Source organism: Chanodichthys erythropterus, chromosome 12 (genome assembly GCF_024489055.1).
Source record: "Chanodichthys erythropterus isolate Z2021 chromosome 12, ASM2448905v1, whole genome shotgun sequence".
NCBI lineage: Eukaryota > Metazoa > Chordata > Actinopteri > Cypriniformes > Xenocyprididae > Chanodichthys > Chanodichthys erythropterus.
Window position 1 is genome coordinate 30,182,725 of NC_090232.1, and position 144,179 is coordinate 30,326,903.

Below are 144,179 nucleotides of genomic sequence, written 5' to 3' on the forward strand. Positions count from 1 at the left end.
TCGGCAGCAACTTCGTCCTTGTGCTGAATTCATAAGAACTAAGCAAAAATCCGTCCCCTCAGCCGTATTGGAGTTGGGTGACGCGTGGCGCCAGCAATCAGTGTGCCGAGGCAGGTGACACTAAGTCAAATCCCCCCTCTACCTCCGCTCTCTAATATTAAAGACAGCTAACTAACTATCTGTCTTCATCTCCGGAGGGCCTATTGCCCCCGAGAGACAGCAAAACGTATCCCACTAGTCACCGCCTTAGGCCACCGTGTCTTCCCCACCACGCCACTTTTTTTAAATGTCCTTTGTGCGCTCCTCCACAGGTGCACCCCATCATAATAGTCACATGATTGTCCAATGACGACACAATGACGACACAGTACAATATTTATCTCAAACACACTTAGCCTAATTTCTGCCCATTAATTGATTTTTGTTTTGGTTTTGTTTTAAATATGAGCATATCATTTAAAAAGACTGTAAAAGTAAGCGGCAGGATAAACCTGACATAATTCTGGTAGGCCTAGGCTAAACTGCAAAGCATTTAAGACGTTTGCTTTGCTTTTATTGGAAGCCAGATTCGGTTCTTTCGAACAGTTCATTTAAAGAGTCAGTTCAAAACCAAATTCAGTGATTCTTTTACGTCCTGACGTAATTACGTCAAAATGTGTTGAACATTACATTCTGTAACGTCTAATATTGTCAAAAGTAGACAGTTATTGCTCTTTATTACGTTTTTTTTCGACTTATATTTATTAATATCGGTGCTAATTGGTCAGTTTGCAGCAGCCTGATACAGCTCATAAAAATAAGAGTCATTTAGTATTTAAATATAATTAGCAAAAAATACAAAAATAGATAGATAGATAGATAGATAGATAGATAGATAGATAGATAGATAGATAGATAGATAGATAGATAGATAGATAGATAGATAGATAGATAGATAGATAGAAATAAACTGTTTCTAGTAGTGTTTGATTTGTAACTGGGATTTTCGAACATGATCGGTTCGGTTCAGTGAGTCAGATAAAAGTTACTCTGTTTCTACCATATCTTTACTGAAATAATAAGAGAAGCATGAGTTTATACTTGTTTGAATGTAGCCAGTGAAAATATTAGAATCAATCATATATAAAAAGATTAGAAAAAAAAATCCCTACTTTATTATCACAGTCTTAATCAGAACTCAAGTTTTATTTGGGACATGCGTAAGAGATTTGATTACACCTATTCTTTGTAATACGAGCCACCGTCTCAGTGTTTTCCCTCTGACGGGGCAACACTCCAAGACTACATTTCCCATGATGTAATGTTCTTTATTCTCTGTCTTGACCGACTTCTCCCTGCCTCCATAGGCCAGAGGAGGCTGAGTTTAGGGAAAGTATCGACGTTTATGCTTGTCAATCAGCAAGGAGCTGTGGGGAGTGAAACTGGAGGGAAGGTCGACGATCGGGGAGGATTTCTACTTCAAAAAGCACTTCAGTGCGAATGCTACCATAATGTTTTGGAAAAACAAGGAAAAACTGTATATATTTTCAAGGAAACTGTTTTGTTTTACTTTGAAATAAGGTAATCAAGCAAAGCTTTCACTACGGCGAACTTCGCGAGTATCACTCGCTGCCTCGTTGCATTTCAGCTCGGAAAAAAAAGAAAACAGCGGATTACTTCTACCGACAAAGTGTGTAAACTAACAGGGGGCTCAGCCACAGACGGGTATTGCTGTGTTTAAACACACTGTGCTTGATTAATTCCTCTGGCCAGAGGAGAGGACTTCATCCAGAAGAGTTTGTGAGAGCCGACCGTGTCGCTGTCGGGAAGCTCTTCCCGTGTGGACGTGCTGGAAGCCAGGAGTGACGGTATTCATACTGCTTTGATACACGCACTGAAAACACTTCGGCGCAACTTCTACTTCATATTTTGGGACTTTGCTTTGATATGTTGCAGGTTGAAACACGAAACTTAAAGCGCGTATTTTCCTGAAAGGTTATAAGAAAATGAGCGGAGGAGATGTGGTGTGCTCGGGGTGGCTCAGAAAGTCTCCACCTGAAAAAAAGTTACGGCGTTATGTAAGTAATATTTTAATCTTATTCAAATGCACTGTCAGTGTTGTAACCGCAGAACAGTTGGGGCAAGATTCATGCAAATTTTTGGTACGCTTTCCAACAACCGCAGGTCAATCAGTGCTCGTGATCTGGCGGTTAGGGCTTTTTTTCCTCTAAAATGCTGATGATCCAAGAAGTTCAAAACTTGTTCAGTTCCTCAAAAATAACTTGAGTGTATGTGTCAGCGCTGTTTGTGTTCACGGTTGTTTTCGGGAACGCAGCGCATGTGCAAAATCCTTATTTATGGCGTCTTGATCCGTGCTGTAGGACACACCTACCGGTATTAGGAGAGAACTTTAGTTTTGTTCATTAAAGGTACACTTCCTTATTTTCTACATAAAGTATTTACACACAAATAAAGAGCACTTTTGAGAAATATCTCTAAATGATGTACACTATGAGACTCACATGCCAGTCTTGCAGAAAAAGCAGTTTTTTTTTTTCTACATAGAGAGGGTCGCCCCCTCATGGGTGGCGTCATGTTGATATCACGTGACATAATTGAACTAGATAAGAATAACAACAACAATAAAAATCATTATATATATATATATATATATATATATATATATATATATATATATATATATATATATATATATTAGTGCTTTTAGCTAGTGCGTAAAAAGTGTAAACATAAAAGTACATAGTTCCAAGTGCAAAAAGAACCCATGATGGTCAAACCCACTGCACTGTAAAATGCCTCTGTCCAAGGCAGCCATTGCAGACTGGGAACCTGTATTAGTGAGGTGCAGCAGTTAGCCATAAGGTTGACAGGTTTTCACAACAAAACCTGCCTCAAACCTTGCCCAAAACTAGCCCAATTGCATTTCAGGGGGGTTCCCACGGCAAAATTCGCTTTCCATGGGCTAAATATCACGTTATTTGGGGTCGATTCAACCCGCAGACATGAAAAACAACAGTGTAAAAAGCAGCCCAATTTCCACGGACTTGGCAACACTGGTTAGCCATCAATAACATGCACCATTTGAACTGAATCCAAGAATGTCCACGGATCCAGTGGATGTGTAGTATGAGATGGAGAAGCACAGACAAAAAGGAACAAAACAAAATATATACAAATAAATAAACTTCATGCCTCCATGCCAGTAGAAGTCAGTATAAGTCCAAAGCCTCTGCTACATTTGGGAATGGATGAGAGCCAGATAAGCGCAAACCTAAGTAATGCTTCTTGTTTTAATGGAATGTGGCTCGACCTGCATACACCACTATTGTATGTCCAAATCTAAACACGTTTATGTTGTATTTACTCATGCAAAACTTGTTTTCGACATTCTTTTATGCAGCAGACTCTGTAAATAATGCATATACCCAAATAGTTTGCAGTAGGCATGGATCTTTTGAAATCTAATGACTTTTAAGTGCGGTTCAAGCCAAAAGCTGTTGTTGACATGCATCAAGGTTGCAGAAAACAGTGCTGGTTTGGATAGATGACACTAATATCCATAGATTCAATTTAGATTAAGTTCAATTGTAACAATTTATCTGCTTGCACCAATGATCATTACATTGATTACTGGCTCCTTTGATCTTGTGTATTTTGAATATTTTCTTTAGTTTTGCATTAAATACATTGTCACATTCCATTTTCAAAGATGTTTTAAGTATATATATTTTTCACCAAATCATATGAAATGCCTTTGTTTGCTTCTACTTTAGTTGCCAAGACAACTGAACACTTAACTGTCCATTCTGTCTGCACTGGATGAGTCAATGCATTTAGTCATTCACACATTGTATGTGTACCATGGGGTCTTCCCTTCCTCTTAGTGGTAATATACACCAATAATCTGTAATGAAATCACTCACTTACAGCTCTGCCCGCTATCGAGCTCCAACCAAACATGTTAGAAATCTCCTCCAGGCTCATGTGATGCATTTTTTATTGGATTCCTTTAATCTAGTGGAGCTCTGCTAAGAACATTGCTATTGAATTCATGTTTTACCTCATTGTACAATCAGCAACACAGTTTAGACTCAAACAGCCAAGCATTTTGCAAAAGTGGGATCTTTGGCATATTTTCCCTTTGTTTAGAAGGAACTTTCGAATGTAGCTAATGCATGAAAATGTGAAGGCTTGAGAGACGGGGTGTGATTCCACATGTTTTGAGCTTCCAGTGTAAACGGTAGTCTGTTGAATACATTATTTCATGCCTCCAAATCTAATTAAAATGATTTCTGAGCTCATCCACACAATGCTATAATAAGATTAGATCCAAACAAGAACAAGTGCTTTGTTGTACCACACAGCTTGTTCTCAGAAGTCATTTTTAGATTTCCTTTTGCTTGAGAGGCATTTAAGCAAAGTGATGGTGGACAAAAGCCTTTGCCATAGTTTGCATCGCACAAACTTGGTTATTTGGTTGGTTTTTAGAGTAAGATAACAGAAACTTCTTTCTTTCCTGTTGCAGTAAGTTTACAGTCTGTGTTTGCTGTAGTTTTGAAGTTCTGTCCTCAATATTAGTATTCATTCTTGTCCTGTTTTCTGGTGCGTGAAGGTGAAGTGGTCTCAGTGTATCACATGTGGTGCTTTGAAAGTGGCTGATTAGGACCAGACTGTTTTTATTGGAGCAGAGTGGCTAATAGGCCTAACTAAAATGCTTCTCCTCAAGAGGAGCCCCATGCAAGGTGTACAGGCCTGTTAGAGATTGTATATCTGTTTTGACTGGTTATACTTATATCAACATGAGCTCTAATTTAAGATAAGCATATTGAAATGTTTTGTGCTTTGATTGCATTGGACGATGCTGGGGAAACTTCAGAAGACCCTGTCATTTTTATCTGCTTCAGACGTCCTGTAATGCTTTTTTTCATGTCACTTGTAGACATCCTTTAAAAATGTGCACTACCATCCAAAGTTTAGGGTCAGAAAGAGATCTTAGAAAGAAATGAATGCATTTAATTGATCAAAAGTGACATAAGATTTCTATTTCAAATAAACACTGTTCTTTAGAACTTTCTATTCATTAGAGAATCCTGAAAAATTAGGATTCTCGTTTTACACAAAAAATATTAAAGGGTTAAATCACCCAAAAATGAAATTTCTGTCATTAATTACTCACCCTCATGTCGTTCCACACCCGTAAGACCTTCGTTTATCTTCAGAACACAAATTAAGATATTTTTGATGAAATTAGAGAGCTCTCTGACTGCTCCATAGACAGCAATACAATTAACAAGGTATACAATTAACACTGCGTCAACTCCATGAGGATAATTACAGGGAAGAGAAGAGATTGTTGAATTAAGTCGTTATTTTTGTTTTGTTTTGCACACAAAAAGTATTCTCATTGCTTCATAATATTAAGGTTGAACCACTGCAGTCACATTGACTGTTTTAACAATGTTCTGGACCTTGAAAGTGTTGATTATATTGCTGTCTTTGGACGAGTCCTATACTTCTCAGATTTCATCAAAAATATCTTCTTTTGTGTTCCGAAGATGAACGAAGGTCTTACGGGTGTGGAACGACATGAGGGTGAGAGAAATGACAGAACTTTCATTTTTGGGTGAACTAACCCAACTGTTTTTTTTTGTTTTTGTTTTTTTTCAAATTTGATAAGAAATGTTTCTTGAGCTGCAAACCAGCATATTAGAATGATTTCTGAAGGATCATGTGACACTGAATACTGGAGTAATGATGCTGAAAAATCAGCTTTGCCATCACAGGAATAAATAACATTTTTAAATATATTAAAATACAAAAAAAACTTTCAATTGTAATAATATTTCAGAATATTACTGTTTTTATTGTATTTTTGATCAAATAAATTGATCAACCTTCATGCACATACGTCTTTTTCTTCTTTAAAAGAAAAACCTTGCCTACCCAAACTTTGAATGCTAGTGAGTGTCTTTCAAAATCCATTGTTTATGAACTCTCATTCTCTGCTGTCTTGTCTCTAAATTAAATGGAGTCTTTGAAGATTCTTTTTAGATAGCTCATGTCCTATTCATGATTGAAACACTGATGAAACAACAGAAAAAACGTGCAACCTGCAGCCTCTCAAAAAAAGGATACACTTTATTATTTCATAATTAAAAAGATTGCTATTATTTGCATTTGAACCAGCTGGAAATTGAAATGCTTTGAACATTTTATGGAATCATAACAGTAGAGATTGCATAATAGCACTTTTGTTTCATTATCTGAATGACCTGAGGTGGTGTCTAGCTTCTGACAATAAGTTTTTGCATTTCATATTCTAAATCATATCTTTGTTAGGACTAAAAGAAAACAGTAGATCAGCTGATTTATCTGAGAAGTTCATTGCACATGCTTTGGATCCTCTAGCGCTGCAAAGCTTTTAGTGGCACAGGGTCAAAAGTCTGATGTGTTTTTGACGGTTTGGCAGTGGTTCAAGATCATTTGACTTGTCTGTTTGCAGGGAATGTTCTTGATGGCTCAAAGTGCACAGTGATTTACTAAGGGTCTTCTCAGACAGGTAACTAGCTAGTATAACAGTAGTATATTAAAAGGGGCTACACAAGTATAAAAAGAGTTTTAAAAAGGCCTGTCCATGTGAGACATCTGACTTGTGGCATAAGAACATCATAAGCTATTACTCCCCACATTAGCCACACCATATTGCTCAAACTGGACTATGACGTTGAAAATGTCCCTGTGGGTTCATTTTTTTTAGTGTCTTGGCATTTTCCATTTGGCCTCATCATCTCTTCTTTGTAAACTTCTTCTTTCACACCCTTCTCGTAATGCTTGGAGACTAATTGTGAAACTTCCAAATGAAGTTGGGAACACATGAACGGTATGGTACAGTAATGTAGGAACTCACTTTGGAGTATTAATACTCACTTCTGCTTTTGAGACCATCATGTGATTCCTCACTTGCGTTCATTTGGAATGTACTTGCTTATAGGGCTGTGCGATTAATCGAAAATTATTTTTTATTTTGGCTTCCAGCGATTATGTAAATGCAAAAATGGAGATAAAATTATTATTGTGCCCCGTTCCTTTCCTTTACAGCGGTGCACTTTCACTCCACTGTAAAATCCCAAACTTAACATGCAAATCAGTAAAATCGTGTAACGTGACTTTCGTAAAATGGGATGTGCTTGATATTAAAAAGAGTTATTAAAAGCACGAAAGAGAGCTAGCACTGTTCCTTAGGCGGCTTTCTGTGTGCACGCTCTGAGACGGAGTGGAACACGGACAAGCAAAGTGAAATTTGAGCTTCGAGTTTGCGCCTAAACCATCAAATGCACAAAAATTGTCAAAATGCCGGGCTTGGCGAGTGTTCACTTAAACCCAGTTAGTTATGTCTTAAAGGTACAATATGTAAGATTTTTGCAGTAAAATATCCAAAAACCACCAGGCTAGTGTTATATATTTTGTCCAGCTGATTACAAACAATATCTTTAATGTTTTCAACTACTTGTAAATCATGAGAAAATTCCCATTCTAAACAGTGACACGGGGCAGTGCAGTCGCCTGTCAATGACGTCAGTTACCTTTGTTACCGCCTTTACTGACGTAGAAGCCACATGACAACAGTGCCGTGGACAAATGCGGAAGTAGTGTCTAGCGTCCAGCAAACCACTAGCTTGCTTCAATCAGTTCCTTATTTACTTCTTGCATGTTTTATGGTGGATTGTGTTACTTATTTATGGAACATAATTACTGTTTACCATCTGCCGCTGGTTTTGTCGACAAGGACAGCTCCCGTAAACTCATGCCCGGAAAAGCGGAAGCGGCACCGGCGACTGTGTCATAATAAAAGTCCCGCTGCTCGTGAGGCGTGTGTTGATCAATCGCTCCAGCTCCTCGTTCAGCTCCCGCAACACTCGGCCCTGCTCTGCTTCATACTACAGTAACGTTAATAATCGCATCCACGAACATGAGTTCTTCCAGACTCCATCCCTATTCTTTTGCACCGTCCGTTGAGATGGAGACCACATGTCCCAAGTTTCCGCTCTAAAACTTGGCGTCATCAAACTACGCCTTTGTTTTCAATAGGCTTCTAGCGACCTCTAGCGGAAAAAAATATCACAAATTGTACCTTTAAGTGAACGTAAACAGTTGGGTGAAAATAGAATGCATTGCGCATTTGTGCATCTGGTTTTAAAGTGACTTATTGTTTGTCATTTGCATTTTTTTTTCATTGTATTACTGACTGTTTACTACAACTAATCATTTTTTGAGGACTTTTTTTTTCTTACATTAGTTAGTATTCTGCTGTGGTATGGAAATTGGTATTGAGAATGCATCATAGCAGCAATATATAAACTTGATATATTGCTATCGATAAATAAATTACTCTTTCAAGGTTTTGGTCGTATGGTCCACTCATAATCGTGTTAAATAATCGTGATTATAATATTGACCAAAATAATTGTGATTATGATTTTTGCGTATATATTTACATATTTGTATATCTGTGTAAACATAGTGTTCAAAAACATTTACAAAATTCAGTTTTTAGCAGATGTGTATTCAATCAAATCAAAACTAATCAAATGTCCTTTAAAATCATATCTCCCTTTGCATCTTGTAGCCAATCATTGTTCATGGTGGTGACGTAACTTAAACCTATTGGCTAATTAAAAATGTAGGCATGCATTAATATTAAAATTCCATTCGTTATGACTGATAACCAATAAATTGCAGATATGAAAATTCTATACAATTTTGTCTAAAAGTAAAATGCGAAAAATAAAACCAGTTATTTAAAAGTGAATTTAGGCAATTCAACATTATAATGTACAGTGTAAAAAAAAATATATATATATTCGTTGTGAGATTTGCTGGAGATTTCAGATTAACATGATCTGATGTAAAAATACAGGGAATGAGCATGTACAGTTAGATACGTATTTTTTACATATGTCCAATTAAATTTCCAATAATCCAGTATTGACCGATATGGATCAATAAAAAATGTATAATAAAAATTTTTAAAAAACCATACTGAAAGAAGCTTGTCAGTATATCCTGCCCAAACTTCCTTTTTCAGTAGGAAATGTCCACACAGGACAGACAACTATGCAGTAAAGTACTCTGATGGTGATATTGATTGAAATGTGTTCCAATGACAACAATGTGCACGTCTGTGTTTACTGTTGCTTTTTTCAGTCTTGCTTTGCGGTAGCTTATTTCTGAGATTGTGAAATTATTGTTTATGGTTGGTAGTACACAGCAGCTTTCCACATTGCAATAAGTGTCAAGGAAGATTGAGAGGTTGGAGCAAAACAGGGAAAGAGAGCCAGACGGGAAAATGCAGAAATATAGTGACTTGTGCAGCTCAACCTATCTAATCAAGAATGCACTCCACCCTTCTGTTTTAATGCAACTCAGCAAGCCACTCTGAGCATTTACAAAGCAAGCCATTACCTATGCCATGCAATGGCTGCTCTCACTCACTGCCTCCAAGCATGCAGTTGCATTTTAAAAGCTTGCTGCACTAAATTTAGTGGGGTGTAGAGGAACAAAAGAATAGTTTTTTACTTAGCGGCTGAATTATTGCTTTTAGTCGGGATTCATTAAATCTGCTTAGGTGGGGAAAACATAATCGTGTGCAACTTTTTGTTGAAACAAACATGAACAGAGAGCAGAAACAAACAGTGTTTGTGGCCGGGGTTATCGGCTTAGTTAGGTGCTGGTGTAGACATTTTTGCTCATTTGTTTTCTCTGCCTCTCTCTCTTCCCCTCCCCCTCTTTTTGGCGGTCTCCCTCCCACCCCGACTGGTCATTTGTGTCCAGAGTAGTTCTGTCAGGGCTGAGAGGGGCCCTGATAATGGATTGCCTCTGCTATCAATTATTAACTGTAACAAATAAGAAAAAACCTTTTGCAATATTAATGTGCTCCACTCCTACCCAATATAGCTTTTCAATAGTGATGGACTGAAATGAAAGTTCTTGGCTGAAACTGAAAATTCTGGACATGCTGGGCTGAAAATCAAAACTGAAGATGCTAATTTGGAATTAGCTTTTGTTTTGAATGCCTTGCAGTACAGAGATGATGTTGTTTCTTTGACACTATTATGATGTGCAGAAAAACAGAATAGCTAATAGAATTATATTAATTATATTAATATATTTAATTGCCAAAAGAATGGTAGATTTAGTAACACCAGCTTCTCTGCCTTGTCACATGAGAGATGATTCCTCTTCTGGTGAACTGTATGAGACTTTGCGTTAAATAGCTTCACAGCAAACAAACATTATTATTGTTGATCAGTGGTGGAAAGAGTACTAAAAATTGTACTTAAGTAAAAGTATTGCTACTTAAGAAATAATTTACTTGAGTACATGTAAAAGTACTGAAAAATAATAAAGTAAGTCTCAAGTAAGAGTAAAGTAGTTTGCTGAAAAACTACTCAAGTTACTACGTTGCAAAGTACTTTAGTATAATTTCTATTTTTACACAAAATGAGGCGATGTTGGCAATATGGAGCATTAAACGCACTCATGAAATTTCATACATACTGGAAGCCAGAGGGCATCCTCACGCAGGAAGTCCACAAGTGAGATTTATAGAAATAATAAACTTATGATATTCCAGGAAATCCCTTTCCAGATATCGCTGCAGCTGAATAACATGAAGATAGAGATGTTTTGACTGATGAAACATAAAGACAATAAACGCACGATTGCGACACTTTATCTGTGTTCTTCAAGATATCTTGGGTATTTTCATAAGAATAATGTATATCTAATGCAACACTGATCAACATAGTCTGTATCATAGAGTTTTATAACAGTATATATTTTCTGTGTCACTCTGTGTAAGAAGCAACATGGGACCACAAAAGATATTTCAAACACGGTTGATGGCTATATAGTGATTTTGGAGCAAAACATGATATTAATTTCATAACTTGTTGTTGGCGTTTGACGCTATGCTAAGCAAACGTACTAGCTATCCCTGTTGCCAAGAGTGATTTTTTTGTTTGATTACTAGAGCTGGGCGATATATCGCATGAGATTGTCACGCGCATTTCGTCAGTAAAGCTGGTTCCCTGATTACCGCTAAATCACCATCACCTGCTTTCAAATGGAGCGCCATTTAATAGACAGAGCCGTAGTTCACTGACAAGCTATGCAATATCGCTTCATTATTGAAGGCGATTCACCTGCGATAATGAATGCGATATTGCGTGGCTTGTCAGCGAACTATGGCTCTGTCTGTTAAATGCTGCTCCATTTGAAAGCAGGTGATGGTGATTTAGCGGTAATCAGGGAACCGGCTTTACTGACGAAATGAGTGTGACAATCGCATGTGATATATCGCCCAGCCCTATTTATTACTAATTTTGAAAAGTAAGTCCACGTAAGATCATTTGAATGCTTTTAAGAAGGCCAACGGCAAAGAAGGGTAAGTGAGAGGTCCGATCAAAGAAACGAGGGATTAAAACAGTATGAATAGAAAAGTGCCATTAAAAAATAAAGTGGGGTAAGGGTTAACGTTAAATAAAATGCTCTTTTTTACTGAAAATGTGCCGGGCGGGAGCCCACTGTTGCTATAGTAACGAACTACACTTTTATGTGCATCATAGATAAATCATGTGAGCTTTTTTTCAATTTGTTGCTGATGTTGAGGTTATTTCAGCTTTGTACAAAGTTTGCTTCATACAGTTAGTTTAAATGCATCGTTAAAGAGGGCAAGCTTAAACTGAACTGTGTGCAAGCATTTTAGACATTGTTCTTGCTCCGTCCATGCAATAACTGCATCCTTGCATGAGCCGAGTTTTCTATTTACTTAAACTGCTCAGTGTTCTGGTAACATCAATGGTATGAAAAATTTACTCAAGTACTGTAATGAAAGTATTTGTAATTAGTTACTTTCCACCTGTTGTTGTTAACTGAGAGGGTGAATGTTGTATGTTAAGTTTGGAAAAATGCAAATACAACCTGAATGCAAACTACAAACTGGTAGATGCTGAATCTAAATCATCAGCATCTGAAAAAAAGCATTTTTTTCCCGTTGATAATCATTCACGGTAGTGGTGTATTCTGAGGAAAACTTTTTGCAAGTTATAATGAAAAAAAAAACAAACAAACAAAAAAACATGCCATTAGTCTTCGCCACAAGTCTTTGTCATCAATATCTGTTTATTCAGTTATTTGTTAAGTCAGGCTCTATTTTATTTTATTTTACTTAATTTTCTTTTTTTTAAATTTGTTTTTTTTTTTATTTTATTCATGCACTTTTACGTTAAATGAACCATCATCATTTAGCTACATTACATCCATTTTAAATGGGATCTTTTGCCTCATTTATGCTGCTTTTTCTCTGTCAAAGATTCTGTTATTGGCTGTTAAAGTAACAGTTTCTGTTGACATTTTTGCTTGGAAAGGGCATTTCTGTGGCTTAGTCATTTGGCTGAGGCATTTTGAAATCCCTAGTATTCAAGCAAACTTTGTCCGATCTGAATTTAAAATTGTCAGAAAGAGTAATCAAAATGAAGTTTATATAATGCAGTGGCATTAAAAAAAATCAAATAAAAACACTGGTTAATCCTATTATTAGCTGTCACAATTATAATCTGTTTCACTGGTTCTTTTTCTACACTCCAGATGAGCAATTTCAAAAAAGAAAAATAAGGGCTTATGTAAACATCGATTTAGTGAAGTGCATTTCAGTCATTTCAAGGTCTTGACATATAAAAAGCAAGCACATCTTTTGTAATAAAGGCTGTGATTATTGTCTGAATGGTTTTTAGAGAGGATATAATTGAAATTTTCAAATGGCCAGAGAACAATTTGTCTGCACATTTTGAAACAGCTGTGGAGTGTCTAATAATATGTTGTTATAACAATGGTTAATTAAAATTGTTACCACTCGCTTAACCTCAAACTAACACACAAAAACACTCCATGTCTGCTTACTGTTGGAATGTCTTACTTGTGTGGAAAACACACAATGTAAGTTTGTATTTGGTATAATGCTTGATGTAACACTGTTTATTACTGCCTATATATCTAAGACTCACAAACTCTAGTTTCAACCTATGGTATGATGCTGACATTTCAGAATACGAACGATCGTGTAGCCACATTTTAAGGTGATCTGTGCAGGAGATCTCTAGTGCCTTAGGTGTTTGCAGATTCTCACGAGAGCATTACATTAGCATTGGATAAGCATTTGTTGCTCGGTTGATTTGATTTTATTGGCAGGATGTTGTGTGTTTTAGGATTCCAGTGGTGAGGGACGAGGCCTCAGCTGTCGTAACTCATTCACACAGTCTGCTCTCTAGAGGGCCTCCAAAGGCAGCCTCTGTCTGGGAGCAGGGAAGGGGACCTGCCCCTTTAAAACACACACACATAACCATACATAGTCTCTCCCTTTACTCGATGACCTTTCTATTTTTGCTGGGAAGCTCAAGAGTTTATTATTCACCAGGGCTTCATCAGTTTGATCCAGAACTTTATATACACACTATTTACATTCTTTATTGGTGGGAAAGTATTTTGGAAACAAAGTTGCATTTTACTTTTCCTGTTGTTGGTACTGTACTACTTTCATAGTAAGGCTGCATGATTTTGACAAACATCATCATTTCCTTTAAAGGAACACTCATTTTCCAACTCCCCTAGAGTTAAACAGTTGAGTTTTATTGTTTTCGAATCAATTAGTACTTCTTAGTACACGATTTAACTACAGAAGAGTCAAGTTTTAAATAGGAAAAATATCAAAACTCTTTGGTCATTTTTAAGCGCGATGCTAACGGTCTAATCAGATTCAATGAACTATGCTAAGCTATGCTAAAAGTGGTACCGCCAGAACCGGAGATCGGCTGAATGGATTCGAAAACGGTAAAACTCAACTGTTTAACTCTAGGGGAGTTGGACAATGAGCCTATTTTCAAAAAAAGTGGAGTGTTCCTTTAAAGCAGGGGTCTCAAACTCAAATTGGCGGGGGGCCGTTTCTGTGATTGACACCTCATAGGAGGGCCATATGAACATTCAAGCGCAAGAAAGCACAACATTTCAGAAAATTTACTTTCCTTTGCATTATTTCTCATTTACTTTCATTAGGCCAACTAAAATGTTTTTATACCTATACTATAAATATTTTATTTACCATACTAAATGTAAACAACAGTGTCTCTCTCATTGTTACAGAGTGTAATATAATTATATAATACTATTACTAATATAATACTATTAATTGCAATAGTCTGGTGCGACTTCTCACATCCAACAAGGTGCATGGAATAAAAAATGTGTAATTTAGGAACAAAACCAGCAAAACTTGTGGCGTGGAGGGGTCAGAAATAAACAAAAAACTGGAGCTATATCAACTTTATTATGCCAAAAAAATAAAAAGCTCTTATTGTTACATACATTATTAGTTTTTAACATTTAGTGGAAGTATTTTCCCTTACTTTATGTTAGCTTAAATAACATTAAAATCTTGCACTAAACAACACTGTACTGAACAAATACAATCCCTGAATACATTTCTCTTCTGTTTCTTGAAACACACTTGCGCTCACACAGCTGAGACACATTTCTCCAAGATGGCGTTTGAACATCTGTAACTTTTAATGGTTGCATCGGACGCGTTTCGGTGGTTTTAAACGACGCTCGTGACTTAAAGTCGAGTGCTTTTACTGTAATTTAGGCAAGCGCGCTCATAATAGAAGCGGCGCGGTTGAGAGCGTGGCACATGGTTGCATAGCAACGACAGACGCCACTGGAGCGAAAGCGCATTGGAAAGAAGAATGCGGTGCGGCCGCTTATGTGACGCGATATGTGAATGCCCTTTAGAACGGCGACTTTTTCTTTGCATATCAGTCAGGTAGCAACTAGAGAATAATAATAATTTAGCGGGCCGGATTATGTTTTATTTTTGAGATTAGTTGCGGGCCGAGTAGAGGGGGAGGACGGGCCGTAAATGGCCCACGGGCCGGCAGTTTGAGACCACTGCTTTAAAGTCACCATGAAATCAAAATTGATAATTCTTAATTTTTATGCAATATTGCAGTATTTTTTATAAATGATTTAATAGCTTCCCCTCCTAATATCTTCCCCTCCCCTCGTTTGTGCAGTGACATATCTTCTCTTCTCTTGTTTGATGACATGTTTAGTGGCAGGGGACAATCTGTCATTCACATGACATCACAGCAGTAGCAAACGACAACCATCCAACAATCCAGTCAATTCCCGATGGACAAAACCAAGTTTCTTGTTCGAGAAGCCTGATATGTCACAATAGAGAAGACTATTGCAACTTTTGTTTCAACATATTCTATTCAACATATTCTGTCTGTCTGTCTGTCTTGTCCTAAGAAGTCCTAAGAAGTCCTAAGAGGAAGGTTTTAGGAGAACTTTGATGAAAGGTTTTGATCCACTTCAAATGTTAACTACTATATATATAGATTAATAATAGATTGAATTATTAAAATTTATTATTAAAATTATTAGGATGGTAAGGAGTCTCTTCTGCTCACAAAGGCTTCATTTATTTTCTCAAAATACAATAAAAACAGTAATATTGTAAAATATTTTTACAGTTTAAAATAACTTTTCTATTTGAATATATTTTTAAATGTAATTTATTCCTGTGATCAAAGCTGAATTTTCAGCATCATTACTCCAGTCTTCAGTGTCACATGATCCTTCAGAAAACATTTTCATGTGCTGATTTGCTGCTCAAGAAACATTTCTCATTATTATCAATGTTGAAAACAGTTGTGTACAATTTTTTTTTCAGGATTATTTGATGAATAGAAAGTTCAAAAGTTTTTTTTTTTTTTTTTTTTTTTAAATAAATTAATATTTTTTATTAATACGTATGTGTCTTGGTAACTTTCTTTAAGAAATGCTTTTATTTCACAATTTTTCCTCTCTATTTCTAGACGCCCGTTACAGTCATGTGCTCATGGTGTTATCTGTATTGCTTGTTTGAAGTGTTCAGTCATTGAGCATGACGAGTTTAGCTAATTATAACCTGTTGAAGTGCTCAGTGGCCCTTTGCTTATCGATGCCTTCGACATCTGATTCACACGACATGTTGATTAGCTTTTATTCTTGCATGTGTCATTGTCTGCATATCTAGACTAGTGTTGTTTTGTCAGCTGATCCCGAATTAGCCTTTGGCCTGAGTGCTGAACTGCAGAAGTATGTACAGCAATGAGAGGCTTACAGGAAAAGGCAGTTTGTAAACAGATGTGAGCTTTTATTTACTGGGGATATTTGTTCAGTCTTGTTCTTTCCCATGCAGAGATTAGATAAGATGAAAATGGAAGTCTCACACTTTCATTTTCTCAGTCTGTTACACCCCCCGGTTTCCATATAACATAGTTTGTGTTGAGGTTTTCTGAACTCCTTCTATACTTTCACAGTGCCCTGCATGAGCCTTGAAGTTATTTGATTAAATTGAATGCAGTTGGCCCTGATTACAAGCCATATCGATTGGATTCGGTCTCTCTGAATAGATGCTATGAATTGGTCAGCACCATTAAATTTAGACCGTATACTTGCATATTTTACTTCAATGTATTACTTAATGAATATAATGCACAAAACCATATTTTCAAATATTTTATTTGATATATAATATTATTTCAGAATCAAAAGCAGCTAGACAGAGATTGGTTAGGTCTAATAATGTGATTTAAGATATTTTTAACTTGGCACAATGTTTTAAAACATAGCAAATATGCCCTTCTGACATAATTAACATTCAGAAAATAGTCCAGATAGAATGCAAGATCAATGTGCAGCCATGTTACTTTATAATTCACAAAACTAGCATAGTATTTTCTTGACACACATTGTTGAAGCTGATCAATTTGTTACAGGAGCGTTGAATTGATGGCTGTAGCGTGCTTTAAAAGCAGTGAGTTTGAAAACATGATTGTTGGAGCAGGTTTGCAATGTTGTTAGTTTGAATTCTTCCCTTTTAAAGGGGTCATGGCATGAGAAATCCAATTTGCCTTAATCTTTTGGCATATAAAAGGTATTTGTAACATTAAAACATCCTGCAAGTTTCAGAGCTTAAAGTCCCTGTAAAGTCATTTTAAAGTATGTGTTTTGAGCTTTTCACACCACAGAAAAATGTTATTAACCACCCAGCCAAATTTGAATGATTAAAAAAATCTGCAAGTAAATGAAATAAGTTATCAAAATCTCGAAAAAATAGGCAGCGCTCTTTGCTCTCAAACGCTAGGGGCGTGTCCACTGTCTGCGCTGAAACCGCACCCACTCGCGAGAGCTGCCATCTCTACTTACTTGTCTAATGAGTCAAACATACTGATGCATATAAACAAAAGAATCACGTTTGAGGGTTGCACATTTTAGTACAGTTACTGTGGACTACCTACTAATTATAACATACGCAAACTCGGTAACTTACACTCATTGGTGGGCACGTAGCCTACTGCCGGACTGTTGTCGAGTCGACAAATGCCGTGAGACGGGAGGAAATAAGAAGACCGAGCTGTATTGTATATTATAACAACCATGTTATATGCATTTGCGTGACGAAGGCATTATTAGCTAAATGTACAAAGGGCTGTATGGCTGTAATGACACTCGAGACCATAGGCTCGAGACACAGCGAGTGACCCGCTGTAGAGGCGGCGCCACGCTCGGTGCGTCATCGACAGTTATATAGTGTTAGGGGAGGGGCTATGCTCGGGGGACGATGTGCGTCATTAGACCCCCGTTTTAGCTCCGCACAAAAAATCCTGAGCAGAGACTTGGTGAAAAACTGTTTAACGCTCTAACTTCACAATTAAGTTAAAATTACATTTGTAACATTTATAAAGTGTTTAGAAAGAATTCTCAGAATTGACTTTACAGGGACTTTAATACATTTCTCTCTTCATTATGAACAAAGCATTTATTTTGCCCGTCTTTATTTACTGAATGAAATTAACAGCTAATGAAAAAAGCTTTAGAGGGGAAGTCGGAGATTTTTAGGAACAGACATTTTGTTCTTGAAGATGCCAAATCTTGTGATGCAGACTTCTTGGGTGAGCCCAGTTTAAGAATAGATTTGAGCATTTTCGCTTTTGGAAGGTGCTATTTTAAGGCTGCTCTTCCCCATAAACATACACTGACAACCAGAGATGGTACCTTTGGTTTGTTCAAAGAATGTTTAGGGCAGAACTGTGTCTGAAATGACAGGAAAAAAAAAAAAAAAAATACACTATGAGTGCCAGAGTTTGAATTTGTATGCAGGTAAGACCATCTAAATATCACTGCTATGCTGAATAATGATTTATCAGTTATGAATGGTAATATTTAATAATAAAAATAATAATTATTATTTCATTTATTATTATATGTAAATAATATTAATAAAATTAATTATTAAATATTAGATTATAAATATTTATTTAAGAAATGATAATAATGTGTTAATATTAGTAAATATAAATAATATTAAATATAAAATGTATAACTATTACTACTTAAATAATAACTAATAATGAATAATATTAAATAATAATTAATATATTAATAATATAATCTATAAAATATTTATAATGTTTAATATTTAATTATTTAATAATAATAATGTTGTAGTTATAATAGTAATGGTTATAATTATTTAAATGTTGCGTGAGCTGAAGGACATGTTAAATTGTAATAATAGCCTACACTTTTTCCCAGAGTCCCATGCTGCACAGGAATGCAAGTTTGTCAAGCCCCCCCTTACACATACACACACACACACACACACACACACACACACACACACACACACACACACACACACACACACACACACACACACCATGTCTGTCTGTCTTATTTTCTCTTCAGCTGCTCTTCTGCTCTTGCCGTGTCGTTCTGTTGCGTTCTGAGGTGCCTGACAGCAGCATGGCGACCATTTCCTGTGCTACCACTGCTGATGGTTCCCAGATGGCTGTAGAGAGCGCTTTCTCTCTCTTTCTCTTTTCTTTATTTGGAATAAAGCCTAGTTATGGGCTTGAGTACATTAAGAGGAGGTGTTGGAGAGAGAGCGAATGAGTAGGCTGCAGGACCTGCGCTGGAAAACAGAGCCGTGTGGGATTGAAGAATCAGTTTTGGCTATTGTAGTGACACTCCAGAATGACTGACATAATAATCCAAATTTACTCTAATAGACAACATGGGTGTGCTCCGAGCATTACATCAGCTGCATCAACAGTGCCACGGCAAAATGAATTATATTTTACTCAGTTTGAGTTAGCAGGTTTAAGTGCATCTGATAGTAGTGTGTACGGCAAAATACTGATGAGAACGTGTTTTCACCTGCTACATTTTTTTTTTTAATTGGCCGTAACTTCTGTAGAGAAATACATGAGACATTGGGCAAGGGTGAAACTTTCTAGTGTGCATTTGTTTGCGACTGCTATCAATTAGAGTATGCTTTTTTGCACTAAGTGCACTAAGCATTCATGTGTAAACTGCAGCATACTTTGGGCTTTGTCAGCTAGTTCTTATAAGGAAAGACTTGCAGGTTTATGTTTTGAATCAGTCTGATGAATCCTTCACTGAAAGAACTTGTGGTTACTGAATTACATCTGACTCACTTCTGAACTGCAGGGTTTTACTTTTGAAGCGAATCAAGAATCGTTTAGTGTAATTAAGGTTTGCAAAACTTGAATAAGTATCATTACTGTCTGGTTGATCATACAATGTGTATTTAAAGGGAAATGGTATTTTAATGAAAACTATGTATTATATATTAAAAATATTAAAATGTTAATTAAATAGTATTTGTGCATTTTAGTATTAGTTTTGGTAACACATCAATTTTTAACATTAGTTAATGCATTAGGTATCTTGAGCTAATGAACAATACAACGCAATGTCTAAATACATCATAATGCTTTAAAATAAGTTGATTTATTTTTATTGGGCATGAATTAACAATGATCAGTAGTCTTTTTATAAAGTAACAAATTGAATAGTGAACTGTTAAAGGGTTAGTTTACTGAAAAATGAACAATGTCATCATTTACTCACTCTTTTGTTCTTCTTCGAGACAGATGAAGATATTTTTAATTAAGCCTGAGAGATTTTTGTCCCTTCATCGAAAGTCCAATCACCCAAAACATTGGTGAAGTTCTTGAAACATGTCATAGAGACATTGTAAAAGAAATCTATACAAATCATTTAATCCAAGTCTTCTGAAGAGACTCAAACAGATTTAATTTAGGCTTTTAGTCACATATAAAAATGAACACACATAGAGCACATCAATTATGGTAAACAGACACTCAATTGTACTTTCTTGATGCACCAAAACAAAAACCTCATTGCTTGGTGAGTAAAATGATAACAGAGTTCCTACTTGTGATGTAGCTCTTTAACAAATTGAAACGTATTGTAAACTGTTATTGTAAACTGTAAAATGGTTGGACCATCTGGAGGTGGATGAAGGGTCCTGGTTTTTGATTTGGCTCTGGATCTAATGGACTAAATGCTTCCCAGGTTCTCCCCGTCCCTACTCAGGATCACAGTGGGCTACTAGTGTGTAGGAGGGGTCAGGCTGGAGACAAGCTGTGAAATGCCGCCGCCGCCCCGTGTAATTTCTCAGGTTACCGTGAGTCTGCTGGGGCCTGGCTCACATTGGACTGCCCTTCCCCCTCACTGCACGTGTGTGTGTGTGTGTGTGTGTGTGTGTGTGTGTGTGTGTGTGTGTGGAGGAAGAGCTCTCAGCGACAGTGCCCTATTAGAGTGCTCTTTCTCCTGATTGCATTAGAAGGGCTGCTCAATGTGGCTTGATATCTTCAGCCTGGCATCATGCCAAAAGAGATACAGCTATACAGTGTATAGCTGCAAGAAGCCAAAAGACCTCCAGTATTGACCATGCAAGTGCATAGGCTTGTTTCTGATGTGAATGCTGTCCACTCGCGGTGCTGATTTGGGATGTGTTCTTTCCAGTCTTCATTTGACTTCTGACTGACTTGTTTGTTCCATAACCTTCGTCGTCCTTTTTTCCCCAAGAACTTTGGATTAAGTTTCACGCCACTAAATCTGCTCTGCTCTCAAGGTCAGTACGGGTTCCTTTAATTTCCTCATTGCACGTTTTGTTGATCTTATGGGTCTTGGAGAAAGACACCTGGCTTATACTGCAAATGAGTGGCTCCAGAGTTTCTGCTGCAGTTTCTATGTGAGCAGGTGCTGGTAGCCCGCAGGTGTTTTAACTGTAAATGCTGAGAGTGCATGCTTGACTTTGGAACCTGAACCCTTCATGAGGTTATTATTCTCTGCTTGATGAAGAGCGTTTACTTTGTCTGAAAGCTTGGAAATTTTACAGATGTTAATTTTCACAGCTTTATTTTACGATTGTGAGCAATTTGTAGGTTGATTTCCCTAAAATATGTAGACACTGTGACTCTGCGATACTATCAAAACATTGCTCTTTGCTTGTGAGCCTAAAACTGCAAAAGTGGCTCAACCAATGAGTTTGGGGCAGGACTGTCTGTTTCACCAACCAATGAAAATTACACATTTCAGCTTTAATTCTGAGTTTTGAGTCCTTTAGAAATATATATGTTAAAGTTGCCATGAAATGAAAGCATTTTCCAATGTCATTATTGTGAATGATTCATCCATGCATGTTTTGTTTGTTTGATCCTGTAATTTAATTAAAATGAAATCTCGATCGATCTTCTGGTAAAACGACTTCTCTCTGGTGGCATATGCTGGACTTCTCCAATCATTTTAGTCTGCTTAAAACCCAACTTGCTCTTAGAAATGACTGGAAGCTCACATTCAGATCTGCCTTCATCCAATCAACAACCGCCCAGCTTTTTTTTCTTTTTGAAAATTTGTTTCATTTGGATGTACATCACAATATGAAATAAAATATCTGTCGTTACTTCCATTATATTGCAACATGAAAATAAAAAAATAAATTACAGAATTCTTTTTGTGTTTGATTTTCAGGGTTTATAAGGTTATGGAAAACTTGAAAATTTTAAAATTGTTGTTTTCAGGGCTAGAAAATTTGAGGAAATCGATAATATTTGGAAGTCATGAAAATGATTAATAATTAATACATTTATAAATAAATTTAGTCATCACTACAAAAAGTTTGTCTGTGAGTGCAGTTGCAGTTGCTGTTTTTTTTTTTTAATGCAAAACAGGAATTGATAATTGTGGAAAAATCATAGAAATGCATTGTTCAAAAGGTGTGAAAACTGGATTTTGTGGTATGCATATCACAGCCCTTTCCAGCTGTCATATTTGCCTTTGGTGTTCTAGATGTAGCTACTCAAGCTGAAAAATTCAGAAAGTCCTATGAGAATCATGAGGATTTTCTACCTGACACCAGAGTTGTGGAGGTCACGGTCTGTTTTGGGCCCCTTTGACAGAGTGTTTGGTACTAAAAATGAGGGAATTGTTTGGGCAGGCTGTCGGACAGACCTAAGCAGTGCTCCAGTCATGTGAACAGAGGCTGCCCAGGCCAGAAGAATGTGTTGAATGTGAATGACGCAGCTTTGACGAAGACATGTGACTTTGAGAGCGATAGATAGAAAGGAAAGAGGAGCGGGGAGGAGGGCAGTTGACTCATGCAGGCAAAGTGCCACCCCGCTGACCTTTTTATGCTAGCGTAACTATCGCCCCCTTGGATCAAAGAGCAGGGATGGAGGCAACTGAAGAAGAGAGGGGCAGTGAGTGAGCCTGCCCTGTTTGCGTATAAATCTGAGTTTGTTGATGTCATTCCCCTTTGTTTCTCTTCATCTTGGTCAGATGACTAGCCCATGCCTTACCACTTGGTGTTCCACAGCTACTGCTTAGACGTAATCTATAACCTTTGAAATGCCTTTTGGATGGCCTTGTAAAGGGTACACACTCTCATAAAGACGCTTGCAAACTTTTGGGCCTTTGTTTTTTAAATGCCAGCATTGTTATTCGCATTAGTGTTTAAGTATTGCAAGTAGTCGGGCATGATGGTGCTTATTTCAAGCTGATTTGTTGGCCAGTATAATGATATTATCGACTAAAAACAGTGCTTGCTTGGCCACTGGACAATCAATTGTATTGTATCATCTATTAACACGCATATATGAACAGCGTATGGTAAAAATGATCATGCAGAGTGAATCTTCTCAAATGGTTGAAGAAAGGCTGGATTAATTGTGCCTTTTTATACTGAATAATTAAATACAGTCAGCGGAGAGAGGCTTCAGAACCAAAGAAAACATTGCTTGTATTGACAAATATATCATTACATTTTTAATTATTTTATTTATTATTGATAGTTGTTTCATTGCAATGTACATGTATATGTTTTTTTATATCATGAGATATTGTTAATTTCATTATTTTTGGCATTTTTTGCCAGGTAGGACAGTGATGTGGGAGAGAGAGAACAAACAGAATTTTAACTCAACTGGACAAATTGACTTTGGCATAATGTACTTTATGTAATATATATATATCCTACATCTGCTCTGTAATCTACTCCAACATACTTTTTAATATAATAACATTTTTGCTATGGTATATGTACAAAAATGTTAGTTTGATATGATTTTGTCAGAGAATTATATCCACTAGCTGAAGTGTCTATCTAACAGAAACCTGAGTGAACTTTACATTGGGTTAATAATAGCTATTGATCAGTGACCTGGTTTCCACTTTGACAAGCACAATATAGTGCACCAGTGACAGTTTAGTTGTCCTTCAGAAGTTTCTTTCCTTATCAGAACACCTCACACTTAAATGCTTCATTGCAATTGAGGGTGAACCATGGTAGCAAAGTCAAGCACATTCTTTGTATTCAACTAACTACTCTTATTTGTGGCCAGCTCATTTCATTGACACATGGGATAGGCAGCTGTGACACACCAGCCTGTGGTGACCTGCACGGTCTCTATCTATAGAATCAGCTTAGGCTGTAGTTTCCATTGTATCTATTTTATTAACGATGCATATACTGATGATACATGTTGCAAGGTCAGCACAAGTCTTTTTTTATTTAAATGGATGAAATATGTCAACAAACCCATTAAGCCGCACCAGTGTGAATATTCACTGTACTTCGGAGTTACAGATACTAAGTCTTGGAAGTCTTTTGCTTTTTACTATTGGTGATTCACCAGTTGTCAATGATGATGGTCGTTTTACCTTTCTTGATTAAAATCCGCCATCAAAATGACAAGTTTAATTATTCCAGCTGCTGTAAAAAGAGGTTACAAATGACCGCCACCTGCAGCATCTGGGACTTCTTCTTTATGTTTACAGATGTGACATAATGACACAATTACAATCTTACCGTTGTGAATCGGGCTAAGGTAAGGAGATAGTTTTGAACACTGGCTGGTTATGTACTTGCTCAATAATTGATTTTGGATCATTTTTAACCAAAAAAGTTACAGACTGCAGCTTTAATATTCCACTGGCTATTCCACATCTTGCCCTGTGACTATAAGTTTATATAATGTATAATATCGGGGGTTTTCCTGGTAGCCGACAAACACTGTCATCCACACACAGTACAAAGTACCCTACCCATGTGAACTGAGAGCCCAGTACTGACAATAAATCCAAAATAAATGCAAAGAAACAGTTTGTCATATTAACTTATCATATTTAGTCTTGACATGTAAAATAGTCACTGTCAGGACAGATCACAAAACAAAGTGCTTAGAAAATAAAAATATTTATATTTATAAATTTACATAAATCTGTATATTTCTATGTAAATTATATGTAAAAAGTCACTGAGTGACTGATTTGGAAAGTTAGTAATAAAACAAAACAAGGTGGCAGGTCTATTATTTTGCATAAAGAATTAATGCAAAAATAATTTGACATGCAGTATCAGTGTTTTGTTCCATCCATTGCTTTGGTTATTACTGTCAGTTGGGTTTAATCGCACATTTAATATTGTTGTCAATCCAGACACTTTGCAATGTGTAGTTAGCAGCATCAAAAAAAAAAAAAAAAATGAATACAGAAAGTGAGCAAAGATCGCTGCCATTATAATCACTGAATCTGTCAGTTACTTCAACTCAACACGAGATACACAAAGCTGCACTCTTTTGCGAAAATCCATGAAGCGGTCTATGCTGTGCAATGTGTTTTATATTTTGTTGGTTATAATGAAAGGATTCACGAGCACAAGTTTGAACACATATGATTGGCCATTGTTCATGCACGCAATAGATGTGTCTGTGATTGGATCAAAGCTCAATGCTGCGAAAATATGTTGTAAAAAGAAACCTTTGATGCTCTTCATAAAGTGCTTACACAAACATGCACAGGAGCATTTTAAAGCAGCAGGCTATTAGCGGGTACCGCTACTGCAGAATAGCAGGTATTGTTACAAAAACAAAATAACGACTTTTTAGCAATATCTAGTGATGGCCGATTTCAAAACACTGCCTCGAATCTTTTGTTTCGAATCAGTGATTTGGAGCGCCAAAGTCACATGATTTCAGCAGTTTGGCAGTTTGACACTCGTTCCGAACCACCAAGTCGAAACAAAAGATTACAAGCTTCATGAAGCAGTGTTTTGGCCATCACATATATTGTTGAAAAGTCGTTATTTAGTTTTTTTGGCCCACAAATAGTATTCTCGTCGCTTTATAATATTAAGGTTGCATCACTGTACTCACATGAACTGTTTTAAATAAGTTTTTAATACCTTTCTGGGCACTGAAAGTGTAAATTAACTTGCTGGCAAGGCAATAGAGGCCTCACTGAGCCATCGGATTTTATCAAAAATATCTTAATTTGTATTCCGGAGATGAACGAAGATCTTACGGGCGTAGAATGACATGAGGGTGAGTAATTAATGACAAAATTTTCATTTTTAGGTGAACTAACCCTTTAGTGACTTGCAGGCATGTTTTCTCCCAGTTTGCTCCTGAACTCGATGTTCTCCTGTAGGGGGTCACTGCCTCTAATGGGCTGAAATCTTGTGTCGTACACACACCTCTCGCCCCTCACCACCTGCTTGGACTTTAACAAGACTGTAATTTATGTGTGTGCACAGCCACAAAAAGTGTTCAGGAGAGTTTTTTTTAATGTCTAGCTATTTATATGATTTCAGAATGATAGCATTTATTTAAATTATTTTATGTCTGATGAATGATCATTTTAATTATGATTAGGGTTGTTTATAAAACAACCTAATTTAGGGCATTTTGGCTTTTGTTTTGTCCTATTTTGACCCAGTGCTGGGTTTTCGACCCAGCTGGGTTGGTTTAAATGTTTTTAGCTGTTTTTTTATTTTTTTTCTTTAATTAAATGATCAATTATTTAACGTATTGTTTAAAAGTTACTATATAAAATGAACATATATCTCCCAGAATATATAGGAAAAATAACATGCACATGTGTATGTGAGTGAGAAAGCACAGAAAAGCTTTCAGTAAAGGGAATCTCAGTATGTTCAAAAGTCATTCAGATCCAGTTCTGTTGTACAGATGTGGATGAGATTTTAATAGAAAAAGCTGGTCACAAGTCATCTGTCTCATGACACACACCTCTCACAGTCCTTTGGGACACTAATGCTCAAAGTTAAAGTGACTTGCAGCATGTCATGCATTGTATTTACCATGTAAGTAGTCTTCCTTTGCTGCAGAGTTATATGGTGGTCATAAATATCTGAATGGCAAACATCAGAGCTGGTGTTTTTTGGGACTTATCTAATCAGTGCCAAAGAAATGTGTGAAGGATGCTCTGGGACGAGGCCTCTTTTTTCCTTATCTCCACTATGCCATGGCTCCATTTCCTGTACCTCTCTCTTCTTTAGGTATATAGGAACAATTAGATTTGCCCCAAATAATGCCGGTGCACTAAATGTGATTTCCTGTGGTTAGCATTGGGCTGAGATTGGATTATGTCGGGTGACTGGGATGACATTATATGTTATCACAAGAGGCTACTGGAAAGAAGTGAGAAAGACTGCAAGTGTGTACACACACACACACACACACACACACACACACACACACACACACACACACACACACACACACACACACACACACACACACACACACACACACACACATACACTCACACTCACACTCACACTCACACACTCAAGTTGTATGAATTCTGCTTAAAGGTAGAAAAAAATGTTTGATTTGAAGAAAAAAATACTATGAATTTTTTTTGCTTTTGATTTTTTTTAAAATTTGATTTGATTTATATTAATATATTTTCCTGTAAATCCATGTAATTTTCAGCAGCCAGTCTTTTGGACATAGTATATTATTTACTATTAATTTATTATATTTATCATATTTTATTATATTTTTTTCTCAAACAGCTAGTTCTTAAAGTATTATTTCGCTAATAGAATTGTTCATGTCATATTAAATATTACACACAATTACAACTTTAAGGTTAGTTCACCCAAAAATGAAAATTCTGTCATTTCTCTCACCCTCATGTCGTTCCACATCCGTAAGACCTTCGTTCATCTTCAGAACACAAATGAAGATATTTTTGATGAAATCTGAAAGGTATACGACTCGTCCATAGACAGCAATATAATCACCACTTTCAAGCTCCAAAAAAATACTAAAGACATCATTAAAACAGTCAACTGTCACTGCAGTGGTTCAACCTTAATTTTATGAAGCGACAAGAATACTTTTTGTGTGCAAAACAAAACAAAAATAACGACTTTATTCCACCCAATCTCTTTTCTTCCCTGTCATTATCCTTGCGCAGTTGACGCAGTAAGCACAGTGAAGGCTTCACTGTCCAAATGTTATGTCCAAATGCCGGCTCAGTATTGGCCAAAGCTGCACACGTGAGCAGCACAATGCATGTGTATGCTGACGCAGGAGCCGGCCAATAATGAGTCTGCATTCTGATGTAGAACCTGGAGGCGCTGAACGTCAACAACATATGAGAATGACGCAGAAGAGAAGATATTATTGAATAAATTCGTTATTTTTGTTTGTGTTCTGAAGATGAATAAAGGTCTTATGGGTTTGGAATGGCATGAGGGTGAGTAATTAATGACAGAATTTTCATTTTTGGGTGAACTAACCCTTTAAAAGAGGAATAGTGATTTTTATGAACTTAACATTCTTTCTAATAGGTATGTTGTCTTGAGTTTTTTTGTAATCCTGGTGGAGATACAAAGCACTGAATCTCAACAGGTATCACTGGGCTGGCTGCAACCTTTCTTCTTCACTGTGTAGAAAAGAGTGTTGTTGTCCTCTAAGGGAAGGTGGAGTGTAGGAAAAAGAAGAGAGGGAGAAAGGGGGGAGAAGGAGGCCTCTCGTTATTTTCAGTCTATTGTGTCTACTTCCTGTAGGTCAGGGGTTATTGGAGTAGGGAGTTGCAGACTAGCTGTGGAGCAAAAGTGAGACAGAACTTCCATATACTCAGAACATCAACACCGCAAAGGCAAGATCAGCTTGCCAAACGTTTGGGAGTACCAACAAACAACCTCAACAGGTAAATACAAGACAAGCTGTTTGAATGATGCCGCTTTATGCTTCCGATTCTTTTGAGTTCTGCATGCCACGTGTTCCCGGGCTGCCAGTCCGGTATCCTGTTTTGGAAGAGCCATAGTATTTATTTTGAATTTTTCCTCCAGTGTTGCTCGAAAAGGACTCTCTCTTGTTCTGCAGTCCATTTATGAGCGTTTGTGGTTTCGTGTGTGCATTAGTGCGCTCATCGATGTGTTTACTGGCTTTGCAGTCTCGTGACCAGAAGTGGAAGAGATCGGAAGAGGTTGGAATTGTTTTTGAAATGTCTCTTATGTAACTCGTGGGCTTCCTGAGAGCAGCCATATTAGAGCCCGGTTAATGGAGAGAGGGAACCTCTTCTACCATTAGCCAATATGGCCATGGCCAAATCACATTAATGCTGGACTGCAGCTCTGCAGGGAAAGATGCAAATCAAAAACACTGTGTCGCTCTTTTCCAGTCATGCATCAACTCTTGTGTTTTGCTGTTCACTGTTTCTTTAAGTCTTGATCAATTTGATGACAGAGGTAAGAATATCAGGTTTGGTGACTACGTTGTTTTGACTAGCCTAGTTAAGATGTGGACACAAAAGTGTCCAGCTAAATAGTTAATGGTGTGATTGTGTTTTTCTACTTAATTCTTAGTAGGGCTACTGAATGTAAACAACTCAACTTTGAATGTTGTGCAAAGTATTCTGAAATATTCACTAGTAGTAGTTGTAGTAGCATAAATAATAATATAATTATAATTAATTTTTAAATATTTAAAACAAGAAAATTAAATACTCATTTATTATTATTATATGATATGATTTATTATTTGAAACAGATACTGAAACAAAAACATACAATAATGCTAATAATGCTAATAATAAGAATAATAAAAACAACAAATAGAAATTTCTAGTTTTTGGATTAAATTCTTTGCCGTTTCATGCAATACTAAGTTTAGTAGCTGATACTAATATATTAAAAAACATAATGGAGATATAATTAATTTTTTATTACGTTTTATTATATAAATTGTATTTAAATTGTCTTTTTTTTTTTTTTTTTTTTTTTTCTTTTTGTCCAAGATGGACAAAATTTGTCACCAAAAAAGTAATTTGGTTTTACTGAATGACACATTTGGTTTTATATATATATATATATATATATATATATATATATATATATATATATATATATATATATATATATATATATATATATATATATATATATATATATATATATATAATATATATAATATATATAATATATATAATATATATATATATATATATATATATATATATATATATATATATAATATATATAATATATATATATATAATATATATAATATATATATATATATATATATATATATATATATAATATATATATATATATATATATATATATATATATATATATATATATATATATATATATGTATATGTATATATATATATATATATATATATATATATATATATATATATATATATATATATATATATATATATATATATATATATATATATATATATATATATATATATATATATATATATATATATATATATATATATATATATATATATATATATATATATTATATATATATATATATATATATATATATATATATATATATATATATATATATATATATATATATATATATATATATATATATATATATATATATATATATATATATATATATATATATATATATATATATATATATATATATATATATATATATATATACATTTTAAGATATTTTGATCACAAATGAAATAACTGTATTGACCTTTGGACGGTTAAACCGAATGAACTTCATGACACTTCAAAATCTTTAAAATACCTTTATATGTAGCAAAATATAATTAAAACCTTTTGGATTCAATAAAAGAGATCTAGTTGTACTATCTGACATACTTTGGATGTCATATCTTTGTTTTTTATTATTATTAAAGCCTTTTGGACAAAAAAAAAATGACCTGTCGCGTCAATGACCCACTTGCAGTGCTGATATTTGGGAAAGTGTGGTTGTGTGATGTTGCTTAACTATATATAAATATAATTTTTACCGCGGTATGTTTCTGTGAGTTTTGTTGTGTATTGTTGCCCTCATTTGTTTTGATTTCTCCACAAGAGTCTCTCTCAAACACAGACAGTCAACAGTCAACAAATTATATATTATCAATCAATATCAACAGGTTTTGGTGACCAAAGTTTCTGCGCTTCCCTAGTTATTTTTATTTATTTATTTATCAATCTATCCATCAGGCTACTTGTCCGATCGTGAAATTCTCTTTCACTTGCCCGCCCCTTCAAAAAATCCATCTGTTGAGCTATGTATTGTATATAATATAATGTATATAATAATGCACAATGTGATGTCATAAATCAGGTCACAGAGAAATGTCTTGTTGCTAGTTCTGACATAAACCTGTTATTGCACAATTAATAGATTGTGATTTAAACAGCAGCGTGTTCCATTTGCAACTGCATGTTAACCATTATTGTTTTTGCAACTTATGTGTAACAAGCTAAGGATACCCTAATGCATTTGGAGACTTTAAGGAAGCCCTCCTTCCCCCACCAATAAAACCAGTCTAAACTTAGTCGTGACCAACCATGTAGCGAACGAGTGACAATGGAGGAAAAACAGGATGTCTTTTTCTCAAAGTGTATGTTGGGAACAGATGACCAGGAAGATGAAAATTGCCAGCGAAGTGGAAACTTCCACTTTGTATCTGTGTGTTTTTGCCCAGTTGAGACCGGTTGCTCATCTGTTGTCCCACAGCCAAGCATGATGGTAAACTGTAAATGATTAAGTCCCTCTTTCCTTCTGCTTACGTTTTTGCCCTGTTTCACACTCTGTTTCGCTCCTTGGTTAATGTTTGAATCCCATCTAAGTGTAGCTTTTAGAAGTCCAGCCGCTGCATCTGTACTGGCTCTCAGCTCACATTTCTTCTGTTGAAAGAGAGATAAAGAAACTAAACCAACTGTAGAGAGGAAATGAAACCAGGCCATTCCCCTGGGATTGCTGTTAAGGGCTATCGATCTCTCTCCCCCTCCCTTTCTCTCTCTGCCCAAATGATTGATATGGAATGACCTCGACTTGAAAACATGCTGCCGTTCATGTCCTGCCTATCTGCCACATTGGCGGTCATTTGGAAGGGGAGCAGTTTGGAATAAGAGACAGAGGCTAGACTCAGCTATTTAGTGCAATATTCAAGGACGGCCACAGCCGGGATGGTTTTTAAGCACTATGGATGGCGGGTCTCCTAGTTAAACTGAACTAGCTTGCATTGAAGGTGATGTTGATGATGGACACAGCTGGAAGTAGGACCATGTGCACTTTTGTGTGGAGTGAGAGTTGCGAGACTCGCTAGCTCCCTCCGTGTTTTTTATCTTGCACACTTCTTTTACTGGATCAAGTTTCACAACATCGGATTTTTCCAGAGAATACACCACAATTGAAGGCTCAAGGTGAGAGAATTGTTATTGCGTAGTTTATTACTGAGTCATGTTTCGCCATAGTTTTTGATGTGTGTCATTTTCAGCAAGCATATGTACCGGTAAAGAAAAAAACAAAACTTCTGTTCTCTAAAAATCATGAGTGCTTGTGTCAACTGTAGTCTGTGTTTTGTACATTAGGGTTTTATTTTTATTTTGACTTGCAACTGCTGTTATTTTCTAACCTAGTACAGGTTATTTATTCAGCTGGTCCTGCTGCATAGCATATTCCCTACATTACATTATCTTCTGCTGCTAAAGGCTGTTGTTCCTCATAGGCTGCATTTACAGTCAGTGTTTGTGATTGTCAATGGTATTGACTATTAAATCGTTCCCTTCGTAGAACAGCTTTCAGTACACTGCCTGAATAAACAAGCAGCCAACGTGAATCCCCTTTTAAATTCTCGCAGTGTGTAACCACAGTGATAGTGACAGAAGTAAATATCAAATATAGTGACTTCCATAAAGGCCCATTCCAACATGTTTTTTATTTTTATTTTTATTTTTTTTTTTGTCAAATACTAACTCTGCCACCCAGTCTTTTGCCACTCAGTGGGTGTAACCGCAGTGACTTCCCTCTTTCTGTGACGTCATGTGCCCTCTAAAGTAGGGATGGGCAAACTCAGTCCTGCAGAGTTCAGCTCCAACCTATTGAAACACTTTCGTATTTTTGTTTTCATCTAAAATGTGCTGTGACTTATATTCCAAAGTGACATATATAATGAATTTAACATAAAAAATAAACAAAAAGTAGATACTTAAACGTTTTATATTTTTCATGTCTGTGCAAGTATTCGCTTAGTAAGAAGTTCACAGAGACAGAGATGCCAGAAGACGCATTCTGTTTGTTTTCTTTATTTTCCGAAATCAAACGATTTCTTGTTATTTTGAATGTGCACAAAAATAATCCTTTACAGTTTTGAATGTCTTAGTCTTATCCGTATGACCATAAATGTTGTGCCAGCGTGTCATGTGCACAAACAACATATCAGTTCTACAATTTCTAACTGTTCAGATCAAAGACCGGTGCAGTCACCCAAACAGAGAAAAAGTTTTGTGGCTCAATTTAAATGGTCTGTTGTACAATCTGTAGGCTGTTACGGTCAGTTTGACTACCGTTCTACCATCACACTGTAATTCTGTACAGTGTTAACACCGCAATTTGATGTCAAATGAGGGGAATAAAATATTTATCGTATCGAAATTTGAAATTTGTGTCCATACCCAGCCCTAGTATTTTGTATTATTGACTACTCATTAATTAAATCTTTGGCATCTTATGTTCTGTGTAAGTTTTTGTCAGCATTCATTAAAAAACAGAACCCCCCCAATCAATATTATCTCTAAAATGTAAGTCACTTTTCAAGGTGCCCTAGAATTAAATATTGAATTTACTTTGGCATAGTTGAATAACAAGAGTTCAGTACATGGAAAAGACATACAGTGAGTCTCAAACACCATTGTTTCCTCCTCCTTGTGTAAATCTCATTTGTTTAAAAGACCTCCGAAGAACAGGTGAATCTCAACATAACACCGACTGTTACGCCCCCAATATTTGCATATGCCAGCTCATGATCGAGGCATTACACAAGGGCAGGACGTCACATATTCTGCACAGCTGAATCATCAGACTAGATAAGCAAGCAAGAACAAAAGTGAAAAATGGCAGATGGAGCAATAATAACTGACATGATCCATGATAACATGATATTTTTAGTGGTATTTGTAAATTGTCTTTCTAAATGTTTCATTAGCATGTTGCTACCATCGTTTCTTACTGTATTCACGGAGACAAGAGCCGTCGCTATTTTCATTATTAAACACTTGCAGTCTGTATAATTCATAAACACAACTTCATTCTTTATAAATCTCTCCAACAGTGTGTAATGTTAGCTTTAGCCACACAGCATTAGCCTCAAACTCATTCGGAATCAAATGTAAACATCCAAATAAACACTGTACTTGCACGATTAGACATGACGAACACTTTGTAAAGATCCATTTTGAGGGTTATATTAGCTGTGTGAACTGTGTTTATGCTGTTCAAGGCAAGCGTGAGCTCCGGGGGCGGGGAGCACGAGAATTAAAGTGGCCACAACCTATATATCGTGCATAGTTAATGATGCCCCAAAATAGGCATTTCAAAATGAATTAAAAAAAAAATCGATGGGGTATTTTGAGCTGAAACTTCAGACACATTCAGGGGACACCTTATTACATCTTTTAAAAAGACGTTCTAGGGCACCTTTAAATTAAAGTCACCATGAAATCAAAATTGACATTTCTTATTTTTTTTTATGAAATAATGCAGTATTTATCATAAATGATTTATCCGTGTACATCAATAATTTGTTTTAAAAAAAAAAAGTATTGTTCCCTCGTAATCTTTAATCAAAATAACCCTCTTGAAACGGCATCTGTTCTCTGATGACATGTTTACTAGGGGTGGGAATCTTCTGAAATCTCACGATTTGATTCAAATTGATTCTTGGGGTCACGATTTGTTTAATAAATGATTCTCATTTTCGATTCGATACAGAAATGGGTGATCTGAAACAGTGGTTCACAACCTTTTGTCCTTGAAGCCCCCCCTCCTTATATATAATAAAACATGTGCCCCCAATTGATATTAAATACAACTCATAGGTGTGATTAAACTTTAATTAAAGTTTTGTTATTAATTTATTATTATTCAATCTCACGTTATTGTTCTTCATCAATCAATTTATAATATCTTATATTAAACTATTTCATTCATATTTTGTAGGATATTAGGATACTATTTATATTGTTTATATTTGTTCACATGGTGCAGTTTTGCCATGTCTGTTACAGTTAATAAAGTAATTTAAATTATGCACACCTTGTAACCACATTATTATTTTACTCTAGCCCTGTGGACACTGAGACTCCGCTCAGCCTGTCATATTTGTCTTTCACAGCGTGAGCAGCACGTACTCTTCTTCTACATCAGAGATGGTCTTATTATTGAAACATACAAGGGTCCGTGGCTCTACCATTGGAGAAAGCATAACGGCAATTTTGGATTACATGTGCCTTGATAACCAGTCACATTACAGCTTTGATGTCGTTGAATTTCATTCAGAGTTGTGCGACAGTCAGTCACTGTTTGTGGATACCATAGAAATGAATGAGAATAGCTGTAAACTGAATCATACCTGTTGCGCAATTGTCTGTGAATTTATAATAATATACTCTTATAAAACAGCATTTTTTTGGTGTAAACTCTAAAAATAGATCAATCCAAAATGAATGTTTAGGAGCAAATCTGATCCATTAAATTATAAGCCGTTTTCCCACAAAAGCACTTTATTCAGCATAGTGAAGCCTCTCCTCCATTGACATCCATTCAAAAAATAGCCTCTGGTCTCATTCCCTTTTTACCACAGTGTTCGCAAGTGTTATGCTTTTTTTGTAGGTGCTAACTTTGCAGGCTTGCCTTCAAGTGACTTTGTTTTGCATCCTTAAAATGTGATCTGTTTATGTGAGTGTCAAATTGAGAGACATCGAACCAAAAGAAGAGTTTATCAGCTGGTTTAGATCAGTAACTGATTGTTTGGAGCTAGACAAACTATAATGCGCACTGTTGCATTCTAGGTATTTAGTCATTTAGCCTCACATACAGGATATGTTAATTTGCTTTTACAAGCAGGCATTGTTCGATGCCACAGCAACCGCTTGAACATAACGATTTTGAAATTTGTGATTCCATGTTGAACGCGCTTCTTGTGTGTAAAAAGTATCTGTACACATAAGAGCCATCAAGAAAAGCTTGATGTGTGCCAGTAACTGTACATTATTTAAGGCTTTTTTCTATTGGTTAAAGGGCACCTATTATGCAAAATTCACTTTTACATGGTGTTTGACCATAAATGTGTGTTGGCAGTGTGTGAGCAAAACCACCCTAGAATGAGAAAAATCCACCCAGTGGTTTTTTTACAATCTCAATAATTCATAAGCACTGTCTCAGAACGCCCTGTTCTAAGATTGCTCTCACTGTGACGTAGAATTGCGCTAAGGCCCACCCATGTGGTTTGATTGACAATCTGGTTTTGGCATAGACCCCGCCATCGGTGATCTGTCAACCATCCTCCATTGTTTCAACGACAGCCGGTAATGTCTCCTAAGAAACATAAGTGTTCTGTTGTGGGATGTAATAATGAACATAGTAGTTTTCACTTACTTCCGACATCAGAGCCACTGAAAACGCAGTGGATGGATTTTATTTACGAAGGAAAGGCGCCACTCAAAATTCCAAAATACGTTTATGTTTGCGCAAATAATTTTTTGACTGACTGTATTGAGAACGAGGGTCAATTCAAAGCAGGTCTTGCTTCAAAGTTAATCCTCAAGTGTGGATCGTTGCCTACTGTTCGCGATCCAACGTCACCTCCAGAAGAAGTAAGTGTATTTAATGTTTTTTGAGCAAATAGTCATTTCAGTCGATGTCAGCCAATTCAATAACAAATGCGTCTAAAGTTGTTGTCGTCGTCGTAGAATGTCTGTGTATATAATTTAAACCTTGTTTGTATAGTGTGTATCTAACGTACTTGGCAAACGTTATCACAGTATTTGTGTTTGTAGTTTCAAGAAATCGCGCGAACGTTATCACAGTGTGTGTGTGTGTGTGTGTGTGTGTGTGTGTGTGTGTGTGTGTGTGTGTGTGTGTGTGTGTGTGTGTGTGTGTGTGTTGCACATCCATAATTGCAAAGGGGATGCAATTAAAACTCTATAAGTACATAAATGTATCAAATAACCATTCAGAGACGTCCTGCTCCATACTCAATTGTGTTCCTTCTGCCGGAGTCTCTTCATCATCTGGGTTTGATTCCGGTTCAAACATGTACAGCTGAAAGCCATTCAAAACAGCGGGTCTCTCACTCTCAGCCATTCTGCTTCTACCGACTGTTTATTGCCATAGGTATGCAAGTTACGCCCTCATCCAAAGGCAGGGCGGGGATATGCAGCTCATTTATATTTAAGGTGGTACACACCAAAACAGCTCTTTTTAAAACAGGCCCCAAAAATGACATTTTCAAATGGTTATAATAAATTAACTGTGGGGTATTTTGTGCTGAAACTTAACAAATACATTCTGGGGACATCCAAAGACCAATATTACATATTGTAAAAAGGGGCATAATAGGTGCCCTTTAAGATATAAATATTGATATCATAAAACTTCCACCATTGCAAGCCTGTGCGCTCTCTAAACTGTCCTGTGCGCTCTCTAAACTGCTCTCGCATTTGACTGCCGCCACCTTTGTTCCGACAAAATTACGTTATTAACAGACATTTAGAAAACCGATTTTGAAATTTGTGATTCGTTTCGAATCGGTAGATAATAGATTTCCTCCCCGCCTAGTGTTTACCGGGGTGAGGACAGGACAACCTGTCACTCACAAGATCGCAATGATCAATGATTCAAGTCCCATCAAGTCCAAATCAAGTTCCATCCTTGATTTGATCTGAATTGAACCAGGAAATCTGTATTGATACCCAGCTGGTGTTATGTTCAAGTGTGTATTCAATAGCTGCAGTTATTGTACAATTTCAAATTTAAGTTTTACCTTTTGTATCTTCTGGACTGGATCGATTATTATAGTTTTAAGGTTGTTGTGATAGGCTTCATTCTAAAGTGTAAAGTGTGGGTTAAGGACTAGCATGCTAGCTCTCTGGATGACCTTTCTAAGGGCTTGGCTTCATATAAAAAATAAAATGATTGCAAATGGGTGTTCTTTGAGGGCAGGACCGCACAGCTGCCTGAATCATTCCCAAGGTTATTTGAATCAAGGTTGGGACAACAGACCTATCCCTTCTTACATACTGACAATCTTTTTTACTTTCTCTGTTTCTCTTTCTCTCACATAATGTCCTGACACAGAGGGGGATTTCAGATTTCCTCCCAGATCTCCCACAATACTTTGAGCTTGCTGCTTTTGGAGTCCAGGTCATAGAGCATGAAGACAAGGGAGACTGAAGAATTTATCCAAGAACTGAGAGTGTTTTATTCCAACCTCTTCTGCTGGACTTTATACTTTCATGTCTTCCAGACCGCAAATACTGAAAGTGGTTTCCAGAATAAAGCATTCCACAATAAAGCAGTCCAAACCTCATGTTAGGTTATAGCTCACTTCTTTTTTCGTCCGGGCAAAGCATATTGTCTCTGATGTTCTGCAAAAAAAAAAAAAAAAAAAAAAAAAAGTAAGCACATGGTGGCAAACTTTGTCAGGTGTTGATAGAAAACCCTGCTTTCTCTTGAATGTATGACAATCTTTCCTCAAAATAAGTAGGTGCGAAAAAGTCAGGTTGGATTAATTCGGAGTCATCATTATTCACATAATAGCATTCACTTCACATTCCTTTAGCTACTTATTTGTGACCTGACCTGAGGATCTTCCATGTCACCAGCTAACTTCACTGTGTCCTGGTTGTTTTTACTGTTGAGGTTAGTTTTGGCAGTTCCAGCGCTGGTGTCAGTGTAGTTCATGTGAAGTTTAAATGTTGCAGGTGGAGAAAACGATGACTAAGGTGATAATGTTAAAGTAAAATGGTATCAGGTCAACAAGGCGTACATGGAAAATTAGAGTTTGGGATTTCGCACAAGACTGAAGCATTATGGAGGCACACCTTTCTTATTAGTCACAGGAGAGTGCAGCTATATTGCCTGAGCCTTTACTGTCTTTAACATCTTCCGTCCTAGTGATTGCTTTTAAAAATATATGGCCAAGCCAGCTGCAATGAATATATTCCTGCACGCTTAAGATAATTATAGAAATTTGCAGAAAAGAGATGCACTTTCTGCCTGTTTTTCATTTAGTTGACCACTGATTATTTTATTTATTTATTTTTGAATATATCCAAAAATTGTAGGCTGAATGTGGAGGTTTCTAAAAGATGAGACTGTCTAACCCGTATTGCTTCACCCATGAAAAGTTATTTAGCAGGTGACCTCATATTATGGCAGGTGCTTTATAAATCTCTCTAAAGCTGTTCTTCTAAATGGTCTCCTCTTTTTGTGCAGCTAAGAGAATCACTGTGTGATATAGCTTCATTTTGGTGGGTCACTCTCGCATTCGATTAGATTATACAGGCCTGGAAAACATTAGATTGTAATGGGCTGGTGAGCTGCTCAGGGGGCAGAGCTTGAGTGCTTCAGAACGCTATGCTTTGAAATATATTACTGGAATAAAGCACCCTCCTTCAATTCAGTGGATGTGAATATTTTAAATTGTTGTGGTTTGTCAAGTCTAGGCATTTCATTTTTGATAACACGTGCCTTTTTTGTATAAAAGATTACCTTCACCCAAGGAATGCTTCATCCCAAAATGAATTTCTGTCATCGTTGACTCACCTTTATATCATTCTAAACCTGTATAACATTTCCATGGAACACACAAGATGAATATTTGAAGAGAATACTGGCACTTTTCCATGTAATGAAAGTGAAAGTTTTTCCCATATGACTAATGCACTATTCCAAGTTTTCTAAAACCATGTAAAACCATATATTTCAGTAATATATACTGATAACCTCCACCATAACTCTGAAATTGTCTACAAAAATCTTATTGATTATAAAAATGACATGTTGACATTATTTCATGCCAAACTTCACTGGTTTTTGCATTTCTTGAAACTAAGTGCCACATGTTATTTCTAATTTCTGCTGTAAGAGCTGCAGTGATGGGGAAGATTTTCAGTGAATAACAACTTTGAGTAACAAATTGTGGTCTGTTTGTCATACAAATCCAATCATAATGCTTCAGAAGATGTGGTAGATTTCATTAAGATGTCATAAAGACTGTTTATATGATACTTTTATAGTGTTTTATCATTTAGAGCTTGACACTCCCAGTCCCCATTAATTTTCATTGTATCGTAAAGAGTAGCAATGGTATTCTTTAAAAAAAAATATTTCTTTTTGGAGTTCCAAGGAAAAAAGTCAGTTTTAGATCCACATGAGAATGAGTAAATGATGACAGAATTTATATTTTAGGCTGAACTAATATTACAATCTTTTTTTTATGTTGAGTTTTCTGACCCTAGGACGCTCCCAAAAAGTTCAAGAATATGCTTTGCTTACTTTTCTTTTTTTTTTTTCTTACTTTCTTTTCTTTTCTTTTTTTTCCGAAGTGTTCTGTCAGCATGAGTATGTGTGTTTGTGTTTATTTGTGCGCACACCCTTTCTCTGCTTCTGCCTTTAGTACACCCTGGCCTCTCTGATTTGGTGGTCGTGGTTTTAAGGCGTTCTGGGAGGGCCTGATTACCCATACACAGGATGTTAGAGGTGGGAGAGGTCCCTCCAGAGTTCCATGTAAAAAGACTGGTATTTTTGATAAAGACTCACTCGTGCTACACATAACAGACACATCCCTCTCGGCTCTGCCCTGACTGCCGTTGGAAACAGTGTTTGAAAGGTAAGCTCACTGCCTGTTAATTGTCTTAAGGTCTGAGTTGACCCAGGAAGGGTTGTTTAGGGCTGCGGTGTTAGTCCATACAAATACTGTGGAGTAAAGGATCATTTCGCACCATGTAGTCTTGCTTTTGTCAGATTGCTTGTGTAAAAGCATTGCAATGCTGCCATGCTGCATTGAGGACAACCTGGTTGGTGTTTTCTTCAGCATAAGCAGTTACTCTTTGCCTGACCTCTATTAAGACATTCAAGTCACTGCTTTGGCTTGTACTAAGATGTTGTCAGGGATCAGAATATGACACACTTTTTATATTGTTATAAATGAGTTGGAGTGAACTTTAAATTGCTGGCTTGATATTGTGATTGTGTTAGAATGTATTTGTGGGTTGTTGTTTTTTTGTTGTTGTTTTTTGATTATAAACAGAAGGAATCGATGTCACTTCTGAAAAAATCGTTACAATCTGAAAAAAGTTAGAGTCCTTGCTAATTTTTTCCTCTGAGCTGGTGCTTGGTTGGGGGAGCCGTTCGTAGAACCGTCCCATGCTTCCACTGGCAATGACGTAACTGACTGTTACTACATAACCTGGATACACACACAAAAACATCTGCATCATTCTAAGTTTTTGCTCAGGAGTTTAATAGTAATTTAATTTGGCTTCTAAAATACAATTAACGTATGAGATGTTTAAGTAAAACAATGAAAATTAAATTTCAACCTATTATTTCAACCTTATTTTAATGTATTGTCTTGATTATAAACACACTGGTTTTTAGTGTAAACAGTTTTACAGTTTACTGCACTTTGATATTCTTCTTGTTATTTCTCTATAGCAACTAATAAATCGGAAGTCTCGCACATTCACAGAAAACGCCTTACTTCCGCATTGGAAAATAAGGTGGATATAGAAAGTAAAAAAAAAATAAATAAAAAAAATGTATCAAGATGATTTCTGAAGGATCATGTAACACTTAAGACTGGAGTAATGGCTGCTGTAAATTCAACTTTGCCATCACAGGAATTAATTACTTTTTTAAAAATGTATTGTAATAGAAAATGGTTATTTTGAACTATAATTCTTCAGTTTTTTTTTTTTTTTTTTTTTTACTGTTTTGACTGTATTTTTGATTAAATAAATGCAAGTTTGATAAGAAACTTCTTAAAAAAACAAAAAAATTCTTACTGACTTTTGAATAGTAGTGTTCCTTGCATTTTAACGGTATATCCCACAATTGAATGTGCATTGAATCACCACATCTACTTTCAGTGTAAACACTTTCATTTACTATAATGGTTGCAGATTGGTTTTCATGCAATTTAGTTTTGTCTTGTCAGGTGTTTAGAAGTTGTTTTAAAAACTTTGCTTTGTGTGGACAGTATCCTACCTCCTGGCCTTCAAGACCAGCAGGATTTAGGGGCCTGTGCAGCCAAATTTTTCCAGCATGGAACCACTCCATGGCATTCAAAATAAGTAAAGATAAGACTGACTAGGCTGCTCTTCGATCATTAGGTAAGAAAATAGAATGAGTCAGTGTTGGTTGTGGTTTCAGGGTTAGCTGTTAAAAAAGTCAACCCTCAAACTAAAAACATACAGGGTGAAATGAAGATTGAATAAGGCAGGTGATTTTATCAGTTGGAATGTAACAAGAAAGACCTTGAGAACTGTTCTTTCTGCTTCATCGATACGGTGTAGGTCTTTATAAAGAGAGTCTGCTCAGCTATTCACTCTGCAAGGCCAGCAGCGCCTTTCATAACACTGGCTTTTGAAGCCATCACAAGGATGCAATGTAAGGATGGTCCTCCTCCATGCCATAAACAACGACAGTGATGATGATTTACCTACATGACAATAGGAAGGCACAGCACGCCACTTGCACATCAGTACCTGTCATTATTGCCGCATCTGTGTGACACACAAGTGTGGACGTTAAAATAGCCACAGCTGTATCCCAGAATTTTTTTTCTCACAGATAACAAAGACTGATTTTACAGAGCTATTGGAACAAAACAGGTCTTTGTAGCTTCCCCTCCTTCTAGTCTTCCTCTCTTCTTGTGCTGTGTTAGCAAGGCCAGGGTGGCCAAAAACTCTTGACGCTCCAGAGTGAAACTCTTTCAAGAACTGCATTGTTCCTCTAAAGCCTAGGGGCTTTACAATGATTTGCATGTTTGTAAAGTGGAATGGGGTTTGGTTTGATGTTCAGAATGCTTTGGAGAGACCCTAGAACTGTTATACAACCTCAAACTCATCAGAAATACATTCTATTCTAGCTTTTTGTGAAAGCATTAAGGAATTTATTCTAAATTTAAAGGGTTAGTTCATGCAAAAAATAAATTTCTGTCATTTTTGATGAAATCTGAGGCTATATGAGCCACACATAGGCAGCAATGACATTGCACCTTTTGACATCCAGAAAGGTAGTTAAAAACATGGTTAAAATAGTCGATGTGACTGCAGTGGTTTCAACCTTAATGCTATGAAGCGACGAGAATAGTTTTTGTGCACAAAAACAAAACAATAACGACTTTATTCAACAATTTGAACCATTGTCATATGTAGTGAACTCCGTGCAGGCTTCCTTGTTTACATCCGAACGCCAACTCCGTATTGGCTGAAGCTGAACATGTGAGCAGCATGATGCATGCATGTGAAGCTGACACAGGGTAATGATAGTGAATCATTATCGCTGTAGCTGAATAAACAGAAGATTAAACATGACTTAAACACACGACTGCCTTATTCTGTGTAAGAAGCCACATCATCTCACAGAAGGATGCTCAACTGTCATTATAAAATGAGTTTGGAGTAAAAAATGTTATTCAATGTTGTCTTTTGTTGGACAAGATGTTAACAAATGCTTTGGAAAGATGTTTGACGCGTACTGCTTTTTCAAATAGACATTATAAGCGACTCAAACTCGCAGTGCTTTCAGATTCATTAGCATTTGGAGTCATACTTCATTGACAAGCTGCGCATAAAAAAACACGCACTAAGAATCACGTCTAAGCGATAATTGTGTTTAAGTTCAATGTTATTTTTCATATCGTGCAGCCTTAATGAGAATCTGGAGTTTGGTTCATATGAACCACAGTTTGCTTGAGTTTGAGGTGAACACAATATGGAAATGAATTACTGGTTACGTACACTCACCAGCCACTTTATTAGGTACTCCTGCTAAACTGCTTGTTAACGCAAATATCTAATCCGCCAACCACAGCAACTAAATGCATTTAGACATGTAGTCATGGTCAAGTCGATCTGCTGAAGTTCAAATTGAGCATCGGAATGGGGAAGAAAGGTGACTCTTAAGGTGGCATGGTTGTTTGTGCCAGACTGGCTGGTCAGAGTATTTCAGAAGCTGCAGATCTGCTGGGATTTTTACACACAACCATCTCTAGGGTTTACAGAGAATAGTCTGAAAAAGAGAAAAAATCCAGTGAGCGGCAGATCTGTGGGTGAAAATGCCTTGTTGATGCCAGAGGTCAGAGGAGAATGGCCAGACTGGTTTGAGCTGATAGAAAGGCAACAGTAACTTAAATATCCACTGGTTACAACAGAGGTCTGCAGAAGAGCATTTCTACATGCATACCACGTCAAACCTTGATGCTGATGGACTACAGCAGCAGAATATCACACCAGGTGCCACTCCTGTCAGCTAAGAACAGGAAGCTGAGGCTACAATTCACACGGGCTCACCAAAATTGGACAATAGAAGATTGGAAAAACGTTGCCTGGTCTGATGAGTCTCAGTTTTCTGCTGTGACATTCAGGTGGTAGGGTCAGAAAAACATCCTGCCTTCTATCAATGTTTCAGTCTGGTGGTGATGGTGTAGTGGGGGATATTTTCTTGGCACACTTTAGGCCCTTAGTACCAATTAAGCATCATTTAAACACCACAGCTTATCTGAATATTGTTGCTGACTATTTCCATCCCTTTATGACCACAGTGTACACATCTTCTGATGGCTACCTTCAGCAGGATAATGTGCCATGTCACAAAGCTCAAATCATCTCAGACTGATTTCTTGATCATGATAATGAGTTCAGTATACTCAAATGGCTTCCACAGTCACCAGATCTCAATCCAGTAGAGCAACTTTGGGAAATAGAGATTCGCATCATGGATGTGCAGCCGACAAATGTCAATATGGAGCAAAATCACTGAGGAATGTTTCCAGCTTGGTGAATCTGTTCCATCAAGAATTAAGGCAGTTCTGATGGCAAAAAGGGGTCCAACCCATTACTAGAAAAGTGTACCTTATAAAGCAGCCAGTGAGTGTATATTTGGTGGTGGTAAACAGCTTCCAGGGTTTTCACATTGATAATAAAAGCATTTTGCAAACAGTGTGTGAATTGAGACTCTACTGTGACAAAAAAAAAAAAAAGGTTATATAGCTTTTTGTGTTCCATATGTTACAAACATATTAATCATTGTGTCTCTGATTAAAGAATTTCGTTATTCAGGATAGGAATCAATCTTATGGTTTCCTGCAACAGACATTAGATAAGTGCCCGGTTGTTGGTCCATATTGTGTGAATGCTGATTTGAAAGAGTGTGTGGAAAATGGGAGAAATGAGAAGTAGAATCTGCTGCTCTCAGTTCTCCTTTCTTGTGTTTTTAGTTTTGAACGGAGAAATGAAGCAGAACCAATGTACAACATACAAGTGTGAGCTTTCAATCCTTGGGTCTAAGAGAAGTACTGTCCATGTGCTGTACTAAGGTCCTTTTATAGTTTTAGTCTTTGATATTTGTGTTTATAATTGGTTGTACATCAAAATTGTATTTTTGCATGTACAGTATATGCATTCGAAGAAACCAAAATGTAAAAGGCTACGTTTTTGTTTATCTGTCTGGCTATTTCCCCTTAGAAATTTCAAGTTGTGTTCACCAAACTTATCACAGACTCCAGACTTTTCTGACTAAGAAGGCATCCATCTATCTTAAAACTGCCTACATCCCTTCAGACTAACATCCTTGTCAAGCCATCGTTGGAAAGTTTGTCTTGACAAACTTTGCTTTTCAAGTGTTTTTTTTTTGTTTGTTTGTTCGTTTTTTTTTTTTTTTCCTGTCATGCTTTTAAGTGCTAGCAGTTGGAGTCATGTGGTTAGTTTTAGAAAGACATTAGGAAAACCATTAATGCTGAGGCCAGCAAAGGACTTTCAAGCACAAAGTTTGTTTGCACTGTTCTTATTCCAATGCATTTGAGATCACAGAGCAAGAAAGACTCGTTCTGGAAGGCAAATGTTACAGTCATATACATGTTTCTGTGTAAACCAGTTTAGTTTCAGCCCGTGGTGTTAATGATTTTTTCCTCATGTTGTTTTCCACAGTTTCTAACAGCGTGGATGTTTTATATCACAACATTGCAGTCAAAGCAAATCTGACACTTACTCAATTGAACATCCCTAAGGAAATGTTTAAAAGTCAAATGGGTAACATACCTCTTAACATTAAGAACAAGTCTGTGTAAGTGTAAAAGTCTTTATTGCTACTTTTGATTAATTTAATACATCCTCTTTCAATAAAAGTATTGATTTCTTTTAAAACACACCCGTAAACTTTTGAATTACAGTATATTTAACTATATTTTCAGCTAATAAAACCTAAACTTTAATTGTAACTTTTTTCTGTGTAGAAAATGTAACATTTTATGTTCAATATATTTAATAAAAATGCAGTTGTCTTATTATGTTTATATGTTTGTATTCAGGAAAAAATTATACATGTATTATTTAGACACATTAAAGATGGAACAAAATATATCTTGTCTTTTGGTTGTTTTGTGAAAGTATTCCCCTGCCAATATTTTCACTGGTCTCTCTACAAGTTATTATGTAATAAAAACATTTTTATGTCATGTACAAATCTGAATTCCTGGCCCAAACGATGTCAGCATAAAATAACTTCATTGTTTTTTATTTAAAAAAAGTGTATCAAATATTGCAGGCCTCGTGAGAGCTGAGTACTAGTATTAGTAAAGCTTGTCAGGTTGTTATTTTTACAAATGGGGAAATAGGATAGGAACACTAACTGTGAAGGTTCCTTTCTAATACTCATATGAAGCAGCGCCAATATAGAATGAGAATATACAGCATCATTACAGAGTTAGGAATCCAGGCTGTTTTGTAGTTTCATACTGTCACTAGAAAAAAAGAAAGTGAGAGAGGGATTGAGTTGGATGGTGAACAAACAAGTGGCAGGTGTGACCCAACCTGGGCTTTGCCCTGACATGTAGCTGACAGCGTGTTCTCGGCAGAAAGGCATCCCGACACACCCCTCTTTACGCTGGAGCATTTCAACTGCGACATATGCATACTTGCACATGCTCTCATACCTTAAGTTATTTTTGTGACCAACCTGATACCCTACACTTCCTCTTATCTCCCGCATCTGTCTGTAAAAAGGTCTGGGTTTGAGTATAGATCGTAACCATAATGTTAACAAACACAAGCCGACACACTGACCGCATGCCACTGTCATCATTAACTGCACATTATACGTCATTGTATCTGCTGGAGGTCACTCATGTAATGTTGTCCTGTTAAAGTTTAGAGTTTATTGCCATTTGCACAGGTACGTTTCAGTACAGGTACATTGGAATTCTTATGCGTTTCTCAAGAGTCAAGTACCAAGTTAAAAATAATACATAAACATAGAAATAGTACATACACACATACACATTCTTCATAAAACAAAGGAACAGCTAGTCAATTTAAAAAGAATTACAAAAGGAAGAAATACAGAAACAGTATATAAATAACTTTCCTAATTTAAATAAATACACATTATAATAAATAATGATAATGTTATGCGTATAAAACTAGAACTCTTAATATACTAGATTACTATTAAACTAATCATTACGGTAATTAAAAGCAAGGGATTGGATACTTTTTTCAAAATCAACTTTGTTCTGCCAATCAAAATCCAATGAATGAGTCTGCATTGCATGTGGCTTGGTTAGCACTGACAATCTTAGTTACTTCTCTCAGAATGACCTAAAGACAGGGCTGTAGCATTAGGAGATGGATGGGAATGAGACTTGAGAGGATGATGTCATGTAAAGAGCTAGTAGATGATGAGGGGGAGGTGCCCACATGTGTGTCTTCATGTGTTCAGGTCTGGACAGGCCAGTTCTATTATTATGCACTGAGCCGCCATCCTGTCGGTTACTAGCCTTTCAACTCAAACACACAGGGCTGTTTCCTCTTGTCTTTTAGGGTGCTGGTAGAAAAGAGCTGGTCTGGTTAGATTCAGTTTTATGAAAGTGTGACCAAATTAAAAGGTTAAATATTGATTAGCGATGCACCGATACAAAATTTTTTTCAGATACTTATTTAGAATGATATCTGATATTGATAGTTTGACTTTAAAGGGGTCATTAACTGCGTTGTTTTATTTGTTTTATAATGTTTCCTGGGGTGTACTTATAATGTTAGTATACTTTTTACATCCAAAATGGTCATAATTTAGAAATAAAAAGCATTTTTCCTACCCTGATTTTGGCCCTCTTATAGAGCTGGGCGATATATCGCATGCGATTGTCATGCGCATTTCGTCAGTAAAGCCGGTTCCCTGATTGCCGCTAAATCGCCATCACCTGCTTTCAAATGGAGCGGCATTTAATAGACAGAGCCGTAGTTCACTGACAAGCTACACGATATCGCGTTCATTATCGAAGGCGATTCATCTGCGATATAAACGAAGATATTGCGTAGCTTGTCAGTGAACTACGGCATGCGGTATATCGCCCAGCCCTACCCTCTTATTTGAACGCTCTGTTGAAGGGGCGTGTCTGCTGCGAGACTTCAGTGTAAACGCCCACTGCTGTGATTGGCTAACATCTTTGCATATGAAATAGCTAGGTATTACTCTCTCTTTTATTGTTTTTTTTTACTATTACAGCTTTCGAGGTTAACTAATCGTGCAAAGTGCTGCATTACATTTAGATCTATGGCATTATAATTAGATCATGGCATGAAAGGTTGCAGAGATGAACACTGTAGCTGATCACAGACATGTTGTTGAGCGCATGAAAGTAGTGATCTCATTACTGCAACTCAATTTCTGCACACTACCAAATGCTTTCATTGTCACTAACAGTGCAAAGATGATATAACTGAGAGATTTGTTGAATAAAACTGGAGTTTGGGGGCGTGTCCAGAACTCTGTCACTGATAAACTCACACTGTTTGATTGACAGCTCCAACGATTGCAAAGGGAGCTTTCTTTGATCGCTTTCTTTGTATAATTTAATCACTGTTTTAAATAACAGATTATTTCCATCCTACTCAGAGAAACAACTTGAAGTTGACCGTAGTCACTGGTTTGATTTACTGACACATAGACAAAGAACATCTGACTGTACATGAATCATTACATATCAGATCAGGCATTCGAATTGTTGTTGCATTACCATCGAATTCTTATCGTAAAAAAGCCTGCTCTGAAATGTGACCTACCAAAGAGATTTACCAAAGAATCCACAGGAAATGTACCGAATATAAAATAAATAAAGCTCAACTGAGACATTGTTGAACAATAATTACTATATTCCTAGCAAAAGGATCCTTTGAAAGGTAATGTTATTTTTGTTCTGTTGTATTGCTCTTCTCTCCTCATCTCACTAACATACCAGTGGACGGGGTTAATGTTGCAATGATGAAGTAGGCATTGATTTCTTCTGTGGACGCAGGGTTTCACCTATTTATGACATTGATAGGCACATTCCAGGATCAGTCGTTCAATGTGCATGGTGTCAATCAAAGCTTTTATTTGACTAACAAGGAAGTTTTCAGTTCTGAAACTTACAGGATATTCTTATAGTACGATGACCTCTTGTATATCAAAAGCTCAAGGAAAAGTTGATTTCCCAATTCATGACCCCTTAAACGGGAAAAAAATCTAATGCTATAAACTAAACAGGGATCCCTCTCATTTGGTAAATTGCTATGATATTAGAGGTTAAAGTTAAGACCAGAGCCCAAACTATTATATTCAATGGCTATTTATTTTCAGATATCACATTTACACAAAAAATAAACTTATTTTTTTTTTTTTTATGCAACATCTGTTGCACTGCACATAAGGTAGTTTTCACATTTAAAGATTTAATTTGAGAAAATGAAGAAAAATCAAAACAACCACAAAGTGGTATTGAGCGTCAAATTGTCCCAAGGCCCAAAATAACAAACAAATTTATCTAGAAAGTAAGACAACCTATCATTAAAAAAACAGTCAAATTTCCTTATCTACAAAAACAGACAAAATTTTTTAAACAGAAGGCAGGTCTCTCCTTTATTTTGCCACATTTTAAACTGTCTCAACAACACTGGCAGATTGAAATGCACTCAAAGAAACTGACAATAATAAGACACCCAAATAGAGAGTTACCAAAATATATATATATATATATATATATGTATATATATATATATATATATGTATATATATATATATATATATATATATATATATATATATATATATATATATATATATATATATATATATATGTGTGTATATATATATATCTATGTGTATATATGTATGTATGTATATATGTATGTATATATATATATATATATATATATATATATATATATATATATATATATATGTATATATATATGTATATATATATATATATGTATATATATATATATGTATATATATAATATATATTTATAGCTTTGACCTCATTTATTGGGTTAATTGTGCAGCCTACTCTAGGGTGATTTATCATTGCTTATAGAGTACCTCAGGGATGACGTGTTTTTGTAGGCAAAACTCGGAAGCGAGTTAGTATTTTAGGACTTCCGGTTCCATCGCCATAAAGTCTATGGGTTTTTTGAATGAGTTTTTGCTAAATCACCTGAAATAAGGTCTGTGGTTAAAAAAAGCCTCTAAATATTTTCACGTTTTGATCTATGACATAAAACACAACAGTTTTAACCCGCTTGTGATTTTTATTTATTTATTTATTTATTTTTTTTATAAATCTTTATTGTGCCTTAAAAACGTTGGTTGCTAACAAGTTGCTATAAGGGACTACTTCCTTTAGCGGGGACTTAAGACGTCATCATGACAAACAGGATATTTGGACAGCATTTCTCATGAAAAAGTGGATAAGTATTCATACACAGTGCAGATCATAATCAGCAAGCATGTTTTTAAATAAAGTTGTTTTTTAATTCAAGTTTGAGGAAGCCTGGTGGTGGTGACATTGATCCCCGACCATGGTTTGCTGTAGTCCGTTTATAGTGTAGTGTTAGCTTTTTATATCTGATGACTTTATTTAGGCTTCAGAATGTATAAATGTTGTGTTAACTTGTAAGGATTATCTCGATAGACAAAACGTGTAAGTGTCATAACCACAGAGCTTATTTTTTTGCGATTTTTTTTTTTTTCCAAAAGTCTATGGGAAAAATGCATAGGCTTTCGATCGAGGGAACCCGTTCGCCGCTAACTTCCGGGTTGGTCTACAAAAACACGTCATCCCTGAGTTACTCTATTTAAGTTGCTTAACAGTAGGTGCATAAATATCATGTTTCAATCGTTGTTTTAACCTATTCAAATTTTTCCACAAATCAAATAATACTTATAATTATAAAAATCATATTTTTCAAATATGAATATTTATTGATATACATAAAAATTATTCTACATACACTTCCTCAGAAAACATTTTTTCAGTATTTTTCTCTTTTGAGCGGTTTCTGTTTTTGCTAGTATAGTGTGACATGCAGGCAAAGATTAATTGAAGTCTGCTTTAGCAGAATTTATATTTCTCAGCATGTTACTTTCACATTTCACATAGCTCCCCTGTGAAGTGCACACTATGGGTCTATGAGTGTTTTGAGCACACACACGACGTGCGGCGCTCTTCACTGTACAGTCAGGATGGAGTGGCTTTGGCAGGCAGATGCGAGCATGTCACGGTTATTCCGTCTCAGAACGATCTCACACTTACAAATGATCCAACTGTCAGTTCTCACACACTCTCCAGCTCTGGTCTCCTTAGAGACCACTGATCTAATTTGTGCTCTCTTCCAGTGTTTGTTAGAATCATCTCAACATACTGGTTTGAGTTTTCTGAATATTAGACCACAGTATTGACATAAGATTTCTAACAACATAAAACAATGTGGCAACAATATAGAATTTTAGGTCTCACTTTAACTACTATGTACTTACATTTAAATTAATCGTTTGACACAATGCACTTATTGTGTACATACATTGTTCTTATATTTTAAAAACACCTGCATGTAATTGCATCTGTAATTAATTTCTGTAATTACATTTATAATTACACTGTTGACCCATCCCTTACACCTTACACCTACCCTCTAACCTTACCTGTATCCCCCTAAATAGCAGCAAAAGTGTTTTGCAATTCAATATGAACCCAATAAGTACATTTTACTTATTTTTTTGATGTAAGTACATAGTAGTTAAGGCCACTTAATATAAAATGAGACTGAATTTTATAATTGTTTTTAGTTATGGAATTTTTTCTGAATTTTCTCAGTATTCAAACCAAAAATCTCAAATTGAGTTGATTATTACATTCTGATTTATGCTCATTAGAAATATTTTTGCAAAACTTGTATCAAAAGTATCTTTACAATTGACTGCAATTTCCATCTGAAACAAACACTAAGCAGTAACACGACAACAGCTTTTATTACTTTCCACTAGTGTTGTCAAAAGTACCAAAGTCGGTACTTTTGACAACACTACTTTCCACACAAATTATAACTACTAGTTTTATTTTTGCTTGGTTCTTTGCACAATAATTTATGTCCTCAAAACACTTAAGGTTATTGCACATTATTTTACCATTGTGCATGATTTGTAAACGAATACATTCGTCAATCCATGGCTTTTCTGATTGACTAAACCTGCTTGCTAGTTCACCTGGAAAAGCATAGCATTTGCGAAGGTGAGCACTTGGGTACATGAGTCTCATGAAACAAATCATGATAAAAGATCTCAAAGACGTGTAGAAAGCTAAAATAGGATGGTCATTTCAGCAAATGCTTTTTTTCTCACATTTGCTTTTGTTAACACTGTTGGTTAGGTTTAGTGTTGGTTTGCGTTTAGTTTCTTCAAACGCAAAAGAGCATTAACTTTTTAAAGACATTTCATTTACTATCTGCCGCGATACATACAACTGCCAACATAATGAAATGTTGCCAGATTCACATTCATCTGTTTTTTTTTGTTTTTGTTTTGTTTTTTATAAAACTGAACATGTTTTTAACCCACTCACTGGGCATTTTGCTTTGAAAGTGTCACAAAATGTGCAAGAAGCAATATAGTTTTGCAGAAATGCCATTACAGCAAACGTATTTCCAATGAACCTGGGTTGTGATTCAATTATATATCTTTATTAATCTGCAGTCCAAGTTACTTGTTTTATGGATTAGTCAGTTAACATAGTATTTATCTGCAGTGTAACATGTCTTCCTCTGTTTAAAGGTTTCACACTTCCAGGTCTTTGTGTCTCTTACCAGTTTGTTGTTTCTGAGTGATGTTTTCATATTCTTGAATTAACGATCTACAGTCAAAGACACATTAGATCTATTCTGCAAACATTTTTGGCCACTCAAAACCATGTATTCCAGAGAGACATGTAATAATTTTCAATCCCAATTATGAGAACGATAGAAGAGAATGTTGTGGAGTGGAGAAGCACAAACACTTTGCATGTCTACGTGCTTTAGAAAGCCTAATCTGATTGTACACCTCATCTAAAATACAGTGCAGGGTAATGCACTTGGTATTTCAGGCATGTGAGAAATGAATGCTGATGCATTGGCGCTCTATGCGATCGTGCCGTTTTGCTACGACAGCAGAAGCTTGTGGTCTCGCATTGCTTGGCATTTCTTCGAAACATTATTTCTTTCTATCTTGGTGCGGTTGCTGCGCCTGATTACGTCAATTATCCGCAGAGAGACTGACCAGTCAGTGATTCAGTTCGGATGGCATTCCCCTATAGTTTGGCCCTCAATGGCATCTCTGTTAAGTCAAGACAGTGACACTGACCCTATGCCTCTGTATGCATCACACTTGTTTGTGTGTGTGTGTGTGTGTGTGTGTGTGTGTGTGTGTGTGCGTGTGAGGCAGACAGCTGCTGCCACACTTGGAGGGGCCTCTTCAATTTCGTCCCACCCTGTACTCACTCCCTCTCCCTCCTTATACACAAACACATTCATTTTTCGTACTTCTCTTGGAGCTAAAGGACTTTCAAGAAGAAGACTAAATGGCCCGCTCTTGAAACTCAGTAGAAGTGGAAGGGAATTTTGCAAAAGGATCCATTTGGATGTCTTCAGGATTTAAAGGTGATCAGCTGTGGCCACCCCGTTGTTCTTTGGGAAACGGAGCATCTCACATGCGCTCCTCCTCAGATCAGTCTTCATCTGAGTCTTTGGCTTTATGTGCTTCTACTGGCTTTCTGACATTAAACAAAATGGAACAGACACTCACGACAGGTGGCTAAACACTACGCTTTCTGTGCTTGTGCTGCATTCAGGAGCTGGGACTCAAGGTAGGATTGACGTATTACAAACCCAGTGTATTATGGCTGGATTGGTGTCATGTGGGAGTGTTATTGTCTGAAATGAGGACATCTTACTTTACTGACAAAGGCGAGCATGTCTGCTAGATACCAGTGCACAAATGGGAGAGTGGTGTTTATGGCTCACTCAACTTGGCCACTTTCCTCCAAAATGAAGACATTTCTTCACCAAAATGAAACAAGTCTGACATTTCTATCCCCTTCAGATTTCTCTGCAGCTGCCTGAAACTCTTTTATTTATTTATTAATTAAATATTTTACTCTAGCCTGAACAGAGTAAAGTTGACTTTTTTGGGGGTTAGTGACAAATAAGTGTCCAAGATTAAACGTTAATGATAATAATATAAAAATCTGGTTTAAAATGCATGTGCCAAATCTAAGAAATGTAATCCTTGTATTCATTATGGTTTTACCATATGGTTGAAACGTTTATTCCATTTTCAATTAAATATTTGAGTATTTGGCTCGATAAATGTCATTTGCTGTAACTATTAAGGTAAAATGAATAACATTTCTCCTACATCTTAATTACATGTGGATGTACACATCTTAATCATTTTCAAAAACATTTTAAAATAAACTTTCCAGTGTAAGAATTATAAATTATTTTTTTATTGTACCACTTGATTGTACCACTTGACATGAACTAAGCTTGCCATGCCATCATAAGGAGGTTGAATTTTCAGTTATTTTAAGACACTTATTGACCTTGATGCTCTGTAGGGGTCCTCTCTATGATGTCATTTCCTGTTTTATTTTCCTGCATGTTTCTGTACATTGGTTGCACCACATGACTTTGTTGGTTGCACCACATCAATTTGATTTGGAGGACAAAGGTTCATAGTATTTATAATAAACATAATTGTTTCACTGCTTGTTGTTTTTCTATTAAATAATAACATTAAGATTATGCCAAACAAAACAAGATTTTCTTTTCAAGAATTTCATTCAGAGTTATGGTAAAGTTCTTGACACCACTTACTTTATGCCACAAAAAAAAAAAAAAAAAAAAAAAAAAATCATCATAAAAGTTATTCAAACCATTGCATTGATGAATTGCATTTACAATGTTTTTAATAATGTTCAATGTAGAATTTTTTTTTTAAATGAATGATTTTGGCCCAAAAAAATAATACAACTGACCCTTAAATAGTATTTTATTAGTTTATTACATTTTACAATCCCATTTTGTTGGTTTTTAACTTATTAGCATTCTTCTTATTTGATTAGAGTTCTCCTAAATGTTCACGGTTCACTGACACAATTCTCTGGAAGATCTTGTGTTCCGTCTGTGTCGCTGTACCCACGTAAGGTGATCCGTGTGACAGGTTAGCCGGGGCTCTCTTCTGCCAGTAAACATACACATGCACACACTATCTGTGTAATTTGAGCTGCGAGTGCTTTGTTTTGAAGCGGCGTGTAGAATCTAAGGGGCCTCTGTGTTGGTTTAACTGTAGTAGAGGAACAAAACTTAAGCAGTTAATTGTATGACTTGTTCTGTCACACTCCCTCTGACACGTTTTTACCTTTTATTGTTTAATCCCGAGTCTATATTGCAATCAAAATGTTCAGCAGAGTGAAACGGTCTCAGCCTGAGACTGTTGAGCTTTCCGAACTTAAAATGGGTGACATGATGCTCAGATGATACTTCACTGGGAAATTTAGGTCACGTCACACAATTAGGTCTATCATGCTGATCAGTTGTTGAGTGTCATGTTGTGTGTGTGTTTGGTTTGGCGTGGCGGGGCTGTTGCCGTGCAGTGGGGTGATATCCAAGAGGGCCAGAGCTTGGCTCTCTAACAAAGAGAACCCTGTGGATTGAAAAACAGCTGAGAGGGGGTGAGAGAGGGGGTAAAGTACAGCATTGTTAATCCCCTCCAAACCTGATGGTAAAAAATAAACAACAACACAGATTGAGCATTCCTGGCAGTCTGGCGGTTTAATGACAGAAGCCTGTGATCTTTTCCTCAGGGTTAATTTCCTAATCTTGTTTAAGACAGAGTGGTCTGTTGAAGTTGAAGAACATATCAAGCTTTTTCTTGTATACCTATTAGGGCTGTGCAAGAGTAATTAACTAATAAAGTACTTTTTCTTCCAACTAATTGATTAACTAGTTACAACACTATTCAAATCTTGCAAACAGATAATTCTTTGCTCCTTTGCCTCCCATTGGTAATAATTAAATGTAATTTAGCTTACATGAGCTTATCTGTTGAAACTTGATTCATATTTGATAATTAAAAAAAAAAAAAAAACATTAATTGTAACATTTTAATTTGAGCAATTGATTATACTCATTTATTCGGCTGGAAGGACTTGACTGAAATCACTCAAAATGCTTAATTCAAGAGTATTGTTTTATTAATAACTTCAATCACTTTTTCTCCAGGCTGATCATTTCCATACAGCATGATTTTTATTCAGTCCAATCCATCTTTATGTGAATGAATGTCTTTTCACACTTCCTTCCATTTTTCCCTCCAACTCATGAATTTAGCCTTTCATTCTTGTGATTCTTTTCACTTTTACATAACGTGTCCCTCTTTTATTTTGTTTCCACCCTGTTTTACATCCACCCATTTGATAGATGGCTTTCATGTAGGCTAGTTTTCAAAGACCCCATCACTTTTTTTTTTTACAATCCGTGACATTTAAACTCTATTTTTTATGCAAAACATTCATTTGCATTTTCCCTCCATTTAAAATGTGAAAAAAAAAAGCATATTTAAGCTGTAATTGTCAGTTTCCTCTTTTAGAGTAAGTGCTTTGCAGGCTTTTGGGTGGTGTTATATTAAAGTCTGTCTGTACAGAGTTTAGCCAGTATCTCCAGGCAGAGTTTTGAGTGGATTCTTGCCAGACTGAGTCTGTCAGATCCCACGGTCTCCACTGCATGCGGCTGGATCAACAGGATCAGGTGTCACAAAAAGACCAGTAAAGACTTTTCTAGGACTGAAACATATCACAGTGCTTTTCCTGCAGTTAGCTGGTGTTCCTTTGGTACAGTTCTCATGTAATATATTTGCATAACAGCATGCTTATCCCAGAGAGACCAGTCTGAAAAACTGTTTGTAGACTGTGGGTAGGTTAGTGCAGTTATGTTGGGCAGTTGTGGCCTAATAGTCAGACTTGTAACCCGAAGGTTGCGGGTTTGATTATCAATACCGACAGGAAAATGTAGGTGGGGGAGTGACTGAACAGCACTCTCTTCCTTGAGCAAGCCAGGTGCCAAAGCAAAATGGCTGCCCGCTGTTATTTGCTATCTATTTGATAGTATGAGGAGGAAACAGACCAGAAGAGTGGGAAAGTCACAATGGTCAATAAGGCCGCTGTAAATGTTCTGACTTAAAAAAGCCTTTTTGATTTACAGTTATGCATTTATCAGACAGTCTTATCCAAAACTTTTCCAAGATGGCTGTCGATTTAACTGACTTGCCTCAATGGTACATCTTATTGAAATTGGTCAGGAGAATCATTCAATGGCTTCTCCTCCATCTAGTCATGTACATGCAGCGTAATTGAAATGGTTCTCCTCTCTCCTTTCAGGCATGGAAGAAGCGATGGTTTGTTCTGCGCAGTGGGAGGCTGACAGGAGACCCAGACGTGCTGGAGTATTACAAGAATGACCATGCCAAGAAGCCCATCCGCGTGATCGATCTGAACCTGTGCGAGCAGGTGGACGCCGGTCTCACCTTCAACAAGAAGGACCTGGAGCACAGCTTCATCTTTGACATCAAGACTATCGACCGGATCTTTTACCTGGTGGCAGACACTGAAGAGGAGATGAACAAGTGGGTGCGCTGCATCTGTGATATCTGTGGCTTCAACCCCACCGATACGGAAGGTAAATCATGCCACATGCAAACGCACACTAAAGATATATAGGGATGGGAATTGTAAGGAATTTAATTATTATGGTTTCAGTTAACAAGTCTTTAGGACTTTTGGGGAAGATATTTAGGCCCAATCCCATTTCAACTCCTTACCCCTTCCCTTTCCCCTACCCCTTCGTTTTGCACGTTCACTTGAAGGGCTAGGGGTGTCTCGATTCTCTTTTGGCTGGAGTGGTAGGAGTAAGGGGAAGGGCCAGATAGCCCTTCAAATTAAAATTTTTCGGGACCACACTTCGAACGAAGGGGTATGAGAAATTTCCCTGTATACACCGACTACTGTGCTGCTAAAATGTGTGTAGTGATCATGGTTGTGATATTTCCACTTGGGATCAATCACTTTTGTTACCTGGCCAGTTTCTCCGTAGCTTGCTAAACGCGCTATTTGAATGATGTGAACATAAATGAATAATACAGTTACATCCTTCATAGCGCAGTCACTATTTACATCTCGTATCGTCTGTAAACTCTTGCGTTACCAAGGCAACAACTGACTTGTTTGTATAACATTGCAAAGAGCTCCATTATTGCAGCACCACAGTAGAAGACATTCCGCTCGGCACGGAATGGAGCATTTAAACAAACGGCTTGGCCCGATGGAAAAGTGGCTCCACCTGTCTTGTATGTTCTGTATCATTCTGTATCGTCTTGGGACGATAGCTCATACGTTTTCGAACTTTTGAAACCGAACGCAAGTCCAAAATACAGTGCAAAACAATGTAGGGAGTGAGTAATTTGTTAAACGTGCTCATGCATGATTTCTGTTGATATGCACACTTGCTGTTTACTGGTTGCTGCATACTGGTTAAATGTTACAGGACACTAATAAAAGAAACTAGGTATGATGACGTGTGTAATGGTGTAGTGGTGGTGTCCCGTTTCTTAGGGGAATATTTTTACCCCTACACCTTGCCACTCTGTTTCAAGGGGCAAGGGGAAGGGTGAAGGGGTAGGCGAAGTGGTATAAAATAGAACTGGGATTGAGCCTTAGGGTGGAGAGTGAGGGGAGAAATTAAATTCCATCTCCAAATGCTGAGATATTACATACATCTAAAACAGTTTTTTTAGTATTTAAAAAAAAAAAAAAGTTTAAAATCATACTATGCATGGCTGAGCCACCATAAATCCATTTCAAATATTGCCCGTAACTAAATATTAAATAAAAATACTAAACAAGCACACGTGGTAAAAATTGCCTCACATTTTTATAAAATAATTGTGGCAAAACTCATAATATGTGTCTTTTCTGCCCATTGTCATATTAACTACCAGTCAGTTACTATAGTTACATCCTATGAGCATGAAGTGAAACATAAAAAATGTCTTATAAGAGTCATTTGTTTAGGAATCGGACTACACTGAGTGCACTATATTTTTAATTCACTAAAAAAAAAACAAAAAAAACACACACACATAAGAGTTTGACTGATTCACGTTTCCCAGCCTTCTAGAAATCCGGTGTTTCTAGTTCAACATGTAAGTTTGGGGTTATTAAATTTTTTAAAAATATTTTTACAAGAAGTTTGAGTAAAAATACAGGAAAAAAGAAAAAAAAACAAACAGAAAATGTGAAATATTATTACAATTTTATTAAAACAACTTTTAAATGTTGATATATTTTAAAGATATTTTAAGTTATTTAGTCCTGTGATGGATGAATTTTTAGCAGCCATTACTCCAGTCTTCAGTGTCACAACATCCTTCAGAAATCATTGTAATATGTTCATTTGGTGCTCAAGAAATATTTCTTTATATCACTGTTGAAAACAGTTGTGCTGCTTAAGATTTTTGTGGAAGTCATGATATATATATTTTTTTACATAGAGCTCTCAAAAGAACAGCATTTGTTTGAAATAGAATTGTTTTGGAACAATATAAAAGTCTTTACTGTCACTTTTGATCAATGTAATGCATCCTTGTTTGATAAAAGTGTTCATACACTCCTAGGCCCTGCAGGCATAATGGTCATTCACTGTAATGCAGATAAAAGATCGAAATGCCAAAGCCTAAAGTGTCCCCCTAAAATTGACTCTGGTCTCCTTTAGCTCAGCTGTATTGATCTCAGATGCTGTCAGCTCCCTATGAAGTCCTGAAGTTTGTGAAAACTGTTGTGGTAAATGATGTTCATGTTGGTTTCTAGTACTGAGGAAGTGTTTATATTTGCTACTGCTTCAGAAGACATTTGTGGTTGTACATCTGGCCTTCACCATTTTGTGCACCAACTTCTGCTACTTTAAAAAATAGATACAGAGAGAAGACAGGTTTTTGAAAGGAGTCTGATATGTACCTTGGATTTAAAGTCATGGTTTGGTATGTTTTCGGTACAGTGGGGGAAAAATCAAAAAATAAAATTGCTTATTTTACAATAGAATTATTGCCCTCCCATTCTATTACCCATTGTCTGTATGATGAGAATGTTTGCACTGGCGCTTCTTCATTTTAAAGCTTTTTGTCAGAATAAGCATTTATGCAAAATGGAAATATGATTTATAGATAAGAGTACAACCATAAGACGCATGTTACGGCTATACAGTTTACATGACTCTTGACATGAACTATTTAACAGCATTAGGATAAAATCTTGTGTTGTGATTGTTGTCGAGACAGCCTTGTTGATTTTTGAAAGATCTAGTTTTGTTGCAGAGCTTGTTGGCCTGCTTTTCATTCCTTTCCATGCAAGTCAACAAAATATATGTTTGCTACTACAGTTAAATTAAGGCATAGTGTGTAAATATTAAATTGGTGGATGCATGTGTTGCTTGGTAACCTTCTGTGACTGTCCAGTCGAGTAAATGAATATTCATGAGCTGCTAATAATTTGACAGCAGACTATTCAATAAGTTAAGCATTCTGGAAAAACATCACATAACATAATTAATATTCATGATCAAAGCCTCTGCATAAAGGTATGAGATCCCAACAATACATGAAGTTAAGCGACATTAAACATTTACGCTCATCTGTACTTAGTTGTGATTATACAAAAACAACTCTATTATGAATACTACTTTACAATTTGTGTAGTTATTAAGTAACATTGGCAAGTACTGTAGTCATTTTTATTAGTATTTTCTCAATATGAATAATTTCTAAAATGAATCAAACTAAAATATTTAAATCACTCACTGCTCTTTTGTTTCTTAAAAAACCCTTGAAGCTTAATGGAAAAATTAAGAAATAAAATCAGTATATGTTTTCTATAATTTAAATTTTAAATTTTTAAACTCCAACTTTGTTCTGCTTATTCAGTAAAGCATATTCATTGGCATGTTCATTTTTACTGTGGTTAAAAAAAAAAAAAGGTTTTGAGAATTAAGTCTGGCAAGATTAACAATTACTATATTACTTTAATAATGTTGAAAATGTGGGTCACATTCTCATGCTCTTTTTTGCAATATTGATAATATATTATATCAAGAAAGGACCAAACAGTTTCAGACATTTAATTTTGTCTATATTGAGACACACAGGGGTTTGCCATTATTAGCCACCAACACTAAACAGGTTACTGAGAATGCAAATATGTAGGGGGGTTTTCCAGGGCTTGGATGATTCAGCAGCAAGCCTGACAAACAAGAGCGGGAGGGGGAGAAGAATGAGGGAAGGAGGAAAATGGGAAAAAAGTGAAGAGACCGAAAGAGACAAAGTGGCCCTGACAGCCTTGAGCTGCCTGCACTTAGAGAGAGTCAAACGCAACCCAGTGAGTGAGTGGGCGTGTGTGGGTGTCAATGTGTGTGCGCACAAGTGGTGTGTTTGTGCGCGTTTTACTGAATAACTGAAAGCAGAGTTTGAAGAGAGACTTGTACAAAAACATGCACAGCCACCCCGTCAGCTGCACTCCACTGACCTTGAGAGTAGGCTGTTCAAAGAGAGATGGAAATAAAAATAAAAAGTCAGAGATAAAGAAAAGCTCTTTTAAAAGAGCATAGACAAAAAGCTTTACAAGTTATCCTAGATGGTGCAACTGAGACTTCATCATGCATTAGTGGCGCTTTCTTATTAGCGTCTTATATTCAGGGTTTCTCTCTACGCAGTTTTGCACGTTCTCATGGCCTGTGTAGGATGCCAGCTTTAAATACTTTAAGCAAGTATTTAAGTCTCCCTCAAAGTAACATGGTCTTGTCTGCTCTCGATTTTAATCTCATTTTCAACATATCTAAATATTTGGCCGTAATTTGGTCATGCAATACAAACTTAAAGACACCATGAAATCAGATGAGGTGTTTGATGTTCAGATGTTATGTGGTGTTTAGTCCATATCTATTAGCTTTTAAAGGGATAGTTCACCCAAAAATGTACCCCCAGGACATCCAAGATGTAGGTGACTTTGTTTCTTCAGTAGAACACAAATGATTTTTAACTTCAACCGTTGCCGTCTGTCAGTCATATAATGCATGTCAATGGGAATTCCGTCTATAAGAGTGAAAAAAACATACAGACAAATCCAAATTAAACCTTGTGGCTTGTGACGACACATTGATGTCCTGAGACACGAAAGGATCCGTTTGTGTGAGAGACCGAACTGTATTTATATAATTTTATTACCTCTAAAACACCACTATGTCCAACTGCCCTGCGCATCCGGTTAGTGAGGTCTGATTGTGCTCTGACAACGGAAGTGATGTCTCGCACTCATTGAAGCAAAGCGCGAGTGATAATTTCCATCATCAGAATGCGTTTTCTGATGCCCTGGTGGTAAGCAGATAAACATCAAATTTTCATGTTTGGGTGAACTATCCCTTTAAAGTCCCCCTGAAATCAAATTGTAAGTTTGTATGAATATGTTAGCCTTAAGGTTATGAATAAGCTAAAATGGATCACGGATTTTCATGACATCACAGCGGACTTCAGCTTCTTATCAAATCTTCTGTCCAATCAAATGCTCTATAGAATCTAAAGTGCCCTGCCCCCTACATTATAAATAGACGCTGCGGCTGAAATCGGTCACTTGTTTACACATTTACTATTTTCTACATTGTGAATGGCACATAATGCACTATATAGGGGATAGGGAACGATTAAGACAGTGCATATATGCTTTCCATTGAGGCGATTGAAGTCTGGTTTCACGTTAGTGTCACGTGAACCGCAGCGCACCAGAGACACGATAGCACAGAGCGGATCATATGCTCGAGTCGGCACAATTCACAAAATGTATCGGACCCATTGAATTCTGCAATGCTATATTGCTAAATTTTAAAGCGATATGGATGAGATTAGGAGGAGAAACCGTTAGAGATTAGAAGGAAACTGAGGTTTACCGAGCTCAATGGCTCTGGCCGAGCTGTGATATAAACAAAACGCTATTGGCTATTTTAAAAAAGGGGATGAGCTGCGCGATATGTCCCGCCCTTGTTTCAGTTGAAATTACGTCACTGTGCATTCCAAGGCACTTCAGTGGGCCTTTAAGCTAATGTTAATGCTAGTGTACTCCAAAAAAAAAAAAAAAAAATGATAACATTAACCTTGAGTAGATTGAGTACGCATTTTTAAATTTTTCTTTTGGAAAAATAGACCAAAAATGTTCACAAACCATTTCCAAATTTTCCTCCTCCCTTCAGTATTGCTGAATTCACACCATGTTGTGATTAACATAATTGCAAGATGACAACCCATGAGAACACTCTCAAAACATTTTCTCAGAAAAGAGTTTACAAGTTATAATTCTACAAGGAATTCTATAAGGAACGCATTCTATAAGGAAGTCATAATTTTGTAATTATGGTAAATCCGTCATGTCCATCACACATTAACTTTTGTGTTTCAATATTAACACAGGAAGTAAAACTGCACTCGTCAGGCAGTGTCATTGGGTACTTTTTGGTTTCATACATGGTATTTCATACTTTTTGGTATGTAGTTTAGTTTTAAAATAAAGGAAAAATGTACTTATATTGGACGTGCATTTGGAAAATGTCTGTGAAATCACTGCGATGAGAAAAATCTTTAAATCAAGCAGGGTCATAGAACTAAGACCTAACTATCAATTAATGGCATATAAAACTTAAATGATTATCATGAGATGCATCTCTTCATATTTTCCAGTTGCATTTATAAATATAAAAATATTCTATGAATATTCCAGAAAACATTGAGCAAAAAAAAAAAAAAAAAAAAAAAAATTATGAGTGAATGAATGAATACTATTTTTTTGTACTAATATACCTCATAACCACACATCTCAGTTTAATTTTCATCAGTTCACACTTCTTTTTTTTTTCCCCCAGTGCACTTAGTCAGCCTGTGGAGACTCTTTCACAATACTAATTGTTTTTGGTACAGAGATGTTTTCAGTAAAAGCTTTTGATTAAAGCAGTGCTACCCTGAGTTTGATCTAATCTTTAAATGTATCTCAAAGCTTGTGATCTCCTAAAGTGTGAAGCCTAATGTTAATCTCTCCTCTCTGTTCTTTCTAAAGACTCTGCAAAGGTCTCTCACCAAGTAAATGTGCCAGGGGGTCTGGTGGTGGATATAGCCCCTAGTGGAGTGCCAGGAGGAGCCTTAGGGGCTTCTGCACTGGCCAACCTGCCTCCTCCCTACCAGCCTGTCAGCATTAGACCCCTGGGGTCCTCCTCCAGTCTGGATGAGCCTCAAGACTACCTTTGGCTGCTCAACTGTGAGAGCAAGAAACCTGAGCCTAACAGGTAAGACTTGAAACACATCCCACTGCATCACAGATGTGTATTGGCTATTTTAGAACATGGCTTATCCTATAATTTGTAAAGTAGGTCTGTTACTCTTTTGAGTTTGTTGTTGTTGTTGTTGTTTTAAATCAAGTGTTATATAAAGTGAATTCCACCCACCTATACTAAAAGGTACCTCAGTAAATGCTCTGGGTGAAAATCTGGATATAAGGGGGCTCATTGTGTGTATTTGTGTGTGGTGTAGTCCAGTCGCTCCTCTTTCTCTAGGGGAGGAGGAGCAGGAATACCTGCTTTTGGAGGAGTGTGAGAGCCGGAGTGCTGCTCCTGACAGTCAGTGAGTGAAGAGCATCAGTGTGAAGAATACAGTACTAAACAACACAAACATTTGGTCAACAGCCAAATACTATTATTTTTTACCTGAAAATCTGCACACTTATTACAATAACTTACTAAAACAATATTTTAATGAGTGAAATGGGTTGGTATTTTGCCATCAGTGCTTATAAGTGTGTTTGTATACATAGTTTTAACTGGGACTTGTGTGAAATGTGATGTGCATGGTTGTGTTTGGCACTAACCTTGCCAGTTCTAGCTGTATATCTAGAAGCTTATTACACGCTCCTTGAAATACTTGATAATGATTGTTTAAACATTGCCTTCTGTGGTCAAATATTGTGTAACGATCGTTAAACTGGATATTTGACCGTTGTCCTTGGCAACCAGTCTGCGGCACTCTACTAGTTTTTTGTCTTCAATGGCACTGTTGTCTATACTGTCATAATTCTTCTATTAACTCATATCAATTTTTTTAGGTGTTGTGTTTTTTTTTGTTTTTTTTTGTAAAGGTGCATTCAGTAGTTGTTTAGCTTGCGTTCGTATTGCTGTTCTTCATGCACTGTAAGTACCGATGCCACCGTGGTGTTAGAAGCCTTGCCATCTATCGCAGCTGTTAAGAGTTTTATTTAGTAGTGAGTTTTAGAGAGCGTTCTACACAATAATTAATTCCCTTTATCTCTCCAACAAAAAATAATCAACTTGGACAATCACTACTCAAGATTTTCACCATCATAAAATCTTTCCACTTTGTGTATGCTATACCAATGTTTATGCTCGTTTTTAGTCTATGTAAGAGTGTTACATTATCTAATTTTCGCTATTTAATTTACCAAACTACACTACGCTACTAGTGTATCTACAGAGGCAGCATCTGATGAGCGTGAGGATTCTCTTTGACGTTTAGTGAGCAGACCGTACCATTTCATCGCTGCAATACATTGAAGGAGTGACCTGCACCATACAATTATAATTATATACAATTTGTACAGTTTATATACAATTATAAAAAGTTTTTATAGATGACATTTATCTCATTTGAATGTACACCGTGACAAAAACACTATTTATTTATTTGTAAAACTTTTTTAAATTGGCATCAAACTATTGAATGCACCTTTTAATTGCCAAGCTGCTGTGTAATAAGTTGGATAATATAAGCTGCGTCTCATTTCGGAGGCTGCGTCCTCCGGAGGTCGCATTCGAAGACTGTATACGTCATCAAGGATGTCTTATTTAAGAAAATTAACCATAATAAAATGTACTGTTATTTCTTGTGAGGGGTAAAATACTGTAATTTCTTTCTTTGAAATCTAAGTTACTTTTACGTATGCAGCCTTCAAATGCGACCTCTGGAGGACGCAGCCTTCGAAATGCGACGCAGCTATTGTCAGCTTGTCATTATTTCAGAATAAAACCACTTTAGGATTCAGTTATTTATTCACTTTAAAATGAAAATTACCCCAAGATTTACTCACCCTCAAGCCATCCTAGGTGTATATGACTTTATTCTTTCTGATGAACACAATCAGAGTTATATTAATAAATATCCTGACACGTCCAAGCTTTATAGTGCCAATGAACAGGGGCTACGAGTTTGAAGCTCAAGAAAGTGCATCCATCCATTATAAATGTACTCCACACGGCTCCGGTGGGCTAATGAAGGGCTTCTCAAGTGAAGCGATTTTTTTGTGTAAGAAAAATATCCATATTTAACACATAAATATTATAAAGTAAATATTTAGCTTCCCCCAGACCACCTTCCGTATTCAATTTACAAAGCATAACTGACGTCGCGTCAAACTCATAGCCCCCATTCACTGCCATTATAAAGCTTGGACGCATCAGGATATTCATTAATATAACTCCAATTGTGTTCATCAGAAAGAAGAAAGTCTCATACACCTAGGATGGCTTGAGGGTGAGTAAAGCTTGGGGTAATTTAATTTTAAAGTGAAATAATTAAGTGTAAATAATTAATGACCGGCTGACTGTACATTATACATTTTGTATGCCAATTAATTAAAACTGAGATTTGTATATTGTAGTATATTCAAGTCTAATTTGTATTGCAAATTTCATAACAAAGAAATTTATTTTCTGGAGGCATGATGACATGAATATGGTATGTGTTTGAGGAGGTGTTTTTGTCTTGATGAACAGCAAGTTTGTTGTAATATATTCAGTTTGTGTTATTTAACTGACAGTCGGTATCTCATGCATGGGCTTCTTTGCAGGGCTCATGGCGACTGCTCCAAGTCTACCTCCTCCGAACCCGACTGTAATGACAACCTCCCTTCCCACTACACGCCCACCTCCTCCTCTTCCAAGCACGCCTCGGTCAATGGTTTCTTTCCTACCCAGCATGCCGCAGGGCTCTATGATTCTCCTCCTTCACGCGGGCAGTCGTTGTCGGCCGACTCGCAGGGCCTGTACCATCTTCCCCGAAGTTACTCTCAGGACACTGTGCTGCTGCCGAAGTCGGCGTCCTCCCCTCCCGCTCCTGACGGCGAGCCTGGTGAACTCTACGTCTTTAACACACCTGGTCGTAAACCCTCCTTAGAGGCCCAGTTTCGGAACTTGTCAGTCAGCTATGATATTCCACCCACACCTGGAAGCAACTGCACCTACCAGGTTCCCCGTACAGCTGGGGTGGAGGCTGTTTCAGGGGCCACAGACGTGGTACCGCCCCCTCGTCCTCCTAAGCCTTCACTGACCGCAGGATCAGTCCCACCTGAGCGGTCGCCCACGGACACGTATGTGGTGCCACGGTCAGTTTCTGAGACTGATGGGAATTACTGTGTGCCATCTGGTGCAGGAGGGAACAAAGCACTAAGAAGCAACACCATTGGTACAGTGGATTCTTCACGTCTACGTAAAGGTAGGAGGATATGAAAATGTTGACGCAAATGTTCAGTGACAAAGCTCAAAATCTAAAGAAGTCTAATTATGAATGCAGGGAATGTCACTTTGGCTTCAAAAAAATGTGCTTATATGTAACAGCGGTATGTTAAATACTGACTCCATAAAGAACTTTATAATGGTTGAGTAAAAAATAAAGAATTTTTAAATAAATAAATACTTATTACAATAAAGACCTATTTCATTAAAAATGTGTTTTAAATAAATGCTGTTCTTTTGAACTCTCTTTTCATTAAATAATAATAATAATTAAAAAAAAAAAAAAAAAAAAAAAAAATATATATATATCCAAACGTCCTGTTTTCCCAGGACATGTCCTGTTTTCACGTCCTGTCCTGGTTGTTTTTTTATAAAGTGACGAAAATGTCCTTGTTTTCATTGTTTTTCATTGGGCCATTAAATTGACCGGTGTTACAAGATTTTCGGTTTCCGAAGGCAGAGCATACATTAATATAAATGAGTTTCGCAGACATGCGCGATTGCATGTGCAAATATTAGTATCACATTGCATCTCAAAACATTAGTGGATTATTCCATAAAGGTAACTATATTCTCATCGTCACGGCTGACTTGTGCCTAAACTACAGTTGATTACTACTTCTAGGTAACAGTTTATAATGTTTTCATTAATATGCATGATTTGTGCAGTCGTCTGTAAATAACAGATACTTCGTGTAACAGCAGAGCAACCTTCAGCTATCATCTACTATGAGTTCAGCTCGTTGTGCTCTTCCTTTGTACCTTGCGATGTAACAGCTGATAGGCCTATATAAATTTCTTTATAACTTTCATGCTTATTTGTTAAACAACAAAAAACTGCAGGGAAAGATCAGCTCTACAGCAAAATATAGATGGGCAAACAAGGAGGATGAGGGAGAAAAACAGGATGAAGAGGAAAACAAGGATGAAGAAAACTAAAGATTTTTGTTTTTGTTAAATTTGGATTGCTAATATTACAGAGGTATTTTTTTTGAGGTATTTATTTTTTTAATACAGAAGATAACATAAGATCATTATTTCATTCATTATTTTTGAAACTTGTCATAATAAAACTTGAGTAACCTCTGAGAAGCCTATCTGAATTTGTGTCTTTGGTTATAGATAGTATAACAATCTTCTATCCATACGGAGGAGGCATACTTTAAATGTGCTGAAATTATAAGGCATCTTTGAGTAAACTTCGAGCATCATTTGAGTATCTCATTGCTGGGCCGAGTGTCCTGGTTTTCGGTAATTAAAATATGGTCACCCTAACCTAGACCTAGATTTGTTTTAATAAAATTCTTATATTTTTCTATATATTATAATATATTTGTTTTTCTTACAGTTTGACAGAATGATTAATATATATGCTAAAAATGTTAACGTCTGTACTGTGGCTATCTTTATTTTGGGATCCTAAGTCTTGATTATTGTCTCGCAAATAATTCTCTCAGGATATTTTAATAGCCCATCAAGCTGTTTGTGCTGCAACAATGGAGTCATGTAGTCAAGAGCAGGCCCTCTAGTGTTGTTTGGTGGTATTGCAAGAGATTGTTTACATACACTCCCTTCTTCACACATGCCTCCATAATAATGCACAACCATACTAAAACTATGTATGTATGTTTAGGGGACAGTAAGATTTTCATACAGCAAGGATGCATTAAATTGACCAAAAGTGACAGTAAAGACATAGTTCAATATATATATATATATATATATATATATATATATATATATATATATATATATATATATATATATATATATATATATATATATATATATATATATATATATATAGTAACAATCTATTAATAATAAAAAAAAAGGGTTTCCACAAAAAATAAGCAGCAGGTTTCAACATTGATAAGAATAAGAAATGTTTCTTGAGCACCATATCAGCATATTAAAATGATTCTGAAGGATCAAGTGACTCTGAAGATTGGAGTAATGGCTGCTGAAAATTCAGCATTGCTATCAGAGGAATACATTTAAATTTAGAATGTATTAAATAGAAATCAGTTCTTTAAAAATGTAACAATTCACATTATTACTATACTGTTTTTACTATATTTTTGATCAATAAATGCAGCTTTGGTGAGAATAAAAGAGGTCTAAGCCTTTTTTTTTTTTTTTTTTTTGACAGCATTCAGTTATTTTGTTTTTATTTCACAGATTACGGATCTCAAGACTGCTATGATATACCCCGTCCCTTCCCCCCAGACAAAAGTTGCTCGTTTGATTTTAATGAAAGCTTCAACAACTATTTTGTAAGTTTTCTTAATAATAAACTTTATCTTTTTTTTCTGTTCTAAAATGCTATGTCCTGTCTTTCAAGAGTATCAAGTATCCCTAACTTTTTCGTCACTGTTCTTGGATGCATGCAGAAGAATAAAGGCATGGTGCCAGTAGGAGGTGTTTCCACTGAGGAGATGGATGAGAACTATGTGCCCATGAGTGTTCATTCTTCATCACATCACCGCTCCAGCAGCCTATCTGAACCCATTCAGGAGCCTAACTACGTGCCCATGACACCGGGCACAGTGGAGTTTTCCTCCCTCGGAAAACAGGTGCCCCCTCCGGCCCACATGGGCTTCCGCTCCAGCCCCAAGACCCCGCCACGCAGAGCAATGCACATAACCGAATGCCAACCGCCGCCTGTAGATCGCAACCTCAAACCTGACCGTAAAGGTGAGCCCTGAGGTTTGTTTCTATTGTGGTGTGTATGACGTAAGTGTGTGAGTATGTACAATGCTTGCATCTCTTCAGCCCAGCAACTCTCATTACCACATTTCTCACTAACAGGTGCCGGCCCATGCTTATGAAACATCTCGTCCGCATGAAACGCTTCTGAAACTAACGTTGATCGAGTTCTCAGACTGCTCGTCGTCATACGATCATAACTCACATTGCAGATCTTTCAACTTGCTTAGCGAACTAGTCCGCACTGCTGTTTCAGTGGCCTTTGCCTTTTAATCGTTAGCATGTGACCTCACAAATGAAAGAAGCTATTGTCCACAGACTCGGAGCCTTGGGTATGAGGGAGCCTGTCTGCGCCGTTAGCCTGGAGCGGTCACCTCTGTCCCCATTGTGCCTTAGTGAAAGACCTCTTTGATGGCCAGACCTGCGAGGGGAATTTCAATCTGGTCTGAGAGAAAAAGGGGACGTGCTGAAAGTTGCACAAGCAGGCCCGAAACATCAGCAGTCAGTTGGGACAGCACTATTGATCCTAACATTAATGGTAGCAGCTCTCTGCGCTCATCCGAAACCATTCTGTATCTTCAATTACGTGTTCTTGTTTCGGAGCGCTGACTAATGCAGGAGACAGCAACTTGCATGCAGAGATGCACTGCCTTGGTCATAACTATGTTTACACCAAGTATAATTAACAGGTTTGGTTATTTCAGCGAACGGTGTTGGGGGTAACGCATTACAAGTAACTTGAGCTATGTAATCAGATTACTTTTTCAAGTAACTAGTAAAGTAACAGATTACTTTTTCAATTTACAACAAAATATCCAAGTTACTTTTTTTAAATGAGTAATGCAAATTACTTTTTCATAGTTATTGACTGACAGCTCTCCTGTCCTCATGTTGAGAGAAATAAAGTGCAGAGGTGTTGTGTGCGCTGTGTGAACATGATGGTTATTGTAGTTCTAGACTAAATGTGAACATGCATTTACTCATCTTACTTGCATGAAAACATTCAGTGTTCCTCAAAATGAATAAAAACAGTGAAATGCAATCTCAGAATTGTATGCAAACCTGTAATAATTAACTATATTAAAATACACAAATATACTTTGTATTTAATCTCACTTTATTAACCAATATATTTGCTGCTGACCTTCAATGATCTAATTCACCAATACTAATAAGCAAAAATTACTTTATATTCGATTTAGAATTAAGAGCATTAAACTTTCTTCTCCTGTATCCTATTCTTCTTTAATCCAGAACGGCAGCACAGCGGAAAGGTTTGTGTGAGCGGCGCCCTCTACTGCACAGGCATAAATATGCATTTCGTCATTTCACTTTTGGTGTAAAAAGGCCTTAACATTTGCAAAATATAGAATTTTTTTTGTTGTTGTTATTAAAAACAAACAAGCAAGCCTAGCCCAGGTGAGAAAAAGTAACGCAAAAGTAATGTAAAGCATTGCTTTTCATAAAAAGTAACTAAGTGATGTAATTCGTTATTTTTTTTAGAGTAACGCAATATTGTAATGCATTAATTTTAAAAGAAACTTTCCCCAATACTGTCAGTGACACATTTGACTTTAAGGTGCATAATGTTAACCAGCAATGCAATGTTCCCAAAAATTGAATTAGATATGCGTTTACCAAATAAATAGCTTGATGCGTATTAAGTCTTGTGATGTTGCCTCAAGTCATCATGTGACTAAATAATTAGCGCAGATTATTGACTAATATTATCTCTGACAGTCTGTCAGACAAAACGTGTCTGCCATTGATCACTAGAAAACCTGAAGCGTGCTCTAAACCTTCAAAACATTACATTTAATAAAAGTCACCAAATACCATTTCTTTATTCATGACCATTTTATTCTCTTGAATGGATGGAAAGATGCTTAATTTGCAAAGTTTTTCCATATTCCTTTTTTTTTTTTTCCAGCTAAGCATGGAAACATAGCATGGCCATAATTATAGCTGCGTCCAAAATCGAATACTTCCCTACTATATAGTATGCGAAAAACAGTACACCAACAGAGTAGTATGTCTGAATTCATAGTATTCGAAAAACGGTAGGCAGAAAGTCCCTGGATGACCTACTACTTCCGGTGAGATTCTGAAATGCGCATTTGATGGACACTTTACTGTCCCATGAGGAGAGGATTTATGAATGGAGGTGAAGCAACGTAACTGACGCCTTTAGGTCACGTGATAATGAAGACATGGCGGATGTAGTATGTCCGAATTACATTCATGCTACCCCCCTTCATACTGTACAGAATGTACTTTTTTAACGGTCACGAAGTAAGTAGCAAACCTGAAGGATTCTCTAAATCTCTAAATCCTACATGTATGTACTGTAGGGTAATGAAATAGGTCGTCTTTAAAATCAGTTTTCAAATTTTCACTAAACATGGGCCAAGCACAATTCTCTCATCATTCTCTAATGTCCAGTGTGTTTGTAAAAGGTCTTTCATCTTTCTGCTGCTCTTCAGGCCGCAGCTTATTGTATTTGTTGTGTATTTGCAAGCTTTTGCTGAACAAGGTGTAATTCAAATGGCTTTGGTGGCATTTTATAAGCAGTTGTTGGGTACTTTGTGTACTTTTTGTCTTCACTCATTATCCTTTTAGTGGCTCCTCTATATCAGCTTTCTGGCTGAATTCAAATTTTATATCTGTTTTGTCTGGTTTCTATCTCTTTTTATATCATACTTTTTACCTGAACTAGTGAACTTTCACTTCTCCTTCAATCTTGTAATGAATTATTATTCTTTCTTTTTTTTGGTCTGTTTAATTGTGGCCATCATCACTGTTGACTTGTGGTATTTTCTTGTGGCATCTACATGCGTACAGCAGAAAAAAAATGTCGGTTTAATTTTTTCTAATATTGTAATATTGCAAAGACATTACTGAACCCTTCTGTCTGGCTGAGCCACATGCTGGCGTGTCGTCGGTTGGTGCGAATGCTTTACTCACCCACGTGTGTCTGTTTAACCCTGTGCATGTCTCGCCCGAGTCCGTCTTTGTGGGAAAGCCTTGTTCATCGCATGTCTTAAATGCATGAAGAGTTGTTGCCATGGCAGCAGCCCAACACATATCTGTGCGGAAAAAGAGAAGAGGCACGAGTGATGGAGGTGGCCGTGATTGTGCTAAATTGCATGGGTGTGAAGTTTAGAAGACAAGACAAGACCGATTCTTCTAAAAAAGACATGTAATAAAGAAGTTTTCTCTCACCAATTCAGGTCAGAGCCCTAAAATAAACAGAGCAGTCGGTCTTGAGCGAACCGACTCCCAAACCATAGGTGAATTCTCAAGACGGCGTAAGGGTACGTACCTCGACAGAATGCTGCTCTCATTGTCTTCGCTGTATTTTTTTTGAAGGTTTCGGCAAGCTCTTATTGTAAATAACACAATGTATAGTAGAACAAATATTTCATCAAAATTTCTGGCCTCACTGCATGTCTTGATATAAGGGACTTATAAACAGAGAATATGGCTACCTTCACACAGCAAAAGAATATGGTTCTTTCTCTTGTAGATAGCTGTTAATATTATGTCTGTGTGTATACATCTGATATTGAATCTGAATCATATCTACACATAAATATAATTTTAGTTCTTTGTAATATATGGGTCATGGACGAATAAGGTTTTTGAAAATGTAAAAAAAAAACATTTTATATTTAGTACAAGTTTTTAAAATATTACATTTTTCATGTTTTATAGTGGTTGCGCCAAATGACCTTATGTTTCGGGACATGCGTATGAGCAAGTGAAAACATGAATTTTTCAAATAGTTAGAGTTTGTTACTTTGCTTCATGACCATGTGTCCCTTTGCTGGTGTCTGAATGATGTCAAATCCTGTCACATGACCACATGACTTGATCCAAAATGGTTCCTTTTATATTGGTTACTCCGAATGACATAAATGAAACACATTTTTCCAGACATTCTTTCTCATAGCAAAGCAACGACTTCTACACATAATTTCAATACCATTTTACACAATGTTGATATATGATGTTATAAAATCATGCCTGAATAATGTACATTTATTACATTTTAAGATCTTTTAATCACAAATGAAATTACTGTATTGGCCTTTGGACGGTTAAACCAAATGATCTTTTGACACTTCAAAATCTTTAAAATACCTTTTATATGTAGCAAAATATAATTAAAACCTTTTGGATTCAATAAAAGAGATCTAGTTGTACTATCTTACATACTTTGCATGTCATATCTTTGTTTTTATTATTATTAAGGCCTTTGGACAAAAGAAATGACCTGTCACATCATTGACCCATTTATTTAGTAAAAATTTAGAATTTTAATGTTGGCTACTGGTTATCTGCCATAACATGAAAATAATTATATTGGTGCCACCCTAGTATTAAATACTGTTTACACACAGTTTTGTTATAAATGAGAGTGAGAAATGTATTTTATACCCGAAGTGACTTATAACTAAGTATTTACTTTAGTCACTGTTATTCACACCTTTTATTGAATAAAAAGCACTTGACTCAGGTTATTCTTTCACACAGACAGTATTTAAGCTTCTAGTGCTACTGTAAATTGTTGTATGATCAGAACAATTTGACACAATTTATTGTAAAAAAATGGTTTCCAATCCAAAACACTAACTGTGTGAACATAGTCTATCATACAAACACGCATAACTTCACTACCTGCAGTGAATTTCTATTTCATAGTTATCCATCCATTGCCTTGTCTATTGTGTGCACAGATAACAGTCCATCTGAAGCCTCTTGGATTTGTTTCTTAAATGGTTGGTCAGCTTGTTATTAAGCAAATGAATTTGTGATGGTTAAGGTTTCTAGATTATGGTTGAGTGACGCTTGTGCTTAACTGGTGGAGGGAGGCTAACACACTTGATATCACGGGTAAAACTAACTGATTAAGGTTTGACACTCAATCACCAGAGTCTCTACAAACACCTTTCATTTTCAAACCGCTCACTGGCCCCACGAGTCATAAACATCATAAACACTTAACCAACACATTTGCAGAACCGTTTTTGAGTCATATTGACAAGAGCTGATAGTGGGCGGATGAATTCTGTCATGACTAACAGTCTGAAGAGCAATCCAGGTGTCTGGTTAGAATATTGGGAGCTTCCTGATACTGCTTTGTTTAATGGCATTAGGACAGATCTGCCTTCAGGGTGTCCAAAGGTATACTACTCTTCAAATGTCTGGGGTCAGTAAGATTTTTTTTAGTCTCTTATGCTCAAAATAGAGGAAAAACAATAATATTCATAATTTGGTGCTGAAGTAACATTTCTTCTTATTATTATTATGTTGAAAACCGTTGTACTGCTGAATATTTTTGTGGAAAATTTTAAAATAATTTGAAATATAAATTATGTCTTTCACTTATGATCAATTTAATGCATCCTTGCTGAATAAAATCATTAATTTCTTGACCAAAAACAAAACAAAAACTTGCCTACCCTAAGCTTTTGAACGGTAGTGTATCTGCCATCAGGGTGTCCAAAGATACTTAAAAAGTATTAATATGTGTTAAATTGCCATCAGAATAGCAGTGATTGAAGGAAACACTGGTTATGTTAAGGCTCTGAGGTAAATATGCAGTACCACATGTTAAATAAAATGCTATCAGAGCAGTGCAAAGAAAAGAAAAAATACTCCATTCTCCTTTAGATTCAAACATTGAAGGAAAAAAAAAAAAATAATAAATAAATATATATATATATATATATATAATTATTATTATATTATTATATTATAATATTATATATATATATATATATATATATATATATATATATATATATATATATATATATATATATATATATATATATATATATATATATATATATATATATATATATATATAATTATTATTATTATATTATTATATTATAATATTATATATATATTGTGTCATGCATTTCTTGCTAAGAAGTCATCACAATTTTTTATATTAGTAAAATATTGTACAGTGGTACAATAACGCAACACTTGTCCAATATAGATGAATCAGCACATAGTGTTTTGGAGTAAGCACCTTTTTTATGTGCCCAAAAGTTCATTTAGGGCCTTGAGATGCATACCAGTCTGTGCTGTCTTCCCTCACACACTGGCACCAGCTGGTGTGCGTTTCAGCCAGCTACAGCTACTCCTCAGTTGCCAGATTGGGTGTTTCTCAGCTCAGCAAAGTTTCGGGGCCAGCTGTGATGATAACTGAATCAGATGCTTCTTATATGAGAGAAAAGCAGGGAGACGTGTGTGATTATCACTCGTTTTTACCCTTCATTTAGCTGTGGCCTTGCTTTTCCCTCAGGTGTGATTTCAGTTCTAATGACTTGCTCTTGTATTTTATTTATGTGTGTTCTTAAGAAAAAAAGCTGGAGTGAAACATACTTGTCCCACTGAGGAAAGGGTACTTATTTACTTCTCACTCCCATTATGTACTGAATAGCAGATATCACCCTCTACTGGCTAAACGTCTACCATTAGCTGCATGTGCAATTCCTCACATTTATTTTTATTTTAATATAATTTGTATTTATTAGAATTAAGCATAATTTGTTTTGTAAATTAATATTTACTACCCAGTTTTTTTTATGAACAAACCTCATAAATTACATGCGAATTCATAATAAAGTAATATTAAAGTTGTCCCGTTGAATTCATTTTTATGGAGAATTTACACACAAATTAGTTCTGCTTGTTTAACTCTTTCTCCGCTGCTTCCAGAATTTTTGATCATTTTTTACAAAACTTTCATGGCCCCAGAATATTTTGTTGTATTTTTGTATCAACACTTGAATGTGGGCAAGTTTAATAATAAAAAAAAAGCAAATAACTATTTTTGAGTTCTATTGCTTGTTTCTGTGTTTTGATCTGGAGGTTCTGTACTCTTTTAGAAGATGCGTAATAGCGCCTCATACCATATAACAGTGAAAACATGGATTGACATTGGCGGGGAGGTCTTGTATCATAAATGATGGAAAATTTAGTCAATGGCGGGGAAAGAGTTAAGATGTGTGTGTGTGTGTGTGTGTGTATAATATAAATATATATATATATATATATATATATATATATATATATATATATATATATATATATATATATATATATATATATATAATTTTACAGTGCTGCTTGAAAGTTTGTGAAACAATTGCAGAATCTGTGAAAATGTAAATAATTTTAACAAATTAAGAGGAATCATACAAAATGCATGTAATTTTTTATTAAGTACTGTCCTGAATAAGATATTTTACATAAACAATGTTTATAAAGTCTACAAGACAAAAAAAAAGATTTTTTTTTAGCTGAATTTATAAAAATGACCCCATTCAAAAGTTCGTGAACCCTTGGTTCTTAATACCATGTGTGGTTATCTGGATGATCTACGACTGTCTTTATGTTTTGTGATGGTTGTCCATGAGTCCCTTTTTGTCCTGAGCAGTTAAACTGCCCTATATTCTGCAAAAAAATCCTCCAGGTCGCAAAAATTCTTCAGTTTTCCAGCATCTTTTTCATATTTTAATCATTTCCAGGAGTGACTGTATGATTTTGAGATCCATCTTTTCACACTGAGGAAAACTGAGGGATAATCTTATTTTGTTCAAATTATTCACATTTTCACAGATTCTGCAAGGGGTTCACAAACTTTCAAGCAGCACTATATATATTTATATATATATAATTATTATTATTATTATTATTATTATTATTATTATTATTTTTAATATTATTAGTTGTTATTATGTTTACAATATTAGGCCGAACCTTTTGGTTGGTATTATGTCATCCTGGACATTTTTCAACATTAAACTGGTGTTTTTCTTGCAGTTAAGCCAGCCCCTTTGGAGATCAAGCCTTTACCTGAGTGGGAAGAGTATACGGCACCGGTCCGTTCCCCCGTGACCAGGTCCTTCACGAGGGAGTAAGTGTTGGGCATGTTTCCTTTGAAACAGATCAGCAATTAAGCATGGTTCTGCATGGCCTCCACGCAACAGACTCCACAGGCTAAATAACTAATCATTCATGCATTCCTGTAGTCTTGTCCTAACATGCCCATGATAGTGAAATATTAGTGATGGTAGTAAAACGTCACCATTAGATTGTTATAAGTTATTTGACTGTCATTGCTACCTAGCACTACATAATAGCAAAAGTGGTAGTGATGACAGTCCAGAGAAGCCATGAATTGTGTTCTTGAATTATTTATTGAGTTAATACATTGATGTAGGTGCCATGTGGCTCGTGTCTGGAAGGCTGTTGAAAGCGTGTGTGGATCTTTGTGACTGCCAGTGTGTTTTGGGTTCCACAATATCAGCTAAAGAGTTCCAGCTCAGATCATGTATTAATCCAGATAGCCAGAGTTTGTGTTGCTGTTCTTTGTCTGTGTGTGTGTGTGTGTGTGTGTGTGTGAGCGGCAGTGTAAATGTTGTCCTGCTGCTTAGCCCCTCTAGGTGTACCACGGCCCCCAGACCGTCCTCGGGGCATAGCACTGCCTCCAGCAGCGACTCCGACGACTGTGATGAGAATTATGTAACCATGCAACACAATATGTCTTCAGATGAACCAGTATGTAAAAAAAAAAAAACACCACAGCAACTGTTTCACTTAGTTAAAAATATACATTTCATGCTGTCAGAATTGGAATATATTCCGTGTATATATGTATATAAAAAATAAATCAACTTTAGAAGTAATTTATATACACATACATTAACGTTTGAAAGTTTGGGGTCGTTATTTTCACAAAAATGCGCACCAAGGCTGCATTTATTTGATCAAAAAATACAGTAAAAACAGCAAAATTGTGAAATATTAATACTAAATATTACTAACATGTAATTTATGTAATTTATTTCTGTGATTGCAAAGCTGAATTTCCAGCAGTAATTACTTCAGTCGTCAGTGTCACATGATTCTTTAGAAATCATTCTATTATGCTGATTTGCTGCTCAAAAAAACATTTCTCGTTATTATCATGGTTTAAAAAGTTTGTGCTGTTTTTTTATGGAAATCCTGATACATGTTTTTCATGATTGTTTGGTGAGTAATACTTACTAATACTGATATTGAATAATACTTTAAATACTTTGGACAGTTCAAGTATAATTTAGGAAATTTTATGTTATGTATTTTGTAGAACATTCAAAAGAACAGCGTTTACTTGAAATAGATTTTTTGCAACAATCCTCTTGACTGTCAATTTTGATACATTTAATGCAAATACATAAATAAAATACTGACCCCAAACTTTTGAATGATAGTGCAAATAAAATATACTTTAAAAAATCATTGTGATTCTTAGAATTCTTAGTTTTCTTCATATTTTATCAGCAGATTTGATTTTGAAATAAACATTCTGTTATTGATTTTTTTTTTTCTCACACATATATATTTATATTCATTCTATTCAGTGTTCTATTCAGTTTTCTATTCAAATTTTTTTTTTTTTTTTTTTAAATATTAGGGACAAAGGCTAGAATGAGAATTAAATTACAGGTTCCCCCAAATCTTAAAGCGGTCATGAATTACAAAATCAAATTTTCCTTGATCTCTTGATATATGAAAGGTCATTGTATTATAAAACATGCTGTAAGTTTCAGAACATAAACTTCCTCATTAGTCCAAACACAGCTTTTACTGAAACCAAACTCAGAAAATAACTTGTTTCGGATTTTGTCTTAGTATGACGTCAAAGTACGACGAAAGACAACTCTGCAGAAGATCAACGCCTACTAATACGCCATTGTCTCTTTAGCCCCGCCCACTGATTTGTGCATGTAGTAGAGGTGTGTAAATACGAGAGAGACGCAAACACAGGATTACTCCAACAGCAAAACAATAGATATTCCTCTGAGGATTACAAGACGTTGTGGAAAAACACAATCTTTGCATTGCCCTGCTTGTGATTAGGAAAGCATGGCTGAAGTTTATTTTTAACAAAGTTCCTGATCGCGTCAGTAAGACAATTTATTTGTTTGCCTAATTTTACTTGTAACAACTTTTAAATGTACATTTATTCATTTGGCAGACACTTTTTCTATGTAACAACTACCTCACAAATAAGGAATAAATATAAATAATGATGATTAATTACTGTGCTGTTACAGACTAGAGTATCCTTGGTCTTCTTATTCAGGTCAGACTTTGGCTCAAACATGTATGGCTGAATTTCGCCAGTTGCCTTTTTTTTTAACATTGGAAGTTTTTAAAACAATTCCACATGGCAGGGACATTGAAAAAGATTTTAATATGCAAAACTGTTACCCAACCATAGCAGTGAGTGTTTCGAAGAGAGGGTCAAAAACTGGATAGAAAATAGCCTATCACTAATACAATTATGTTATTTTTTTTATGTATAAAATCTTGCTAGCATGATAAGTGGACCTCAAAACATTATAACATAACAGTTCATGACCCCTTTAAGTGCTGGATGGTATTTTGTGGTCTGTGAACATACTAGATAGAAGGACCCCTCGCTGCTTATTCTACCTTTACTTTTACTTTTTTTTTTCTCCAGGTTTTCTGCTATTTTTGTTGCGTCTTTCTTCCATTTCCTTTTTGTTTCCTTGGTTTCACCTGAAGGGCCATCTTATCTGTTCCATGTTTGTGTTTATTAATGTGATTATTATTTCTTTTAATGGACCATTTTCTTTATATGAAGCTTTTTGTGCATGGCTTGTTTTGTTTGCTAACATGTTAGCATGTCGGTTGTAAAATAACAAGCAAACAGCTGTGGTGTTGATAACACTGCACAGTGTGGCTTTTGATGCACTGGTTTCAGCTGCCAGTACTTGGGGAAAGTCCTTTCTCTGCCTCTTTTTCTGTTTCTCATTTTCTACATTCTGTTCTTTGCATTCTTTTGTGGATCCTTTTGTCTGGCTCAGTGTTTTGCTTTTTTCTTTTCTTTTCATTTCTAGTTTCTCTGCTTGCCTTTGCCATTTGTTTCCTGTTTACTCTTTGATTTTTCTGCTCCTCCTCTCCTCCTTGTTCCTCCGTTCTGTAGAGAGGAGTCCTTCTACTGTACAGTTCCCATCACTCCTATAAAGAGAGAAGTGTCAGGTCTAGACCACCTGGATGAGGTGAGCAGGGTTGCAAAAGTAGACTGAACTTAGTGTATGACCTGAAAAATTCAGCAAGAAACACTATTAGACAGGGTTTTTTTTTTTCTTTTGGGTATAAAATCATGTTCATTTCAACATGAGGGAGACCTAATTTGAGTGTAGATGTCCAGTCCAGATTTTATTTCATGCTCAAGATGATAATCTTTCTGAACTTATATACCTTATATACAGTATGCATTATATTACAAATGCAGTGTTGTTCCCCCTGACAGTCACTCAATGATTTGGTTTGTATTGAGTTCGCAAATAATGCAGAGTGAAATAAGGCTTCATATATTTTGAAGCACGTACATAGAAGAACCACATTATGCATTACATTTATGACTCATACCATGAAAAATAGGAAATATGGAAATACTTTTTCAAGCAACATTTTTAGAGGTCGGAATGACATCTGTAGAGGTTGTTTTCCAGCAGAATCCTCTAGAACTAATGAAGCATTATTTTGAATTACTTAGATGGATCATTAATGAATTATGAAGCTCTCAGATCAATTTGAAACCGTTTAGAAAGACCTCTTTTTCCACTGCATATTGTGCAGACACAATACTGTGTACGCAACTCAGTACCAATTTAATCATCAGAATGAATGTTGGGTGAACGACCGCATGTAGATTGGTAGATTATATATATTTAAAAAAAAATCTGACTGTTCACTTACATCACCTAGAAGCATTGTCATAGATTAATATATCAGTAGCATAAATCTTTTAATACCTAATTCTGTTTACAACATTGACCATTGACTTTTCATATTCAACTTTTTTTATTTTTTGTAATTTATTTTTTTATTTTTTGATATCTCAGAACATGAAGTTAGGACCACCAATGAATGCTGATGGAGGTGGCAGTCCCATGGTGAAGCCCAAAGGAGACAAGCAGGTGGAGTACCTGGACCTCGACTTGGACCCTGGGAAATCAACTCCTCCTCGGAAGGTAAGATGATAAATAATTTCTCACAATTAGACAAACTTTAAACCTGTTATGAAAAATTCACTTTTACATGGTGTTTGAACATAAATTTGTGTATACACAACCACCCTTTATTGATGATAAATCCACCCACTTTCTTTTTTCTTTTTTCTTTTTTTTAAATTCCCATAAACCATAAGCAGTGTCTTAGAACAAGATGTTTGCAGTAGGGCTGCAACTAACGATTATTTTGATAATCGTTTAGCTGGCCGATAATTTTTTCGATTAATCCTAATTTTATTTACTTTTATTTTGTTAGGCTAATAACCTGAAACAACTAAATAGTCATTATTCAGACATAATATCCAAAAAAAAAACTTAACAGTCTCTGTTGTTATTGACTGTAATTGGACATCTGAAAAAAAACAACAACTATAAATTGCTTTACTTTTTTTCCTGCCTTTCTTGTAAAACAGTCAAATGAAAAATTCATGGATAACAACAATAATCATATTGTTACATTAGAAGTCATCATCATTACAGAAACATGAATGACCAATACTGATAGTTTAGGACAGCTGTGGCACAAAACTTACATTGTACTTACAGAGATCTAATACATTTGTTAAGCACTGTATATAGTGAATATAGTGTAAATCTCTACATTAAAAATCAAGATAGTAATAAAGATAATAAAGAAAAACATCAACTCAGTGTTAACCAACAGGCAAGGTAAATGATCTGCAGGAACACACACATTCACTCTGGACACAATCACCTCTTACCGTCATTTCTTTATCCTGTAAATAAGCTATAAGAAATGTCTTACATTTATACTCAATTACATGTTGTTATCCCTTTACAGTTACTACTCTCATAAAATACTTCAATGACATGTTGACTTTTAAATCTAAATTTAACTTTAAACAACAGTTATTTCAGCAAAATGAATATTTTTGCACTGAATATTAATTGTCCCCCTCTCTCCCGCATTCCGTCTCTCTGCAGGTGTGCGCGCCGGCGCTCATTCAGTAAAGTTTGAAGTTTAACACAGACTGTCAGGATGAACCTTTATGCAAAATGGAAATGTTCACATGAATTTGTAACATTTATAGATAAGGATAGCCGTAGAATGACCGTTTTGCACTGAGGGTATGCCATTACGCTAATGAATTCTCATATTCTTCGCTAATGAAAGAATTCTCATATTTTGGGCAGCTTTCCCGCAGCAGCTCACTCTGCTTCCTCCACTATTTTTAGATGCAGTTTTGTCCATAGAAATGCATTTTTCATGGCTGTTATTTGACACAACTGGCAGAAGTTTTATGTGCACGGTGGGCAGACCCGACTAATCGATTATAGGAATCATTGTCGATGATTTTCATTATCGATTATTATCGATTTTATCGAATAGTTGTTGCAGCCCTAGTTAGCAGATTCTGGGCAAAGTGACATCACTTTGCACAGGCCCCACCCCCAGAGGCTGCTGACAGACTCTGCCATATTAGCATAGACCCCGCCCAGAGTAAGTTGTACACAGTCCACCATTTTCTCCAGGCTGGAGCAGCTGTAGTGACAAGAATGTCTAGTAAGCTATTGAGGTGTTCTTTTGTTGGATGTAAGAGTGAACATAACAGTCTCCATGTACTCCTGACATCAGAGCCGCTGAAGACGCAGTGGATTAGTTTTATTTTTGAAGGGAATGCACCCCCATATACCTAAATGTCTGTGCAAATCATTTTACACCAGACTGCATTATGAACGAATGTCAGTACAAAGGGACAATACAAAACATAGGTTTGGCTAAAAAGTGTTCCTCAAGGATGGATCAGTACAAACTCTTTGTTATCCAGCTTATAGTCTCCAGAGCGATACTGTTTACTGCGGTAATGAAAGGGAGAGCAGGCACTTTATTATAGTTCATCAGAGTTGATTTACGAATATAAAGCTTACCAGTTTATATTTGTTTACTGTTAATTGTAACAAGTGTTTTTGTGTAATTTGCTATATATGTTAATGCAAGGGAGAGAGAGTTTATGCATAATATTTAAATGCACACTTCACTTGTTTTATTAAGCTCTTACAGTAATTTTCAGGAGTGAAAACGGACGCTTCATACTTTGTGTGATGTACATTAGATGTCATAAAACTCATCAGTAAAGTTTTGGCCATCATTTGGATGCGGTACAACAGGCTTGTATTAATAATTGATAAAAGCATGATGACAACATAAGTTATAACGTAATTAAACTAAACTATACCTGTTCTATACCCATGCAACATATACTGTATTCTCTGGCTCGGTAGGCATTATTGTCCGAATCCGGTTCGGTCTGAAACACCATTACTGACAGTTTCTGACATTATTAGTGTGTCCTGACTACTGACACTGGAGAATGAGCTCATGAAGCTTCGCCCTCTTAGGCCAGGAACAGCAGCTCATTTGCATTTAAAGGGACGTACACTAAAACAGCGCGTTTTTGTTCACACCCAAAAAGTGGCAGTTTTAACATGCCATACAAAATTATCTGTGAGGTTTTGTGAGCTAAAACTTCACATACACACTCTGGGGACATCAGAGACTTATTTTAAATCTTGTAAAAAAGGTCATAATAGGTGCCCTTTAAAGTAAATTATTATGGATAGATTTGTGTGTGTGAGGTTTTAATCACCAGGAGTCAGACTACCTCATGCTTTTACTGTCTATAGCTGACAAGCGTAACAATGGGGGGCTTAATACATGTTGACGCCAGTGCTATTATTCCAAGGCTCTATTATTATACACCTACTATAGCTTTTTTGTCATTATATAGCAGGAACTAAATCTGCTCTTCTCTCAGCTTGATGGAATATTGTCATTCTCTGCCTTCTGTCTCATTAGCCGTGTGTATTACATGAGTTGAGAATTATATTATATATTATAATTATATTGTATTTCCCATCATCCAGACAAGAAAATATAGTGAGTGGCAACAGTTTCAATTCCTGATCAGCTGTTTCTGAGATATAGGAACATTACTTCTGACGCCAAAAAAATATCTCTATCCCCTAATTTCTAGCTTTTTAAATAGTGTAATTATCCCTATTCCTTTATTTAAAAAGTTAAATATTAATATCCACAAATTAAACTACAATGTCATGTAGCTTTCAAGTATAGCTCATTTAAGTAAACAAGGGATGAACCGATATTAAAATTCAGCTGATACTTATTTACTGCTATGCCTGATAACCGCATAGCAGTGGCTGATATTAAAATTCAATAACATTTTATATAAATAAAGTGCAAATTTATTTTAATAACACATTTAAATTAAATATGTATCAATAAAATGCTAATAACTGAAATAAATACTTTAAATGCCAAAAGTGAATTTAGGTATTGTACAGTATGAAACTGAATTTGAGGATTTTATTTGACCATTTCTGACCAGATCCCTTCAATGTGTAATATACATTCACAGTGTTATAATTGTTAGTATTTTTAAATAGTGAATGTTACATGACAAAGAAATCTAAATGTAAAAAGAGGGTAAATTGGCATGTACGGTTAAATATCAAATATCATCTGATAACTGATATTGTACCGATATATTGTGTAAAATTGTAACTTTTCAATTAATTGTTCATTACCACAGTCAGTTGTATACACTACTGATACTGGAGAAAGAATTGTTGCATATTTTTTATTTTAGTATCACCTTGCTGATAACTGCTGGTAATGTTTTGACTGTCTGTCATATCTTCACCTTGCAGAAGAAGACTAACGGGACTGGTATTTCAGCATCAGATGAGCGGGTTGACTATGTGGTGGTGGATCAGCAGCGAACGCAAGCACTGAAGAGCACACGAGAGGCCTGGAGCGACGGACGGCAGTCGACGGAGACAGATACCCCCACCAAAGGGGCCAAATGACACCCATCTCTTTCCTCTTTTCTGCTTGGTCAGGACTCGCGGGAGGCCGAGGAACGGAGGACGCTGCACATGCTCTGAACCTCCTATCCGGCCTCCATGTTTGATTTTAGATACAGCTGTGTGACAGCGACTAGGTCACAGCTCCCAGATCAGCTAGTTTACACTGCTTCCTGCTAGACGACAGCACCCACGCAGGGGAGAGCTGATTCGAGGGATCCTCATGTATAAGCTGACAGACTCGAAGAAAGATGGACCGAACTCTGCACAGGGGCTGAAGGACTCGTCAAGCCTTATTGGCTGAAAGCCCAGTGAAAATTGCGCTAACAAAGCAGCATTATTCGTACTATAAGGATACACACTGCCCCTCACCCATCCACTCGGACAGTTTCTGATTTTTGGATATCGTTTTTCCCCCCATCTTGGTGTTAAAGCACATTATTCCATGGGCTTGGGGTGTATCAGGTCTGTTAAATTTGTCAAGGACTTTTGCTTTTGCAATGTTCCATTTTCACAAAACTGCCAAGGTGGGTTTTAGGATGTTTTTTTTTTTTTTTTGTGTATATAGTTCCATGATAATCTGAAATCTTTTTTTTTTTTTCATTTGTTTTATTCTTTTGGGCCTTAAGTGTAATTCGGTAGTGCAATCAAAAGGTTTTGAGTTGCTTGAACCGCAAATCTACTAAGGTGAAAGAGTTAGTTTGTTTGAAAATTATTTTCGTTTGCATTTAAGACAGCAGGCAGACTGTATAAAGTGTTATGTACATGAATAAAAAGTGTCCTTTATTTGTATCTAATATCTAGTATGTTAAGGCTAAGGTGTGGATTCTGCAGGATAGAAGTCTACACGGTCTGAGATGGTATCAGAAACTATGAAATGTTATTGGTGGAATCAGGAACTGTGATAGTTTTTAACAGAGAAGAGAATTCTCTGATTTTTTTTTTTTTTTTTTGTGTGTGTGTTATTTTCTCTGCTTTATTTTTTGTTTTTCAAAGCAAGGTATCAATTTACAAAAAGCGCCGAGGTCAGGTACTCACTGAAAGGTTTAACAGATTTCATTTATTTTATTTTATTTTATTTTATTTTGCAGCTATAGATGATGTCTTTAGTGTTGCAGTTCATATGTTCTCATAGAAACCTTTTGAAATTGCTTACGAGGCAAGATATTATTACAAAGGCTTTGTGCTGTATGAGATGCCTTCATGGAGGGGAGGAAAAGCCGGTCAAGTAGTTTCAGGAATTTTATTTTGTTTCTGCATTCTCTGTGTGACTGCTCTATCAATGCGTTTTATTGCCACTTCGATAATTTATTTCAGATTGAGTTCCACAACTCTTGGAAACTAATTGCCTTACCATTACAACTTTTTTTGAATGTTGTAAATATGATCCGTTCAGTGATTTTAGCTCATGTCAGAATACATCTATTCAGAATACATCAGCATAGAACTTTACTGTGTGCGTAAAATAAAACAGCTCTACTAACTACCATTCTTAAGCCAAGAAGACACTGTCGATGTGTTGCAACACCGTTGGTGGCTTCTGCTGTATATATCGATACAAGCTTTTCAAGCATGTCTTTTGATTCAAAGCTGTGCCTATATTGTTTCCCTTCTACTCAAATCTTTTTTTTCTTTGAGCCCTCAGACCCTGATGCTTTATATCTTTTTTAATGAATCTGAAAGAAATGTACATTTGAAAATAAACTCAATAAAAATGATACTTCAGGAGATTACTGCTGACATTGCAACTAATGGAATTTGTGATGATTTGTTATCAGAGCTGCAATTTCAATTGTATGGAACATTATGGGTTAAAAGGTTAGTTCAATCAAAAATTGAAAATTCTGTCATTAATTACTCACCCTCATGTCGTTTCACACCTGTAAGACCTTTGTTAATCTTTACAAGATAGTTTTGATGAAATCTGTTGGCTCAGTGAGGCCTCTATTGCCAGCAAGATATTTAACACTTTTAGATGCCCAGAAAGCTACTAAAGACATATTTAAAACAGTTCATGTCACTACAGTGTTATGAAGCGACGAGAATACTTTTTATGCGCCAAAAAACTTTATTCAACAAATTCAAAACACTGCTTCATGAAGCTTCGAAGCTTTACAAATCTTCTGTTTCGAATCAGTGGTTTGGGAGCGCCAAAGTCACGTGTTTTCAGTAAACACGGCTTTAAGTCATAAGTGTTTTGAAATTTCAATAGTTCACATGACTTTGGCAGTTTGCGATCAAAACAAAAGATTTGTAAAGCTTCAAAGCTTCATGAAGCAGTGTTTTGAAATCACCCATTACTAGATATTGTTGAATAAAGTCGTTATTTATTTATTTTTTTATTTTTTTGGCGCACAAAAAGAATTTTTGTTGCTTTATAATATTAAGATAGAACCACTGAACTCACATGAACTGTTTACCTTAGTAGTACCTTTATGGATCTTGAGAGGTGTAGTAACATTGCTGGCAATGGAGGCCTCACTGAGCCATCGGATTTTATCAAAAATATTTAAATTTGTGTTCTGAAGATGAACGAAGGTCTTACATGTGTGGAACGACATGAGGGTGAGTAATTAATGACATAATTTTCATTTTTGGGTAAACTAACCCTTTAATATTACACCCTGGTGTCCTGATAGATATCTGTCCCTATAAGTGAGACTCAACTGCAATCTTCAATCTTTTATCAATGCATGAATGAATTTGTATGAATTTGTTAAAGTTGTTTACTGCATTCTGATCACTCACTGCCTGGAACATGTTACATGTTAAATGACAGAAATTCAACTTGTCTCAGCTTATAGAAGTAGGCATTTATATTTTAAACACTTAACAGGCACTTTATAATTAAACAAGTATCTTTACAGAATTCTTTTCATCAGCAAAAAAAAAAAAAAAAAAAAAAAAAAAAAAAACAAAGTTAAAGATGTATTAGCTAACATAGACTTCAAATCTGTTTAAACCTTTTTGTCCTGGTGTAATCTGATGTTAGCAATTTCCATAATACAAGATGAGATATAAATTACAAAACGTTTGTAAAATTGGTTTGCATCTATTAAATTTTAATAAATTGAAAAATATTTAACATTAAACAATAATTTGAAATAAGTATCACCGACTGGGAAGCCACAAAATAAAAACTAAAAATCTAAAATTATAATTTGAATATTCATCATTCTTTGTTTCAATTTTGTAAATCTGTAATATTTTTAACATGGAAAAAAAAAAAAAAAAACACTATGTACGTGTGGTTCACAAGTTTTCAAGTTTTATCAGGGTGTATTTTATCATGTACTATCTTATGTTTAAACCAGTCTCTCCTTTTGACATTAGATAAAGAATAGGCAACTATGTACACACAGCATTAATGTGTGATTCTGAACCACATTTTAACATCCCGAAAAGGTATAAAAATAAGTACATTCTGAATAGTTATGAACTTGAACATTACTCTCCCTTTGCATAGCAACACATCGATCATGTGGGAACGCTGGTCTGTGCTCTTGTACACAGCAGTTCATGTCATGGAACATATAAAAATAGATACATTTATTACATAAATGTTTGAAGAAGCCAGTTCTTGCATCTTTCAATTTGCTTAACAAATCACACACACACACACACTCAGAAGAAGAACTGTTACATATCGGGTGAAGTTAAAATGGACTGATTAAAAAAAAAATAAAAAAAATTGCCTAAGTAACTGCTGAGATTGCTGGTTTTGGCTATAATGACCAGCATATGCAATTCATGGCAAGGTAAATTTACCAATTTACCATTTAAAGGTTATATATATATATATATATATATATATATATATATATATATATATATATATATATATATATATATATATATATATATATAAACCTTTAAACAAAGTGTGTGATTATATATATATATATATATATATATATATATATATATATATATATATATAAATAAAATGTTGTTGTAGACTTTTTTTATTATTGGGAAAAAAATTAAATGGGTTGATTTATATATAATGGAGCAATGCTTGTTAAATTTGCAAATAATCTGAGTTTGACAAAAGCTGAAGCACAGATTCACTCTGTTTGTCTGAGCATGTTTTCTGTGGCCAATTCTGGTTCACAGGTCTACTGATTGGAGCATGCTAAAATAAAATTAGTACTATGAAGCTCAAACATAATCTTAAGAGAAAGGCAACAAGCAACTTGAGGAGTCTTAGAGTCGAGATGTCTCCACTGAAGCTCTTAAATGCTCCAAAAAAGCCATATATTGGATGGTGTCATTTGGCTTTAGATCTCCGAATATTTCCATCTCCATAACTTCAGCTGCTTCTTGACAAGAAAGCACCATGGTGAGAGTTAGTTTTGGCATGTCTTAATGAACAAGGAACAGGGGGGTTTAAACCTCAGAGCTGTCCACATTGTGTCTTGTGGGCTCCTTGTATGCTGTGCAGGATGAAGTGGAATAAGCTGGGTACTTTTTCTCTTTCTGCTTGCGTCGCATCAAGAGAACCACCAGAACTACAACCAGGCATACCAGCAGGATGAGCCCAGCTACCCAGAGCAATGTGGACATGCCAGCGGGAAGAGATAACTCTGAACCAGGCACCTTACCCAGGCTCCCCTCCACTAGGGGGTGCTCTAGTTCAAGCTCACGGCCCCATGGCTGGCTCACCCGGAGACGGTTTGACCGGTCCAGGGCGATATGCTGAATGTTGGTGCCTCGGTTATTTTCAACACCGATGTCGAAAGCTTCTGGGTCAGGTACTGCACGTCGATTACGGGACTGGGCGCCAGGGTCAGCTATGGCGGAGGATATAGCATGGTGCTCCTCAAGGCTTCTTTTACCAATGCCTCGGATGGCGTTCTCTCTAGAACGAAGGGTGTAGATGGTGTGGATGAACCATTCACGGCCAGCAGCGACCTGAGGAATTAAACAATCTTTCTTAATATTCTGGATGAAAATTGGGTACCTTTGGGTTTAACTTTTGTTATAAAACAGTCTCTGACCTGGAAGAGGGGAGATGATGACAGGGTGAAACCATCTGATCCAGGTTGTCTGACCAAAGGCAAGGCTCCAGGGGTATCCAAAGCCAGACTGGCATCAAACTGGACATTTCCAAAAGTGATGGCCTGGGTTTCTGGCTGAGCTTTGTCCTAAAGTTCAAAGACCAACATGTCCATATAATACGTTTAATTGGTGATAAACAAAAAATAAATTTATTTAACATGCAGTTAAATACAATGACTTGAAAACACCAAATCTATGATGAGCATGTTTTTAATTTAGAAAAAAAAAAAAAAAAAAAAAATTACATTTAAATTTTTTTGGGCGGCATAAAGTCAAATTGTCAAGGCGATACATCTACCCTGATATAATAATGTAAGAAAAAAAAACAATCTTTTGTTATTAAATTATCTTTTATTACTGTTCCTTTGAAAAAAAACCCCATCAAAACTGCTTCAATCCTTATTAATATTTGAAAAACATTTGTATGACATATCAAAACCTTCTGGTGCAATCTTCATACACAAATGCGCATAAAACCTCCCCCAAAACAGTAAATTATATCGTAGAGGAACTGCAGACCTTTAAGACTGTTTCAAGGTCAGTAAGTCTCTTACTAAACTAAACTAAACCAAACTAATATAATATAATATAATATAAATTTGGCATTTTTATGACAGGGCAAGTTGAGTTCAGATTGTGAAATGTCGTGTTGTGCAACTCCCCGAAAATGTAAGTATATAATTTAAAAAATAAATAAAATTACTTTTTTTGCAACTAATGAATAAAGTCGTTATTTTTGTTTTGTTTTTGCATACAGAAAGGATTCTCGTGACTTCATAAAATTAAGGTTGAACCACTGCAGTCACGTCGACTGTTTTAACAATGTCTTTAGTACCTTTCTGGACCTTGAAAGTGTTAATTATATTGCTGTCTACGGACGAATCATATACCTCTCGGATTTCTTAAAAAATATCTTAATTTGTGTTCTGAAGATGAAGGAAGATCTTACGGGTGTGGAACGACATGAGGGTGAGTAATTAATGACAGAATTTCCATTTTTGGGTGGACTAACCCTTTAAATTTCTAAAATGGTATAAAGGTTTTCACTGACTCTTTGATCTTCCTCTATTCAAATCAAGATCCACATTCACAATGAATGTTTGTATGAAAGGTAAAACATAGGGTATGAGGTTGAAAAGAAAAATAACATACCAGGATCTTGAGCCTGTAAAGCAGGGATGGAGCATCAGCCAGGCATCCATACTCTTTATTTGTAGGGTTGTACTTTGGCACATAACCATCCGTACCAGTACACAGGAACACTTTCTCTATGCTGCAGGAGAAAGAATCACCCAGGTTCTGCACTGGGTCCACCATCACACGCCCATAGATCTTAGAACCTAAGGGAAAGCAAATTAGATTAGATTAATTTCACACTCAATACAGGGACTGAATGAATAATAAATTCAGCGGTTTTCACCTAAACTAAATTTAAATAATTATATTATTATAGTCCTTGGGTGTCTATTACCTTCCATGAAGGCAGTGTCCGTGCCCTCTCCAAAGCCCATGGAGCCATCAGACAGCCACAGCTCCTTCTTCGATAGCAAGAACATCTGTGTGTTCAAACTAAACTCTGCTGATACAGGGTCACTCACCTGAGGAACAGCACAAAACAAGCATCATGTTTATATATTCATTTATGACTGACAGGATTTGATGACCATGCTGTAAACTTATAGTAGGTCTGTAGTTGAATTAATAAACTTGTCAACTACATATTCTCACAATGTGAAGGTAAATGAAGAAGCTGAAACCAACCTGCTGGAAGCGGATGTCCATGTCGAAGGTGAGGGGCTCCCTCGGGTGGCACACAGGGGGTATACTGAACTCCCCATTGGGTGAAGCACTGCATGGAATCAGCTTCACAGTATAGGTGCCGGAATAGTCTCTCACCTACACGCACATACAATCAGTTTACCTTTGTAATATTCATAAAATTTATAGCCAACATCTGTGAATTGTATGACTGACATTATCTATATAAACAAACAAAAAACAGCTAAACTTACAGCAAAGTCAGAAACAAAGCTCCATTGTTGCATGGGCTGGTTGTAAGTGGGCTCAGTTCTGACCAGGGAGAGAGTGAATGTGAGTCCAGGGTGATCCGCTGACATTACCATAGAGGACAAAGTGGTTCCTGAAAGCCAATACACATCCCAGATATGTCAAATTCCAAATAAACATAACTTCAAAACCAGTTTGATTTTATTAACATTTATATAAAATAATATTTGCATTCAATCACACATTTAATATTTTTCGAGAAAAATATTAAATCTATTATTGTTGTTATTATATTATTTAGTAATGTACTGCTGTATCCAAAATATTTTAAGAAAAAATCAAGTCACGTTAGGCTAATAAACTGTTTTATTTAATCTACAGAAATCATAGATATCTGCAACTCTTCGACCAATCAGATGCCAAAAGTTACTACCGCGTGACCAATATGAAGCAAAGAAGAAACATAGAGAAATGTAAACGGATATGAATTGGTGCTGATGAAGAATTTACCATCTTTATTTTGGAAGAATAGAGGACAGTACGACATGCAAGAGAAATGCATCGCAATGAGGTAATTTTTTTAAGTATTTCCAACAAGGCGCCACCCGAGAATTGAATGGCGACAACAAGTTTTGGACTAAAGCGCGCCAAAACAAACCCGGTCCTAACCGTCCTAACCTAATCATGTTTAAATTTTGTATTACATTTACAAGCTCAGTGATAAGAGCTCAGATAAATAACTGAGACTGAGATGTTTTATAATGACCTATACTGCGTTAGTAAAAGTAAATTCCAAAATATGCTACAAACAGGCTGTAAAATTTACAAACTAAAATACCAAAAGCGTGTTTATCATGAGCTGCGTTTCCTCAAATATAATACATAGCTTTTTAAATACTAAAACTTGGTTTTGACTGTAAAATGTGTTAACAAGGAAATGTGTTAAAACAGAACACCATTTCTTTTTTATTACTCTTAAAGTGGGAAGTAGAAAAAAAGGATTTGAGAGATTAATGTCACCAGTAGAGGGCAGTAAAGGTTTTTGTCAGTAGGGTTTTGACAAAGGATGTTTACTGTCAGTGTCACTGTCACTGTAGCTCATTGATTTATCTCTTTTTGTGGCAAAGTTTGACTACACAGTGGAAGAGAGTTAAAGGAGGGCCTGTCAACAGGTATGTGTGTGTCTGTGTTTTTGGGTTAACGTTACCTGGGTGAGACATGACAAACTGTCCCCTGAATCGAGCCTCGGTCTTAAAGTTGACAACAAGACGGCCATCATCATTTATTCTCATGCTTGTGGGATACATGGCACCTATAAAATAATTACACAAATAACAACATCAGACAGGTTACAGTGACTAGACAGACTAATGCTAATAAATGTTTTAAAACCTGCTTTAATTCTGTCTCTAAAATAATTTTGTATTCATGTCTATTTGAATTCACCATCTATTAAAATTTCTGATGCATGGCATCCAAAACTTATGGCACTATGGCATATCTACCTTGTAGCTCAGCCTCTGGTGGGCTTCCAATACCATCTTGCCATAAGATGGCAGTGTCATACACAAAAGTGAGCCTCAGCTCAGAACGTAGGTCAAAATGTTGCCAGCCACCAACAGCAACAGGAGAGTGGAAGACATAGGATACAAACAGAGGCACCCTCAGGGTTACATAGGACTGAACTAGATTCAGCACCTACAGACACAGGAACAGAGGAAAACACATTAAAACATTAAATATATGTGTGTAAAATGTACAAGAACCTTCTCAGACTTAATGATAAACAAATGCTGTCTCTGTGAGTTGAAGCTGGAAATATGTTTTCATAGAGATTTTCACTCTCTATATGAACTTGTTTATGCAGAGAATTTGCACATAGTTCCTAATATATATATATATATATATATATATATATATATAAAATCAATGTTAAGTGGTCTCTTAATTTATATATATATATATATATATATATATATATATATACACACACACACACACACACACACACACACACACACTACCGCTCAAAAGTTTGGGATCGATAAGAGTTTTAATGTTTTTAAAAGAAGTTTTGTCTGCTCACCAAGGCTTAATTTATTGAATTAAAAATACAGTAAAAACAGTAATATTGGGAAATATTACAATTTAAAATAACTGTTTTCTATTTGAATATATTTGACAAAGTACTTTATTCCTGTGATGAAAAGCTGAATTTTCAGCATCATTACTCCAGTCTTCAGAGTCACATGATCCTTCAGAAATCATTCTTCATATGATGATTAGTTCCTCAAGAAATATTTGTTTTTATTATCAATGTTGAAAACAGTTGTGTACTTTTTTTTCAGGATTCCTTGATGAATAGAAAGTTCAAAAGAACAGCATTTATCTGAAATACAAAGCTTTCTACACATTTTACACTACCGTTCAGAAGTTTGGGTTCAGTAAGAATTTTTATTTTTATTTTTTTTAAAAGAAATTAAAGAAATTAATACTTTTATTTAGTAAGGATGCATTAAATCAATCAAAAGTGGCAGTAAAGACATTTGTAATGTTACAAAAGATTAGATTTCAGATAAATGCTGTTCTTTTGAACTTTCTATTCATCAAGGAATCCTGAAAAAAAATATTGTACACAAATATTTTATACATCTGTACACAATAAATGTGTCTTGAGTCGCAAATCAGCATATTAGAATGATTTCTGAAGGATCATGTGACACTGAAGACTGGATTAACAATGCTGAAAATTCAGCTTTGCCAACACAAGAATAAATTACATTTTAAAATTTTTTCAAATAGAAAACAGTCATTTTAAATTGTAATAATATTTCACAATATTACTGTTTTTACTGTATTTTTAATTAAGTAAATGCACCCTTGGTGAGCAGACGAAACTTCTTTTAAAAACATTAAAAATCTTACCGATCCCAAACTTTTGAGCGGTAGTGTATATATAAAAGTTAGGAACTATGTACAAATTATCTGCATAAACATCAAGCAGCTTAATCAAGTATTCAAAATAATAAAATAATAATTCTAAATATAAAATAAAAATGAAAATTTATATTTAGCAAGGATGCATTAATATTACAATTTAAAATTGTTTTATATTCATATATTTCAAATATTTCACAATATTACTGTTTATTGTATTTTAAATGCAGCATAAGAGTCTTCTTTCAAATACATTAAAACAATCTTATTGACCCCAAACTTTTATACAGTAAAATTAGAATGATCATAGCTTTGAATGACACAGAATCCTGTAATCTGATTCCTGAAATACCTGTCCATCTGTGCCAATCGATCCCCCACAGTCATTCAGCAGCTCTGACATGTCATAGTAGCTACTGAACTCCCACAGACATGCCTCAAGGTTAAGGTTGCGGTAGAATCGAAGGGAATTGGTGCTACGCATGGCCACGCTGTACTGGTACGGTGAAGTCTCGCCAATAATCTCTGGGTTCTTTGTGGCATCAGTGATAAAACCATGCGCTGTTTGGATCTCGTTGAAATCCAAGAGGTTAGAGCAGCGGTGGTTTCCTACTCGTGTACCATCTGGACTAAGGGTTAGCTCAAAGTTTGAAAGGGGACGTGTGGAGATAACCGGCAGCATGCCTGAGGAAAAACAATGAAGATTAATATCCTGGATTTTAGACATTTCGATTGACATTTACTTACTTAATATTGCATTATTTGTGATGGAGGTGGTCACTCACCATCCATGTGCGGCATAGTAACAGTGAGTTTGATCAGATTGGGGTAGTCAGGGTCATCCGGGCCAGTGTAACGGATTTTAGCTGAGAACGGTTCAGCACCCACTGTTCCAGGTATACGAGGCTGACACAGGCCTAAGGATAGCAGACAACTTGATTAAACTTTCAAACTGATTCATTTTCCTAGACAACCCAGAAAACAGTAAAACAAACCAAATTTACAAACAAAACCTTTTTCTTGTTGAATTTCATATTAATAATTTTTAAAGAATTGAGCAGCAATCCAAATTGTGGTAGTCACAAGAGCCTCACCCTCCTCTCGGCTGATGACCACAATGGGCGAACTGAGCTCCAGCCCTGCGTCTCCATTGGCGTTGAAGGCTCGGGCGGCACACTGCACACGGGAACCTGCCTGGAAGTAGATGGAGTCCAAGGTGATGGACTTGGTGTTAGTGAAGAAGGTGTTGGTGTCCACTTCGCGCATGGGGCTGGTGACTCCATCCGGCCCACTGGGGGCACTAACCATCCAGCGGTACTGAGTTAGTGTGTCATTGATGTTCTCCACTGAACAAATTGAGCCAGTCTTGTCAAAGTCAAAGTATTTGGGGTTGCATGCCTGAGGAACATAAATACAAGAGAACAATCAGAATTATTATTTTTTTTATTATTTTTTTTATTTTTTGAAAAATTAGAGACAAAACCTGCAGATATTGTATCCACCCCTAATGATGTTTGGAGTCATATTCCACAGCATTTAGTTATTAGTTCAATTCACCCTTTCTCCAGGAGTTTGATTGACAGGCGATCTGACCAGTCATAATGCAGAATTAATGTCGGTGGACTTGAACTTAAAAAATAGTGTATTGACGTCTGTCCGCTGTTGAAACAATATACCTTCTGATTCCGATGTTCATGTTTTTTTTGTGCAAAGGAATATTTGAACGGTTTGACGTGTTGTTTGAACTGAGGCGCTACAGCGATCAGTCGTGACACGTTAAAGAGGCACAAAATGTTATTGTTGGAATTTCTTTAAAAAAATTTTAAAAATTGAAAGCTAACACCGTGTCTACACTAGACGCGACTTTTATCATGTCGCATTGCGCCGCAACAGCTAAAAGCTGTCTACACTGAACGCGACAAGACGACCATTGGAATGCACTTGGACTATGTCAGTAGACAATATCACGAATTATAATGGGTTCTATTGTCTTTTGACGCGTCGCGTCGCTTGCGTCCGGCGTAGACACGGTGTAAGACTTTGTTTCATACCAAAAGTAACCACCTCTGTCTTGTCTATTGGCGCATTGTCAGTGTCCTCTTTACTCCGCAATGTATTTTTCACTGCATGAGAACATGATGTGTGGCATGAGAGCACCATGGCTTGTCGGACGTAGGGACAGTAACTAAGGGGTGCAGATCTTTGCGAATGGTCAGTTACTTCAATAAGACCATCTCCTTATTGCAAGGTCTGTTTTTACTGTTTCCTCTACATTTTTACCATACACTTTATATGGTAAATGAAAGGGAAACTGTAAAAAAATAAAATGAGACAAATCCCACAAAGTGATTAACTGTTAACATCATTAGCATTACTTACCGTGACACAGACAACAGGGTAGCCAGTTGGAGGGTGGGGATTGTCCTTAGCCCGAATTGTGTCATCATACAGCAGCAGTGACACCACCTGAGGCACTGCTGGGAAGGTGACATCAGCCACACTATTCATCTCTTCGATGTACACAATAGCCTTATTCATCTACAGAAAGTAGGAGAGGAAAAAAAAAAAAAAAAAAATATTAGACTATCTATCAATAGAGTATGTAAATGCTACAATAACGTAAGCAGCAGTAAAAAAAAGACTATCAACTTACTATTGACCTATGACCTTGTTTATGACAAAATGTTGCAGTTATTTCCTTAAGAATAAAGTTAAGAATATATGTATTCCTAAAAACATTTCTTTAAAATGTTCTCATTTTTTCTCTCAAAATGGTTCTTAAGACAAAAAATTAGAAGAATTTGAATCCCAGAAAGGAATGTTCTACAAATAATTGTCTTAAAGTTAGGATAAGCTAAACTTGTCTTAAATCTCCAAAGGTACTATTTTATTGGGATGAATTTATTGTGTTGTTTCCAATGTTAAGCATTACAAAAAACTAGCTATATAATGCATATTACTCTTACTAGGGATGTGCACAAGTCTGAACTGACAAATGAATGCAATAAAATACATGGCATATTAAAAAATGCATTGCCAAGTGCTGAACTCCATCAATCCCGTTGCAACAAAAAATGGTATGCTTATGAATTTTGAGGTAATCTGCAGACAGCACAAAAAGATGGCATTTGAATCAATCATTGGAATTGCCATACAATCAAACAATGCCAAAGACTGTAATTTTTTTCCATGAGAAGAAAAAAGCAGGTGTTCTTAGGGAAATATTTGAGAACTTATTAAGATAGAAGAATTGTACACTGTATATAATATAGTACTTGTCTAAGTAGTAAAGCTCTATACAAACACATTTTAAACGTTCAGTCAGAGACTTGACGTGTGAAGTTTATGTGCGAGTGACCCAAGTTCATGCTCTCTTCTCAATTTCATTTCCTGTCGTCTCTCAGTCTGTCCCTGTCAACAAGATAGCAAAAAGCACCCCAAATGGCTCTAAGGCCTGGACTGTAGAGGGTTGTGTACATGTTCAATGAATAACACTGTTTATAGGTCACTGTGACCATTGAGGGCCATTTACATCATGGGCAATTCCACGCAAAGGTCATCTTTACCATGAAAAAAAAAAGTTTTAACCAAAAGAACAAAACCCTTTTTAAATTGTCCATTTAGGTCTGTAATATACTGTATTAATGTGCTCTAACAGAAATTTTAAGAAAATTGCCTTGTTTATCCACAATATATGTGGTAAGCAACAATGCTTAAATTAAATTTTCAACCAACCATATTTCATGCTTTCAAAAAAGGGATCAAAGACCCCATTTTTTTAAACTTTATTTTAGCAGTAAGCATTGTGTAGAAAGATGGATACATGCCTGAGAAATAAATACACTCATTTAGTCATAACAGCACTGCCTGATGAATTTATAAGAGCTAGCATAAAGAGGTCAGGACGCTTCAGTGCTCTGTCACGTCCGTAACGTTTTAAAGATTAAGTTTATGTCATATAACAATTATAAATGCAAATAACTTGAAACTTTATATGCAAAGCTAAATTATGTTTATGCTTATTAGGATCAACAATTAATTTCACTACGTTGCTCTGAACAACCATAATAAGCGTTACGGACGTGACCGTTACGGACGCTTCATATTAAATCCTATGAGTTTGCTTCTTTATATTGCTATCATCTGTTTCAGGCTTACCATATCAGAACATATCCAATAATCGCAATACTCTTTGTGCTTTGTTAGTTTTAATATGAAAAAGGTTTAACTTTCAAATTCAGTCGATTTTATAACAAAATTTAAACAATAGATGTCGCTCTTTAAAAGCCTACGGCGCGTGACAGATTAGCTACTGCAGTGCCTGTAAGCGGCGGATCAGGTGCACATGAACTGATCTTCTCTTCCTCTTGCCAGAGAACGAAATATGAACATCAAAAGGTAGGCCTATATGAAACAGTACAACTTATAGAAGAGCATTGTGTCTCATAGGACACTTCCCTCGGGAATTGGGATGTCGCGTTACCGGTTGGTTAAAAATGAATAGCCTAGCCTATATTGATCACAATCTGCGCGATCAAGCTGACAAAATGAAAATAATAAGATTGCAATAATTTTGACTTGAAATAAAGTTTGATCATTTTGACTCAAGACTCCGCTTTAAACTCTGAAAACTAGACGAAAAAAAACGTGTGGTCATTCATACACAAAACATAAAACTGACATGATTGCGATTGGCAATAGTGTCAATCGGTTCACCTGACTGTGGGGAAAACATGCGATTTTAAACTGCTTTATGATAAACATTAATATTTGTCAATGTATTTTAGCAAGCAGTTCTGTTAGAAGGAAAATCATGGTCTCTAAATTGATTCTTGAACAACGCACATGCTTGTCAACATGAGAAATAGGTCTAATCCATAACCTTTTGCACTACAGAGTATAACGTTACATTTGTATAAAGTTTAGTAAAAAGTTGATAAATTGTGGAGTCTTACCATACTGGTATCCCAGATTTCAGTATTTGGTGGTTTAAATGCTTGCTTGAGGTCTCTGTGAAAGTTTTAAAGCAGTTTTAAACCAGTCTTCTGTGCCGCTTTCAGACCGGTCACATCCGTAACGGAAAACTGTCACATCCGTAACGTTGTTTTTTCCTCATTAATGCGAACATGAAAAATTAAATAAAATTATTATTTTATGCTCTGTGGAGAGCCAACCCTTCTTCATTCAGTGGGCAGTATTACTTTTGGTTTGCGCAATGTAATTCACAGAATTCTTAAAAAATATGTTGTCACCCAAATCTTAGTGACTTTTTTTGTCACGTCCGTAACGCTGTATATTTCCCCTCATCTAAAATATAAAACAGTTGAATAGACTGACATTTTTCTAATGTCTGGACTCCTTTAGTAAGGGATTATGAATATATAAATAGACGGTTCAATATGTTACTATTAAATGCATTCTTTGAGCGTTTATATTTCAAGTTTTGACTCCAAATGTCACGTCCATAACGCTGGAATTGCCCTCATACAGACTCATTTGAAAGAGATTGGAGACAGCGATTGGCTCTTGCTGACAGAGGCAGCTGCCACATGGCTATTTTAGCAAGAGAGGCACGTTAGCGTGTGTCTATGCGAGTGTTCGATGTGGCGTCTCTGGGGGTATTTTTAGAGATGATGGTCTCTGACCTGTGTTTCAGCCACCATGTATTCGTCAGGCTTCATGTGAACAGTGAAAGCCTCACGGATCTCTCTTTGTCCATCATACAGAACCTGGATCTCCACCACATGCTCTGTCTCACCCTCCTTAAATTCCACATCTGTAGGGACATGCAAACAAAGAAGTACATAGAGGAATTAGACACCCGATTTGTTTATCAGGGACAGTAATTGTGTCAGGATTTGTAATACTTTATTGATCTCGGTAAAACGATTCCTGCTAATAGTAAGGCATCTCATGGGCTTTATATTTTGTAGCCTTCATTAGTCTTCTGCTGACCTTGAGAAAGGGGATTGTAGTCCTCTCCTGATGTTGCAGAGCCATCCTTGGTATGAATTCTCACCACAGAGACCTTGGAGGTATCACCCTGACGCAGGACAGGAATTTTCACTACAGCAATCTCTCCAGGAAGTTGTGGCTCCCTAACACTGTATTTGATCTCAGCAAACCTGATGATGGACTCTGAGGTGGAGAAGTAGTTTTGTTTTCTGTGAGAGAAGCTCATGAATGCTGATGTTTGTCAAGACTAAGAGGAAAATATTATACTCACTATCCTTATGGTCAGTGATGGTGACCAGAGCTTCTTTTTGTTCTCCTACTGAAGCTCCATATGGAGATTTGCTCTTAGGTGTGCCCAAAACCAAGCGGAACTCCTCATCCTCTTCATGAACCGTGTCATCCACTAAAGTCACAACACATGGCTTCTCAATCTCCCCTGTAAACATAGAGATACAAAAGATGAGAACATCATGAGGACATGAATGAAAGGCTGGTCAAGGAACATGTTGGGAAAAAAAAGGGACCTGGTAGAAACACGATGATGGATGCGTCAGTATTGGGTCGTTCATCATAATCCATCATGACTTGGGCAGATCCCTGGCGAGTGTAACAGAGGACTGTGGACCTCTGACTGATGTCGCCACTGCGGTACACCATCGCCTTCACCTCTCCATCAGCCTCATCCACCTTGTACTCTGCCTCCCTAAACTGGACTTTGGGTACTGCAGAAATACCCAGCAGTGATAATTAACCAGTATCACTCATACAGTGTTTCAGGTATCTGCAGTTTAATGCACTCTGAAACTGTTATTTAATTATTTTTTTCATAGTGTTGTTTTAATCCTCTACTCACAGTCTGTAACAGTGTCATTAATAGTGATGACAGTTTTGCTAGGCTCTCCAAGGACTGCGTTCATGGGCATACGCAGCACCAGCTCAAACGTCTCTGGCCCCTCCAGCTCCGGCTGGCCCAGGTCATCGAGAATGGTCACACGGAAAGTCTGCATGGTCACACCTGGAGCAAAGTCCAAGTTACGGCTGATTCCCACATAATCTAGACCCGCTGGAAGGAAGAGGAAAGGGTGGGGGAGATATAGTATGCATATGAAAATTTCACATACATGAAAATGATTGATTAATTGCCTAAAATATATTATTTTATTTTATTTTACCAAAAAATGTGATATTTAGGGTCCGAGCACTGATGATGTGAGGACCCTATTGTAATTGCTCGGCCAATTCTTCTTCTTCTCCGAAATGAATCGCATTTTTAAGGGCCTAAACATGCTCAAACTTTGCACACGCATCAGGAGTGGTGAAAATTTACATCTGGTTTTAGAATTAGGTGTGGCAAAATGGCTCGACAGCGCCACCTACAAAATTTTAATTAAGCGCCTTTCGTGGTACAGGTATGACATTCCGTAGACAGATGTAACATCCCAATACCTATAAAAAAGCCTTTGGCTGCAAAATCTGTGAACCCATCAGGAAGTGAGATATTTTGAATTTTCTCTGCAAAATTTTGGCAATTTTTGCCATTTCCACACGTTCTGCTTTAACAGAATCCTCTTAGAGCTTTAATCAGATCAAGGTCATATGGTCAGTCTAATCTAAAGGCCTTTGCAATGTTAAATTACGAAGATCTTGAGTTTTCGCTGAAGGGCGTGTCCATGGCGGCCTAACAAATTTCGATGTTTCGCTATGAAACAGGAAGTTGTTGTAACTCGGGCATACAATGTATGATCTGTACGAAACTTCACATGATTAATTAGAGTCCTGACCTGAAGACATCCACATGACAATATTCAGTTACAGTCATAGCGCCACCTGTGGGTAACAGGGAGTGACATGTTTTACACTGTGATTAACCCCTCATAGAGGTTTAACCAGAAGCACATCATTTATGGTCAGTCTAATCTTAAGGCCTTAATGATGTTAAATTGCAAAGATCTTGAGTCTTCGTCGAAGGGTGTGCCCATGGCGGCCTGACAAAGTCTGATGTTTCGCCATGAACAATGAAGCTGTTGTAACTCAGACATACAGTGTCCGATCTGCCCCAAACTTCACACGTGTGATAAGAGTCCCGGCATAAAAACATCTATATCCCAATATTCAGTTAGTCATAGCACCACCTGCTGGCAACAGGAAATGAAATGCTTTGCACTGTGATTCACTCCCAGAAACAAATTTATATATGACATGAAGTACCAAAAATACTAGAAACATGTTAAATCATGAAACACTTTGCTAAGTGCTAATGTATGCGATTAACTCAGGCATACAGTGTCTGATCTGCTCCAAACTTCACATGTTTGATAATCGTCCTGGCCTGAAGACATCTACATGGCAATATTCTGTTACAGTCAAAGCGCCACCTGTTGGCATCAGGAAGTGTGGCACTTTGAAATGACTTTGCCATATTTCCCTTGTATTTACTCGTTTACATGCATGCAGCCGACTGTTCACTGTTTTCCTAAGGCCAACAGGTGGCGGTGAGCCCGGGTGCGAGGGCCCTTTCATAGCTGCTTGCAGCTTTAATAGCAATTGTTTTTTTTTTTTTCTGACAACTCTGACACTCTTTACCTTCTGCTGAAACAGGGTCACTCTTCCTGGAACGGACTGTGACGGTGGCTGTCTTCGAAAGGTCAGTTCCAGTCCTCCATACTTTCACCTCCACATAACCATCACTCTCATCCACCGTGTACTCAGTCTCTCCAAAATAGAAAGATGGTTCTGTATCAAAGGGAAAAATCAGTTGTTTCTTCCAATTTTCTTATCATTTTCTTTATCCTGAACAATCTATGTATTAAAAAGTCTGTGTACATTAGTCTGAGACCAGTAGTAAAAATGCTCCTATTGTGCTATTTTAGATTTTCTTTTTTTGCTTTGTTTTTCATTACAAATTATATTATTAGCATAATGATTTGAGATAAATTAATTATTTACATGTCCTTTTTTTTGCTTTAATGACAATGTTGAGTTGGTCACACAAGACTTACCCATGTTTATTGAAAGGGGATTTGCCTATGTGATTTGTTTTAGTCTTTTAAGACTGTAAAGCATATTTTATTTAAATGTACTGCTGTAAATGATAATAGGCAACATTTTTATTCATTTTTCTTTCTTATTCATTTTACTGTATATTGTTTCTTTATTTAATCATTTTCAATCCTAAAACTTTATTTTACATGTTTAAATTAGATTTGGAATTCAAGATTTTCTATGTGGTCTTAGACCTTTGGACCCTGAAGTACCTTAAATAAAGAAGAAGCCGAGAAGTGCCATTTTTCTCTGAATTAAGTCATTTTTCATCTTGCACAGAGTTGTTCTGACCCATTGGTGTGACAGCGCAGGAAATGTACCATCATTTCTAATGTCCTGCTGAAACCAGACTGTTGTGTGTACTCCAGTCAAGATGCACTTGGTGAGTGTTTATGTTTGTATGTGTGTGTTTGGGAGGTCTGAGAGGCTCCCAGAGCGATATCAGCACCGTGATAAATGAATGCAGAGGGGATAGGCCCTTCCAGGGTGGGGGTAGAGGCCGTAAGTTTGAGGGACCGTACAAAGAAAAAGAGAGCAGTGACACCTCCATAGACAACAAGTCAGAGATACAATAAAAAGATTCCAACTTTGGCTGGCATCCAGACCACAAGTCTATCCAACATCCACCCCCCCTACAACTAGACACAAATATACCACTGGGACCTTCCAGACCCACCAAGACGCTGAGCTATATATGCGCATTAATCTTCATTCACTTCTTCAGAAAAAAGGTCTAGGCATGTACATACATTATTTACACATAAATATCTTTTGGGGTAAGATCCCAAATTGTGGAGGATGGGATTGTAGTTTGAGGAAGTGTTTGCAACTGTTTTTATGAGTTAGGAAAAACTCTGTGGAATGATATTTGAGATATTTAATCTGAAAATTAAGAGATGAAATAATTAAGATATTCTTTTTAAGTTGAATATGTTTAAACAGAGGGCTGTGCTTTGAAAGGCAAATTCCTGGATTAATCTTTGAATGTAATGAATTCACAGATGGCAAACTATGCTCTTGTTTGGACCATGTTCCCTTTAAGTAATGCACACAAATCCTAAATCCTGAATGGGCAGGATGTTCACAAAGCTCTTTCAGTGCCCTCACTGAGGTTTATGGGCCATTACAAAGGTCATAGGGGCCTCAATTGTGCTCCCTCAACTTGTTTTGGGTTATCGTGTTACCATGCTGCCAAGGACAGCAGTGGTATGACCACAAAGTAAAGATGGATTGTTCTGCGGCTACCTATCCTTTCAAAGTGTGTATAATAAAAAGAACATCTGTAAAGAAAGAACAGGTGAGGCATGTCATTATAATCACAGAACATAGAGGAGATGGTTTTGTGTCTTTAGGAGGATGTCATTTTTAAACTAATGTAATGAAAGGATTTGTGGTTTTGAAAAATGACTATATTCTGACTATATTTACACTACTATAAGTATATATAGGCTCAGTCCCAAGTACGATAGTATATAATACAGTATACTGTTCAAAAGGTTCTTTTAAAGGGAAAAAAAAAAAATCATATTAAAAAATATTTTTGAAAGTAAGAAAATGACAGTAAAGACTTTTACAAATATATATATATATATATATAAAATAAATGCTGTTCTTTTGAGTTTTCTATTCATCAAAGAATTTTATATATTTATGAGAACATTATTTATTCAGCTGTTTGTACTTGCCAACTCACCATCATCACTATCAGCCAAGATGACCACTTTGGCTTTGGGGAACTTGGCTCCCACTTGGCCACCCATAGGCATACTGAGGGACACATTGAAGCTCTCCTCTTCCTCATAGAGGGAGTCATCAATAATTATGATGCGACACGACTTCTCCCGCTCATCTTTATCAAAGCGTAGAACACTGGTGTGGTCCTCTGGTCTTGTGATGTAGTCTGAATAGGAAAGCACTGTGCTGGGGGTGGTTCCGGTTGCACTGCCTGAATAGAAGGATTTCTTGTTTTTTATACAAACAGACTTTCAAGTACTACAGATGTACAGTTGAAGAAAGGTCATGTAAGGTCCTCAGATGTAATAAGCAATAGGTTATGAGTCATAAACTAAAATCTTCTAAAACTTCAAATAATCATGTCATTAGATAAAACTATGATTAAAATTATTTCATAATATTATGCAGAAATGGATAACATTGTGATTAGAAAGCTAGGTTTAATTGATCTTACCTTGTTGTGTGTAACAAATAACCATCAGTTCCTGGCTGACATCTCCTGATCTGCGGACCGGGACAAGTAGTTCACCTATATCCTCTTCTATACGATATTCTGCTTGAGGGAAGAACACTGTGGACTCTGAAAAGAGATACATTTCAATGCTTAAATGTTGACGTGTATATATATATATATATATATATATATATATATATATATATATATATATATATATATATATATATATATATATATATATAAAATATACATAATGTACACTAATATAAGCCTAAGTAGCCAAAATTTAGTGCTTTTTGACCATTTAATTTCAAAACTATTGCCATTAGTAGGGAGTTGTTCTTTCCTATGCTATTGTGGTGTACACACTCTGAAAGCAATACTATAGGTATATGTGTTTACACTACACAAAGTAGGAAATAATTAGGCATTGCATAATTACCATCACCAGGATCTACAATCTCCACAGTAGCTGTATCAGGGTATTCAAGAACAGCCATCACTGGCTCTGAGAGCTGGATTTCAAACATCTCTGAAGTTTCAAACTCTTGATCAGTAAATATCTTCACCCTCCAGGTAGCGGATGTTTGGCCAGGGTTGAACTGGACCTGTTTCTGAAATTTGCCACGGAAGTCTTTGTCCTGTTTTGCTGTGCCGTCCTTGGTAGCAATGCCTTTAAAATAGAAATCATTGTTCCATTGTTTGGATACCTTACACTATGAAAGTCACTCAGATTGAGTAAATAGTTTGTGATGCGATTATTGACAGGACAGGACTATAGATGTGAGAAGTTTAAGATGTCTGCTGTCTACTTTATAACCATACATTTTAATAACCGTAAAAGGCTGTGGTACAATTTAAAAGATTGTAAATCACTGTTAAAAGGCTGTGAAAATACCAAGCACCGAGGGACCAACTTGTAACAGTTGCAAATAAACATTGTGTATCTCTAAATATATGCAAGCACGACAAAGAAGGAGATTCTGTTTTGTTTTTTATTAGGATTTGTATTTAATGAACTGTATTTTTATCTCCACAAAAGAATTCTTGGTCACAAATGATCATGTACTGAACACTTAATTTGCAGACAGATTAAATCTCAGCATAAGTCCTGTTTATTGTTTTTAACATATATCACAAATATATTTTTAACATATATTTTGACTTAACTGGGTAATTCCTTCACTTTAATAAATACTTACTGACAAACGATGTCTCTCCCAAGTATCCCCGGCGTTTGAGGGTGACCTCCAGAAACTTTGCATCCTCATCTACAATGTAGTATTCTCTTTCCAGGGATATCCAGGCCCAATTCAGACGGAACGGTTGTGGCTTCAATTTGTTGCCCCCTGAGAAAAGCACAATGAATTGAATTTGATGAAACACAATAAAAAAAGACAAAGTGTGTATTTGAGCACCTTGATACACACAATTCAACTGTTTTTCTAATGATTTAATCTCTTTCAAGTTCAGAAATGTAGAACGAAAGAGGGGCCAAAATGAGAACAATTTGGTCCTGAGTCCTGCTTGTAAATATTCTGGGGTAGTTTCGTATATTGACACTCAACACTTTTTTTTTTTGTCTTTCCCTCATTACTACAGTAAAATTAAGACACAATATATGTTCACACAGTCTTCTTTTTTTATTACTTTTGTTGGTAAATAAATGAGGTTCAAGAGAAATGAGGTGTCAGGTTAGTGCTGAAAGCCCATTCCATGATAGTGTATAAAGAAAGCATTTGTGAAATATTGAAGTTGGTGCAGATTAACACAACAGATGGAGAGTTTTGTTACCACTTTCTTCACTAGCCATGAAAACCATAAAGGGACCATAAATAAGACCTTTTGTCTCCAAGACTTCTATATGTGCTCCAGATCCAAACTATAGGCTAATATACACATTAAGATAGAAACAAAATATATATTGTATTGATATTTTAACTTTTTTCATTGTAATAGAGCTATAACCTGAAATATATTATTAATTTCAGCATTATTCTAGCACTTTTTCAGATAATACAAACCTCAGTGACTAATTATCATTTTGAGTAATCAGATTAAAGTATAATCGGATTAGACTCTCTCCATGGACTAAATGATTTAGGCAGTGAAGAGATGCAATCCTGAATCTTAACTGACTGAAGTAGGATAAAGAACTGTAATGACTTTGAAAGGATCCTCAATCCCATCTTGCCATAATCCATGCTACCCCATGACTCTGATTATCCCTAAAGAGAAAGGGTATGTTACATTCTTGGACATTATTTCTTGGTACAAGCTGTTCTGGTTTTCTACAGCCAGCATTTGCCTTACCAAATAATTTTCCAGTCCTTGATACTGGACATTGCTGTATATAACAATAACTTATAAGCAATTTTAAGTGTGAAGCCAACCTGAAAGTGCAATATGTGTTTAAAAAAATAAAACAAAACAAAAAAACAGTAGTTTGAAGCGTTGGAAATAAAGGTTATGTTGTGAGATTGATTTACAGTAATATTCAATAAAACAGCATCATCATGTTGACAGTTGGACTTCATCTTTACCACTCTCCTCAGTTTAGGAAACTGCCCAGCCTGACATGACAGCATTGGCTATGACCAAGCTCAAGTGTCTGACAGCTCTGCCTAAAAATATAGAACTCATTTATCATTTTTATCTTTGCCCTAGTTTGCTGAAGGGCCGTTAAAAACATTAAAGTTGATTGACATAGAAGATGTGAGGGAGCCTCATAGAAATTAGATGTTTTATCTCTTGTTAAGCTTTCACAGGAGTGTGAATACTGCGCACATCTCAGGAGCATTACTAATGCACCAATTAAGATCTTACTCCATAGCTGAGCACATTAACACATGTTAAAAACAAGCTGATTTATTTAACAAAGGCACAGTGCAAAGAAAACGAAGCATGTATCAAAGGCTTAATGGAAGGTGAACCGTATCGTAGCTCAGCCAAGTGCCTATTTCTTTAGGAGACAATTTTCTCAGGCACACTGCCCAGTTTGAGTATGAGCTGATATTGAGCTTAGTGAGGCTGTATCAGAGGATTATCAAATGGACATCATGCAGACAGAAGGCTCTCTTTCAGTTAAGAATCCAGCAGTCACCTGTGAGACGCAGGGCCCTGTGACGTTTCTCTGGGCCTGGATAAGGGCACTTTGTCTGTCAGATTATGGAAAAATATTTCCACATGCAGTGGAGACAATGTCCCTCTGTTCAATAAATTCTGCACACAAATTAATGCATCATGATTATACTGCATAAATGTATATTATATAGGAACAATTAAATGCATAAAAGCATAAAAAAGACAATCACAAGATACAGTACTTGGCCATAAAAGTCTGTAAATTAAGAATGTAATTTGTCGTTGTACTAAAGCCATACTGACATCTATTTTTCTTCCCTCTGTTAGAGTAATGTTAAACATTTTTAAATTCAGTTGAAATTCTGTATTGCACGTTTCACAATAAATACCATTCTAAAGTAGTTCTGCTGAGAATATTGCTTTACAGTGGTAAAGAAAAACTAAATAAAATAATCATTACTTTCTTAGTGTTTAGAAAGCAGAATGAAAAATGAAATTAATAATATAAAATTGGTTAAATGTGCATTAGACATATTTAATATCTTATGCTGACATTCACTTTGACAGCCCTAAAAATGTATTTTGTAAAATCTTTTTTTCTCTCTCTCTGATTTTCCATGGACCCCTTTTTGTGGCCCACTGGTCAATTTTCCAAACTTATGTTTCAAAACCTAGTGACCTTCCTATGTAGTTCACTTTGAACAGACCCTTTACAATGGTGAAATCTAGAGAAATGCATTAACAAATTATGTTTTGATCCCCTATCAATAATGTACTCTCATTTCCAGAGTGAATTTAGCTCTTAGAGTTTACAATCACCTGAGGCGATTTCCTAAAGAGTTTTATTGCTATGTTTGGAAGGCAGGTGCTGTTTAACAGTGACTGTGGAGGCCACCTCAGTTTTCTGACTGTGCACTTTTTCTTCTCTTTCTCACACCATTTCTCAGTGGTTTTCAGATTCCAAGAGAGGGAACTGACAGCTGTATCCTCACTCCCTGCACTTATCCCCTCCCTTGTTCTCCCCTTTTGTCAACTTTTATCTGTGCATGGAAGCAACAACTGAGGCGGACAGCAGGCACTGTCTGGGTGGCCCAAACCCACTGTCATGGTTCTTTCTGCTTCTTTCTACACTCTAGGGGGATTTGTGTCTACAATGAACAAACAACAAAAAAAATGTCTCCTTGTGAAAGCAGAATGTTTTCTCATGAGTGTTTCAGACCGTTTTCTCAGAATGTTGTTTTTAGTTCACTATAGGTCATGAGAATCAGAGCAGTGCAATAGCAGTTTTGTGGTGTTACAAAGTATTTAATTTAAGGGTTTGTGCTGTAAAGATCAGCATCAGTGAGTGGTGCTAACTCATTTAATGGGTCCAGGCGTCGTAGGGGGATGTCTGAAGTGCTAGAGGTATTTATGACTGCAATAATATATAAAAAGAATGCAGGGCTTAGTAATGGTCACATTCTCACTCATTCAAGTCACCCCAGCCTTTGATATTGCAGAAGAAAAGAAAAAAAAAATTAGAAGAACTGAACCAACAGTAATTAAAGCGTTATAGCTTTAAAAATAAATATATATATATATATATATATAATATTCCTGACTTTTACATAAACTAACATTTACATATAACCATAGTTAAGTCTTTGTTTCAGGCTGGCAGTGATAATTCTACAAGGAAATAATGTTTTTGTTGCTATTATGCTTAAAAATACAACTTATTTTTTGCTTGTAGAAAGTCTCATCAACTCAGTGTTAAGTATAGAGTTTGATAGTTCTGATAGATCTTCACCTCAGTGCCACAAGTCAATAGATTAGTTATGTATATAGAGCCACAGGCATGGGAGGGAATGCTAGGAGGATATCATCATTCACTGCCAGAAGCATATTGCAAGACTAAACCAGCCTAATATCTATATACTTTAATATTGATCAGAACTAGGGCCAAGTTAAGTATCCTAAACATGAGAATGTATGGCCATTCTTCAGATTAGACCCAAATCTTGACATCACGAGGCAACATGAAATCATATTCAAATATGGGTCACAGCTTTCTGACCTGAGAAGCTTTAGCCATTTCCTCTGCATCTAAGAATGGCATCTCACAAGCACCAAGCTTGGAAGTCTATGTTAGGCGTCTCATGTAATTCCAGGCATTCCACTGGGGGAATATTTGACAACTGGACACTGGCAGGTACTGTACTTGTCCACGTGACATTTGCAAAAGCCAGGCACCTGATCCCCAAACTGCAGGGTGATGAATTATGGCATGGCAGACCAGCCACATCTCTTTTGACACCAGTCGCCTAAGTTGTCTGTGGTAGGCAGAGGGAGAGAGATCTAGAGAAAGTACTCTTTAAAGGAAAAGGCACCATAGGGTGATCTCAAGGCTCAGGTCACAGGAAGAACTCTGCCATCTGTGAGAGATAAGAATAACCCCAGAACCATGCATCATATCCTTTAGCACTCTCACAAAATATCATAAATCTGAGAGTTGCAAGGAGGAACTAGATCAATGACGATGTGGCTCCTGTGTTTAGTGTGGTTGTGGCAGCCACTGGCACCATAGAGCAGTAAATCTTTTGGGTGTTTACATGTCTGAGACACAGATTAGGTGCAGATGTCTATGATGAAAAAGAAACCTCCAAACTTGAGAAAGTTATAGAATCTGTTTTGTATACCTCGAAATGAAAGACTATGGCTTTTTTCCAAAACCTTCTGAGCTACAGTAGCTTACTGTCCACAGTCTAGAAAGGCAGCTACTTTCTAAGGCAGCATCCTAGCTGAAAGAGGACATTGTATTTGACTGTTTTGGAATGGTATACATAGGCATTAATTTGCACAGGAAATAACAGTAGACTCACATTGATTTCAGTTGAGTTTGGTGTTAGAATGTTGCTAAACTACCAATTTGATACTCTAAAAAGCATTAAAAATACACCATACACATGAATATTGAGCCAAATAATCAATATTTAGTCAAAAATATATGTTTTAAAAGTAAAAAAGTACTAATCAACATTTATATAATTTTGTCTGCCATCTTTTATTATTAATATTATTATTATTTTTTACAGACTTTTTGTAGAACAGATACATGCAATGCCTCCTTTTTTTGAAGGTACGTTTTAGAACAATCTACAGAGCGCCTATGATGCCTCAAAAGGTCACAAGGTTTTGGAGCAGAATCTATGTTTAAGCGCCCTGGCTTTTCACGAATACAGACTTGATTTTTTTTTGGGAAGAAAATTGTTGGAAGAAAATCCAAATCCAACCAAGCAGTATGATCTTCTCCATCTTTTACATCTCAAAAGAAGAATTAGGCAAGGGGAAGCCCCAAGGTTTTCAGCATATCTTGTGATGGCTTTGAGTTTCAGCCAGGCATAGAGGGATCTTTGAAAAAAGATCTGTTAGCAGATCTCTGCTCCTTGACACACACACATCCCTGTCTGCAATGACTTCTACACTTACACCGGGTCAGTGTAGCTGGAGCCACAAATCTCAGAGGAAATGCATTCCACCATCTAACAAATGATCATATAACATTGATTTGGATATGAGTTATGGCATAGATATATAAGCTTAATTTAAAATGGTGGATGGGTATCCAAATTAAGCCCTTTGTGTTTAACTCAGCAAATTGGAAGGAAACTTATCAAAAAGCTGCATGACCTACCTACTATTAAGACCATTATTTGTGCTACCCCTTCAAAATATTGTGTGTAGTCCAACAGCAACTGAACTGAAATATTACCACATGGCTCACACTGCACATAACCCTCATATTATGGCCAGCATTCTACTGGTATCTATAACATCAACTCCTTTTCACACCTCGTCTTCACCCCTTCTGGCCTTGGAAACTCTGACCTTTATATGCATGTGTGTATTAGTGTATCCCCTTGTAGCATGCAAGCTAATGTGCCATAGCGCTTTTTTTTTTCTTTCTCTCTAAGGTCCTAATTTGTGTGCAAGCATGTTCTGTTTAGGGTCTGTGAGACCTTAAAGGTAGTGTAGGCAATTTCAGAGAGGCTAGCAATTGCAAGCTAACTTTGAAAGCATGAGATCTCACCCACCCTTCAGAGCATCTCCAAATCCACGCCTCCTTCAAAACACATGATTCAAAACAGAACACAGCAGAGTTCGCAAAGCATCACAAGACGAGAGGCTGCATCAAATTACCTCATGTCTCAAAGCACATTACAATAATAATGAACGTAAACAAATTACAGAGCTCTTACTTGTACCACCTGACTGCTGCAGATTCATTTCAGCGTTAAAAGTGTTGACATAGAAATGGATAAATCCGAGTCTGAGGACATGAACAGTTCCGTATATAAAGTCATGGGATGCCATCTTGTAATTATGGTTACGACATGGTGTGAACGCAGCATAAGCTTGTTGTTTTGGTTCAGGAGGTCCTGAGGCTTCCCTATAAGATATATGTGTTGTACATTTTTTAATATTTAGACCACTTCTATTATTAATTGCTATCAGGATGTGAAGAACAGTATATATATATAAAAAAAAAAAATGTTTATAAATAAATTGCCTACACTGCCTTTAAGGCCTTTTCATTAAAGAGTTAGTTCACCCAAAAATGAAAATAAATGACATTATTACTCACCCGTAAGACCTTCGATCATCTTCAGAAAACACAAATTAAGATATTGTTGATGAAATCCAATGGCTCAGTAAGGCCTCCATTGCCAGCAATGTTACTACACCTCTCAAGATCCATAAAGGTACTAAGAACATATGTGAAACAGTTCATGTGAGTTCAGTGGTTCTATCTTAATATTATAAAGCAACAAGAATACTTTTTGTGCACCAAAAAAAACAAAAAAAAAAAACAAAACGACTTTTTAAAAATATCTATATGGGCCGAGTTCAAAACTCTGCTTCAGAACTTTATGAATCAAATCAGTGAATCGGAGTGCCAAAGTCACATGATTTCAGCAGTTTGATAGGAGATCCGAATCACTAATTATAACATTAACAAAAGATTCATAAAGCTCAGAAGCTTCATGAAGCAGTGTTTTGAAATCGGCCCATGTAGATATTGTTGAAAATTTGTTATTTTGTTTTTTTGGCACACAAAAAGCATTCTTATCGGTTTATAATATTAAGATAGAACCACTGAAGTTGCATGAACTGTTTTAAATATGTATTTAGTACCTTTATGGATCTTGAGAGGTGCAGTAAAATTGCCAGCAATGGAGGCCTCACTGAGCCATCGGATTTAATCAAAAATATATTAATTTGTGTTCTGAAGATGAACGAAGGTCTTACGGGTGTACAATGACATGAGGGAGTAATAAATGACATTATTTTCATTTTTGGGTGAACTAACCCTTTAATGCATGACTTAAAACACTTAATTCAGCTGATACTTTGACATGTTCTAGTCTTATTAGAACCGATTATTTTTTAATAAAATGTAATCTCTGAAAAGTGCAACCTATTTTATTAATAACAAAACAAACCAAGAAACAAAACAGTAATATCATGTTTTGACTAAATCTGGGAATATCAAAGGGAAAAAAAAGAATTGAAAAAAAATAAGGTTAGTTTTGAAATGACTATTATTGCTTTTACAGAATTGGGGTCTTTTTCGTCTTAACCGAAGAGGAGAGTTACTTTGAGAAATGTATATGTAAACACACTGTCTCAGTGCGTGAACCTGTTCCATTCTTTTAGTCTATAGCCTAAAGGAATTTTAGAAATTGTAACATGGCAATCTAAGCTTTTTAAAATGTACTCACAAACAGTATCCTCCAAACAGTAATCATTTTTAGTCCTGGCTTCTTTTTAGTCTGTCTAAATGTTATTGTTTCTACCATCTTGGCTAGGCCTCTGACAGCATGTATCTTTTTTGGCTCTTATATTAATGACTGCCTCCAGCTGAAATGCTGCCAAAAAGACAGTGCCAGCCCTAGTGCATGCTTCAGTTCCGACACAGCTAAAGAGCCATAAGTTAAACTACTAACAAGCAAATGTCTGCTCCTTTTTAAATTCAAACTCATTGGTCATTTGTGCAGATCATATGAATTAACATTGACAGTGAATTGAAATACAAGTACAAAATTAAACTTTAGACAAAAAACAAAACAAAAAAACCCCACAAAGTTACTGGGACTTACTTAGACATTCAGTAAAAAAAAAAAAAAAAAAAAAAAAGCTTGATCCGCACTCCAAGCATGTTAGCCAATTGCTATTAGTTGCTGTCCACCAAAGCTCTACCCACTTGTTCAGGCTCATCCAAGTTGAAAAAAGCTTTTTTGTTTAATCCTTTGTTTAAAGTGTTTCCTTTTCGTGTCTGAGTGTGTGTGTCATGCTGAGGCGGCATACAGTAGCATTTCCAAATCTCACAGTTAAACTCAGAAAGTGTTGGCATTTTGACCAGACAAAATTAAGAAGCATTGAATCACCACATTGGTTCCAATCTTAGTACTATTAAAATTTAAATAAATTGTGTTTTCTGTTTAATTTTTAATATCGTCTGACAAAGAAACACTCTCCCAATTATGAGCCAGCCTAGAAAATTCTCCTTCAGCGAAATTGATTTAAATAAGTAACTGAAAGCTTGGGAATTCCAACAGCAGCTTTAGTGACACATGACACTTTTAGTTAATGAGAGGGGCAAGGAAGATAAATTCTTACCATTGTCTTCCACTGTGAAGTAGAATATGTCACTTGTGGCATTGGACCCATCAAGAAGCACATAACAAATCTTCATATCATCAATATCAGCTAATGACGAGAAATGAGAATATGAGAAGTTGGAGATTAATAAATCTTAAATAACAGTGACAGGTTTTGCATAAAATACTTAGGAAACAAAAGGAAAATAAGTATAACTTACCCTGTGAGAAAGACTTGATGCTATCATTGCCCAAAGCAGAATTCATGATAAAGCCATGAAGAGGGGTCTCGGTTACAACATACTTAAGCACTTTGTTTGGGCTGTCTCTATCCTCAGCCTTTAGAGCTTTGCTGGTTATCAAAAATCCAAGGTGCCCAGTTTGAAGAACCCTAAGTGTGGGTGCTGCTTTGTTTACAATGATTTGAGGCACCCCATTGTCCACTGTGCTAATATGAATAGTCATCATCTGAGGCTTACGAGTTTCATATACAGTATCCGGGAAAACATAAAATTCAGTGTGAGTGCCATCAGTAATTGTGAAAGAGAAGCTGTCTTCATTTGTCTCTGTGCCATCATGCCTATAAGTAATAAGGTTTTCATTTAGATCCTGCTTGGTAAATGATGTAATGACTTGTGTTCCATTGAACAGAAGCTGACCGTGAACTGGCACTTGAGTCACTACAAATCGCAGCAGGTTGTCTGGTGTGTCACGGTCCTCCACTGTCAATTCAAAGGGTGTGATCAACTTGGTTTCTCCCTCCCCCAGCACCAGCTTGTTGATCGTCAAGACTGGCTTCTTGTTGTCAACATCTGTAATGGATACACGGAAGGTACGGAAGACAGGGTTATAGCCATCTGTCACCTCAAACTCAAAGCTGTCCATCTTCACTTCATCGTCAGATGTATGGATGTAGTAGATCTTGTTTCCAGCTAGCTGCAGCTGAGTGAAGGTGGAGATGGGCACCCCTGGGAGATCAGTACTTTCAAGATGGCCCCTGCTAGGAGCACGAGTGATGCTGAAACTTAGATATTCATCTGGACTGTTGATGTCAGTTGTGCTGAGAAGGTCTGTGGTCAATGTGACCTTACCTCCCTCTTTGAGGGTCACACCCTTGTTGATAACATCAGGAAAGACCATGTCCATGCTGCCAATATTAATGTAGAAGTAGCGGTCAATGAGGGGATTGATTCCATCAGTTACGTCAAATTTTAGTAGGTCACGGACACCCTCTTGGCCTGTGTGTACATACTGAATCAACTGTTTGTCAAGTTCATCTTGAGTGAAATTCATTCCAATACTAATGTTGCCGATTACATCTCCATGTTTGGTAACTCTATGAAGGTAGCCTTGGCCAGGGCCATAACGGATAATGTAAGTAAGCTCTTTGTCCTCAGAATCCAGATCTGTGGCCTTTAGGACTCTGTTACTAATTACTTTGGTTTCTCCAATTTCTACTTCCAGGCCATCGTTGATGGCCATCCTTGGGGTTTCATCATCAACAGGAATGACTATTATGACGACCTTCTCTTCGACAGTGTGCTTCCCATCAGTGAGTCGAATTTCAAAACTGTCTTCCTTGGTTTCAGAGTCATCATGCTCATAAACAATATTGGAAGCCTCCTTTATTTGCTCTAAGGTAAATTTCACCACTGGAACTGTCCCAGTGCTCAACTGCTGAACTATGTTTCCATGTTTTGGGTTTTTAAGTATTTCAAAAACTAATTCATCACTTGGGATATCTGCATCTGCAGCATTCAAAATAGGAGTGTCAATAACCAAGCTCATCCCCTCCATGACAACAAACTCACGAATGAAAATATCTGGCTTTTCATCATTGGCTGGGATAATGACAATGGGGAAAAAGTGCCTTTCTGAAAAGTTAATGCCATCTGAGCAGCGGAAAGTGAATCTGTCCTCCACTGGCTCCACACCCTTGTGAATACTTTGGACATAATAGATGTGACCTAGACCAACATCTTTAATGGTGAATGCAGTGATGGCAGTGCCTACTCTGGATTTTTCAGACCCAGGAGCTGGGGAGATGTTCTCCACATAGCCAGATGTGGACTGAACGATGATAGTACACAAGATATCATCATTATCAGTGTCAATGTCCTCAGCTTGAATGTGCTCCAATGTGATAACATTTTTCTCACCCTCGACTACTACAAACTGGCCACCTACATTAACAATAGGTGGAATGCTGTCTACAGGAAGAATGGTGACATGGACACGGACCCCTTGAACTTTGTTGCCACCAACAACCCATTCATCCGACATGTCAGATATTGTGAGATTGAATGAATCATGCTCTTTAATGGGGCCGATTTCACCACTAGTGTGAACATAGACGACCACGCCATTGATTATGTCTTGCTGGGTAAAGCGCTCAGCAGGAGCTCCATTCACCATTATTTCTCCAAGCCTAGGAGGCTCCTCAACTATGAAAGTCAGCATGAGGTCATCTGTGTCTTCGTCACGACCCTGAATAACATTGCTGGTGATTTCTGTTGCACCATTCTCAAGTACATCGATGGAGGCCCCTAACAAACCTGCCGGTAACATAATTTTTGGAGTTTCATCATCGACAGGCTTGATGCTGATCTTGACAACAATAGGGACTTCATGAAAGCCATCACTAATGTCCAGCTTAATGACATCGTGAAGAGATTCTTCACCACTGTGGATGTAGGCGAGTCGGCTGTTTTCAATGTCCTCCAGCACAAATGTTTCCCCATTAGACATGTCAATTCCTAAATATTGCAGCTGCCCAAACCTGGGAATCTGGGTCACTATAAATTTAATATTCTCATCCTCAGTGTCCTGATCCGAGGCATCAAGTTCATTTTTGGTTATTATATAAGTATTTCGCTCTAGAACAGTGAAACCAGTATTCGTGATTACAGGGGGTTTGTTGTCAACAGGCTGTAAAAAGATTGTAAAAAGTCCATCAACAGAATTACTAGCAGTGTCCTCCACACTGAATGAAAACTGGACTACTTTTGGAGTAATACCAAGCTCTTGCTCTGGGGGTTTGTATGCCACTTTATGGTGGTTGACCTGAGCTTGCGTAAACTCACTGATTATGATATCAGGGTTATCAGTCAGTACAATAGCACCAAGAGGAACAGGGCTGTTTTCATCTGTGTCAGTAGGAGGTTTGATGATGGTGTATTTAAGATCCCTGTCATCACAGTCCAGATCTGTGTAGCGTAGAAATTTCTTCTTAAAAAATGTCAGCTCGTATTCTTTGACTGTCATGTGTAGTGTGGTTCCAGGGTAAAGTTCTGGAGGAATGTCATCAACTGGGTGGATTTTAATAATGAACACATGCTCTCCTGATTGATTTGGTGGGTCATTGTCATCCTGGACTCTAAAGGCAAACTGGTCAATCACAGTGGTGGTACTATGAGGTCCTTTGTGACGATAGAACAGCTTCCCATCCAGAATATCCTGCTGAAACCATTCTGTCACCACCTGTTCAAACATCTCATCTGTTGCACTAAATTTCCATGCAGATGGATCTGGAGGAGGCTCCACCTGTTTGATGAGCAGCTCACCAATTTCTGAGTATGGCTCTTCTAATATAAATTTTATTGTTGAATCCTCAGAGTCAATGTCAGTGGCACTCAGGATAAAGGGGGAGATTTGCATCACTTCATTTTTAAAAAGCACAATACCAGTGTTTGCATTTATAATAGGGGGTTCATCATCAGTTGGGGCAATTGTGATAGGGAACAAAAACTCTACTTCATTACTGCCATCAGTCATTCTGAATATAATGTTGTCACTGTAGGTATCGCTTCCATCGTGCTGGTACATAACAATGCCAGCATCTAGATCAGCTGTAGTGAAAAATTTTCGTTGAGACCCTAGCACAGTCAGCTCTCCATGTTTCAAGCCATCAACAACAGTAATCTTCACATTATCAAGATTATCTTCATCACTGATCTCTAAATTTTGTGAGCTGGATAGTGGTCTTGATTGACCCTCAAAAAGCAGCTGTCCTGTATTTTTGGTTACCACCGGAGCTAAAGTGTTCATTGGCTTCACAACAATCATGAATGCAAAAGTATCAGAAACAGCCCCATCAGTGTCAACAATTTCAAATTCAATCTGGAAAATTCTTTCTACGTCTGAATCCTCAGAGGGAGGCTTGTAAGCGATCTTCAGGTCTTTAATATCTCTCTGATGGAAAGAAGTGATTGGCTGGTTTTGATCATCTGTGCTGATAATATAGCCCTGCTGATAGCCCAAGGGAGATGTTATGTTAAAGATTAAATCATCAGAATCGGATTCAATATCCTCAGCTGCCAGCATGTCTGAAGTAATGGCTGTCATCACAAATTGGTCAATCTCCATCATCATCATAGATATAAAGCTAGGCTTTGGTGGTGTATTTTCATTACCCTCTTTGATTCTAACCATTATCTGGAAGTGTTCTTGTTGAATAGTATTACCATCATTATCTTGTACTTCTACTAGCATTGGAATGTAGTCTCTGTTAGGAGAGTTGGTGGTTGCGGTGTGTTGATACTGAATTCCCTTCTTGACAAAATCATCACAATTAATCATCTGGCCATTAACAGAGTTATCAGTAAGACTACCATACCTGGGAAGTTTGCCTGCACCAACCAGTGTGGTCACCTTGCATGTAGTGACACCATCTTCAAATGCAAACTCCAGAGTTTTTTTGTCAATTGGGTTGCTTAGCCCATTGAGCTTATCCACAACCAGAGGCATGTTACGAGTGAGAATCTCCAGTTGCTGAAAGACCACCTCTACTTCAAGAATGAAAGGAACCACCACTGTGTCTGTGTTGGAGTCATACCTCAGCTGCAGTTTAATGTGATCTTTGCTTGGGCTCCGGGAACCAAAATGAGTATATTTCACCTCTTCTGCACCAAAAGCACAGGGGAACTTCTTGGGTGTTAGCATTCCAGGTCTTTGGGCCAGTGGGTCATTGTCCAGGACTGTAATGTGACAGCGGTCTCCTTCGTGCACTTCAGTCACAAGGTCATTAATAGGATCCAGATAGATGGAGCGTCCAAAGGGAACTCTAATCCCATTGTTGGCTACCAAGATTGTTTCAGCAGTAGGTCCAGGTCTGTGCCTGTGGCGGAAAGCAGTGTCGAACGGATCTGTGTCCACTTTAGAGAGACAACATCCTAATGAAATCACTATAATAAGGCACTTCAGAGGTGCTCCTGCTGCACTCAGTCTTCCTCTTTGCAGACAACCAGCCATATCTACAGCTAGTTGCACTGCATTAACTTGCTAAAATAGATGCACTGCAGTGTCCAAGTAAGATTTAGGATGGTGCCCTTGATTTCTCAAGGCTTGGTATTGATTTCTCTGCTATGTTTCCCCCCTCTCTGTCCTTACACACAGTACAAGTGCAGCCAACCTACTGAAGCACTGCAGGTAATACTTAACAAGGGAGATAGTGACAGCACAAAGCTCCACCCTCAGTCCAACCTCTCCATTGGCTAATTTAAGGCAGCACATTGGACAGCCCCCCAAAGTGTTGCTTTCACTCTAGCCCTCCCTCCCCTTTTCTCCTTACTTACCCACTGAAAGCAAAAAAAAAAAAAAAAAGTTTCAAATTAAGACCAGCAACGTATCTTTTCCTAGAGAAATAAAATTGGAAAGAAAAAAAAATGATATGAACAAAGACAAGCATGTTTTGTTGTGAAATTCTGAAGTCTTCATTTATGTTGCTACTGATTTGTGATGTTTTACAAATGCTTCAAGGAATAGAAATGGATGTGGTTGCCCAGGAACTTTTTGTTCATGATCTAAAAAATGGTTGATTCATCTGATGTTTAACTTATTATTCATGCAAATTTCCTCTTTAAAAGTATCCATTTAGTTTACTTTGCCAAAATAATAGATATAGCCAAAGACAGCGCCTTCTGTTGGAGTGTTTTGGAACGATTTTGGAATTTGGCATCTAATAAATTATATTAAAATGTAAACAGTATTAAATGTAATATATTCCCACAATTGATATAAGCATTTGTGATTTCAAATCAATTAAAATAATCATTTTAAATAAATTGTATGCGCATGTATGTGTGTCATGTATACCCTATACGTTATGGGGACAAAATATTCCCACAAGGATGGCAATATCTAAAATCCTTGTCCTTGTGGGGACATTTTTATTTTCTTTTTATTTTCTTTTTTTTTTTGATCCGCATGAGGAAAACAACTTATAAATCTTATAATACTTTTTGGAAAATGTAAAAAAACAAAACAACAAACTGATGGGTAGGGTTGATGGGGTAGATTTAGGGTTAAATATATTTAATTATGCCTGTGATTAATAAATGTAAAAAGTTCAATGTTGGTTCATGAAACCTGATGCATTAACTATTGTTAACAAATTAAATTATTATAAAGTGTTAACCAGGAAAACATGCGATTAACTGTATCTTGGGACATAATTAAACACATGTATATGTTCAGTAATATGATGCTTTAAGTAAATTACTCTTGTTGAGTTAACAGTAATGAAGTTGATTAGTTCTAAAAAAAACAAAAAAAACAAAAAAAAAAAAAACAGGAAATGTCAGATATCTGAGAAAATGATGACCAAAACAAAAATATTATTGGTCATTTAATCGGATATGTGAGGTGGTATCAATTCCCATATATCCGTTTGAAACACTGCTCCATAAATGGAAAGAGGGTATTTATATCTAGATGTGACCACAAGGTTTCCATACACAGTATGTATTCTCAAGTATCTACCCTGATTCTCACTTCAGCTAGGTCATGCTAAGCTAAAGTCGCAACATATAAATAATAATAATGAACAAAATAAAGCAGTGTTTCAAAGCTGTCCTTTTTTTATAAGTCTGAATAAATAAGGCTTATAGATAAAGTAAATGAATAAACAAGGCCACAAAAAAATGAAAGCTATTTATCCTTTTTTTTTTCGCAATTGATGCTGGATGCTTGTATTGGCGCGCTAGATCATGTGTCACATTAAGAGATAAACTCTATGTACTCCTGACAGGCATGGGGGATTTCCATCATCATCCGGTGGACGCATTTAAAATCCCATCCCCAGTGACTGCAATTGCAAAAGATATATTTGGACTCTCTAGAAATAAAATTATATGAGAGGATTTTTCAGGCAGGCAGCAGGACATCATGCCTGTTAGGATCACTGTGAATCAAGCTATAGGTCAAACTATGCTTATGGTTGGCAAACAAAGTGTCATTAGGAAATGTGCCTGAATACCTTTCAACAACTTGGCGCTGCTGATTATTTGCATGAATGCTTGTGTAACTAGAAGAAAATCAAGAAAACTCAAAAAGAAAATCCATTTTTATCATTTCAATATAATGCAGGGCACTTGGATACCCTCTGTCCACCTGTTTAACCAACTGGACTGAGTATTGTGTGGTTTGACCTTTCAACTGCCCCATGAGGTAACCCCCAAGTTATAAGCATGTGAACTGCAGAACAGAAAAACAATAGAAAAAAAAGTACCAAATACACACAAACAAACATAAATTAGGTTTCATGTTTTATGGGGACATTCTATAGACATAATGATTTTATACTGTAAAAAATGTACGTTCTATCCCCTAAAATATGACTTCATGAACACTTTTTTGTAAATATTAATTGCTATCTATCAGTTATTTTATGTTTAGTGTTTATAAATACTAACATTTCTACATCTAGTTTGCGTTGAAGTTATTATTTGAAGAATTAGCATTTAGATTTCCCTCTGGCCCAGTGACCCTCACTAGGTTCTGATAGAAGTTTTCTAAAATACCACCAAAGCTTGAATTTATGGGTTTAAATGTACTGTGATCCAGACCTTTCAGCACATTGTGAACCAGAAATCCTTTGGAGAACACAAAGGTAATAAATCTTCATGGAGAGTAAATATACACAGAATTTAACAATGCAAATTGTTTAACTACCGTTCCACTAATGAATTGTTTGATAGCTTTAATAACATGAACCAAAATAAAGGACATTCTGTTTATTTGAATACATGTTTGGGACAACACTACACCACTCTTAGCAACCCTTGTGAAAAACCCCTGTTAGCATTCGCCGAATAGCAAGCATGCCACGGCTGCTTGATGAGTCTGTTTCTATTTTGTTACTTTGCTAAAATAACTTTTGGTGCACTTATATCCGATACATAGTCAAACACCTAAAGTGGACACTTGGTGTAGTACTGAGTGATTAGTGGAAAACAGTCAGCACAGCACTATAAATTTTAACTTTTTCAGATTAAATTATAGTTGTTCTGATCTCGAAAACACAGAGCTCCACATTGAAAAGGTGGAGCATATACATATAGTCATAGACTAACTAAAAACTTGATTGCTTATGAGTGTCAATCATTTGCTTAGAAACAAAAGTCATATTAATCATTATTGACAGTACCATTACCAGGTCCAGTAACGTTATATCAGTTGAATATCTCCCAGCATTACATCTGACATTTTAACCTATGGCTACATCCAGCTGTATGCAGCAGTTGTAGCCATGCTTCACTGTCTCAGGATACATAGATTACAGACGAACGCCGCTAGCACTCAACCCTTCACCTCTTCAGCCATAGCACAAGTCAAGCATACTAACAGACAACATGCTACTATGTCAATACAGTCATGGTCGGGCACAAGAAAGGTGCCTTTACATGTCCCCCAATAAAGTGAAAATATTGTCAAGTATGTTGACAGCCACATGCTAATCAATCAGCACTTGTATATAAATTCTGTCACTTTAAAAAAAAGCAGGCAACCTTTAGTACGTTTAGGACATGTTTTATTATTGGGTTCCTAAAGGAATGTTAGGATGTTCTGTGCTTTACGTTATTGTTATTATAATATTACTTTATATGGAAACATCATCAACAGCAAAACTGAGTATGATTGCAATTAAATAAAAATTCATCTTTCTGATGAATTTCATCCAAACTTTGACTGCTTTAGTTCAGGGCAGGGTTCAGTGGACCAAGCCCTAAAGTCATGGCAGTTATGTTATTCAGCTTTGCCAGCATCAGCCAAAACTCTCTCTGCTTCAGAATAACTCTTTCCCAGAAAGGATGGCAACGTTTTCGCATTGCTTTCGCACATTGCAGCATCCCAATCATCCACTGCTGAAAATATACACACTGTATAAATAGAGGATGCTAGGATAATTTACCCCTCTGGATCAAGCACAGGGTGAGCTGGGAGAGGGGTGGCTTTCTGCCTGGCCAGTGGCACCGTTCCTCTTGCACTGCGGTCACGTCAGCATTCCTGCGATACCTCTTCTCCGCCTCCACTCCCCTCTGCCCATCAGCTGACCGCAGGGACTGTACAATGTTACATAGGTGTGCTGTGAACAGTCTCTTTTGAGTCATGTCTTTTTATATCTTTCCTTTTAGGAATATACAATATTACTTATTAAGAGTAACTTTTAATGACTTCTAATTTATTTTTAATCATAAAATGATTAGTTCCTGTCCTTGATTCTGATTGGTCAATAACTGTGTTTTATTCATGAAAAAACACTGCTATGACCTCTTCACCCAACAGTTCTGTGTGTCACTACACCTCTTAGCAACATGTATGTTGTTCTCAATTGTAACTGTATGTTCTCAATTGATATTGTTCATTAAAGCTTACTGTATTATGTAGAACAGTATTGTGAGAAAGAGATCGAGTGAGCGAGTTTATTACATACATTCAGATTTAGCATTTTCCTTCAGGTCAGTCCTATGTTCATAATAAAACTTCTGTTTAAAAGTCTGATGTATTATCTTGTCTTTTTAACAGTTAAAGGGTTTTCCTGTGACTGACAGCGCTGGTCAAAGCATTTGTCAGTTGTGTCTTGTTCCATGTTCACAACAATTCAGTCTTTTCAATGTAAAAGTCTTCACAACTGACTGACACACTCATAAAGACAGTCTTTGCCGCCATCTAATGGTGTAATAATGTAACTTCTGTTGCTGTTCACGGTCAGGGACTATTTTTTCCGGTGGAAGGAAGGCTTTTAGTAAGGCTTTTACTTAATGAAAGTTGCATTGTAACATGTTTCTTTCTTTAATATTTGTATTGTGTGGTAACCATTTTATAAAAGCAATAAGGTACTCGAGGCTAGTGCTGTATCGTGAATAATTCACGGCTGAAGGTGTTGCAGGCACTCTGCTTCATGTCGTGACTAACAACGCCCTTCAGCCGTGACTTATACAAAATACAGCACAGCCTTGCGTACCTTATTGCTTACTTATGTTACATTTATTTAATATTAGAATGATATAATTTCGGAGCACAACCCAGTATACTTATTGTATATTTAATAGCATTCTCAGCTTCTCTGTGTTAAGTTTTTGTCAATGTTCAACTCAAAACTTTTTTTTTTTTTCGTTCAACATGATTTTGATGAATAATTGTTGCAAATACTGTGAAGGTCTCTCTGAGATGCCATGTATTATTATCCACAAAACAGTATAGATGCCTTCAGTATACTGTACATCACCTACTACTTCCTCACATTCCTCTTCCTTTTGTTTTTATAAACATGTCAGTTTAGGGACTTCTGATGTTCAGGTGTTTGATTTTCTGGGGTGACAACTAATTCCTGTCTTTTAGCACACATCACACATGGTTTGAGGTGTTTCAGTGTGCACCTGGAAGTTGGAACAGATGCAATAAAACAAATTTGCTATTATTAAAAAGGAGGTAGTTATTAAAACTAACTACTTCAAAACAGAAATAAAACAGTTTATTGTGAGCTTGTTGTGAAACCAACCATTTATTTTGGCATCTGCTTGTTAGAACAATTTGTAACGCAGTTCTGATATAGTAATCTTGCTTTATTACAGATATAACATACATCTGACAAATTGCATAAGATTCAGTCTTGTGGTAGTATTGTAGCTGTAGTAATGATCAGAGTAAATGGGCAGACAGAAAATTTAGAATATTTAGTACCATAATCCAGAATTTGATATATAGGAGATATAGCCTTAAACATAAAATTTAAAAACTGAGACTGTTACCCCAGAAAAAGATTTGGGTAAACTACAAGTACTGATAAATGACAACATTTTATTGTATTATTTGACATTATGATATTAGAAGGGAGAAGCAGTTGATTATAAACCCATGTTGCACCTAACAATAGATGTTAAGACTGCGTAGTTTACAGCGGTTTATGAAAACACTGTTTAATACAAATTAATAAAACTAGCCTTTAACCCAAAACATAATGAGCATGAGATTTTAAACAAGAAAAGGAAAACGGAAAACAGAATAAAAAAAAAAAGGTACAGTGATGAAAGTTGTATTAGCATATATATGCATATATATGTTTTACAGTTTACAGTTATAGGCATCAATACATACAGCAAAGGAACTGTAAGCATTATAGCACTCTAATGCGGACTTTATATAAACTACCGACATTGTAACAATGTGAAGCTGGTTGAAACTAAGCAAACTTATCCTTTTAAGATTACATTTTTATAAATTAGATTTAAAATGGTTACACTATTGAAAAATGGAAAGGTTACTAGTAATTTTCTGCCAGGACATGATCCATTAAGTTTACTGACATTTCCTTTAACCCTAAAACACAACACAATGCATAATTCAATGCAAAACATCAATACAGAATATTCCTTCATATTAACACAGTACAATGGGAATTATTATTATTATTATTATTGGACTTTTCTTAGAGCGTATGCAACTAACATTGTTCTAAAATGAAAATGAAGACTCACATAATTTACAAATGAATGAGTTTTTTCTTCATGTTGCCATGCAGCTTTTATTTACCGGTTCAAAAATCCATCAGTCAGGTTCAGATATCTGTAAAACAGAGTTGTTGTTTTTAAAGATATTAATTTATTCACATTTAATCAATTTGTAGATGTAAATCATTCATTGTATTTAACCAAACAATGAGACCGTTATACTGATAAAAGAAAATAGGTTCCAAAATGATCAAACCTACTTTACTTTTTCCCCCAATGAACTGTAAAGCCAGCTCATAACATCCTACATGTATTTAGCCTTTCAAATGACCATTTACCTCACACTAAAACAACAGTTGACAGTTGACATTAAGGTTTTATTTGTTAACATTAGTTAACTACTTTAGTTATCATGAACTAAGAATGAACAATACTTATACAACATTTATTAATCTTAGTTCATTATAAACATTTACTAATGCATTAATAAAATCAAGAGTTGTATTTGTTAATATTAGTTAATGCACTGTGAGCTTGCATGAACTAACAATGAACGACTGCATTTTTATTAACTATCATTAACAAAGATTAATAAACACTATAACACAAAGTGTTATCAAAACATCTGTTTGACGAAAAAAAAAATAAAAAAAATAAAAATAAATAAAATGCATTAATTTTATTTGCAAAAAATCCTGAAGGTGTTATGTGTTGATATAGACCATCCATGGTTTGTCAGTTTGGTATAAATGCAGTTTAAATATTTAATTTTATAATATTTAAGAACAAATTTGTAAGGCATTTATGGACATGCTCCCATTCATTGAAAACTCATAAGCTTCATGATTTCTTTAACCTGTAAGCTTGTTCATAAAACGGTGTGTGATGAAAATGTGTATTGAAAATGTCGAATAACCACTCAATTATCAATAGAAAAGGTGCTTGTTATCCAATTTAACACAAATACTTTTACAGGCTTACAAAAAGGCACAAGTGGACCATACACATTCGAACAGACTCCTTAGGCTGAGCTGGCATAGTAAACTGAGCCTGAGATAACAATCTCCCAACCCCCCTTAAATAGAGAAAGGAAAGCAGGTAGCTGGAAGACTGGACATTCCTTTAAGGATCTATCAAGACGAAACAAGAGGACTAATCTAAGAGCTCCAATCTTTCTTTTAAACTGAAGTGGAACCTCTAATTATATCAGAGCTGTTAGGGCAGGTTTGTAAAGCCAGTTTAAATTTCCATCCCAGTGCCTTTTCCACCCTTGATTTAAACCTAAGATACTCAACATAACTTTAAATGTAACAGGTAGAGTGTAAGGTAGTTGTTGTATTTTTTTGAAATTCATGTATTGGGAAGTGCCTGTATAGTTTTAAGGTCACAAAGCCAAATTATCTTGGGTTTTTTACTTTTGGAATCCTTTTAAAAGACTGTTGTTCCAAAAGTAAAGCATTCAGTTCTCATATCTGCCTCCAGACCTGAGGCTGAGGTGACACTTCAAGTGCATTAGTTACAGCTTCTTGTCTGGTTCCAGGTGTGAAATCATGATTTGTGTGTCCTAGAATCCCGAAGGGATGGGTTTTTGAATATAGTTTCACCTTTTACACAACACCTACTGCTCAGAGATACATTATTCAGTTTTATCTGTAAATAGAATCTCTTCTGACAGGCCAACATGATCAACCGACAGTGAGCATCAATCAAAAGCTTTTTCTCCAGCCACAAATGAATGTTGTGACATGAATAACCATAAATTGGAACTTTATCTCACAACTTGACTTTATACTTCACAATTTCGACTTTGTCTCTTGTCTTTTCAACTTTATTGTCATTGCAACTTTGTATCTGGCAATGTGTCTTTCTTATTTTAACAATTCAAAATACCTTTTTTTTTTTTTTCTTTTTTACCTTGAGTCTGGAACACCTTATATTCTCAATTGATAACGACAGCTGAGCAAATAAATAATTAAGAATGCTTGTGCAGCTGACTGAATAACAGGATATTTAAATAAATGACAATAATGGTTCTCTAACATGACATAAGATTGTGCTTCCAGCCAACTTACTACATCATTCCTAAGCTTCCTTGTGAACTCTTTCCTTCTACTAGCAGTTAAAAGAGTCTCAGTGGAGGGGTGTCCTGTCAATTCCACTCAGAGGAATGTGGCTATGATGCCCAGGGCAGATACGGGCAGGTGAAGGTGTCTATCTTTCAGCAGTGGCCTGATCACAGCCCGGCCTGTGAAGCCTCTGCTCTAGGACACTCACTAGAATAGAAAACTGGAAGAGAGAGAATGTGCTATTGGATGCCCTTCCTTTGAATTCTGTCTTTTCAGAGCCCCATCAGTCAAACATGTGTTTGAAATGGTGTGTGTGGATGGCCAGCTGTACTTATTATTTAAAAATAGCACAGTACATTACACATGAAAAGAGTTGCTTTGTAGAGTTTTTTTTTTTTTTTTTTTTTTTTTTGTACAGTTTGTCACAAACCAACGGTTTAAAAGTAAATGATCTTTAGATTCAAAATATTCAAACAAAAATTTTCTTTTTGGGGGTGAACTATTACTTTAATTAGGCTTCCAATATATTTTGAAGGTATCATTTATTATTATTATTATTATTATTATTATTATACAAATATTAAACAAATAAGAAAGTGCACTAATACTATTATACTATTTCACTTTATAATAAAACAAGTATTTAAAGAAATAAGAATAAAATGTTTTACTTTACAACTGTAAACTTACAGTACTAGTATTTATGGCCGTCTTAATTTCTTTATTTTCAAACGTTTAACCATCCACCTTTTATTTTAGCATAAAACCGGAGGATGATCTTAAAGCTTAAAATTGAATTATCTTAAAAGTATCCTAAAACACAGAATCATGCCACTGATGTGCACATACTGTACACTGTAGTGCCCCACTTCACTCTGAAACATGCATCCATAGACGTAATTTGCAGGTGGGATGGGTGAGACATTTCCCCACCACTTTTTGCAACATCTCATGGATGTATACTAATACAAAAGAAACATCTATAGTTCATTAGAAAAAAAATCTACCCCTAGTCCATCAAGACAATCTAATATTAAATGCTACAATAAATTTTGTGCATTTATTATTGTAATGATACAAATACAATACCCCCCCCCCCACACACACACACACACAAACACACCACCACCACACAGATTTCTGTCCCACCCACTTTTTAAAACAAAGTTACGCCACTGCACGCAGCACATATATTTAAGTAAATCGCAGCCTTTGTGATTTGATAATCTTACTAAGACATATAGCAATTTCTGTAGCACTTTTTGATGGTCCCCTTTAGACATTTTGTTGACGATAAGTACGTTTGAACCAACATGTCAACTAGCTAGCGTCATTAGAATATTAGTAGGCTGTCTTCTTAATATCTGCTAACACTTTATTTTGATGCTACCACATCAGACATTCTACTGGCTATAAGTAACTTTGCAAGTGCGTGTCAACTTATTCTACTAATTCTAACCCTAACAGTCTACTAATACTCACTAATGAGAGTTAATTGACATGTAGGTGCTGTCACGATCACCTGTGAGAGTGCCCTTCAGCCTCTAGAGGGCACTCCTTCCCAGACTCTCTGTTTCACCCATTTCATGAACTACATTTCCCATACATACTCCCCGGACTACTCACTATTCATCATTGCACTCAGCTGTTTGTTATTTTGTCATTACTGTCTGTGTATTTAATCTGAGTTGTTTCTGTCTGTTCTTGTTGGTTCATTGTTGAATGTCACCCTGGAGTCTGTTCCCTGGTTTTCATGTTTCCCAGTTTTGGTTTGTAGTTTCTTGTTTCTTGTTTTATGTTTGGACTGCTTTTTATGGATTTCGACCCCTGCCAGTACCTGGATTACGCCCTTTGGATTTACCCTCAATAAACACCTTTTCTGCTGCACTTGGATCTATTTGTTTGCTTTGCGATCCATGACAGAATGAACCACCATCCACCCAGATCCAGCGGCATGGAGGGTCGGTTCCGTTCCCCAGCCTCCATCTGTGAGCGGATGGCTCGAGTTCGGGCGGTGATGGCGCTGCGCCAGGAGGGAAGAGAGGTTGGGCAGGTTGCAGGTTTGTTTTGGACCTTGGCAGAGGGACTGCATTATAATGACGAGGCGCTTAAAGACATTTTTAATGTAGGCCTCGATAACCCGTTGCCTCGGTGTGAGATGGAGGGGCTCCAGACCCTGGACTTTTGGGCCTTTATCCACCATCTCTCTCACAGAGGCCGTTCGGCTACTCACCCTCATCCAGAGCCCGCTCCAGCCAGGGAGTCCGCTCCAGAGCCCGCTCCAGCCAGTGAGTCCGCTCCAGAGCCCGCTCCAGCCAGTGAGTCCGCTCCAGAGCCCGCTCCAGCCAGTGAGTCCGCTCCAGAGCCCGCTCCAGCCAGTGAGTCCGCTCCAGACAGTGAGTCCACTCCAGAGCCCGCTCCAGTCAGTGAGTTCGCTTCAGTCAGTGAGTCCACTCCAGAGCCCGCTCCAGCCAGTGAGTCCACTCCAAAGCTCGCTCCAGCCAGTGAGTCCACTCCAGAGCCCGCTCCAGTCGGTGAGTCCACTCCAGAGCCCGCTCCAGTCGGTGAGTCCACTCCAGAGCCCGCTCCAGCCAGTGAGTCCACTCCAAAGCTCGCTCCAGCCAGTGAGTCCACTCCAGAGCCCGCTCCAGTCGGTGAGTCCACTCCAGAGCCCGCTCCAGTCGGTGAGTCCACTCCAGAGCCCGCTCCAGTCGGTGAGTCCACTCCAGAGCCCGCTCCAGTCGGTGAGTCCACTCCAGAGCCCGCTCCAGTCGGTGAGTCCACTCCAGAGCCCGCTCCAGTCGGTGAGTCCACTCCAGAGCCCGCTCCAGCCGGTGAATCCACTCCAGAGCCCGCTCCAGACAGTGAGTCCAGTCCAGAGTCCGCTCCGGCCAGTGAGCCCACTTCAGAGCCCGCTCCGGTCAGTGAGTCCAGTTTGGGTGAGCCACTGCCTCACTCTCGTAAGCGGAGGAGAAGGAGGAAGAGGGCTTCCTCCGATCTGCAAGACCCTCCGACCATAGAGACTGCTCTGGCTTCACCGAAGCGCCTTGCCCTGCCGGCGCCAACTAAGCGCCTTGCCCTGCCGGCGCCAACTAAGCGCCTTGCCCTGCCGGCGCCAACTAAGCGCCTTGCCCTGCCGGCGCCAACGAAGCGCCTTGCCCTGCCGGCGCCAACGAAGCGCCTTGCCCTGCCGGCGCCAACGAAGCGCCTTGCCCTGCTGCCGCCGCCGCCGCCCAGGCCGCCAGCCCTGCTGCCGCCGCCGCCGTCGCCCAGGCCGCCAGCCCTGCCGTCGCCGTCCAAGCCTTCTGCTCTGCCATCATCCAAGCCTTCTGCCCTGCCATCGTCCAGATCTTCTGTCCTGCCGCCATCATCCAAGCCTTCTGTCCCGCCGCCGCCGCCCAGACCTTCTGCCCTGCCGCCGTCGCCGCCCAGACCCTCAGCCCTGCCGCCGTCATCCAAGCCTTCTGTCTTGCCGCCACTGCCCGGGCCGTCCGAGCCGCTGGAACCAGCCTGGTCGGTTCCTCCAGCGCCGCCCTGGAAATCAGCCAGGACTCCAGTCCTGCCAGAATCCGCCTGGTCAGTTCCTCCGGCACCACCCTGGCAATCAGCCAGGACTCCAGACCCACTGGAACCAGCCTGGTCAGTTCCTCCAGCACCACCCTGGCAATCAGCCAGGACTCCAAGCCTGCCAGCGCCCGCCTGGTCAGTTCCTCCAGCACCGCCCTGGTGTTCAGTGAAGTACCCGGGATCTGGCCCACCATCCCTCCCCCTGATCCTCCTCCGGTCCACCTCCCTCCTGAGTTTTTTGTGTTTTTGTTTGTTGTCTGGTGGAGCGTCTGGTCCTTTGAGGGGGGGTAATGTCACGATCACCTGTGAGAGTGCCCTTCAGCCTCTAGAGGGCACTCCTTCCCAGACTCTCTGTTTCACCCATTTCATGAACTACATTTCCCATACATACTCCCCGGACTACTCACTATTCATCATTGCACTCAGCTGTTTGTTATTTTGTCATTAGTGTCTGTGTAATTAATCTGAGTTGTTTCTGTCTGTTCTTGTTGGTTCATTGTTGAATGTCACCCTGGAGTCTGTTCCCTGGTTTTCATGTTTCCCAGTTTTGGTTTGTAGTTTCTTGTTTCTTGTTTTATGTTTGGACTGCTTTTTATGGATTTCGACCCCTGCCAGTACCTGGATTACGCCCTTTGGATTTACCCTCAATAAACACCTTTTCTGCTGCACTTGGATCTATTTGTTTGCTTTGCGATCCATGACAGGTGCAGTGTTACTTGGGGACCATCAAAATAAACTGTAACTGCAATTTCAGTTGTCTTCCAATTCATTGTGTAGCCCTATTGCTTTTTGTAATATATTTTATATGTGCATGTGCCTGCAACAACCTGAATTTGTTACCTTGTAGTGTGTTTGTTTCTTTGTAGGGTTCTGAATTGTGGACCATTGCTGTCTAAAGACTTGTTCAGTGAAACTAGAATGGAATGTCTGGAGGTTTGATTCTGAAAAATGACCATGAGCACATTGACCGGCTACTCTCTAATTAGATTTTCTTGACCTTTGTCCTTTAATTAAGTTCCCACCAAGAAGACAGACCACAGATTGAGCAAAAGGAAGAGAACTTGTGTGAACAGTCACAATATGTAACATTGCACTCTTATTTGGTCTATATACATTTCAGTAGAATAGAATACAATTAAATATATACTTAATTTTACAGTTTGTGACTGCAACTAAAAAAGAAACCACAAAAACTGCATTTGAAAAGGCATAATGTGAATACCAATAATATCACAGAGACATTTTTTTGTATCAGGGGATAAAATAATTGCATGTTTTTACATTTACATGCCAATTATGCTTGATAAGCTGACAATGTGTGCAGTCATTTAAACGTGTTAAGCCATTTTTCTTTTGTCAGCGTAATGGTCATAAATGATACAGCTAGAATTTGGTAGAGATTTGGTAAATTCACAGAAAATGCAAACATAAGAGGAGAATATGAATTTTCAGCTGACATTTTGGAAAACTTTTTATGCTTTTAATGCTTTATTTAACATCACAATGTTTATGTTTTGAAGTTACAATCGAGGAATAACCTGATTTATATTTTAAAAAAAAGAGAAAAGTCTTGTAAACGCGGTTTGTGTTGTTCAAAACTTTTTTAGTAAGATTGGGATACCTTTGATCCAAAAAATCATTGTCATTATCCTGATCCCATCAGAAGGGTGGATTTTAGAAACAAAAATGCAATAAAACTTTAAAACTGGTCAAAAATACAACATTTGTATCATGTAATATATACACACATGTATATTTTTATTTTGCTCTTGATTAGTTTAACCATGGTAATTATGGTAATTATGGTCTTACAAGGCAGAGCTTAACTCTGCTGAACAGTGGCTCTCCAGGAACAGGTTTGGGCACCTCTGCTCTAAAGGGTGATGGGAGGAAAAATTACTTTTAATGCTTTTGCATTCTCTCACAAATGTTTTGCTTTCCCCCTAGAAATTTTGCTTTCGCTCTCAAAATTTGTTCTTTGAAAATGAATGCAAAGTTTCTTGGGGGATTGCAAAACATATGATTATATGCTACATATTGATACATGTTCCCATTCTTAAACTTATTACTTGTCCTAAAGAATCCATAGTAGGCCTACAAAGTAACTAAAATAATAAACCAGTGGGTTTTTTTTTTTTGCAATGATGATGATTTGTGATAAATAAACTAATAATTAAGTGTGCATATTAGCTGCCTGCTTGTTTTTAAATTCACTTCAGCTGTGGTTCCCAAACATTTTACAGTCTCGTACCCCCGAGGCATTTTCTTCTGCATACCCCCTCTCTTCTACTTAGACTGCTGCAGTCACGACTTTTCCATTAAGGGACAATATTTTCCCCCTTAAACTGATTGTGCATTAAAGTGCTTTTTTTTTTTTTTTTTTTTTTTTTACCTTTATAAATACCTTTATAAAATAAATAATGTTTTAAATTAAAAATGTCCAATAGAGAAATAAGCAATAATGTTAAAATGTCACTGTCTTAATGAGTGAGTCCTCAAGTCATTCATTCATTCATTCAGTAATTAAGCAAGTGGCGGTATTTTTGAAAGGGTAATTGAATCATTGACTCTCATGGTTTTTTAACAGCCACAGATTCGTTCACAAAACATCGATTTGAGTAGCAGTTCTGCTGTGACATTCGTTGGAACTAGAGATGCGCTGATTGCAATTTTATTGGGTGTTTCCGATTTTTTGATAGTGTGGTCTGCCGATACCTATTTTTGCCGATTCCGATTTTCTTTCTAAGAACTATAATTGACAGCATATACAAACAAAAATCTACTTTTCTTCAACGCAAAGTTTTATTTTCATAAAAAAACAAAACAAAAGTAAAAATCAGTAATAAAATAAGAATAAATAAAACAATTGCAAACAACAGCACAAATAAATGCAATAGAATAGAGAGCTATGAAAATAAGTTTTTCGGGTTAAGTAGGTTTTTATTCAGGTAAGAAATACTACAGAAATTAAAGTAATCAAATGTAAAATAACACATCCAGTGTTTACATTGGTTACCTTAATTTCTGTATTCTTTATTGTAAATATTAAATACAGATTTATTCTTACCATTAAAGTTATAAAACGTATTCAGTCAAGAGCAGAAAGTGATTTTCTTTTTTTCTTTAAATAACATGAGAGACAGCAGCAGGAATACTGGACTGCTGTCCCTTTAAGAGTTTATGAACGGACCCAATTCTGTTACACAACATGCATTCTCTTTCTTAGCTATTTAACGATCTGACTGTGTTTATTTGAATAATCACCAGGACAGGCATTTTGACATAATTTTGTATGTATTTGACCTTTTAAGCGCAGTAAGTCACTCATTTTGGTACTTGTTTGACTTCTGTCTCTGTTTGAGACTGAACCTGTGGGAATTGCAGCGAATTAGAGCGAGTGAGAGAGAGGAGGCGCCCGCGCAGGTGTGTTGTCACTTCACCATCGGAGAGAAGAGAGCAAGAACGGGTGGCTGACATTATTGCCTATGCGGCGCCGCTGGTAACAACGGATCGGCTTGGAATTGGAGAGAAGTGAGACTGACCTGCTGGACTCGGTCGAGACCAACTAGAACTTTTGGCGAGACCAATGACCAAGTCTCGAGACAAGTCTGAGTGCAAATACAAACGAGTCCGAGACAACAGAAAAACTCAAGTACTACAGCACTATTAGGAACATTGAGATTCCACTTATGGAACTCAAGATGCAGTAAAATGTTCCCTTCTGGGCACTTCTGTTTGTCTAGACACACGTGACCAGACATCAGTGGTGGTCGAACTTGTGTCGGTTGTTCAGAACAGCTGGCTGGTGTTTAATTGCGTATAGTGTGTTAAAGAATTTCATCCTTGTTTGTGTTAGAAAGAGATTTTTCTACCTTGTAAATCTTAACCAAACAGTGTCTTCACCAATGTGAACACACGATAAGAGAGTCTAAACTTCCCAGAAAGGAAATTGACTTTGCTTTGCAAATACACACTAGAAAAACCAAAAACAAATAGCAGTATAAGTTGGTTGCCTGCTAGATTCAGATTGTTCTAGTTGTCACAGAACTAGTTGTATCAACAAAACTAATACTATATAAATAAGTCAAATAAACTCCAAGAATAAAAGAAAACCCATAAAGTAAAGGACAAAAGTTCCAAGAAACTCACAGGAAGTTTGAGATATCCATGTATGTTTGCCATGAACTAATTATCACCCCACTTAAATTACTTCACTGCTTGTAAAGTCACCCAAGCAAATTTATCCTCACTGAAAGTGGCCATCATTAAATGTATGATGAGTAGCACAGGATGTATATAAAAAGCTCAAGCGAAAGGACAGCTGGAGAAGGACAAAATATAGATGAACTTTTGAGTCTGACAGTCACTGTATGACAACAATGCAGGAGGCATCCAGTATCTGCAAACATTCTGCTTTTTCAAATTTATAATTTTTTTTTTTAGCTTTTGACATAACCATTAAATAAATTAAGTGAAAAATAATGACGAGTTATTATTATACTTGGTTAAAAAAGAAAAAAAAAAGAAAAGAAAGGTTGCATAGTCTTTGAACAGGTGGTCGAGAATGAGCTTCAAGTTTTCTGCCTCCCAACTGTAGAAGAATAGAAGTCATTGGCTTGGCTTGGCTCAGCCTATTGCATTTCTTTTATCCCGTTCTACAAAAATAGCTGCAATCAAGGAAGGTGCGAGGATTTACAGGAAGATCATCAGGGACATTGATGGATGTTCCCCACGTGAATCAAACGTAGGGTTGCTGGGTCAGTGTGGTGGGATAGACCTACATGGGTGTGGTCTCAACATAAAAAAAATCTATTCATGACTTCTCACAGAGGGTGAAATGGAGAAGCTTTAGAAATATGAGAGGGGATGAAGTAGCTAAATATATGAACACACACTCCCAATAATCTTAACCCAAATTCTTCAGTCTTATCTTCTTAAGTCTGATTGCTTAATGGCCTTGAATGTTCAACTCTTTAATGGTTATTTCATCTGTCATTGCCTTATATGCATCTACAGAAAAAAGGTTTTGCACACTTTTAAAATAGTCATTTATCCAAAAATGAAAATTCTGTCACAATTTACTCACCCTTATGTTGTTCCAAAATCATATGTTTCATTTCTTCTGAAGAACACGAGATGATCTTTGAAAAGTAACATCAAACTGCATTGGTTCTTGCGTGTCCACCAAACCGCTTAAATTTAGAGCTAATCATACGTGGATTAAACCACTGGTGTGGTTTGGGTTACTTTCTGAAGCTTGGAACCCCATTGACTTTTATTGTATGTAACATTGTAAAAAAAATAAATAAATAAATAAAAAGCTGAAAAATTAAAATATCTTCTTTGGTTTTCGAAAAAAAAAAGAGACGACACAAGGGTGAGTAAATGATTACAGAATTTTTGGGTTCTTGACTTTTCTTGAGTTGGTCTAAAGTGCAAAGAGGAAGTCTGTAAGAACACTTGGGAGTTGCCACATTCATGTCCACTTTGCAACATTGCCTTTTAAGACTGTCCAAATATGGATTTTTCACTTGCCATCAAATATATTCATCTATGTTTGTGTACCTACAAACACTGACATCCTAATGAGTCACACATGTGGTTAATCTAAACCATTACGTATCAGTGTAACCATGGAAACTTAAATAACTGATGCTAAACACCAACAACAGAAAGCCATATTTCACTAATGACCTAGAATGCTTCTTAACACAATTATATCACCAACACTTCAGATATGGTGAAACAACATTTTTCCGTTCATGTTGCAATTGCTGAGTAAAAGTCGTACAATTCTGCAAAACTTCACTACTAGGAAAAGATTGCAGGGTTTAACTCAAACCAGAAGGTACTACCTGGTATAGTTCTGAGTTTCTCTCACTCCCACCCATCCCAAGTTACACCTGGCCAGGTGATACAATAACCACATCAAAATGCTGGTAGTCATGCATACATGAGCAAACACACATTAGTTGCACACCAAAGCATAGTGTCTAATACTGTTCAGGCCCGGGCGAGTGCCAGATTGTTATTGTAAATCTAGCATTGACTTGGTTTCTTTGTCATTAGACAGTATTGGACAGACTACTATTAAAACAGTTTAAAGATGCAAGGTTTTTGAGATTTCAGATCTTTTTCTTTGTTGTTTTAATCCAGAATTCATCAATGTCATGGACTTTTACTAAACATTTGCTGTCTTAGCAATTAAAATTGAAAGTAGTGCATGAAGTGCTGTTGGAGGAACATACAAAGCACAGTCAGCCACCAAGTTTTTGTTTCTCTCTGTTTAGTAGACAAAGCACCATAAAGGTACAGCTGTGCACAGGTACATCTGAAGCATTTACGAGAGCCCTATCAGCTCCCACAACCTGGAAATGGAGCCTCCAACAATGACCGGAGAGCACATGAAAGCATACCCTCTTACTAGAAAATAATACCCTATATAATATTCCCTGGGGCTCTGGCTAATTATACTGCTTTATGAGCAGTCATGGTCATTAGCTGTTATCTGTGGGGGTGGGAGAACATGACCTCTTTCAAGTTCATGTCTCCAACCTGCCCATCAGTTCCAAACCAGCTGGAATGAATGAGAGGTTTTCTCTCTGTTTCCTCCCTTTGATTATTTTACTGTTGCTGTTTTTTGAATGAGTGGACTTTTTCTTATTTTCTTGAATGAGTGGACTTTTCCTTATTTTCTGCTAGTTATAGTTTGTTCGTGAACAGCTTTGTATGTTGAAATATGTCTAATAATTTTTAACTTTGTATTACTCTCTGTTTGTGTGTGTGTGCGTGTTTTTGTGACATATCAGGACAAAAATTTGTATAATGACATGGGTATGACAAGGAGACGGTGACTTTTGAGGGCATTACCTCATGTCCCAATTTTTCAAAAGGCTCATAAATCATACAGAATGAGTTTTTTTGAGAAAGTAAAAATGTGCACAGTTTTCTGTGATGGGTAGGTTTAGGGGTAGGGTTGGTGTAGGGCGATAGAAAATACGGTTTGTACAGTATAACAACCATTACGTCTATGGAATGTCCCCACAATTCACAAAAACAAACCTGTGTGTGTGTGTGTGTGTGTGTGTGTGTGTGTGTGTGTGTGTGTGTGTGTGTACACTACTGCTCAAATGTTTTGGGTCAGTATTTTATTATATTTTTTTAATTAATACATTTATTCATTAAGGATGCATTAAGTTACCAAAAGTGTTCTATTTCATATAAATTCTGTTCTTTTGAACTTTCTATTTATTAAAAAATCCTGAAAGAAAAAAAAAAGAAAAAAAAAAACATTTATTACTGTTTCCACAGAAATATTAAGCATTATTATTGTTGGTTTAAATAAATATTATTTTAATATTACTGTTTTTACTATATTTTTGATCAAATAAACACAGCCTTGGTAAGCATGAGACTTTTTAATTTGACGGGGGAGTGTGTAAATATATATATACATCCATTGATGTATGGTTTGTTAGTATAGGACAATATTTGGTAAAGATACAACTATTTGAAAGTCTGGAATCTGGGGGTGCAAAAAAATCTAAATATTGATCAAATCGCCTTTAAAGTTATCCAAATGAAGTCCTTAGCAATGCATATCCACTCACAAATATAATTTTTTTCATATATTACAGTAGGAAATTTACAAAATATATTAATGGAACATGATCTTTACTTAATATCATAATGAATTTTGGCATAAAAGAAAAATTGATAATAAATATACAATATACCTGTGCTACTTATGACTGGTTTTGTTGTCCAGGGTCACATTTAAAATGTTTTGTTGTGCCTCTGGATGTTGGAATCGGAATGCAAACATATAGTCTTCATTTTTAAAGAAAACCATCGTTGAAAATGTCCTTTGAAGCTAAACAGAGACGTTTCAGAGACTGGACTGAATGCACCTGCAAGGATTAACTTAATCTACTATTAAAGCAGGAATTTGATGTAAACAGTAAGTCTACATAATATTCACATATGCAGTTCAGAGGGCATACATACATAGCAGTTACAGCATTGAAATAATTTTTAAACCTATAACATTTCACATAGATAACTTTTAAACAGTCTATACAATTTTAATTTCACAATTCTGACTTTTTTCTTGCATTTGCGTGTTTATTACTCCCAGTTCGGACTGTATTACTCGCAATTGTGAGTTTATTTCACAATTCTGGGGGGAAAAAAGTCAGAATTGCGGGATAAATTGCAATTCAGAAAATACAGAAACGAGTATATCTCACAATTGTTTTTCTTTGTAAGAAATGTGAGATATAAACTCAGATTTGCGAGAAATAAAAGTCAGAATTGTGAGATATAAACTCGAAATTAACTTTTTATTCTTTTAATTTGTGACAAACAAAACAAAAAACAAAGTTTACAAACTTTTAGCTTCTCCTGAGTATACACTTGAGGTGTCAATCAGGTAAATATATATCTCTGGCCACTGGATGCTTGGCCATTTTGTTTCGTCATTTAAAAACTGACAAGGTGCTATGGCAAAAGGATCCGTAAGCTGTATACCACTCGGTAATGTTAATTTTTTTGAAATAACAGTGCTTATCGCTGGGTGAAGCTGCTGTGATATGCCGACATCATTTTTAAAAAAAATAACAAATCAAAATATTCTATAATGTTTCTAAATCTTAACTACTTTGAACCGCTTCGTCGTAACTCTCTAGTCATACTGGTTATCACTCCCGGGTTTTCTGCAACCATGATGCGCGCGCATCCCGAATGTTTACAAACAGTTAATAGGCCTATAGATTTTATCTTTATATGCAAATTTGAGACCACTAAAAATTTAAGCTGAAAGTTTTTAGAATGTCTTAGTATTTAGTGTATGACTTTTTTGTAAGAATGTTACATTTATGAAAGGGCACGTAAATTGTGGAATGACTTCAGTAATAAAAGCACCATCAGCATTCCATTGTTCATACCGTGGGGCATCTTGTACTGAAATGCTGATGAGGGTCTCTCATCAGCTGTTAACAGAGAAACAGATTTCACTGTAAGCTGCAAACAGAAATAATGCTGCTGGGGCACAGGTGTGCAACAAAACACCCTGACAGAGGGAATTAAAACTGTGGTATCTCTCACAAGTGTCTGATGACATGAGGCCTGGAGCGGCGTCTTTGGTTGAGCTCAGTGGATATGATGTGATGAGAGATGAAATGCTCTATACCAAATATATGTATGAGTAGAAGAAGCAACTTGATTGGAATGTCCAGTGTGAATCATGATACAAATGTGTGATCTGTACCCTATAGCACCTTTCCAAATTCAGGAACTTGCTTTAAAAATCTAGTGTGTTTATATACCAGGAACATGTATTTTACCTCTCTAATAGAGCACAGCACTGTACGTATCTGTGTGGTCTACTGGAAAACACTTATCTTTGTGAAATATTGTGAAGGTGCTGATTTATTTAAAGTAGACCGTCAAGAGAAAT

At 36.6% G+C, this 144,179-nt stretch overlaps 3 protein-coding genes across 19 annotated transcripts in view; 1 reads left to right on the forward strand and 2 right to left on the reverse strand.

Moving 5' to 3' along the window:
* The first annotated feature begins 1,337 nt into the window (after positions 1 to 1,337).
* On the forward strand, positions 1,338 to 86,961 carry gab1 (GRB2-associated binding protein 1). 13 transcript variants are annotated; one of them, XM_067405244.1, is made up of 13 exons: positions 1,338 to 1,847; positions 1,936 to 2,057; positions 57,553 to 57,850; positions 64,315 to 64,540; positions 64,785 to 64,874; positions 67,111 to 67,754; positions 69,956 to 70,050; positions 70,168 to 70,471; positions 73,714 to 73,797; positions 78,329 to 78,422; positions 78,943 to 79,066; positions 81,504 to 81,579; positions 82,429 to 82,557. In XM_067405244.1, exons 2-12 carry the CDS (start codon positions 1,986 to 1,988, stop codon positions 81,576 to 81,578), a joined length of 2,106 nt encoding a protein of 701 aa, XP_067261345.1. In that variant the 5' UTR covers positions 1,338 to 1,847; positions 1,936 to 1,985; the 3' UTR covers position 81,579; positions 82,429 to 82,557. The 13 variants fall into 13 exon arrangements, with proteins under 13 accessions (XP_067261345.1, XP_067261350.1, XP_067261340.1 ...); XM_067405239.1 differs by lacking the exon at positions 78,943 to 79,066 and adding an exon at positions 86,287 to 86,961 and having other exon boundaries at positions 1,339 to 1,847; XM_067405238.1 differs by lacking the exon at positions 81,504 to 81,579 and adding an exon at positions 86,287 to 86,961 and having other exon boundaries at positions 1,340 to 1,847.
* A 3,438-nt stretch (positions 86,962 to 90,399) lies between these two features.
* frem3 (Fras1 related extracellular matrix 3) lies at positions 90,400 to 122,775 on the reverse strand. Of its 4 annotated transcripts, XM_067403264.1 has the most exons (25): positions 117,582 to 122,775; positions 117,380 to 117,469; positions 108,838 to 108,984; positions 108,078 to 108,308; positions 107,633 to 107,758; positions 107,138 to 107,389; positions 104,986 to 105,135; positions 103,256 to 103,465; positions 102,927 to 103,124; positions 102,674 to 102,838; positions 102,403 to 102,585; positions 102,093 to 102,223; positions 98,827 to 98,985; positions 97,542 to 97,845; positions 97,233 to 97,364; positions 96,800 to 97,131; positions 95,016 to 95,208; positions 94,713 to 94,822; positions 94,225 to 94,237; positions 93,516 to 93,643; positions 93,265 to 93,399; positions 92,975 to 93,101; positions 92,656 to 92,843; positions 91,443 to 91,589; positions 90,400 to 91,356 (listed from the first exon to the last, which is right to left on the reverse strand). In XM_067403264.1, exons 1-25 carry the CDS (start codon positions 122,608 to 122,610, stop codon positions 90,832 to 90,834), a joined length of 9,405 nt encoding a protein of 3,134 aa, XP_067259365.1. In that variant the 5' UTR covers positions 122,611 to 122,775; the 3' UTR covers positions 90,400 to 90,831. The 4 variants fall into 4 exon arrangements, with proteins under 4 accessions (XP_067259365.1, XP_067259362.1, XP_067259361.1 ...); XM_067403261.1 differs by lacking the exon at positions 94,225 to 94,237 and having other exon boundaries at positions 94,718 to 94,822; XM_067403260.1 differs by lacking the exon at positions 94,225 to 94,237 and having other exon boundaries at positions 93,516 to 93,646; positions 94,700 to 94,822.
* A 5,789-nt stretch (positions 122,776 to 128,564) lies between these two features.
* Positions 128,565 to 144,179, reverse strand: part of si:dkey-27h10.2 (uncharacterized) — a 26,477-nt gene continuing 10,862 nt past the window's right edge. For both annotated transcript variants that reach the window (XM_067402503.1, XM_067402502.1), the window contains one exon: positions 128,565 to 129,204. In XM_067402503.1, the coding sequence (XP_067258604.1) occupies positions 129,197 to 129,204 (8 nt within the window). In that variant the 3' untranslated portion in view covers positions 128,565 to 129,196. The remainder of the gene's footprint in view (positions 129,205 to 144,179) is intronic.

Coding starts and splice junctions, on each gene's coding strand:
- gab1 (XM_067405238.1), top strand. CDS start 1,986: ATGAGCGGAGGAGATGTGGTGTGCTCGGGGTGGCTCAGAAAGTCTCCA. Junction 2,058..57,552: donor AAAAAAAGTTACGGCGTTAT/GTAAGTAATATT, acceptor CTCTCCTTTCAG/GCATGGAAGAAGCGATGGTT. Junction 67,755..69,955: donor TTCTTCACGTCTACGTAAAG/GTAGGAGGATAT, acceptor TTTATTTCACAG/ATTACGGATCTCAAGACTGC.
- frem3 (XM_067403260.1), bottom strand. CDS start 122,610: ATGGCTGGTTGTCTGCAAAGAGGAAGACTGAGTGCAGCAGGAGCACCT. Junction 107,390..107,632: donor TATTTGTTACACACAACAAG/GTAAGATCAATT, acceptor CCTTCTATTCAG/GCAGTGCAACCGGAACCACC. Junction 93,400..93,515: donor GCTTTGTTTCTGACTTTGCT/GTAAGTTTAGCT, acceptor ATGTGCGTGTAG/GTGAGAGACTATTCCGGCAC.